At 47.0% G+C, this 144,179-nt stretch overlaps 2 protein-coding genes across 4 annotated transcripts in view; one reads left to right on the plus strand and one right to left on the minus strand.

Moving 5' to 3' along the window:
• Positions 1–203: 203 nt before the first annotated feature.
• On the plus strand, positions 204–57,416 carry METTL21C (methyltransferase 21C, AARS1 lysine). 2 transcript variants are annotated; one of them, XM_063953215.1, is made up of 4 exons: positions 204–525; positions 1,476–1,672; positions 54,478–54,595; positions 54,728–57,416. In XM_063953215.1, exons 1-4 carry the CDS (start codon positions 348–350, stop codon positions 55,120–55,122), a joined length of 888 nt encoding a protein of 295 aa, XP_063809285.1. In that variant the 5' UTR covers positions 204–347; the 3' UTR covers positions 55,123–57,416. The 2 variants fall into 2 exon arrangements, with proteins under 2 accessions (XP_063809285.1, XP_063809286.1); XM_063953216.1 differs by having other exon boundaries at positions 209–525; positions 1,476–1,630.
• Positions 57,417–80,046: 22,630 nt separating this feature from the next.
• TPP2 (tripeptidyl peptidase 2) overlaps positions 80,047–144,179 on the minus strand; it is a 329,315-nt gene continuing 265,182 nt past the window's right edge. Inside the window, exons 24-30 of one of the 2 annotated variants that reach the window (XM_063953224.1) lie at positions 111,161–111,199; positions 108,694–108,845; positions 107,889–107,985; positions 103,100–103,230; positions 101,952–102,156; positions 100,347–100,466; positions 80,047–81,342 (exon numbers count right to left, since the gene is read on the minus strand). In XM_063953224.1, the coding sequence (XP_063809294.1) occupies positions 81,253–81,342; positions 100,347–100,466; positions 101,952–102,156; positions 103,100–103,230; positions 107,889–107,985; positions 108,694–108,845; positions 111,161–111,199 (834 nt within the window). In that variant the 3' untranslated portion in view covers positions 80,047–81,252. The remainder of the gene's footprint in view (positions 81,343–100,346; positions 100,467–101,951; positions 102,157–103,099; positions 103,231–107,888; positions 107,986–108,693; positions 108,846–111,160; positions 111,200–144,179) is intronic. The other variant, XM_063953225.1, reaches the window with a different exon arrangement.

Raw genomic sequence — 144,179 nt, forward strand, 5'->3', positions numbered from 1 at the left:
AGAAAATGATACAAATTTTGGATTCAAATAACAATTTACAATGATATCAAAGTAAATAAAATATCCTGACATTTGTCAATCTTTGTGTCTAGTCCAGGCTACAGTATGTATGAGATCAGTAATCAGTGGGTGCACACACTACAATCACTCTGATCCCCCCCCCCCCCCCCTCTGCACACACATCTCCACATCCATCTGCAACCTCCCAGCATCAGCAGGTCACAGCCAACCCCCAGCCTAACAAGACACCCTCCTACCACCACACAAGATAAGAGAGGTAGAGGATGAGGTCCTCTACCTGATCACTGCTGCTCTGTCTTTCCCTGCCTGGGCTCAGGGCACCTGCTATGGATGCTGAGCGTTTGGAGTGTCTGTTCTGTGTGCAGCCTGAGCTCTCCGCTGCAGAGGAGGAAGACAGCTGGGAGGGAGCTGGTGAAACTGTGGGTGATGAAGAGGGAGGAAAGCAGCAGGATGTGTCACACGACGACTTTTCAGAGACCCCTGAACTGGGGAACAATGAGAAAGGTATGTGTATGATATACTGTATGTGTAATCCAGGAGTCTGGTGTACCAAAGCCAGAAATACGTGAATGTGCCACATCACAGTCAACAAGCTAATCCCTTCTAACCTTTCATGCCTGCACTGCAAGGGACAGCAACTGGTAGTAATCAATTTGTTCAATTGCTTTGCTTAGAATGATAGGTTAATGTGCCCTAAATGTTGTATGTATGTAGACACACACACACACACACACACACACACACACACACACACACACACACACACACAGTTTAAATTAACCCAATACATTATTAGCATATATGATTTTATAGTATAAAGTGAGTGTGATAAATAAGTGTGTAGTCCCCATACATCCCTCACTTTTCTAGACTGTTAGGTCAGGCGTAGTGATAGGATGATCCTGGGTTGTAACATGTACAAAAGGTGTGCACGGTACATACACAACATGTAGAATTCTCCTTGATGCCAATGAAATAGGAATATTGGTTATTTACCATTGTCCCCATACAATAGATAGACTGTGCTTCCTAGCGTACTCTGATCCATCCTCTAACAGGGTGGGTGAAATCTTTACCTCACGAATATGCAGATGTTGTAGACTAGGCATACCCAGAATTAGCACGCCATTGCTCAGATTAAAAAAATAATCTTGGTATAGCCGTATAAGGTTTATATTTCACTTCAAACAATGATTATAATTCAGGAGCGCTCCAGATGAATACTAACATGTGGATATTCAGAGAAACATAAACTGAAATGTATGCATATTTACAGGACTCTTTCCACTGTAATAGTAAGAAAACAAACACAACTTAGGTAAAATTATAGTGATAGGTGGAAGATCTCTATTCATGTGTGGTGTTATTTGTGCAGTTTATTATAGTAGTAGATAAGGAATTAATATTTTGTTTGATATCTTAATTATTGACATGAAAAAAATGTTTTCTTGTAGACATCATATGTAACACTGAATCATGTGTCCAGCCCTACAAGATATGGTCTCCCCCCGTCTTCTCCTGCTTTGGGAAAGAACATGTCTGGTTTGCAGGGTACGAAATTACTATTCAGGAATCAATTGAAAGCTACGCAGGAGTAGTCTGGCCAGCAGTAAGTAACACCATGAACATGTACACCATTTCCAAATGTGAGGTATGTGTATTCTTAGGCTTACCAAACTATCCCTTTAAACAGGGACACTCATGGATTACACAGGTTCTGTGGCTGGCTGACTTCAGCCTGCATTTCATCTGGTTTTAATCAGCCAGAGAACCTGATGGCCGATGTACAGACTGAATGCAAGTCAGCTGTAATTGCTCCCACACTGTGTGCTAGCTAAATCTGTATGGAGAGTTGTGGGCACTGGCAGCAGCCACATCCATATCTCTGAATACAGGCATATATACACTTCTAACGACCCTGCACAGCGAAGTTCCAACGACACCCACTCATTAAACCATACCTCCCAACATGACCCTCTCCAGGGGGGACACAATGCTCTGCTTCTGGACTTTTCTCTTAATATATGATTGCCAGCACCTGTATTGAACAGGTAAATGGATAAGCAAGGTGTTTCAGCACAGGTGAGGGCAATCATAAATTTAAAAAAAGTCCAGGAGCAGAACATTCTGTCCCTCCTGGAGAGGGTCATGTTGGGAGGTATGATTAAACAGTGCCTGTGTGAGAACGCTCCATTAAAGCCTAGTCACGCACATCAGCATACCTCCCAACATGACCCTCTCCAGGAGGGACAGAATGCTCTGCTCTTGGACTTCCCTCTTACTGAGTGTATGATTGCCCTCACCTGTGGTGAAACACCTTTCTTATCCATTAACCTGTTCAAAACAGGTGCCTGCAATCAGTGACGTAACTAGGCATTTTAGCGCTGTGTGCACCCCCCCCAAATGCAGGTGCTCCTAAAAAATAAATAGGGGCATGGCTTCATGGGGATGGGGCGTGGCCACAAAATAATACCAATTCATACTACGGTGCACAGTAGTCTCTATTATTCAAATTACGCTACACAGTAGTGCCACTACACCAGGTAGAGCCCCTTTTACACATTTCAGCAGACAGTCCCCCTTTTTACACATTGCGGCAGACAGCGCCCCCTTTTTACACATTACGGCAGACAGCGCCCCCTTTTTTACACATTACAGCAGACAGCGCCTCCTTTTTAAACATTACGGCAGACAGCGTCCCCTTTTTACACATTACAGTAGTCAGCGTCCCCCTTTTTACACATTACGGCAGACAGCGTCCCCCTTTTTACACATTACGGCAGACAGCGTCCCCCTTTTTACACATTACGACAGCCAGTCCCCCTATTTACACATTACGGCAGACAGCGTCTCCTTTTTACACATTACGGCAGACAGCGCCTCCTTTTTACACATTACGCCAGACAGCGCCTCCTTTTTACACATTACGGCAGACAGCGTCCCCCTTTTTACACATTACGGCAGACAGCGTCCCCCTTTTTACACATTACGGCAGACAGCGTCCCCCTTTTTACACATTACAGCAGACAGCGCCTCCTTTTTACACATTACGCCAGACAGCGCCTCCTTCTTACACATTACGGCAGACAGCGTCCCCCTTTTTAAACATTGCGGCAGACAGAATAGAGAGAGAAAGAGACAGACAGACAGACAGATAGACAGATACTTACCATCCTTCCCTGCTGGCAGTCAGGCTCCTCGGTGCTGGCAGATCCCGGGCAGGGGAAAAGGAGGAGGAGGGAGGGCTTCTCCAGTGCGGGCGCAACCAGCACAGCAGAGGCGGCTTGTAATGAGTCAATTTGACTCATTACAAGCCGCTGGTCGTTGCGCCCTCAGGGCAACTGCGCTGTGTGCCAGGCACACCTGGCATACACGTAGATACGGCGCGGCCTGCAATCATAAATTAAGTGAAAAGACCAGGAGCAGAGCATTTTGTCTCTCCTGGAGAGGGTCATGTTGGGAGGTATGCATTCAGTTATAAGTGGAGGTTTGACTAAAATGTCCAGGACTCTGCATGGCCCGTACTTGTGCTCTCTTGGTTGTGCAGTGCCATAGCATGCAAGATACTCTCCACAAATGGCATACGTTGAACTCTGCATCCGCCCTATGTAGGTAACATTATTATGGACAGAATATGTAACATAGTAAGAGAACTAGTGTACAGGCCAAATTCCCGATCAGCTGTAATGTTCCTAAGCTACCTGATGCCAACATGCACATCAGGTATAAAACCTTTTAATCAATTTATTTAGGGCAATATGCTCCATCAGCTCTTGCAATCCAGCAGAGACAGGCTATGAAATGTGAACATGAAGGCAGAAAAGAACCTACATGTCATCTAGTCTGGCCATTTTTGTGTGATTTTGTTTAGTTTGTTTTTTTGTGGTTGTTTTTATGGGGGGGGGGGCAGGGGGTTAGATCTAGGAATGAGAAGGGGGTTAGGGTTAGGGAACAAGCGGGGAGGGTTAGGTTTAGGCAGCGGGGAAAAGAGGGTTAGGGTTAGGTACTTTGGAGGGGAGGTTAGGGTTAGGCAGCGGGAAAGGGAGGGTTAGGGTTAGGCAGCGAGGAAGCAAGGGTTAGAGTTAGGCACCACCCTGGAAGGTTAAGGTTATGCACCAACGGGGAGGTTTAGGGTTAGGTACCCACAAGGTAGGATTAGGCAAAGGGGCAGGGGAGGGTTAGGGATCTTTTGGAGTGGCTGTCGGTATTCTGATGGTTGGGATGCTGCGGTCGGTATTCTGACAGCCGGCATACAGGTCCATCGGAAAATCATACTGAACTTTTAGATTTTGATATATCTCTATATCATATGTCCCATGAAATAAGCATATTATATATATTTATTAAAATCTAAATACATTAAAATACATTAAAAGCAAGACATAACATGTATCACAATATATAATGCACAATGGGGGTCATTCCGAGTTGTTCGCTCGCTAGCTGCTTTTAGCAGCATTGCACACGCTAGGCCGCCGCCCCCTGGGAGTGTATCTTAGCTTAGCAGAATTGCGAACGAAAGATTAGCAGAACTGCGAATAAATAATTCATAGCAGTTTCTGAGTAGCTCGAGACTTACTCCTACACTGCGATCAGCTCAGCCCGTTTCGTTCCTGGTTTGATGTAACAAACACGCCCTGCGTTCGGCCAGCCAATCCCCGTTTCTCCAGACACTCCCGCGTTTTATCCTGGCACGCCTGTGTTTTTCCGCACACTCTCAGAAAACAGTCAGTTTCCACCAAGAAACACCCACTTTCTGTCAATCACACTCCGATCACTTCAACGATGAAAATTCTTCGTTCTGACGTGAGTAAATCTACTAAGTTTTGTGCTAAAATACTTAGCGCATGCGCGCTGCGTACCATGCGCATGCGCATTTTTGCCTTAATCGCTCCGTTGCGAAAATCGGCAACGAGCGAACAACTCGGAATGACCCCAAATGTTGGAGTGGTTGGAGATCAGGTGTAATTTTAATCTGTTTGGATGGAACAGAACCTTTTTCCATATTGTTCTAGATGGTACTTGTATCCTTTGAGGTTTTAAACAGAGTAATATACACCGTTCTCATATGATTATAATGTATGGTCATTTTATGGGACATATGAAATAGATTGGTGCAATATTTCTGAAATCCTGATTTATAGGATAATTGCTAAAACCGTTTTAGGTTAAAGCGCCCTTTTGATTACCATTCAAACAATAGTTTGTTATCAAGAGGCGCATCTTAAAGTATTCTTAAAGTATTCTTATAGTAAGAGCGCATTGCGACTATCTACTGTACATATCAGAGTGACCATCAGGTTCTTGGTCACCTCCCTTGTAAGGATGCCGAAGTGGTATGAAGCCGGCGGCCGTGTAAGTGAATCACTGCTTACCTCCGTCTGCGCGCACACTCCGCCCGCTCAGCGTTGATTTCAGAGGACGCTTCTTCGGGGCCTCCGCCCGGAACTTGCCGGCTAAAGGGGACAAGAAATACTCTCACTGCGGGCCCACTTCTCCCTTTACCTGGGGAATAAGTGGCACACCGGGGGTGGCTGCGACGTTCACCGATTAGGTGAATGTCATCATCGGCCCGTGGGCCTCAGCTACCCAATCGTCACCTATTTGGCACTTGCGCACCGAGGTGGGAGCGAGCCCGCTAGGCCTAGCGGGATCCCGCGACCGGTGCTCAACATGGACAAGGACACACACTCACAAATACTACTCACGCTGGTACTCTTGTCAACTTGCTTGATGCGCCACTCCGCTCCTGTGGGAAAAGAATGACAGCAGCCTCCCTACAACTAAACAACGGCTAACAACAAACTGAGCCTAACTACTATGAACTGCAACAATTTACTGGGACGGCTACTTCACCTAATCGCTAACAACAAGTCAAGCAAACACGAGATCAATGCGAGTACAATATAAATGGAGAGTACCTTACCATCCGGTCCGACGCAGGTTCTGCCATCTCGCCCTAGTGGTGACCAACTCTCCACGGATCTTCCCCACCCTGGGAGTGTACTCAAGGCGTGAGGGACAGCCGACCCTCTGCGCCCAGCCTACAATGTACCCCGCCCGAGCGGCCGCACAGCTCGCTCGCCGAGGTGTGCAAAGGGCAGGGCTCCGCTTGATTTGAGAACACCCCGATGGTCTCCCCCTCCTGTTAGTGGGTACCGTTGGATGACCCGAACGTAATGCCCTGGGTCACCTTATGATTCCCTACCCCCCCTCTCGCTAGGTGCTCTTATGGCCCGCAGGCCTATGGCCCGTTATGCCCCCGGGCCTAATACCCGCCTGACTGGGTGACTGGCAGGGGTTCGGGCCTAACGCCCAAAACCCCACGGAAGAGAATGGTCGGGTCTGGCCTTACAGACCGCGGGCCGGGTGGAGCCCCGACTACGCGCGGCCTCCCAGGCCCAGACGCACCGACCAAACTGCCCACGGGCCGGAAGGGCCCGACTATCTGCCCACAGGCCGAGAGGGCCTGACTATGCCCACGGGCCTAGCGCCCCGATCACCCGGTGGTCTAGGAGGAAGCGTGAGACTCGGCACGAGGCCGCTTACCGGGCCGTAGGGAGAGGCCGCGGTGGGGAGCTTCGTTAGCTCTTTTGCCTCCCACACACCGCGGCACTCTCCTCCGGGACTTCCGGTGGGCTCCTCTTCCGCGGTCGTCCCGACGTCTTCTTCCCGGCCGTCGACAGTCTCTCCGCGCTGGGACCTCTTCTGTCTTCTGCTTCCTGGCCGCTCCCGTCGCCGTCGCCGCCGCCTCTTCTCCGAGACCGCCGCCTCCTTTCTTCTGTTTCTTCTTCTTCTGTTTCTTCTGGAGCTCTTCTCTGCTCCGTCCCCGGCGCCGACTGGACGCTCCCGCTCCACCGCGTCTGTTATAAGACGCTGGGAGGGGGCGGCGCTATGACGCGGCGAGCCTTGATTGGCTCGTTGCGGCATGCTCCGATTGGCTGACCGGGCGCGAGCCCTGATTGGCTCCCGCCCGGCGCCATCCTCGCCCGCGATTGGAGGGGCTTGAATCCCACCGGATGCAAGCCCCTCCGTGCTGAGGACCCGCCGCAACGCCGCCGCTGACCGGGGGAAACGGGGGCCAGTGACTTCCCCCATCCCCCCAACCCGCTGCCCTCTCACATTTCCCCCCCCTGTTTCCTTTGTAGACCCTACAAAGATGCGAGCTGCGGCCCACTCGAAGTTTGGGTCCGCGAAGCGGGGGGACGGCACCCCAAGGGTAGTTCGAGTTGAACGCCTGGGCAGGGTTGCTGAGGTGGGGACGGAAACCTCGGGCACAGAAGTCACCAGTTCACCACTCTCGGCTGACTCTCCCGATGGCGGAGGGTCCGGGGCCCCTTCAGGCGGCGGAATCCACCAATCATCCTCCTCCGATCCCGGAGTAGCCCCTGGGACTGTCTCCATGGGGAGCAGGTCCTCAAATAGGCAGGGACGCAGCATGTTCCTATGTAGAGTGCGGGCACGCCCACTCCCGTCTTCCGCCTTTACTTCGTAAACGGGGTTGTCAGGAGACACTCGCCGCTGCACGATGTATGGCATCACCTCCCATCGTTCGCTCAATTTGTTTCCAGGACGTTTCTCTCGGACTAACACTCTTTGTCCCTCCGCGAATGGTCCTCCTAGCGACCTCCCGGGGCTAGGGTGCAGGTTGGACCCGATGTTCCCCGCTGCCACCTCCTGGGCGAACGTCAGTCGGCGTTTCTGCTCCTCAATCCACCCACTGTGCGTCCACTCTTCCTCCTCCGCCGGTAGGGACAGATCGAGGTCCTGTAGGTCTTTCTCTGGTCGGCCGAACAGCAGAAAATAAGGCGAGAACCCCGTGGTCCGGTGTACTCTGTTGTTGTATACCCACACCAACTCCGGAACAAAGTCGGGCCAGCGCCGCTTCTTGTCAGCCTCCAGGACCCTCAGCATTTGTAGCAACGTCCGGTTGAATCGCTCGCAGGCTCCATTCCCCTGGGGGTGGTACGGGGTGGTCCTTGATTTATTCATGCCATAGGTGCGACACAGCCGCTCCATCACCCGACCTTGGAAGCATGCACCTTGATCCGAATGGAGGCGCTCCGGGCAGCCGTACCTTCGGATAAAATGCTCAACAATGGCCTTAGCCGCCGTGTCGGCAGTCTGGTCCATGGTAGGGACAACCACTGTAAATTTGGTGAAATGGTCGGTCATCACGATGGCATACTGGTACCCACGCACCGACTCCCCTATCAAGACATAGTCCACCATGAGGAGCTCCAGGGGTCTGGTGGTCCGAATGGTCTGCACTGGTGCCCGTTGTTCGCCACTTTTGGTAACAGCACACCTCCTACATGTCTGACACACGCTTTCCACCAGGGTCTGTAAACCCGGGAAGAAGTACTGCCGGCGGACCCATTGCAGGGTCTTCTCTGTACCAAAATGGGCGCCTTCTTCGTGGGCCTCCGTCACCAGACCACGGGCCAACTCCCTGGGGAGAACAACCTGCCACACCTTCCGGTGCTCATGCTCGAGATAAGCCTGGCGGCACAATACCCCTCCTCGTACGGCCAATCGTTCCCACTGACGTACCAGCGTCTTGCCCCACGAGCTAAGCTGAAGCCTCTCCGCGGAGGACGGACAGTGGTCCCGCTCCTTCCACCCTCGCACACACCGCACCTCCTGGTCTTGCCCTTGTGCTGCAGCCCAGTCCGGCAAGGCCTTCTGTAGTAGGATCCCGCGTGTTGCCTTGGGCCCGGTCGGGCTGGGGGTCATCCTGGTAAGGTCAGGGATCTCCTGACCCTCTCTCTCTTCGTCCGTGGGCCCCGTAGGTAGCCCTACCGGGTAGCGGGACAGGGCGTCTGCATTGGTATTCGCCTTACCCGGCCGGTATCGGATCTTAAAGGAGAACTTGGCCAAGCGTGCTACCCAACGCTGCTCCAGGGCGCCCAACTTAGCTGTATGCAGGTGCGACAGGGGGTTGTTATCCGTGACCACTTCGAAGTCGGTGGCGGTCAGGTACTCTGCAAACTTCTCGGTGACCGCCCAGACGACTGCCAGCAACTCCAGCTTGAACGAGCTGTAGTTGTCAGGGTTCCGCTCCGACTCTCGCAGACTCCGACTCCCATATGCGATAACTCGCTCCTGGCCCTCCTGCAGCTGGGAGAGTACAGCCCCCAGGCCTTGGTGGCTCCCGTCGGTGTACAATATGAATGGCTTGTCAAAGTCAGCATAAGCCAGCACGGGGGCCTGGGTGAGGGCTTGTTTAAGCCCCGTGAAGGCAACCTCCTGTGCTTGGTCCCACGCCACTGCCCGATTCCGCACATCTGTGGCAACACCTCGCAACAGTCCATGCAGGGGGCCTGCAATCTTGGCAAAGTCTCGAATGAACCGCCGATAGTAGCCTACTAATCCCAGAAATGCCCTCAACATCGTCACATTGCCCGGGGTCCTCCATTCCTGGACTGCGGCAATTTTATCGGGGGTGGGCCGCACCCCTTCCTCCGAGACTACATGGCCCAGGTATTCCAAGCTGGACTTCAAGAGGTGGCACTTCCGTGGTTTCAATTTGAGGCCGTATTGTTCCAATCGCTGGAGCACTTGTTCCAACCTATGCAAGTGTTCCTCCAGGGTGGGAGCGAACACTATAATGTCGTCCAAATAGATGAGGATTGCTTCGAAGTTCAAGTCCCCGAGACAGCGCTCCATTAGGCGCTGGAACGTGGCCGGTGCATTGGAGAGCCCGAAGGGCATTCGACAGAAATCAAAAAGCCCCATGGGCGTAACGAATGCCGTCTTCGCCTGATCCTTCTCCGCGACGGGCACCTGCCAGTACCCACTGGCCAGATCCAGCGTGGAGAAGAAGCGCGACTTCCCTAAAGCCGCCAGTGACTCTTCAATGCGGGGTAACGGATAAGCGTCCCGGACGGTGCAGCTGTTCAACCTCCGGTAGTCCACGCAGAATCGGATTGTCCCGTCTTTCTTCTTTACCAGCACGATGGGGGCAGCCCATGGGCTCTTACTTTCCCTGATGACGCCGTTGGCTAACATTTGTTGGATCATGGTCTTGACCTCCTGGTACAGCTTCGGGGGAATCTGCCGATAGCGCTCCCGAGCGGGCAGACTGTCACCGGTGTTGATCTCATGCTCTATCTCGGTCGTGTGACCAAAATCTTCCTCGCTGCGGGAGAACGACTTCTGTCGTGCCCACAACATTTGCTTTACCCGGTCCACCTCTGCTGTACCAAGGCCCTCCAGTGATACATCCATCTGGTTCAGGATCACGTCCCCGTTCCACTCCGCGGTGGGTTCCTGTTTTTCCTCAAGGGCAACGGCCAACGTCCAAGGCTCGCATGCGTCCGGCTTTAAGGTAACCCTAGGGCCGGGTTCAATGCCACCCTCGGGGATAGCCTCTAGATGGGCCAGCACCGACCTGCCCGGGATCTTAATTGGTGAGTTTCCCAGGTTGCACACCCGTAGGGGTACGGTGCCATTCCGTACGACCGCTACGGTTCTGGCCAGCAGCAACCCGGCCTCCACTTGCCTGAACCAACAAGGTTCTATCACAACTTCCCTTCCTTCTAGCCGCTGCTGCGCACGGACGGGTACTTCCAGGACCACCTCCTGTCTCGCTGGGATCCTCACCCTTTGGTTATGTCGCGTCTTAATCAGGCCGAGGGGGCGCATGGTTTCCACAGAGGCGGTCTCTTCGTTCCGCTGGACGACTCTCTGGAAAGCTTGCTGCACCGGCTTCTGCACACCCAGATACTTCCAGTACTGGGGGCCCTTATCGTGTACGAGTACTCGATCTAGACTCCGTAGGATGTTCATCCCCAGAATCACCGGCCCATGGTGAAACTCCTCGCCACTCACCACTACGAACCCCTTTTTTCCAAGGGACTGCCCATACACCTCCACCTCAATCCACACGACCCCTGTTACGGGAATGGGAAGGTTGTTTGCGGCCATTAGGGTTACCCAATTCCCGACTCTGGTGGTCGTGAGATGGGCATAATCTTCCCTAAACCGTTTCTCGGACATGGTGGACACTTGCGATCCGGTATCCAAAAGGCAACGTTGATCCCTCCCTCCTAACTTTGCCACTACCGTGGGACACTCACCGAACAAGTCCGATGAGTCGACGACGTCTACTTGGGCGCCGCCTTCCCCCGCGGTTTGTCCCGTTACCGCGAGGGACCTTAGTTTAAAGGTCTCCTACGCCCCTCCCGTCCGGAGCGGCGCCCCGGGCAATCCCGAGCGAAATGTCCAGGCTCCTCACATTCCCAACACACCAACTCGCGGGGTCCCCTCGGGCGCACCTCCCCTCCCCGACGTCCAGCGGTCTCCGTCTCCTTTTTCCTCCGAGGGTTCTTTTCCTTGGCCCGATCCTCGTCGTCCCAACCCCTCCTTTCGGGGTCGGCGTCACGGCTTTCGGCCCGTTCCACCCTCTGCCTTAACTGGGACACTTCGTCCCGGACGAGAAGGAGCGTGGTGGTTGGCTCCTTGATGCATCCCTCCAAGGGACTAATCTCCGGCGCCCGGACCCTATCTATCGGTTGAGTGGGTGGTGTGGACACGGCGCTGGAACTAAGCTCCGCATTTTCTTCTTTCTTCAGCGCCATCCCTAACACTTCGAAGAAGGTGAGCTCGCCATCCCCATCGACCTTATCCTGGAGGTAGTTCCGCAGGGACCTGCTCCTCAGTCCACCAATCAAAATACCTCTCAAGGTGGAATCCGGGTCCCCTGTCATCAACTCCTCATCTTCCCTCGTCTGGATCTCACTCATGTATTCCTGGATCGCGTTCGCGAACTGAGAAATCGTCTCATCTTCCCTTTGAACCCGCGCGAACACACGCTTCTTCAGCGTGGTGGTGGTGGCCTTCTCCCCATACACGCCCTTCAGGATGGTGAAGACGTCAGCCAGGCTTTTACGAAGCCGCTCGGGGCGTACTCTCACGGTCTTCCGGGCGTCGCCAGTCAGGACCTTCAACGCCAAATTCACCTGTACCCGTCTCGGAATCTGGTAGAGGTCGATCGTGGTTTCCAACTGCTCGATCCACTCCGTCAAGGGCATATTCTGCCCGTCGAACTTGTCAAGGTGGTTGAGGGCCGCCCCGATGGGTAACCTGTCCCGAGGCGGATCTTTGGTCGCGTCCTTCACCTCCTCGGAGGACTCGTTACCGTCGTCCTCCGGCTTGTCCACTTCCCGATCCATCTTCTCTAAGGATCCTGCCGACTACGCCAAATGTAAGGATGCCGAAGTGGTATGAAGCCGGCGGCCGTGTAAGTGAATCACTGCTTACCTCCGTCTGCGCGCACACTCCGCCCGCTCAGCGTTGATTTCAGAGGACGCTTCTTCGGGGCCTCCGCCCGGAACTTGCCGGCTAAAGGGGACAAGAAATACTCTCACTGCAGGCCCACTTCTCCCTTTACCTGGGGAATAAGTGGCACACCGGGGGTGGCTGCGACGTTCACCGATTAGGTGAATGTCATCATCGGCCTGTGGGCCTCAGCTACCCAATCGTCACCTATTTGGCACTTGCGCACCGAGGTGGGAGCGAGCCCGCTAGGCCTAGCGGGATCCCGCGACCGGTGCTCAACACGGACAAGGACACACACTCACAAATACTACTCACGCTGGTACTCTTGTCAATTTGCTTGATGCGCCACTCCGCTCCTGTGGGAAAAGAATGACAGCAGCCTCCCTACAACTAAACAACGGCTAACAACAAACTGAGCCTAACTACTATGAACTGCAACAATTTACTGGGACGGCTACTTCACCTAATCGCTAACAACAGGTCAAGCAAACACGAGATCAATGCGAGTACAATATAAATGGAGAGTACCTTACCATCCGGTCCGACGCAGGTTCTGCCACCTCGCCCTAGTGGTGACCAACTCTCCACGGCTCTTCCCCACCCTGGGAGTGTACTCAAGGCGTGAGGGTCAGCCGACCCTCTGCGCCCAGCCTACAATGTACCCCGCCCGAGCGGCCGCACAGCTCGCTCACCGAGGTGTGCAAAGGGCAGGGCTCCGCTTGATTTGAGAACACCCCGATGGTCTCCCCCTCCTGTTAGTGGGTACCGTTGGATGACCCGAACGTAATGCCCTGGGTCACCTTATGATTCCCTACCCCCCCTCTGGCTAGGTGCTCTTATGGCCCGCAGGCCTATGGCCCGTTATGCCCCCGGGCCTAATACCCGCCTGACTGGGTGATTGGCAGGGGTTCGGGCCTAACGCCCAAAACCCCACGGAAGAGAATGGTCGGGTCTGGGCTTACAGACCGCGGGCCGGGTGGAGCCCCGACTACGCGCGGCCTCCCAGGCCCAGACGCACCGACCAAACTGCCCACGGGCCGGAAGGGCCCGACTATCTGCCCACAGGCCGAGAGGGCCTGACTATGCCCACGGGCCTAGCGCCCGATCACCCGGTGGTCTAGGAGGAAGCGTGAGACTCGGCACGAGGCCGCTTACCGGGCCGTAGGGAGAGGCCGCGGTGGGGAGCTTCGTTAGCTCTTTTGCCTCCCACACACCGCGGCACTCTCCTCCGGGACTTCCGGTGGGCTTCTCTTCCGCGGTCGTCCCGACGTCTTCTTCCCGGCCGTCGACAGTCTCTCCACGCTGGGACCTCTTCTGTCTTCTGCTTCCTGGCCGCTCCCGTCGCCGTCGCCGCCGCCTCTTCTCCGGGACCGCCGCCTTCTTTCTTCTGTTTCTTCTTCTTCTGTTTCTTCTGGAGCTCTTCTCTGCTCCGTCCCCGGCGCCGACTGGACGCTCCCGCTCCGCCGCGTCTGTTATAAGACGCTGGGAGGGGGCGGCGCTATGACGCGGCGAGCCTTGATTGGCTCGTCGCGGCATGCTCCGATTGGCTGACCGGGCGCGAGCCCTGATTGGCTCCCGCCCGGCGCCATCCTTGCCCGCGATTGGAGGGGCTTGAATCCCACCGGATGCAAGCCCCTCCGTGCTGAGGACCCGCCGCAACGCCGCCGCTGACCGGGGGAAACGGGGGCCAGTGACTTCCCCCGTCCCCCCAACCCGCTGCCCTCTCACATCCCTGACTAGGGCCCTTCTCCCCTGATCGCGCAGTTTAGATGGCCAGCCCGCTCTAGGAAGAGTCCTGGTGGTTCCGAACTTCTTCCATTTATGGATGATAGAGGCCACTCATTGGGACCTTCAAGCAGCAGATATTTTTCTGTACCCTTCCCCAGATTTGTGCCTCGAGACAATCCTGTCTCAGAGGTCTATAGACCATTTCTTTGACTTCATGCTTGGTTTGTGCTCAGACATGCACTGTCAAGTGTGGACCTTATATAGACCGGTGTTTGCCTTTCCAAATCATGTCCAATCAACTGAATTTACCACAGGTGGACTCCAAGGATGATCAGTGGAAACAGGATGCATCGGAGCTCAATTTTGAGCTTCATGGCAAAGGCTGTGAATACTTATATACAAGTGATTTCTTAGTTTTTTATTTTTAATAAAGTTAAAAAATCTCAAACACACTTTTTTCATGTTGTCATTATGGTGTATTGTGTATAGAAATTTGAGGGGAAAAAATTAATTTATTCCAATTCGGAATAAGGCTGTAACATAACAAAATGTGGAAAAAGTGAAGCGCTGTGAATACTTTCCAAATGCTCGCTCGCTCTGTCTGTCTGTCTGTCTGTCTATATCATGATTAGTAGTAGATATGTATTTGTCCAATGCCATGTGTATTCCGTGGGCCACCACCACCAGCTAGGGGGTGGGGCCACTGACACTGCCGCCAGCTCCATTAAATAAAGCACTGTCTGCAGCATCCTAAGGACACTGCGGGCAGCACTGCAGTAGCATTATTGCTGCTCCAGGCACCCTGCAAACCACATGATGAAGCTGTGGGGCTGCGATGGTGCTGCCTACAGTAGGGGTGGGCAAAATACGTCCTGCGGGCCGGATGCGGCCCACGATCCGATCCTGCCCGGCTCGCTGCCTCTCACCAGCGTGCAATGGCAAGCGGCCCGACAGGCTGAGCGGCTTGTCATTGCACAGTACTGCAGTACCTCTGAAGCTGCCGGCGCCGCTGAGGAAATCCTGGTCGCGGGTCTCGCTGCTCGCATCACGGGCCACACCGGCCCGACGCATACGCGGGCTATGTGCTGGCTGCTGCTGCCGGCTGGGGTACCTTTGGATGAGACGTCTGACGTAATGATCAGAGTCTCCTGCCTGTCCACGCTAGTGTAAAAAGCGGTTCAGAGGAGGCTGCTGGTGTGCCCCAGCTACCGCTGCCAATAGCAATTGGCAAGCATCCTCTGATAACAGCCACCCCTGCTGAATCTGCAGCCCATATCTCCCCGCCCCATTACCTGCTCCTGTCTGTGGAATATAAGGTGCAGATAAAAACATCCACAGGACCCCATCGGGAGGAAGGTATGTTGGGTGCTGCAGGAGGGTCCTCTGGGAGGCCCTAAATGTGAGTGTTGGGCACACTGTGAAGGGATATTTGTATGACCTTCTCATGTATCCCCTCTATGTGTATCACTGCTGCTGCTGTGTCCTTGTGCTCGGCTTCCTCTGTCATTTAGGAGCCAGTAGCAGAACTGAAAGAGATCTGTATCTCTTGGACATGTTATTGTGCATCTTTCCTGAAGCCGCTATCCTCAATACACCATGTGCCAGAGACAGCCCAAAGTGCCCTTCCTGCTGCCAACCCACCACATCCTAGCAACGGTCTTGCTTCTGCACCAGGTAACTGCTGTATCCATCACACTTACTAGGCTGCATTTTCGTACAGCCAGCGATCAGGTCTGAACTGCGCATACACCGCAATGCGCAGACGTGTCGGTCTGCAGCAACGGACAGCGACGGGATGGTGCAAAAAAGCGATCACATGGGCAATCGCAACGTGACTGACAGGAAGAGGCCGTTTGTGGGTGGCAACTGACCGTTTTAGAGGAGTGTCCGAAAAAAACTCATTCCAGGCGTTTTGTGGGAGGATTTCTGACGTCAGCTCTGGCCCCGATCATTGCAGCAGGTGAGTAAGTCCTGGTCTGTGCAGAGACTGCACAAACTCCTGTTTGTGCAGCTCTCTGCACATGCGATCGCACCCCTGCACAGTGATTTCCTCCTCCCCCTGTAGGCAGCGACTACCTGATCACAGCAGTGCAAAAAACGCACCCTAGCGATCAAGTCTGAATTACGCCCATAATGCGGAGGGGGGGGGGTGCATCCCTCCGATATTCACTGGAAAGTGTTCAGTGGCCCTCCAGTTGAAATAATTGCCCACCCCTGGCCTACAGGGAGCATCACTTGCACACCCCTTGTTAAGGCCCTGGGTAACACACACCTTGTTCTTCGGCGACTGCGAGACGAGGAATGTGTGTTGGGGGTGGGGGTGATTTGATCACCCTGATTGCTCCCACCCTGGATTTGCCACTGTTTTGCATCTGCTTAGCCACCTCCCTGTCACCACCCAGGAATGCCCAACACATTTTCAAGATATTTCTGACCATGCGTCTCAATAGCAACTGTGACTCTGGGCCTGATTCAGATTTGTACGTACATGCCAATGCAGCTGCGATTTTTCAGCCTACGGAGTAAAGCAGCTGCCCAAAAATAATACTGATGCCCACCGAAGCCATCACAAAGTCATCAGCAACTGCATATACATACACAGCATTGACGCAGAAACGAGGAACCTAGGCTCCCTGAGTAAGTCTATGGTCATGCAGACTGGCCGTGGGAGCAGCGATGCTGGTGCCATGTTTCTCTATGTACTTGACCGCAGCTGAAGGCAGATACACGAACTGAAAACAGCCATGACATGCCTGCATTTTAGCCACTGTTACCTCCCCCAAACAGTCCCTTCCTGTCAATCACTCTGCGAATAAAACCTCACTGCAAGCGGCATCGCTGAGGTACCTTGGTGCATGCTCTGTGTGATCATGGCACATGCACAGTCTATGATAATCACTCAGTTACATGAACATTGGCATTGCATAGAAATGTGAATCAGGCCCTCTGTAAGCAGTGCTACTAGATGCATGCACAAATCACTGAACTTCTGATGCAGAATCAGGCTGTATTTGCACCCTGTTTTGGAGAACTGTTGAAAAGAGAGTAAGTTTTTCCCACTGGGCCTAATTCAGCTGTGGTTGTTCTTGCTATTGCTATATTCTGTTGAATGCAATTACTATTACATTGTAATATGGGCAGACGCTAACCTGAGCATAGGGCTGCACACTGCTGTCGCATCATTTCTGTCCGACGGCATACAGTAATTGCTGATACATCAGTATCGTCATCGCATATCGGATCATCATGCAGAATATGCAATCCTTCGGATAACATGCTGGGGGCCTCCCATCACTAAACAAGGCCGCCCTGGCATGCTGACCGCCGCCCCCCCCCCCTTCTTCCCCGTTCAACAAGCAGAAATTGCGAACGCATCGCAATTTCTGCTTGTTTAGCTGCGCCCGCAGGAGGCCCGCCGCCATGTTCTCGATTGCGGTTGCTGTGTGTGACATCACACAGCCACTGCGATCACGCCCCCGTTCATGCTGCACCACCCTCGCAACGCTCCGTCTCCGCCCTGGAAACGGAGCGTTGCCGACCCCCACCCCCACCGTCCCGCGACCGCCTCTACCTGATTGACAGGCAGAGGCGATCGCATTTTCTGCGGCCCCCCTGCAGAAAGTACGGGCGCATGCGCAGGAGGGGCTATTGTAATAATTCCGGATGGATCGGGATTTGCAATCCAACCTGAATTAGCCTCAATATTCGCTTTGCGAACGCATCTGAATTAGGTCCATTCTGTTATGAGGGGGAAGCACATCACAAAGCAGGGGCAAAGAGGCTAAAGGTCCATTATATTATTAATGGTATAAAGGCCCTGAGATTAGCATTACTTATCGCTGCATATCGCAGGCTCTGCTAACAGCACATCACAGTGAAGGTTAAAAAGTAAGGTGATAGCTAATACACTTATTTTGCGTACAACTTGTTTAATGACAATCGTGCTGGGGAAAAAAATTAGTTAGTGTAACCTATAGCAGAGATCGCCATCGCCCATTGATTGTTTGATTTCATTGGCAATTAGCTTTGCCATTGATGGTTGACTACTGATGGAGTATGTCAGTGGCAGATGTTCACTGGATGAACTGATGGTTAGAAACTATTGCCTGTACATGGTAGAACCAGCAGTGGACAACTTTAGCATACAAGCTACAATGGCTTATACGCTATGGGTTCTCCTGCTGCAGCCGGTATATATGATCTCTGCTGCGGTACCCCCTTCTAAAATGGCCTCAATACTCAATACTCCAGTCTGTGTCACCGGTGTTCTTGCAGTATGAGGGTCCCAGTCTGTGTCACCGGTGACACAGACTGGGACCCTCATACTGCAAGAACTGCCGACCATCCAACTTGGGAACGGTGAACCCCATGGAATAAATTTAGGGAAGATATCTGCATCGGGACCTGCCATGGTTCTATTCCCAACCTAATTCCAACACGGGACTACCAAAACAAGTGAGAGAACCCCCCAATATCTACGGAGTGCTAACCGACTGGAGGACTCACCTTAATGAACTGGTAACACTGTATATACATTTCCCCAGGATAAGGCATCTTGCTTTTACCCAGCATTTCACAATTAAGCAGTGTTGATCCTAGCCCTACTCTTTGGAACTTTTAAAACATATACAATTTATTTTTTGGTACCATATTTTCTATTTTTTAATTTCTGTTGCAACAGTAAATATATGTAATTATATTAAGAATCAGTGACGTATATTCTTAAACAATAAATTTCTTAAATATATATCTATCTAGCTATCAGCGCTGAATTATTCCGTTTTTATTTGCGCTGCGTACCATGCCCATTTAGCAACAAATCGCACCATAGCGAAAATCGGCAACGAGCGAACAACTCAGAATGACCACCTATATTCTGTACCCTGAGGGGCTAGGTGCATCAAAGTCCCATATATATATATATATATATATATATATATATATGGTGAGTAGAAGGCGGCACTCAGGAGACTTTCATAAATGTAGAAAAACGTGCTTTAATATATCAACGTTTCGGGAGACGCACTCCCTTCCTCAAGACACAGCAAGACAAGTGACAAACAGTGCAAAACGTACTTAAATACCTTACCATCCCCTGGCTCGGTCACCTCCGTCACGGCCAGCGGCGCCCCGGTCCACGGAGCCCGCACTTCCGGATTCGGCTAAGCCCGCCCCTTCCGGATGATGTCATTCCGTTGCCGGGCGCCGCGGCCGCGGGGAGGGCCCACACGAGCAAGAGACCAGCGTTGTCATGGGGATGTGTTGCTCTAGCAACAAAACAAAACGAAAAAAACATAAACAACAGTGCAGATATGACCACTTGCGTGGATATGTAATCAAATGCTTATAAACCCATGGTGCCTGATGACACACACTGCATTCACAATGTGTGATATAGAGAACACTATGCCATATGAACAATTGTGTATATGAACAAAATATAACATAAAAAATTATAAAAATGAAAAGTGAAGTGTTAAAAACATTCGGACACAAGCTGCTAACTTTACTGTAAATAACATTGTTGGGTAAACTTATAAAAATATATATATACCCTGCAGGTCACCAAACCTCTGTCCTCGATATACGGCCTACAGAGGGGGGGGGGGGGGGGGAGAAGAGGGGAGAATCTCCCACAAATCCATGGGCCACAATGCGTGGACCTGCATGGAGCATTATAAGGAGAGAGAATTGACTACATAGGAGAGGAATGAGTTAAACATCCTGTAAGGGGTGGACCTAGCTGTGAGGAAGTACAGCCCTTAGGAAAAGGGGAGGGTTAGGATATATATAGGCCAGGAGTGGCCATTTTGGGTCTCTTTGCTAGTGATTTGCCTTCCCGCCCGCCCGCCCGCCCTATGGGTAGAGGTTGTGTTTTTTGACACGGAGTGCATTGGCGTCTAATTGTTTGGCTGGTTTTATTCGTTGGCTATTTATAGGCGGAAAAGAACGGCAGTTTGTTAGTTGTATGGTTTTTATAGGTAGTAAGTTTCAGTGTTATATGTTTTAGGTGCACTCACCTCCATCGACTTAATGGCCGCTCGACCACCCATCCGGGAGGCAGCGGCAGGGCACCCAGGAGCGGTGGGAAGTCACTGTGGGGGTTGTGTTGACACCTATTACCGATTTTGATAGGGTGCTGGACGGTTCGGTCAGTTTACCATTTTAAGTTTACCAATAGTTTAATAGAGCCGTTCTTTTTTCTGCCACCATTATGCCGGCTGATTCGGCATCTTAACAAACTTTTTTCCAATTACAGGTTTTGCTATGGTTAGGGTCAAATAAATAGCTAGCAATTTTTCTGCCAAAATCAAGTCTCCGTGTCTTTATTTACTGGTATAATGAGGTAACTAAGGTTTACTTGAATAAAAGGGGGTCCACCAAATATCACTAGGATGTTTATGCCGGGAGAATGGATACTCTCTTTCAAGTACTTAACCCTAAGCCTACATCCTAGCTCAGAGAAAGCAACTCAAGCTTAAATATTCATTTAAGCCATGGGGGTGGATCGTATCTAGCTTATGGATCCATCTCGCCTCCAACTGCAACAATTTTTTTGCTCGGTTGCCGCCTCGTAATTAATCAGGAATCCACTATTTTGTAGCGAACTGAGGCAAGACTGTGGCGCACAGTCTTGCCTCAGTTCGCTACAAAATAGTGGATCAGGTTCCTGATTCATTACGAAGCGGCAACCGAGCAAAAAAATTGTTGCAATTGGAGGCGAGATGGATCCATAAGCTAGATACGATCCACCCCCGTGGCTTAAATGAATATTTAAGCTTGAGTTGCTTTCTCTGAGCTAGGATGTAGGCTTAGGGTTAAGTACTTGAAAGAGAGTATCCATTCTCCCGGCATTATAATGCTCCATGCAGGTCCACGCATTGTGGCCCATGGATTTGTGGGAGATTCTCCCCTCTTCCCCCCCCCCTCTGTAGGCCGTATATCGAGGACAGAGGTTTGGTGACCTGCAGGGTATATATATATTTTTATAAGTTTACCCAACAATGTTATTTACAGTAAAGTTAGCAGCTTGTGTCCGGATGTTTTTAACACTTCACTTTTCATTTTTATAATTTTTTATGTTATATTTTGTTCATATACACAATTGTTCATATGGCATAGTGTTCTCTATATCACACATTGCGAATGCAGTGTGTGTCATCAGGCACCATGGGTTTTTAAGCATTTGATTACATATCCACGCAAGTGGTCATATCTGCACTGTTGTTTGTTTTTTTCATTTTGTTTTGTTGCTAGAGCAACACATCCCCATGACAACGCTGGTCTCTTGCTCGTGTGGGCCCTCCCCGCGGCCGCGTCGCCCGGCAACGGAATGACGTCATCCGGAAGGGGCGGGCTTAGCCGAATCCGGAAATGCGGGCTCCGTGGACCGGGACGCCGCTGGCCGTGACGGAGGTGACCGAGCCAGGGGATGGTAAGGTATTTAAGTACGTTTTTGCACTGTTTGTCACTTGTCTTGCTGTGTCTTGAGGAAGGGAGTACGTCTCCCGAAACGTTGATATATTAAAGCACGTTTTTCTACGTTTATGAAACTCTTCTGAGTGCCGCCTTCTACTCACCATACATAGAGCCATTCTGCTCAAGGAGGGCACCGGAGCAGATTCCCTGCGGGTACGAGGAGTGCCAGACCCAATAGAGCGGTATATATATATATATATATATATATATAGTGTCACACAGAATATATGATTTGGTATTTTACCTGTGTTTTTCAGTCACCTCATACCGCTTAAATCCTCTGTTCTGTGTCCTGTATTTGCCGTCACATTACATAGGGGGTTATTTGCAGGTATTGTATTTGTCTGGCTATATTGTACTGTTACGTCCTAGGGCTACATTCCATATAATGTCTGCCACACAGGGCGGAAAATCCGCGGACGCTTCTGCATCCTGCAGTACTGGCGCCATGGATTTACCTGAGAAGTTTTAGCTGCTGGTTCAGTTGCTGAGTGCCATACACCCAGTCAACCTGCAGCACCTGTGGCCAATCAGGACCCACCTTGGGCAGCGTTCTCAAGTATGCTAACTACACTTGTGACATGTCTTAAGCCCCCTGTAGGATCTCCTGTGCCATTGCAGCCACATATTGTCCCTGTAGTTAATCCGCCCTGGGCGGATACTCTGTCTACCCAATTACAACAATGAAATCAATCTTTGGTTAGACAAAAGTCTACTTCACGCCCCTCTGGGGCCAAGGGGTCATCTAAACGGGCTATTTCTTCCTCACAATCCACTAATATTTCGAATGATTCTTTCGATGGGGATGGGGAATATATTGATCCGTCAGACACTGATACAGTTGCTTCTGATGAAGAATCTACAACCCAGGTTGATGTTCCTGACCTAGTGGAGGCCATTAAACTAATTGTTCAAATAGATGATGACATTGAGCCTACTACTGCGTCTAAGAAACCTGATAAGTTCAAACGAAAGAAGTTTGCTAAAGTAGTCTTGCCACATTCTGACCATTTAATTGACATACGTCAGGAATCCTGGTCGTCTCCAGGAAAGAAATTTTCCCTGTCTAAAAAGATGCTAGCTCGTTATCCTATCCCTGCGGAGTTGAGTAACAAGTGGGAAACTCCACCGCCGGTGGACTCTCATGTCACCCGTCTTGTGGTGTCATCTACTCTGCCTGTCACCACTGTCACCTCCCTGAAGGAACCGACGGATAATCGTGTGGAGGGATGCCTGAAGTCTATTTACTCACTTACAGGTGCTGTACATAGGCCCACTATGGCAGCCTCCTGGGCTGCGAAAGGAATTGAAGCATGGGTTCAGGCAAATGAGAATGAGCTGCCTCAGGATTTTTCTGACACTGCCAGACAATATTTGTCTTATATTACCACAGCCTCCCACTGTATTCAGGAGGCGGCCTCTGATGCAGGTGTAATGGCGGCCAAGGCATCTACTACGTCTATCCTGGCTTGTCGAATAATGTGGTTGAGGTCCTGGAAGGTGGACCTGGACTCCAAAAAGACCTTGGAGGTGCTCCCTTTTAAGGGAGACATCCTATTTGGGGAGGGTCTGAACAAGATTGTAACTGACTTGGCTACTGCTAAGACTGCGTGTCTCCCAAATACTAATCCTTCTGCTCCGAAGGCTAAGAGTACCACCTTTCGCTCCTTTCAGCCTCCAGGGAAGGCAAAGGGTCAAGCGTATCAGCGACAGGCTCGTGCTTCCAAAACCACTAAACCTAAATCTAAAAAATCCTGGGTAACCCGTCAGCCTGCTTCCAAACAAGACAAGGCTGCTGCATGATGGGGCGTGCCCTTCCCCTCGGGGGCCCCAGGGTGTGAGGCCAACTTCTGCAGTTCGCCCAGGCCTGGTTACAGACCAATTCGGATGCCTGGGTGCGGGAAGTTGTCTCTCACGGGTACGCAATCTCTTTCAAGAGACGTCCCCCTCGCCAGTTTAACATAACGGTTATCCCTGCGGATCCATTAAAAGCACAAGCGCTACACTTGGTTGTACAATCCCACCTGTATACGTGAGTGGTTTTGCAGGTACCTCTGTCTCAGAGAGGCAGGGGTTACTGTTTGACCCTGTTTCTAGTTGCAAAGCCAAATGGGTCCTTCCGGCCTATACTCAATCTCAAATCATTGAACAAATTTGTGAGAGTATCCAAATTCCGTATGGAAACTGCGCTCTATTGTACTGGCCATGGAACCCAAAGACTATATGGTATCCCTGGACATACAGGATGCTTACCTGCATGTTCCTATTGCCATGTCGCATCAGCAGTATCTGCGGTTTGCTATTGACAACCTACATTATCAGTTCCAGGCCCTACCATTTGGATTGACCACGGCCCCTTGGATTTTCTCCCAAGTAATGGCCGTGATGACGGCTCATCTCCGTCATCAGGGATTCAGGGCCCTGCCGTATCTGGACAACTTGCTGTTCCTGGTGAACTCCCAAGAGGTTCTTCTCAGTCATATGGAACTGACCGTCCAACTCCTACAAGCCCACGGGTGGCTCATCAACTGGAAAAAGTCCTCGCTGGTCCCTGATCGGAGCATGGTGCACCTGGGGGTGCTGCTGGACACACACAGCCAGAGATTTTTTCTGTCTCCAGAGAAAGTCCTGAAACTTCAGGACAGGATAAGATACTTCCTCTCTCGCCCAAGAGTGTCGTTACAGTCGGCGATGCAAGTGCTAGGCCTCAAGGTGTCGGCTTTCGACATGGTAGAGTACGTTCAATTTCACTCTCGCCCTCTGCAGAGGTTAATCCTTTCCAAGTGGGACAGCCTGCCTCATCGGATCAGATCTCAAATGATCTCCTTGACTCCGGAGGTTCATCTGTCACTGAGCTGGTGGCTACAGGACCAACAGTTGGGTCCTCCTGACAATGGATGCCAGTCTGCGAGGTTGGGGCGCGGTGCTGGAGCAACACTCTCTCCAGGGTCGGTGGACCATGGAGGAATCTCTCCTCCCGATAAACATTCTGGAATTGCGCGAAGTGTTCAATGTGTTGACACTGTCCCTGCCTCTAGTACAGAACATGCCTGTTCAAGTACAATCAGACAACACCACCACGGTGGCATACATAAATCATCAAGGCAGCACTCGAAGCTGCAGGGCAATGCAGGAAGTGTCAAAAATCCTCCGTTGGGCGTAACGCTAATCTGCCAGCAATATCGGCAATTTTCATCCCCGGAGTCCTCAACTGGGAAGCGGATTTCCTCAGTCGTCAGGACGTTCACGCCGGAGAGCGGAGTCTTCATCCAGAAGTCTTTCAACTCCTAGTGGACAAGTGGGGCCTACCAGATGTAGACCTGATGGCTTCTCGACACAATCACAAGGTTCCGGTCTTCGGATCATGGACAAGGGATCCTCAAGCAGCATTCGTGGATGCACTGGCAACTCCATGGAACTTTCGGCTGCCATAAGTGTTCCCTCCAGTGTCACTCCTGCCCAGGGTTCTAAGGAAGTTCAAGCAAGAAAGAGGAATACTACTTCTAGTCGCTCCAGCGTGGCCCAGACAGCATTGGTTTTCAGACCTGCAGGGTCTATCGATAGAGTGTCCTCTTCTACTTCCTCAACGTACAGACCTCCTCGTTCAGGGCCCTTGTGTCTATCTGGACCTGTCCAGACTGGCTTTGATGGCGTAGCTCTTATGCAAATTATGTTGAAGGCCCGCAAGCCGGCTTCTGCACGGATTTATTACAGGGTCTGGAACTCTTACTTCACATGGTGTGCTGCTAAGAATTCTGAAGCCTATTTGTTCAGTACTTCTAGGCTTTTGGCTTTTCGGTACCAAGGCCTAGATTTAGGCCTTCGTCTGGCCTCCCTCAAGGTTAATATATCTACCTTGTCGGTGTGATTTCAGAGGAAAATTACGTCTATTCCTGATGTTCATACTTTCACTCAGGGTGTCCCTCCTGTGGCTCCATGGGATCTGTCTGTTGTCTTAAATGCCCTACAAGAGTCTCCATTTGAACCTCTTGAGTCTGTGGATCTTAAATGTCTTACACTTAAGGTCGTGTTTTTAATAGCTATTGCCACTGCTAGGAGGGTGTCGGACTTAGGCACCTTGTCCTGTCGTCCACCCTTTCTGATTTTTCACCGTGATCGGGCAGTTCTTCGAACTCGCCCTGGTTATCTACCTAAGGTGGCATCATCTTTTCATCTTAACCAAGAGATTGTGGTTCCGGCCTTTATCTCTTCTGGTTTGTCCTCCAAAGAGCGGTCTTTGGATGTGGTACGGGCTCTCTGTATTTATGTAGAGAGGACTGCCTCCATCAGGAGGTCAGATACCCTTTTTGTACTTTTTGGTTTTCACAAACGTGGCTGGCCTGAGAATAAGCAGACCTTGGCCAGATGGATTAGAATGGTGATTGCACAAGCTTATGCGCAGACTGGTTTACCAGCTCCTGCTGCTATCAAGGCCCATTCTACTCGGTCTGTTGGACCTTCTTGGGCGACTCGCCGTGGCGCGTCCGCTGAACAATTGTGCAATGCGGCTACGTGGTCCTCAGTGAACATGTTCATCAGGTTCTATGCCTTTGATACTTCCCCCTTCCAGGATGCTTCCTTTGGATGCCGGGTTCTTGTACCCGCTACAGTGTGCCCGCTCCCATGAGGAACTGCTTTAGGACATCCCTGATGTTATTCCCTGTGGAATACCAGTTTACCCCGCTGCAGAAAAGGAGATTTATGGTAGACTTATCATGGTTAAATCTCTTTCTGCGAGGTACACTGGATTCCACAGGGCGCCCACCCTGACGCACTTGGCTTCTTTGGATTTGTATGGCATTAGCCGCTAGTCCCTTCTCCTGTTGAGAGAATGTGGTTCTATGTTACTAACATCTACCATCTCTTTTGCCTGCTACTGCATTGGACTGGCTAACGAAACTGAGCTCCAGTGCCTGGAGGCAGGGTTATAGAGGAGGCGGTACAATGCATCCTGGGAACAGTCAAAGCTTTAGCCTGTTGGTGCCTCGGATCAAGATCCAACTCTACACCTCGATGTTATTCACTTTGGAATCCAGTGTACCTCGCAGAAAGAGATTTAACCATGGTAAGTCTACCATAAATCTCCTTTTTCTGGTGTAGTTCCATACCTCAGAACTGTCCCGATTTTCGTGGGACAGTCCCGTTTTTTTGGAACTGGGCCACAGAGTCCCGCGCTGGGGGGCAGGTGGGAGGCTCCTGTACTCGCTGCTTAACAGAGAAGCGGTGAATAGGTGCTGTGCGCATGCGCACAGAGTCTATTCACAGGTGACAGAAGGAGAGGGGGCATGCCAGCAGCTCACAGAATGCTGGGCATGCCCCCTCAGTGACTGTAAACGGGGGCGTGGATCACGATCGTGGCACTGCTGTGAGACCACGCCCCCCTTTCATATAGGCCACACCCTTTGTGTAGGACACCCCCCCTTTTCAGATGCAGTCACTGCGCTCTCGAGCGAGTCCCTCTTATCTATTTAAAAATGTTGGGAGGTATGTAGTTCTAATGTTAATTGTTATCCTTAACATACTTGTAAAAAAAATTAATATTTTCAAAGTTGATAGATTAAATTTTAATCTTTCTAGTTATGTTACAAGAGATCTGTATTACAGCCATGTTTAGTCCAATGATATCTTGTACGTGGGTTAAATCTGTTTACTGATGCTTAGAATGTCTGCTCTGGATGACGTATATGCTCACATGTCCGTGCCCTGGCCTTGTTTCATGGACAGAGCCAAGTGGATAAAATTATATTTCTTCCTAAGCTATCTTTTTTGGCAACCTTAGTAACATGTACTTGCTTCATCAGCCAAAACCAGTTATATCCGATATGAGCCTTTGTTATTTCAGGATAACATTTTCTAATATCTTGGGCTCATGCTTTATTGCGTAAGCCATGGCTACTCTTGTGGAACAATGAAACTATGAGGCACAAATATCACACGGACCCTCTGTATGAACATCTGGGCTAATGCAGTGAAGCATTGTTTTGTTAATTGCTTTCTTAAACAAATTTGCTGTTTCGTGTATGGAATTTTAAATCAGAATATGGCCATTTTATGTTAACCCATATCCTCCAACTGATGATAAAATAATTTACAGTTATTATTACTGAGGGGAGGGTTCGGTCTATTTACTTGGGTGGAGATAAAGTTGCTGGATATAAAGTACCAGCCAATTGGCTCCTGTCATTTTTCAAGCATAGCCTGTGACATAGCAGATAGGAGCCGATTGGCTGGTACTTTATCTACAGCAAGTTTATCTCCATCCAAGGCTTAGTAAATAGCCCCCTTAGGGGGTAATTCAGATCTGATCGCAGCAGCAAATTTGTTAGCAGTTGGGCAAAACCATGGGGCTAATTCAGACCTGATCGCTGCTGTACGTTTTCGCACAACAGCGATCAGGTCTGAACTGCGCATATGCCGGCGCCACAGTGCGCCGGCGCATGCCAGACAGTCGACGGCTGTCTCAGCCCTGCGATCGCCTGTGCCTGATTGACTCTGCGATGCTTTTGTACTTGTGCGGCGGGGTAGGGCCTGACATGCGGGCGGACTAGCCCTGTGCTGGGTGTCCCCACGCATGTCAGGGAAGCTGATCGTTGATGTGCTAATTTTAGCACATCTACGATCAGGTCTGAATTAGGCCCCATGGGGGTAATTCCAAGTTGATCGCAGCAGGAAATTTTTTAGCAGTTGGGCAAAACCATGTGCACTGCAGGGGGGGGGGGGGGGGGGGGCAGATAGAACATGTGCAGAGAGAGATAGATTTGGGTGTGGTGAGTTCAATCTGCAATCTAAATTGCAGTGTAAAAATAAAGCAGCCAGTATTTACCCTGCACAGAAACAAAATAACCCACACAAATCTAACTCTCTCTGCAAATCACAGGTTCTCAAACTCCGTCCTCAGGACCCCACACGGTGCATGTTTTGCAGGTCTCCTCACAGAATCACAAGTGACATAATTAGCTCCACCTGTGGACCTTTTAAAATGTGTCTGTGTGTAATTAATACATCTGTGCACCTGCTGGGTTACCTGCAAAACATGCCCTGTGTGGGGTCCTGAGGACCGAGTTTGAGAACCACTGCTGCAAATGTTATATCTGCCCCCCTGCAGTGCACATGGTTTTGCCCAACTGCTAAAAAATTTCCTGCTGTGATCAACTTGGAATTACCCCCTATGTGCACTGCAGGTGTGGCAGATATAACATTTGCAGAGAGTTAGATTTGGGTGGGTTATTTTGTTTCAGTGCAGAGTAAATACTGGCTGCTTTATTTTTACACTGCAATTTAGAATTCAGATTGAACACACCCCATCCAAATCACGTTCTCTCTGCACATCTGCCCCACCAGCAGTGCACATGGTTTTGCCCAACTGCTAACAAATTTGCTGCTGCGATTAGATCTGAATTAGGCCCTTAAGCAGAGATGAGTGGCAGAGGACATGTTTCTCCCTGCTGGTGTCTCTTTGTAAGACAGGTACAGAAAAATATTCCCGGCAGGCCCTGCCAGAGTTCTGAGTCACAGAGCCCACATACTGCAGGTTCGGGGACGTGAATGAGCTGCGGCCAGCCGGTCACATAACAGGGCTAGATGCATCATCGCTTGGAGAGTTATAAAATGGAAAGTGATAAACTACCAGCCAACCACCTCCTAACTGTCATTTTTCAAACAGGGCCTGTGACATGGCAGTTAGTAGCTGATTGGCTGGTACTTTCTCTCTCTCCATTGTATCACTGTCCAAGCGATGATGCATCTAGCTCCCAGTGAGCTAAATTAAATCACTACAACTTTAGCCACTCACCAATGTCTTCTGCAAGACCCTATTACTAAGCAAATTTATTTGTGAAGCATAACCTTCTTAAATATTAAGTTATATCATACATGAGATGTACAAAGCAGTGAAAAGAGTGGAGAAGTGAGCCAATGGAGAAGTTGTCCATGGCAACCAATCAGCATTGAAGTAACTTTTATCATTTGCATACTATAAAATTATGCAGAGCAGCTGATTGGTTGCCATGGGCAACTTCTCCACTTGCTCACTTCTCCACTCTTTTCACTGCTTAGTGCATTTCCTCTACTTAGAATTAGGGAGACTGTATAATTTTTTTTTAGATATATATGTTTTCAATTATTATGCTATATAAGAGATGTGCTCAGGACCATTTTTGCTGGATTTGGATTTGGCTCTGATTTGTCATTGGATTTGTATTTGCCAAACCACTGTGACTGGTTTTGGATTTGTTTTTGTTTTTTTTAAATTGACAGAAAAACACATAATTTGGGTCTTTTTAATTCCTATAGTATTATTAATCTCAATAATACAATGTACAGCAGAGTACAATATAGCATACAGCAGAGTACAGTGTGCACATCTAACACAGCAGAGCATAGCGCAGCAAACGGCAGCATGCAATGTTCCCCCTATGCACAGTCACTATACAGCACAGGCACAGCCACTTGTGGACACATCACATCTAATACAGCAGAGTCAGCGAAGCAAACGGCAGCGTGCTTCACTGTGAAATGGCGCCGAGTCCCGGCTGCGGCGCCTTATATAGAATCCAAGTCCCATGAAAATCCGATGTCAGGAGGATGACGTTTGGACTTAACTTGGGAACCGAGACTGGCGGGAACACCCAAGCTGCAGCTCGGGTGGACTCGGATCCCCAATGTTTGGAGAAATCCGGATTCCATACGTTTAATACTATAAAATCATTATTGTTGCATGCCTTTTCTGGCAAAAAGAGCCTGGGCCACGTACTTCAGCTTGCCCCAGGTCAATAGCCTTTTAGGTTCAGCCACACAAGTACTATTTTGTCATCTTTTTGGGACTATGGGCCTAATTCAGATGTGGTTGGAGAGTAGCTGTCGCTGTTGGCAGCATTCACAATGGGGTGGTCTTCTGTATGCCGGCGGTCGGGCTCCCGGCGCTCAGTATACCGGCGCCGGGAGCCCGACAGCCGGCATACCGACACTTATTTTCCCTCGTGGGGGTCCACGACCCCCATAGATGGAGAATAAAATAGTGTGGCGCGACCGTGCCCGTAGCGTGGCGAGCGCAGCGAGCCCGCAAGGGGCTTATTTGCGCTCGCCACGCTGTCGGTAAGCCGGCGGTCGGGCTCCCGGCGCCGGGATGCTGGTCGCCGGGAACCCGACCGCCGGCCAGCCGTAGTGAACCCTTCCCAATGTCAACAAACAGTATGTGCTCCCGGGAATGGCCATGCTGGGAGATTGACAAGTAGGAAATGCTACTAAAAGCATTTCATGATGATAAACCATCATATTAACATTTGTACAGCTGGCACTTGTGATATGCACCTGCCGATCTACCTTTGCCGGCATCCTGGTTCTCCATAGAACTTGTAGACATTCTGAATGTCGACAAGTTAACTACATACCAAACAGATGATAGATGAAAGATGCAATTGTTGTATAATCTGGCTTTTTAATATGTAATATATTGCTTTAAAGACTTGTGTTAATTGAGCACCTATATACAAAGAGATCAAGGAAAAATAATCAAATGATTAAAGCTGCAATCCACATACGTTTTTTCTTCATTTAATAGCAAGCTAAGTAACTTTTAGGCATGTATTTGACAGAAGAAAAGAAAAAAAAGGGAAAAGTACAATCCCTAAGGGCGCAAATCAATACCAAATATTGAATGCTTAGTAAACCATATAAATATAAACTAATGATTATAAATGCAGCTCTCAAGATGAGTGGACTGGAAACACTCATAAAGGAACGATATAGCAAGAAAAAAATTTAGAGCACAGAAATAATCAATAACACTTATAACAATTTATTATTATAAACAGCAAGTTACATAATAAAATTGCCTAATAAAATTATTAATAACAACCATTAGCTGGATAGCATAAATAGACTCCTTTGTAAATTCTGTGAAACAGTCCTTAGTAGATTTGGTTATTTGTTAGGTGCTTTTTGGTGCAGTGATAAAATGTCCTCTATTAAGAGCTCACAGCTGTTATGGCAATAAAGTGGACACAAATGATCAGTCTCTGCTTAATGGCGTAATGCTCACTGCTGGTAGGGGTTGATTGGCACAAAACTCCCAGTTGCAAATCCGAGGTGGTAGTGCAGCTGCTGGTAGCACAATCGAGCAGGCACTCAGGCTGGAAGGAATTCGGTTCCGGTATGAATTGTCGACCATGTTATGGTCGACAGTCATTAGGTCGACCACTATTGGTCGACATTGACATGGTCGACATGGTCGACACATAAAAATGGTCGACACATTAAAAGGTCGACATGCTTTTTTTACCTTTTTTTGGTGTTGTTTTTTTGCGTAAAGTGACTGGGAACCCCAATTAGTGCACCGCGTCCCCTCGCATGGCTCGCTTCGCTCGCCATGCTTCGGGCATGGTGCCTTCGCTCCGCTACCGCTTCACTCATCACAGATTACCGTTCCAATCGTAGTCTACGTGGATCGTAAAGTATGGAAAAGTTCCCCAAAAGAAAAAAAAGTTTTCAAAAAATCATGTTGACCTTTTCATGTGTCGACCTTTCACGTGTCGATCATTTTCATGTGTCGACCATGTGTCCATGTCGACCATGTCAATGTCGACCAATAGTGGTCGACCTAATGACTGTCGACCATAACATGGTCGACCATCTGAACGGATACCAAGGAATTCAGCTCACAGAGAGCTTCCCGCAGAATAGATGCTTTGAAAAAATAGTGGGACCTCCGTCTCTGGAAGATCACGGCAGCAGCTTCCACCGATTTTTATATAAAGGAAGATAGCATCATCCGTGTAGCACAAACAGCATCCAGAATGGACCGTTCAGGAGTACATAAAAAGTCCCTTAGCGCATTTCTACACTGTGGCAGAATAACGGTTTCATCAGAAGGTGTATAGGTAAGTATGGGACAGACCCAGTATTTAAAAAACTAGCAACCAATCAGTATAGACTGATGTTTAGTAATCACAGGTGTAAGGCAATGATTAAATCAGGTGCTCAGGTAAATCACCATCAAACATAAAAAAAAATAAAAAAAGGCTGTTTAACAGATATAGATATTAGTAAAAAAAAATGTGTGTGTGTGTATATATATATATATATATATATATATATATATATATATATATATAGCATCATTACATATTTAATAAACAAGAAATATACTGCGTATAAAAGCAAACAAAATGCTCAATGGCTAAAAGGCATGTTGCGGGAATAGCATTTTCAAGAAACTAGCTTTGTATTGCTAACTACATATATTACACAGAACCCCTACAATTACTTGTGGAGTGCTGTGGCATAGCAGACTAATGCAAGTGTCTGCTGTGCAAGAGGACCTTAGGTTCAAATCTAATGTTGGCTAGAAATGTTTCACTTATTATTTATTTAAAGACAATAGTTTTTAATAAATATATGCTTATTATTATTGTCTTTATCTGGTTTAGAACATATGCATATAGATTTATTTAAAATTATAGGTAGAAAGGAATACTGGTAAATAAGAATGAAGATAATAAAACCCCATCCATGGGGCACTGTCAATTAGAAATTAACGGGTTCGGTTTTACTTGGATTTACTCGGATTTACCCGAATCTCCTTATTGGCTATCAGACGTCACGTGTTTTGGTTAGCCAATAAGAAAAATCCAGAAAATAAGAAATGGCGATATTTCTGGCGTAAAGAACCGAGTAAATCAGAACCCGCTCATCTCTACTGTCAATAGTCCCCATAGACGAAGTGGAATAAAGATCACAATGTCATTAACTATTTATTGGCCCATGAGTATACATAGCCCTTTTTCGCAAAAGTGTACATATAAAGATTAATTAATAATAAATTCATTAAGTCCTAATCACCCTCACCAAAATGAGAGGGAACTCTTAGGAACAGAAATAGACAATAGTACGATACAAATGAAGCTAGATGACATCCTATAAGAACAACTATTTACCATCAAAAGCGGAAAAAGCTTGAATATACTGAGGACAAAATACAAGGAATCAATTTGTCCAGTATAACACAAACTCAGCAGAGGTGAAAAGTTAATTATATAAACAAGCTCTAGATACAATTAAGATCTACAGATTCATTCAGTCCCTCAGGAAAGAGGGTACCTAGAGAATGAATCCAAAAAGCTTCCCTTCCACAGAGGAGGCTGAAACGATCACCCCCTCTTTATGTGACCCTATTTTTCTCTATACCCTGTAGTTTCAAAACATCTATATTACCTTTATGTCTTGACTGTATATGTCGGGAAAAACTATGTATACTAGTATATTCCGTCTATGTTCAAGGAACCTGGTATTCATAGTACGGGTAGTCCTCCCAACATATTGCATCCCACAGTTACATGAAATTAAGTAAATGACAACTGTTGAGTTACAATTAATATGACTGGTTATTTCAAATACCAATTCCAGGGCAATAGAACGGAATTGAGTACTCTTATTTAATAGGAAATTGCAGGTGATGCAGTTAACTCTGCCGCATTTAAAGCAACCTTTGACATTCGAGAGCTTATTCAACCAGGAAGAACTTGATGGAAAATCTGTAGATTATGCTTTAAAGTGGCTTGGTGCTAGATAACTCTTAAGATTTCTGTTCTTTTTGAAAACAATTTTTGGTTCATCAGCCAAACACGTAGATAGAATCTTATCTGATCTTAAGATAACAAAATTCTTCTTACTCTTTTTGATGTCTTTTGAATATGAGTTGTATTTAGAAACAAAAATAGGGACATGTTCAAATTTTGTAGATACTGCTGACTCTTCGTTTGACATATTTTTCTTAATATTAAGGATTGTTTCTCGCTCTTTTGAGCTAACATCATCGAACGCAGCTCTAAGTATACGTTCTGGATATCCTTGATCAGAAAAAGCACACGTGAGTTCTTCAGCCTGTTGAGTAAATTTCTCAAATTCTGAACAATTGAATGTTATCAAGCCATGGTTTATAATGGCAGCTACGATAATTTAAACGTAGAGGTCAAGATCCTATTGTTGTCAATGTTAAGAGCAATATCCAGGAAAGTAATACTGCTATGGTGTACAGTGCTAGTGAATGTGAGGCCAAAAGTATTAGTATTCAAATAAGTGAGAAATTGTGATGCCGATGTAATATCCCCCTCCTAAATAAAAAACATGTCATCCATGTACCGCCCATAGAGCACCAGGTTCTTCTCATATGGGCCGTCCCAGATATACTGTTCTTCAAAGCGGCCCATATAAAGATTGGCAAAACTCGGGCCGAACCTAGTGCCCATGGCGGTACAAAGAGCCTGTAAATCCAAACCACCATCAAATGTGAAAAAATTGTGTGAAAGAATAAAGTGTACCACATCTAAAATAAATTTCCATCTCATATCGGATAGATTAAGATCCAAATCAAGAAAGTGTTGAAGTGACAGAATTCCTTCTTTGTGTGGAATATTAGTATAAAGAGACTCGACATCACAAGTCATCAACAGAAAAGTATTTTTCCATTCAATATTTTTGATCAAGTGAAAAAAGTGGGTTGTGTCTGTAATATAAGACTTGAGGGAAACAACATGTGTTTGAAGAAAGTGATCAACAAAGGCAGAAAGATTAGTGGTAAGGGACCCAACATCCGAAATAATAGGACACCCAGGAGGTGAGTGAAGTGTTTTGTGAATTTTAGGCAAATGATAATATGTGGGGATAACAGGGTATGGTACAAACAAAAATGAGTAATCATTCCTGGATATTGCTCCATTTTCAACCGCATACTCCAAAAGGCTTTTGAACTCTGTAGGGCCCTATAAAACTTAGTATTAGTCAGCTGTCGATAGGCCTCAGTAACATAGTCTTCCCTATCTTGGACTACTGTACCTCCGTCCTTATCGGCCGCTTTTATAACTATTGACCGATCTTTCATCAGTTTATTCATGGCCTTACGTTCATTCGGATGTAAATTATCTGGTTTCCCTTTTTTGGACATAGATTTGGTACATACATATTTAAGATCGTTAAGAGTAGTAGAATAAAATGCCTCAATGCACCCGTTTTTATACTGTGTTGGATAAAATTTGGATTTTACTTTCATAGGATAATCCTTATTAATATTATAGATCTTTTTAATTTCTACAGGGTCAGCACTTTCTAGCTCTAATTCTTTTGATATAGTTAGTGCTTCATTATCTCCCTTCCCCCCCAAAAAAAATAGGTTTAGTAACATCATCAATATCCTTCATTCTTTTATTTATAAAATATCTTTGTCTGCAAAGGTCTCTAGTATACCTATTCAGTTCAACAAATAGATCGAAAGGATCAGGACCTGAGGCTGGTGCAAATTTGAGGCCTTTGAAAATTAAGGCTTTCTCACTTTCTGATAACGATTTAGAGGATAAGTTGAATAGGCCTTTGTTCCTTGGTCTCTTTTTGCACTGTTTGAGTGATTTGGTACGTCCTCCTCTGGATCCTCTATCGGGTGCCTTCCGTTTTGATGAGTCTGGGCGCAATGGACTGTACCTGTTCCGGTGTTTCCAGATCGGGTACAAATCTAAAAAACTATTTGATGTCTGTAAAGGATCTTTGTTTTGAGGTATTACTTTGGGTCTAGCTCCCCTTTGTTGCTAATTAGGGGAGGGAGGTACATGAGTAATTTAAATCAGAATTCCTAAGTTGATCTGTTTTATTGGTACTAAATGATTTAGTTCTGTCTGTCCAACCTGAATTGGTGGAAAATTCCTGGAAGGTTTCCTATCCTGTGAATGAACTCTTCTACATTGTCCTGAGGGATTCCTGTGCTTCCTATTAAAAGTTCTAACTTGATTAGTGTGATAGTCCTGATTGTCTCTAGAAAGTTTCTTATTTTTAGAGGTAATTAGTATTTGTTCATATTACTTAATATTTTGCGTCAGTCTGTAATCATAATCTCTAAAATCAGTTCTAACTTCATAGGGTTTAAGAAGTCTCTGTATTTTCTCAATCTCTGTATTGATACAAGAGACTTTTTCTCCCTATATGAAATTAATAATTCAATAAGAGAGAAAGAACACTGGTCTAAGGTATTATTCCAGTTTCTCGTCAGACATTGTGATTGGCTACCCTACTCCAGTTCCTTATCTCCCGTGCCTGCTTACAGTCGTGGAAAGTCTTGAAGACTCGCTTAGTATGAGGAGGTCTTCTGGACTCCAAGGAGGACAGGGAACCACTCGGGATCTTCACAAGTCTCTACTGAAGTGGTCAGCGGCTTGACTTTCTTTGAATTGTGTCACCGTGCTGCAGAATGCCAGTTTGCACCCTTATGCATGCCATAGGAATATGTGGGGCCATGATTATGTCAATCACGTTGCCACGCACCTTGCGTTTGCCCCTCACAGTAGTTGGCAAGTATATTATCTATTTTTCTCTCTGGTTCCCATTACCACAATAAGCATCACAGCTCTTTGCATGCCATGTGATGGCAGAGAGGGACGAAGGAGGGGAATGATATCACTCTGTCACAGTGCACAGACCAGACTCAGAACATATTGTCTGCTAGACATAGGGGCATACTCGATTTAATGTGGTTAATTGTTGGTGCCATGCAGAGAAAAGCTATTCAATTAAACTTTTCCCTGGGTGGTAATCACTGCGTTAACGTGCACTAATCATTGATTCTGCATAACCTGCACAATCAATGGGTTTTCCCTGCATGTTAAAATTGCAGAAACTGCACTTTAATTCTGATTTTTCCTTGCTGCTCTTGATGCCCATAGACCATGTGCTACACAGACAGAGTATCACAGACTGTCAGTATTTTAGAAGGAGGGATGTCACTGTATAAACATAGCTTAGAGGGGTGTCCCAAAGCCTATGTGACCATTCCATGATGTGCCGTTACTGTTGTTGCCATGGCAGTCCTTGACACTGAAATATCTACAGAATATTCAACCATTAACAGCAGTCTGTAGTTGCATACAATGGAAAACTTAATTACCAAGCTGCTTCTTGTAGTCTGCCACAGTGACTCATGTTAAAATAAACAACACACGCATCAACAAAACCTAAGTAATGCTTTGACAAAGGGGCTATAAAATTCATGTAAGCAAATGGACCTGTATACACACACACTTTCTGACAAGTATTTACTTTATTTCAGTTCAACCTTACCTGCAGGTTTTTTGAGGGGGACACTGGGCCCAGCATGGAATGCAGGTACGATTGTGTTCACATGCTGGGGCCTTTTGAAATGTGCGCACGCACAGAAGCTGCACCGCGAGTGCGCGCACTGTGAGATGCAACAGCATCTCACATCTGCAAATGCCTCTGCTTGATTGACAGGCAAAGGCATTTACAGGGCGTCAATGTGGAGTTCACGGGGCATCGCAGTGGCATTGGGTAGTGCAGTCCGGATAATGCACGTGTCCGGACAGTTTGCGGGGCGGACCACGGCAGCTGGGTGACGTCACACGCAGCTGCTGTGACCCGAAACATGGCGGGTAACCGCCTGATTTTGCAGCTAGGCTGCATTGGCACAGAGCTACCCTAAACATGCGAAAGCATCACCGCTGTGCGATGCTTTTGCATGTGTGCGGGGGGCTGGATCCGGCATGAGGGGCAAATGTGCATGTCAGAGTAATGGATGATAATAAGCGATGGACCCCCCGCATGTCAGAGTAATGGATCATAGATGTGACATTTTTTGTACATCTACGATACATGCTGAATTAGGCCCACAATACAATGAAGCACTATTGTAGGTTCCTTTAATTGCATACATGATTGTGTGAATGGAAGCCTGAGAACATGATAGGGATGCTCTGTTAAAAAAGAAAACAAAGTACATGGTTTAATGTACAGTTATTTTCTTCACATGGGGCTAAGTGTAATGGCCTGTGAGTTGCTGGAGGTACGGGACTTTGTGCTAGTCTGTTTTTAAAGCGGCAATCACTTACAAGGCTAAACCAGGTTGATTTTGCCTAGTAAATGATTGCCGCTTTAAAAATACAGGCAGACTCGCACCTTCGGCAGCTAAGGCTATTACATTTAGCCCATAGTGTTAGTTGTAGCTTAAGTGGAGACCAGAGTGTGCTTCATCACAACCCCATACCAGCTATTCATGACCCTCTTCATTACAACGGTCTTCACCGTACTTTCATTGTCCTCCTTGACCCGCCACCCGAACTGTTTACTACTCTTTACCACTGTTATTTATGATAATATCCACTTATCATCTCCCACTGCACTGCATCTCTTACCGTACTTATTCCACTTTTCGACTGGCCAAGTAACCCGGGTTATTGCCGGGTCTATCCGGGTCGGGCCTCAGTGGAAACGCCCAGGTCGAGCTATGACATGTGAAACTTCACAAAGCAAGCCCAACAGATGGTGTGCCATCCGGCTAAGCTGCATATAAAATTTACACACTATGCTAGCATCACCAGAACCAAAGGTATGGAACTAGTAAAATTTGATAAAGAGGACCAGGTCAACGCTCTGCACAGCTGCTCAACCAAAGCTCAATGGCGAACCACCCATGAAGCCCTGACTGCATGAGTAAAATCAGCCAAGTGAGAAGGCAAAACAGGCTTATTTGAAGACAGATTAGCCTGGTGGATAGCAAAGGTAATCCATCTCACAATGGAACACTTTGATACTGGTCGTCCTCTCTTTGGGGCATCAACCAAGATAAAAAGGGAATCCATACACTGAATTGAAATTGTACGGTCAATATAAACGCTTAAAGCACAGATCACATCCAAAAGTCATCTAAATAAGGAATGATTCCTTTGCGCCTCAAATAAAAAACATGTGGGCCATAACCCCTATGAAAACCTGGAAACAGTGGACAGGCCGAATAGTAGAGCCTGGAACTGAAAATGCAGGTCTCCTACTGCAAAATGGAGGAGTTGATTTATTGCCTATCCATATGTGAACGTGAAGACTTAAGAAATTCCCTGCCATCCATTGCGTTGATGACTAAGCGCAACGACTCCATCCTGACTGTTGAAAGAAAGAGATGGGGATTCAGCTGCTTCAAATTTGGGATTGAACTGAAGGTAGGCTTCCTTGATGAAGTTTGAGTAAAATCATAACTCTTGCTGGCATAGAGGAACTGGAACAATAATTCTGTAATCTAAAAAGAGAATGCACCACAATCCAGAAGAGCAGTCTGATTGAACAAATCCTAGGGAAAAGGAGTGCCAAAAATGACCTTGAGTATGGGATCTGTCAAGTAAAGGATGTATTCTCTGGACACACTACCGCTCACTCAAATGCCTGGAATGGACTAGAGCCAAACATCCCAGAATCTGCAAGCAGGCCCCTACCACTTGAGGATGGGACTGAGCCTCCTGAACGTCATGCAGTCTGTTTTTGTTTTTGCTGACTTGGAGCCGGGATGGCGAGAATTTGCTGAGCCATGGATGCAGAATGCTCCCCTGCAAGAGTAGGTGGACACGCATTTGAAGGACTGAGATCTGACACAGCCAGAGATGCGAAAGGTAAGAAACCAGGGAGTATTCACCCTTGGACTTGGAACAGGAAGATAAGGGCCTTTGTCACCAGTATCCTGATTTATGATCTTAGTAAACTCTTTCTCTTTCAAGGGAAGCCGCCTATAACGTATGCTTTGACTCAGGGTCCGAGACCCACGATCTGAGTCAAACAGATCTTCTAGCAGAAACTGCCATGGCTAATATATGTGACTGCACAGAAGCCATGTCTAGAGAAGCATTTCCAATATAAACAAAGCCTTGTGTGCCTGCTCGACCAAGGTAAGGAGTTCAGAAGTGCCTCATTCTGCCTGTTAACCAGATGTCAGTTCCTTTGTTCAGGGCTCCTTATTAAGCCAGGCAATAGCCAAGATGGGATCAATAGAAGAACCAGCAAAAGCAAACAGACTTGAGCAGGGCCTCACTCTTCCTATCTCTCTGATTCTTCAAGGTGACTGTCTGTACCATAGGAATGGCCGCGGCCTTAGCCAGTCTGGCTACTGGAGCATCCACATGGGACGGGACATCCCAAACCTTGATTTCCTCAAGCGCGAGGGGATAAGAATATCTGAACCATCTGTGAATCTGAAACTTGTTATCTGCCTTAAGCCAAGCTTCTTTCTTCTTATGCTTAAACGATGAAGAAGAACTAGCTTTAGAAACTCTGCTTCCTGAATTTTTAGAGTCTACATCAGTTAATTCCTGGATACCAAATACTAGCAGGTGCATCCTTTTCCCAGCCTGATGCATTTTCCCAGTCAAGTTCACCCTCCTCTTGTGAGGAACCTGCAGAATCTGAATCTTCAGCAAAAACAGTTGACTTCTGCAAAAACTGCTTCCTAGCGGTTGCAAATCCAGAGAACACCAGAATCCTATTCATATATGCAGACACCTTGGAAAGACACTTTCCAAAGTTATAGGACCATACTGGTTCAGCTAAAGGATCACATAGAAGCTGAGGGCCTTCTGGGCACAAAGGAGAGAGGACTATTCCATCTGTAGGTTCCGCAATAACCCGAGCCATGGAGCCATTGCGGGCAGTGGCACACCCAGGGGGCGGTTTCCGAGCACCCAGAAACCCCCCTCCACTAAAAAAAAATACAAAATGATTATTATTATTTTTTTATTTTTTTATTTAGCTGCATGAGTATTATTAATGGCTGTCTAGCGTCCTCTGCAGCCTGCTGTCTTCCTGGTGGCACTTGTAAGTGCTTAATAAAAGTTTACTTTATTTTAATTATAGTACATATATATCCATGTCCATACATGTATACACATGTATATACATACATACATACATACATACATATAAACACACACACATATGATATATATACATGTGTATATATACGTGTACTGTATGTGTATATATATATATGTATGCATGTTTAATATGCTATGTATATATGTGTGTGTGTGTGTGTGTGTGTATATATATATATATATATATACACACACACATACACGGTATTCAACTTCAAAGATGGAGTATTCGAAGATAAATTACATAATTTTGTCTGTGTAATATGATGGACATGCTTCTTTGCTTCTGTACATTTTAATAAATCTTTATGAAAGAACAGTTCATGTTTATGTTTTAAAATCAATGTTAATTGTGAAACCCACTGGGTTCCCCGTATTTATAGATTAAAATAACCTTTGGGCGCCAATTTCCTTTCTTTTTATATTTTCTGTATCCAGTCCCTCCTAACAAGGGACTTAGTGAAATAGGCAGCCCCTCCCAAGGAGCACTGTATCTTATTGTATCTAATTAGCCTTAGAACAGCGCAGAAGGAGAGTATTTGGTTGATAGATAGATAGATAGATAGATATATATATATACGGTATGTATATATATATATATATATGTGTGTGTGTATGTGTGTATATGTATATATATATATATATATGTGTGTATATATACACGGTATATATATATATATATATATATATATATACATATATACATACATACACACACACACACACACACACACACACACACACACACTAGTTTTACGGACACAGCATATACTGGGTCACCTTAGTCCCCTCCCCCGTGATTGGTTCCACCCAGTTCTGGAACCCCCCCCCCCCCCCCCCCGTGCAAATCCTGCGTTTGCCACTGGCGGGATCACTGACTCATTTGTTGAACTACCCAACGGACAGTCCATAACCTCCGTCTCAGAGGCTGCACAGTGGGCTCCTAGGTCTGTGAGACCCTTGGTTAATTTTGATCCACATCTGGAACAAGTGTAAAATAATGCAGCAGAAGAATTTTGCTTTGCTTTGGAAGCCCTTTCTGTTTTACCTGTCATGTTGTTATATAACTAACAGACACTGAAAATAATGTATACAATCTATATGCAAATGCAATAAAAAAAAAACCTGCCAAAACTGTTTTGAAACTGTTATGCATGCCTAGCTCCCACACTGCTTCAGACAGGCTATGGATTTCACCTATAAGAGCCACCTTTCCTGGTTGACGTAAGTTCACCCAGTACTGGGATGCCATCAGGACTAAATGCAGGGACAACAGTGGCAAACGCAGGATTTGCATGGGGGTTTTTCCAGAACTGGGTGGAGCCAAGCACGGGGGTGGGGACTGCGGTGACCCAGTATATGCTGGGTCCGTAAAACTAGTGTGTGTGTGTGTGTGTATATATATATATATATATATATATATATATATCTACACACACATATATATACACCGTGTATGTGTGTGTATATATATATATATATATATATATATATATACACACATGCATACACATATACTGTACATATACACATAGCATATTAAACATGCATATATATATATATTATATATCTCCTATATAATAGCCCAGATCTGTGACTTTGTGCTTCATTTGCTAACGCTGGGCGGAGTCAAAACACTGGGCGGAGTTAGTCAAATGAGTCACAGATCTCGGCAAATCAATAGGAGACTTGGAGCAGGAGCAGATGGTATGGGCATGGCACAAGCAGGGGTGGATACCTCCCAGCTTTCTTCAGGCAGGAGGGACACACGCACAGCAAAAAGGGGCGTGGCCAACGGGAAAGGGGGCGTGGATTCGCGGGTGGACCCGCCATCGCGAGTCACGCCCCTGTTTTAGTCAGTGAGGGGGCATGCCCAGCGCTCTGTGAGCTGCTGGCATGCCCCCAGCGGCGGATTCGGAGTCCGGGGGGCCAAGGCCACTTGAGACAGGAACCCTATCTCATTGCTGTGCCTGCTGTGGGGTTGGGGGCGTGGCCTAATTGGGGACATCGTGGCCACGCCCCTTATGCAAATTCCTGATTTTATTTTTTTTAATGTGATTTTGGCCCCTCAGCTAGGGGTAAATCCAGAGGGGGTGGTTGCTCCCCCCCTACACACCCGCACAGGCAGAAGACAGCAGGGAGGCTGCTGCCTCCCGGCAACACCACAGACCTGCCAGCACGCAGCAACGTGTGCTGCTTGACTGTAGCACAATGCTGCTGCTGTTGCTGGCAGGACGGGGGAGCTTCAAAGCTGGGACAGAGCTACTCCAGCCGGGGGGGCCCCTAAAACTGTGAGGCCCGGGGTACGTACCCCCTGGGCCCACCCTTAATTCGTACCCCCTGATGCCCCCTCTCCCTCTGTCTCCACTAAATAGACGCTGTGTGCATGCTAAGCAGAACAGCGAGTACAGGAGCTTCCCAACTGCGCCCCTCCACCCCCACCGCGGGACACTGCAGCCCACAGGTGGGACAGTGGGACAGACCCCAAAAAATGGGACTGTCCCGAGAAAATCGGGACAGTTGGAAGGTATGGGGGTGTGTGAGGGGGTATGCCGTACAGACAGACGGCCACCGGCTCACTGTGTGCTTGACCCCCCACATCAGCATACTCAGCAGGGTCTCTCTGACGCGGAGAAGCGTCAATTTCTGGCACACTCCACGCTTCTTAGCTGCAGTTTTGTGGGGCACCTGCCGCTGTGCAGGTTCCGTACTGCCTCTATTATCTCCAGCCCCGGCAACCCCACCACTAGCTGCTGCGCTGCCGCCCGCAGTGAGGTGCGCCCAGCTCCTTCACACACTTTAGCCGGCGGGCAGCGCTGCAGAAGTCCGTGCTGCTTGCAGGCTCCGACCCCCTCCTCCCTCCAGCCGCAGCATCTCCTGGGGGCTAACCAGTCACTCCCAGTCTCCCCTTACCACAGTGCCCGGCAGCCGCGAGGTCCGCGCCGCGTGCATGCTATGACCCCCTCCTCCCTCCAGCCGCAGCGTCTCCTGGGGACTAACCAGTCACTCCCAGTCTCCCCTTACCACAGTGCCCGGCAGCCGCGCCAGGTCCGCGGTGTGTGACTGAGGAGTGTGGGGAGGGATGCGGGCAGGCAGAGGAAGCAGGACTCCAGCCTGAGAGAGTCAGCCATGCCAAGTCTCCACCAGCAGCAGTTCCAACAGGTTGGCGTGGAACCACAGCAGCCAGCAGCAGTGACTCCGGTAAGACACATCTGTCTGTCACCACTGTTTTGTCCCTAATACCAATCTCTCCCGTGCCCTGTGTTCTGTCATGTCCCTGTCACCCCTGGCCTTGCCCTGTCACCCCTGGCCTTGCCCTGTCACCCTTATCCTGGCCCTTTCTCCCTTATCCTGGCCCTGTCACCCCTATCCTGGCCCTGTCACCCCTATCCTGGTCCTGCTGCCCCTACCCTGGCCCTGTCACCCCTATCCTGTCCCTGTCATTTCTGTCCTGGCCCCGTCACCACTGTTCTGACCCTGTCACCCCTGTCCTGGCCCTGTTACTGCATACCCTCCAACTACCTTTTTGGCAGGTACAGTACCCGCAGCGCCTCCAGACCCCTCCCCAATGCACCACACCTCCGCACCTTCCCCTCCACCACATGCGACACTCCACCCCTCCCCCACACGCTGTGCCTCCAGACCCCCTACACCACCAGCGGCTCCCACTCCCCCACCCCTTCACCACCCACAGCACCTCCAGAACCCCTCCACCATCCACCCCCCATATATGTCTCCCCCCACACCTGACCCCCTCCACCCACAGCATCTGCAGACACCCTCCTCCATTTGCGGTCCCCCCCTCACCCACCCACGGCACCTCCGCACCTGCCCCTCCACCACCTGCAGCGCCTCCGGACCCCCTTCCCCTGCACCACCCGCACCTGCCTCTCACCCACCGCGGTGCCTCCGGACCCCCACCCCCGGCACCCCTTCCCATCCCACAGGACCTCCGGAACCCTTCACCCATCCGCAACATCCCTGCACCTGCTCCTCCCCCGTGGCACCCCTGCCCCTCCCCCACCTGCAGTGCCTCCGGTCCCCTCCCCCATCTACAGCCCCCACTCTTCTGTCTCTCCCCCACCTGCAGCACCTCCCAACCCTTCCCCATCCGGGCCCCCTTGCATCTTCCCCCCCTTCCAGCAGCAGCATCTACAGACACCCTCCCCCATCCGCAGTCCCCCCCGCACCCGCTCATTCTGTACATCGTGCCCTGCAGGTGCTGTTCACGCCGTCGCAAGGGGCTGCGCCTCCTTCACCATTGCACGCCCTTTCATTGTGCAATAGTTAACCACTAACAAAGGAATGCAGGTAATACTCCATATAATACAAATATTGAACCCCATATAGGCATGCAAGGGTTAAAAGGGGCGTAGCCCCTTGCGACGGTGTGAAGAGCGCCCGTAGGGCGCGATGAAGCACCTAGTATATATATATATATATATATATACACACATACATACAGTACACATATATAAACATGTATATATATATAATTTGTGTGTGTGTGTGTGTGTGTGTGTGTGTGTGTGTGTGTGTGTGTGTGTATATATATGTATGCACATGGATATATATGTACTATAATTAAAATAAAGTAAACTTTTATTAAGCACTTCCAAGTGCCACCAGGAAGACAGCAGGCTGCAGAGGACGCTAGACAGCCATTAATAATACCCATGCAGCACAAAAAAAAAAAAAAAAAAAAAAATAATAATATTTTTTTCTTAGGTGGAGGGGGGTTTCTGGGTGCTCAGAAACCCCCCTGGGTGCGCCACTGGACAAGGAGTCAGTGTGTAGACTAGCTGAGAACAAGGAATGGGCTGAGGTGGGTTCAGAGGAAACTAAGACAGGGGATAAACAGACAAGAAACGCCAGGAAATAAAGATACACTGGTCTGGGCAAGGCTGGGTGCAGGCAGAAATGTTTAAGGCAGGAACAAGGTTCTGGATAAAAGACTAGCAAGAATCCAGCAGAGTATCCACAGCAAAAAACACTGAACATGCAGCAGCAGGGCAGGTGTCTCCTGACATGCAGATAACCTGAGGGGAGGCTTAGACCCCTCTGCATTTTACCAAGATCAGGGAACAATAAGCCCGTCTCCAGAGGAATCCTGGTTGCTCAGTAGCAGCCAGCACCCTAATCCACTGTAGCCACTCAGGACCATGCTGTTTTTATGACCGCCGGGACCTGAATCCTTAGCGGCAACATGACACGGTCGCTTATATTATATTATAGTCGCTTAGCAGCGGGCAGGACCTGCTGCAGCGCATGAGCCGTGGCGGCGGCTCCTAACAGAAACATCTGGAAGAACTCTTATTTTCTCCTTACACTTATGTTCTTGTAAAAATAAAACCTTATTAATGTCATGCCTTTGGAGACATCGTTGGAAATTGTCCATAACTAATCACTGAAATTCAGATGTTATTTTAAAAGTAGGTTATATTAAATCTGGCCTAAAAGTGTAACCTTATAATAGCTTCATAGTTTTATAGTTTTAATTGAAAATGTCCATTTAGGACAGTAATAATGAGAGAAAGTAATCTGAAGACCTCATTGCAGGTTTATTCTACTTTGTTTAAGGGATGAAGAGACAATGCTAATACTGTATGTTATGGGATAGATATGATAATGTATATTAAATATAATACAGTGGTAGCTTTTATTTTCACAGTGATCATTTTCCACTTTACAGTCTGGGATCAGTGTTTATTACAAATAAATTCCTATTGGATATGGGTTTCAAAATCCTAAAACCGATGATCCTGGAAGAGAAGTAGACTTGCACTCCCGTCTCTTAGGTGGGCAGATTGCCAACATGCCAGATTTGTTCTAAGGGTTTGGAAGCTGGTCGCTTTGCTGTCCAAGTCTGCCCCCTTTTGTTACTCCCTACAAGCAGTAGAAGATTGATTTCTGGATATTGGCTCCTTGCTTTTCTCGAAGACAAAAGGTCTGAAAACTAGCAGCCCTAGATTTTGGAGCATTAAAGGTCAGAAATAACTTTTCCCTGGTGATCTGGTTATTCTTATCAAGGAGAGTGCAGACACACTGGGGTCATTTCAGTTAGGGGCAATGTTCTCTATATGCTGCACTTACGGTACTCCCAGATTCAGCGATTTTTTTTTGCCGTCACTTTTACCAAGATCAGGGACCAATCAGCCTGTCTCCAGTGGTATCCCGGCTGCTCAGTAACAGCCGCCACCCAAATGCACTGCAGCCGCTCAGGACCCTGCTGCCATGGTGACTGCCGGGACCAGAATCCTTAGCTGCGACGTGATAGGACTGCATACAGAAACCAGCTAGTCTGGGATGATATTGGGGCACGAAGGGGGAGAATTTTACTGCCGTTACTAACGTTTATGTCATTGAAACGGCAACTCACCCCATTCACCCCTAATTGAATTGACTCCATTGTCTTTCTTTGTAAAACTGTCCTTAAGCCGAGTACACACTATACAATAATGATATGTCAATCGGGCCATACACCCTGAACAATATATTTAGCATGGCCACATTCCCCTGCATCTGGTCATTGCTGGGATTGTCCCATCGGGTGTGCGGCACACCCAATGGGACAATTCGGCAAACAACCCCCGGGACTGCGCTAGATGATGTGCTCGATTTATTGGTCTGATCCGCTGGATAAGACAACATATCGCCTAGTACTGTATGTACTCAGCTTTAGGACACTCTGGGCAATATTCTTTTTGCACAGGGCAAATTTTACCCCTGCTATCACCTTGTTTGTACTTTCCTCCTTTATAGTACATACTAGAATGACCTATGACCCCTATATTACTTGCCTCAGAATTGGCCTTCACTTCAGAGACTTTTTTAAAGTCTGTTAAAGCTGCGATAAGACAGCAGTGACCGTGAACTAGGCCTTTGCTGTGTCAGTCTTGTCCTGCTGCATACCCTCGCTACATTCTTCCAAGATATTCCATGATTGCTGAGATAGTTTACAGCCAGATTTTGCTGATTTTAATACATTGTCCCCTTGAGGAGAAATCATAGGTGCGTCCCTGCTGCAACAAAACTGGCTGTGTCTACTACAGTATGTATGTGTATAGTAGGTTCTGTTTAAATATGAAATAGGTACAGTATCCATTATGTATGTTAGGGACGCTTATTTGGTTTGATAGGGATATAGAGCAATATGCAGCCTCTAAATGTTGTGGAACTAAACATCCCAGGATGCTTTGCTACAGTTTTGCTATTAGGAAATGCTGAAACTGTGGCAGAGCATGCTGGAATGTGTTGTTGCACAACAGCTGGAGGGTCACATGATGTGCACCCATGATATAGTGCATACTAAAATTAACTTGGAATTTGAATATAGTGTAACAGGAATGCATACCTCCCATCATTCCCTAGTTTGATTTGACTTCCTTGATTTGTAGACCTAGAAAGGACATGGCCTCACAGTAATCCCCGTGCAGAACGCTGTGTTATGTTGGAAGGGCAGAGGCAGATCTTTTTTTCTGTCCTAATCTAGCTTTTTTACATGTTGGGAGGTGTGGTGATGTTTTATTCCCTGCTAATATACCAATATGGCACAAAAGTATGCAATAGGGTAAACACACCAGGAGGGGTTAAACAAATGATTTATGATCTAGGTAGACTGGAGGAGTGGTCAAGAAAGTGGCAACAACAGTTTAATGCCCAAAAAATACAAAATCATGTACTTGGGTCTCAAAAACCCAGAGGCTAAATATAGGCTCAAGGGCACTATACTGGAAACTACTGAGGAGGAAAGGGATCTAGGAGTCACTATTACAGGGGACTTAAAGGCAGGTATGCAGTGTAACAAAGCAATGAGGAAGGTTAGTCAGATGTTTGGTTGCAAAGGGAGAGGTATGAGCAGCAGGAAGAAAGAAGTAATAATGCCACTGCATGGTACTACCTCATCTAGAATACTGTGTGCAGTTCTGGAGACCATGGGGGTAATTTCGAGTTGTTCGCTCGTTGCCGATTTTCGCAACGGAGCGATTAAGGCAAAAATGCGCATGGTAAGTATTTTAGCACAAAACTTAGTAGATTTACTCACGTCCGAACAAAGAATTTTCATTGTTGAAGTGATCGGAGTGTGATTGACAGGAAGTGGGTGTTTCTGGGTGGAAACTGACCGTTTTCTGAGAGTGTGCGGAAAAACGCAGGCGTGCCAGGGAAAAACGCAGGAGTGTCTGGAGAAACGGGGGAGTGGCTGGCCGAACGCAGGGCGTGTTTTTGACGTCAATCCAGGAACGAAACGTGCTGAGCTGATCGCAGTGTAGGAGTAAGTCTCGAGCTACTCAGAAACTGCTAAGAATTTTCTATTCACAATTCTGCTAATCTTTCGTTCGCTATTCTGCTAAGCTAAAATACACTCCCAGAGGGCGGCGGCCTAGCGTGTGCAATGCTGCTAAAATCTGCTAGCGAGCGAAAAACTCGGAATGAGGGCCCATATCTTCAGAAGGATATTAATACATTAGAGACTATACAAAGAAGGGCGACTAAAATGGTGCATGGCCTACATCACAAAACTTGCCAGGAAAGACTATAAGATCTTATCATGTATAGTTTGGAGCAGAGAAGGGAAAGGGGGAACATGGTAGAGATATGCATCGGACACTTTTCGGGTTTTGCGTTTTGACTCTGGATCTGGATTGGTTTTGCCAAAACCACCCTTTCAGGTTTTGGCTTTGGATCTTTATTTTATTGTATTTTTTTGTTGTTATTAAAACAGCTAAAATTACAGAATGTTTTTTGTTTTGTTTTGTTCCTACAGTATTATTAACATCAATAACATTCATTTTCACTCATTTCCAGTCTATTCTGATTAGGCCAAAAGGTTGCACAGAGGTCGCTGGATGACTAAGCTAAGCGACACAAGTGGGAGGCACAAACACCTGGCCCATCTAGGAGTGGCACTGCAGTGACAGACAGGATGGCAGTTTTAAAAACTAGGCCCCAAAGAGCACATAGTGCAAAGAAAAAAAAAGAGGTGCTAGATGAAATTGTCCTTGGGCCTTCTGACCCGCTCTTATGTTGTTAAACAGGTCATGCACAGTTTAATAAACCCATCATTTCAGCGACAGGTGGTCCCCACGGAAAAAGCTCATCAAGTTCTCCGAATCATAGCTAGCAAGAAACATACCACCTCCATATTGGATGACTTTTCACATTATGAGAAGAAGCAAGAGGAAGAGGACAGTGTCAAGAAGGCACACACACACAGGCTTTCACCTCCACTCCTATCTTGGTGTGGAACAGAAAGGACTTTAACCAAGCAAATGTATAATTACCACATTACTGGACAAACTGAAAAACTAGAGGCCAAAGCCTCCGTATTTGTAGCCCCTTCTCCATTTTCAGGGATTACGGTAATCTCGGATTTAATGCTGGGATGTAAATAATTTGGTTTATACTACAGGATTGAGATTGGATATTTTCCCCTCCATGGAGTCTGAAGACTTTGGGAGTAATTCAGATCTGATCGCTGGGCTGCTAATTTTGCTGTCCTGCGATCAAAGTCGCCGCCTCCAGGGAAAGTGTAAATTCACGGTACAAGTGTGTGATCACATATGTATGCCGAGCTGCGAAAATCCAATTTGTGCAGTCTTGCACAGCCCAGCACTTACTCCTCCAGTGCGATGAGAACAGGCTGATCGGGGACGGAGCTGACTTCAGGCACACTCCCTGAAAATGCTTGTGTTTTTCCGGACACTCCCTATGAACGGTCAGTTGTCACCCCCAAAGGGCCTCTTCCTGTCAATCACGTTGCGAACGCCTGTGTGATCGGATTTTTCACACCATCCCCTCGCTGACCGGCTATGCCCATTGTTGTTGTCCGACACTCGTGCGCATTGTGGTGCATACGCAGTTAGGACCTGATCGCCCGCTGGGCGAAAACGCACAGCAGCGATCAGATCTGAATGACCTATTTTGCATACATATTTTCTGGCAGATGCCTTATTTTTGTTTTTCACACCTCCCAGTTACACACATGTGAGCATACCTGTGTGTCTTGTTTATTTTATTCATATTTTATTTTTAAATATAGCAGCCCCTTAGATGTTTTAGCAGCCCCTCGTGAGCCCCCACAGCATCCCCGGATTGGGTAAATTGAGTTTGGATGGGTTCAGTACAGTACTAAGCAGGACTGTGCAGTGAATTTTTTTGTTATTCAGCCCCTGCCCTAGTGGAGCTTACCAGTCCAAACTCATTTCATACTACAAGTAGGACTGTGGGAGGAAGCATTACTAACCTATGTGCCACCAGCATGCCTCAGCCTGGCAAGCCAGACAGCTTTCTGGCTGTAAGCCACCATACTGGGCAGTTATTCAGTAAATGTTTGAGCATCAAAGGAGCTCCTGGCCCATCTAGTGCTGCAGTGCAATGGAAAGCTGAGATTTCATTTTGCAATGCAAGATCACTGAAACTCTGTTCTATCACGAGACGTCTAGCGATAACCCTACGCAGCCCTTACATTGTACAATTATTAAGGAGAAAACATTTACAAAATAAAGGAAAAGAACCCTGTACAACAAATGACCATCTTGTAAATAATCCCAAAATGTGGAACATTAATAAATCAAAATTAAGGTTGACAAATTGGAGCCATTAATTTGAGTCCCTAACATGAAATAATTGAGAAGAACCTCTCTCTCTAATGCTGGGTACACAGTACACACTAGAAGATACAACTACTAGAGATGAGCGGGTTCAGACAGGGCACCCCTGGAATTATATGGCAGACATATAGACATAGGTGTGTTTGGAAAATCTAGTTTTCTCCGGCAGTTGCCAGAGAAAATGAAGTAGAAGATGTTGCTATGTCACATTCCGCTGGATTATGATTATGGATTAGTCTCTTCTGACTGACTGGCCACAAATGTGGTCTCCCCACATTTTGTACTCACAGTTGTATGTTTATTGGAAAACACTTAATCAAACTTGGAATTTCCATTTCCACCTTTGCAGCTAAATGTCTTCACAAATCTGTTTTTTAGGCAGTAATTATACGGCAGTGCCTCTGGACTTATACAGCAGATAGGCAGCACCCCTGGACTTATAGGGCAGATAGGCAACACCCCTGGACTTATACAGCTTAGGAAGCACCCCTGGAGAATTACACAGCACAGCGGACAGGCAGCAGCACTCCTGGACTTAAACGACAGTGGGGCAGCAGGCCTGGACTGATAGGGCAGAGGGACAGTACCCCTGTACAGCACCCCTAACTGCACCCTAAGACAGCACAGGACTGCAGCACCCCTGTACAGCGCCCCTTTATTTTTACAGCACACAGGACAGCACTACAGCTCCCCTTTATTTTTACAGCACACAGGACAGCAGCACCCCTGTACAGCACACCTAACAGCACAGGACCCCAGGACAGCACCCCTGTACACAAGAACACCCCTAACAGCACAGGACAGCACCCCTGTACAGCACCCCTAACAACACAGGACAGCACCCATAACAGCACAGGACACCACAGGATAGCACCCTTAACAGCACCCCTAACAACACACACAGTGACCCCACCCGACACCACCACCGACAGAGAGACAGAAGTCTCCAATGCTGGAGTGAAGATGGCGCTGATGAGCAGCGTCTTATATATGGAATCCAAAACCTGTGAGATACGACAGTGGGATGATGACGTTTTGCCTTGATCTGGGATCAGAGTCTGGCAGGAAAACCCAAGCCGGATTCGGATCACGGCTCGGGTCGTGACGTTCGGGGAGTTTGGATCTCTGAGATCCGAACCCGCTCATCCCTAGTAGAAACTTTCAAATATACAAATGATTTTTAACAAGGAACAGGAGGGAGACATTTTTGAAACGAAGAAAAGTATTAGAACAGAGGACTTGCACTATAATTGGAGGGAGGTAGGTTCAGGGATATTTGCGGAAAAATGACTTTACACATACCTCCCAACCAGTGGTGTCGAGGGAGGGGAGAGGGGATACAGATTACCCGGGCCTGGGCATGACAGGGGGCCCGGGCCAGAGCACACCAGTAGCCATTTTTGTTGGTGGGAAATGTTTTTTTCTTTATTATAAATCAGTGGGCAAGTGTGCGAGCAGCGGGTAGGGCCGCCGGGAGGGGGGAATATATGTGTGTGTCACCTGACTGTTTGTCCCTTGTCGTGGACATCCCTCACAGCCACTTCCAGCCGCTGCACCACTGCCAGGATCTCGCAAGATGATATCATCAGCTGGCTCTGGATGGCCTTTTCAGAATCAGCAAGCAGCGGGAGGTGGGCAGGGGTTTGGAAGGGCAGGCATGCACCTGGCTGGGTGTAGCCCATGGATTTAAGAAGTGGCACAACTCAGCTCAGTTGTAAGAATTAGCAGCAGAGCTGGTCACCTTGTCGGGAGCTAGTCTGCGACACTGTGAGCTGAGAACTGTGACTGTGAATGACAGACAGCACTGTGTCTTATAAATTCTATATAAAAATTCTATAATACATGCATCCATACATTACCATTAGCGTTAGTATTTTATATATTTCTATATAGCTATATAAGTAGATATTTACCTATATATAGAAATAGATTAATATACATACTGTGGCCACACCCATTCCAGGGGGGCCCGGGAAGTTGTTGTACCGGGGTCCAGGATTTCTCTTGGCAGCCCTGCTCCCAGCTGTCCTGATTTTCGCGGGACAGTCCCAATTTTTGGGACTGTCCCGCTGTCCCACGGTGGAGAGGGCAGTTGGGAGGCTCTGTCACTCGCTGCTCTGCTTAGAAGAGCAGCGGTGAATAGATGCTGTGCCCCCCTCTCCCTCTGTCTCACAGGAGACAGAGGGAGGGGGGCATGCAAGCAGCTCACAGAGCGCTGGGCATGCCCCCTCAGTGACGAATACTGGGAGCATGGTAAGCGGTCGCAGCATTGCCGCAAAGCCATGTCCTTTTCCCCAAGGTCACGCCCCTTTTCGGGCAGGCGCAGCTTTGCTGTGCATAAAAGTCCCTCTTTCTGTATGCTAAATGTTGTGAGGTATGCTTTACAGAAACGGTAGTGGATAGGTGGAATAGCCTTCCATAAGAGGTGGTAGAGGCTAAGGCAGTAGAGCAATTTAAAGATGCTTGGGATAGACATAAGGATATCCTTACAAAGAACTAAGGATCAAACAGGGTTGAGGTTACCAAAAGGTAAAAAGAGCAGACTGGATGGGCCAAGTAGTTCTTACATGCAGTCAAATTTTCTGTTTCTATGTTTATATATAGCGTTTTTTACTTCGAAAGCCAATTGTGCAATTCTGTTCTATAACATATATAATGTGTTTTATCCATTACAGGCAAAGGCATTATGTTACTTCCTGGATGAAAATAAAGATGAATTTGATTTGAGAGACAAGAACATTCTTGAAATTGGCTCTGGAACAGGCCTGGTATCCATTGTTGCATGCATCTTAGGTCTGTGATTAAATTGCTTTTTGGTGTGCCTAAACCGACTGCATAAATTAATCGCTTTTTAATCAAGTGTTTTTGCTAGTGCACACTACTCACACGTGTACAGTACAGTATGATACCAATTTCCTCTTCCAGGAGCTCAAGTCATAGCAACTGATTTGCCTGATGCACTTGGAAATCTGAGATATAACTTGTCAAGAAACACAAGAGGGCGCTGTGTGCATATTCCCGAAGTCAGAGAACTGGTCTGGGGACAAGATCTTGAAACAAACTATCCAAGCGACACCCCTATGTTTGATTATATTCTGGCAGCTGATGTAGTCTACTACCACACCTGTTTGAAACAACTTCTGGAAACTATGAAACACTTGTGCGGACCTGGCACACAGTTAATATGGGCCAATAAGTTTAGATTTCGTACAGATTTCGATTTTTTGTCGGATTTCAACACTGCGTTTGAAGTAGAACTACTCGCTGAGTTTCCACAATTAGAAGTTAAAATCTTTAAAGCAACACACAAAGACGATTAGTTTGTACGGTGTGTATGTATGGGGAAACAGGAGATCTAATCTTTGATGGTGTTTTCACTGAAATATTCCTTGAGATCCTCCGAGTAATGTAGGCTATGAATCATCTCGCTAACATGTCAATTGACTAATAAGCAAACAAAATAATCTACGAATTGAATAGTCTCTGTCATCATGCCACAGAGCAGGTAAGGCAGGGGTCAGAGCCTCACACAGGTAATTGGGGAAGGAGGTGGTCAGAGGCACACATGGGTAATGGGGCCCATAATAATGGGCCCCCACTGTCTTTTTATTCAAGTGCAGAAACAGTGTGCAATTTGCCAAAATGACAGGGAGACACGTGCCCCCCCCCCCCCCCCCTCCCAAATTCACCTATGCACGCATATGTTGTTCCGTGTCACTAACACCACACACCTAAAAAAGATGAAACCTGTGTAAGTGAGACAAAGTCAAGTCTACGCCTATAGCACTCCCAGTCGCAAGGGAACTATGCAAGCAGGCAAGGGCGTAGCTACCATAGGGTGCAGGCAGTGCAATTGCTGTGGGGCCCATCTTCCCTGTCACAGTTACATGTGTTATATACATTTTCACCATTAGGTGGTACATAGGCGTCCTTACAAACATTTACCTTGTGACCTGGAATATGTCTAGTTATGCCCCTAGACCTGCTCACTGTAATGTTGTATAAAATGAACTGGAGGCCATTATAATGTTACATAACATGAACCGGAGCACTGTAATGTGGCACAATATGAAGTGGAGGCACAATAATGTGGCATAATATGAACTGGGGACAGTATGTTATAATGTAAATTGGGGTACTGTGTTGCATAATGTGTACTGGCAGCCCTATAGTGTGACATAACATGAACTAGGGCAATACTATGGGGCATAACGTAACTAAGGCACTACCATGGTTCAGAAAATGAATTCGGGATCTATTATGGGATTTAAAATTAAAACCTGGAAGAGAGGTGTCTCCCTAGAAGTATTGGGTCAGAGGCCACTTCAAATTATTGCTATGGGGCCACAAAGTTCTGGCTACGCCCCTGCAAGCAGGCTACTTATGCGTCGGACATTTATAGAAACATAGAATTTAATCGCAACCCTTTTTAAACCTTAATTCTTTGTAAGGATATTCATATGCCTATCTCATGCATGTTTAAATTGCTCTACAGTCTTAGCCTCTACCACCTCTGATGGGAGGCTATTCCACTTATCCACTGCCCTTTTTGTGAAGTCATTTTTCCTTACATTTCCCCTGAACCTGCCTCCCTCCAGTTTCAGTGTATGTCCTCGAGTTCTAATACTTCTCTTCCTTTGAAGAATGTTTCCCTCCTGAACTTTAAGACCCTTGATATATTTGAAAGTTTCTATCATGTCCCTCCTGTCCCTTCTCTCCTCCAAACTATACAAGTTAACATCTTTTAGCCTTTCCGGGTTGCAGCTGTTTTGCAGAACTATGCTAATGCTGCAGAAGGCATCTGAAGTCATACAATGCCCACTGCCAGAATCTCAAATCAGAATGCCATGTCTGAAGGCGCAGCATTGGTATATCCGAGTGAGCCTAAGGCTACCCCAGAATGGCCATCTCATTTCCGGCCTCGGCACACCTCAAAAGTGGGACAGACACACCCCCAATTTTAAGAACGCAGATAGTCCCCACCCCCAAATGGTTGCTCCCTGACAATCAGGCTGTGGCTTATGTAGTGTTGTGACCACTGCCACATCCACAGGTCTACACATGCGCAGATAAAAAAAAAATACCATCAGTGAGGTGCGTAAACATTGCGTTTATGTGTATCTCTGAATCAGGCCCCTAGTCTTTATTCAGTGGTAACGCCACTCTTCCCTTGTATTGGCCTAATATAAATATGTTTAGATGAATAGAAACATTGGTGTACTTTAGGATTTGATGTCATTTCTGCAGATGGCTTTTTCTTTTGTCTGTCGCATGTTTTGCAGCATATTAATCCTATTGAATCATGCTGATGACATAAGAAAAAATATACAGGTGTGGTACATATGTAAGCAGATATATAAGTTCATTACTGAAGAAAAACATACTATAGGTTTCCTATAAAAATATTTGTTTATAATTTGTACATAGAGCTTTATTATATGATTTCTTGTGCATTCTTGTGAATGGAGACATTTCTGTGTTTTTTGTTTGTAATTATTCTTGTTAACACATATTTTAATACAGTATGATTGTGAAACTGCGAATCACAATTATACTACAAGATTTATTACTTCTTTAGTCACTGTAGGAATCATTAAAGACACTGTGTTCAGTCCAGTTGTTTTATGCATGTGTCAGTGGAGACCACATGTCTGCTCTTTGTATTCATACAACTTTCAGGATTGCATTTACAAACTACCCCTCATTAATTGGTGATGTACTGTATGTCAACTCCACTTTTAAGTAGAAAAGTGTCACCAATTAATGTGTTCCTACTACCAGTTTCTAAACCTTTAGCACATGCCAGACAGAACATTCAGTTCAGTGGGTTTATATTGGGGAATTGGTATACAGATTCAACACTAGTTGCGGCACTCCTTTTAGGATGGCGTTTGTAGTATCTCTAAAAACAAACAGGGTGGCTAATTGGGAGAGGGAGTAGACTGTACTTCGCCAGCTAATCAGGTCTAAATTTGTCTGGAGCATTGGACAAGGTCTTTATGCTCATGCGTAGTTCATTCATCCTCTTGCAAAACAGGAGAACGCTGAACACAGCAATATTACATTTGACTAATTAACCGCAGGAAATGGCTCAGGGTTCAGGGAATAATGGTTTCTGCGATTCCCAAGTAACTGGTCATTGGGCCTGACATAGCTGTACACTAATATTGCCACAGATGCAATTTTTGACTTAGAGCATGAGAGTAAATATGCTAATGTGACTGCTGCTGGGATTTTTATAGTTGCCCACTGGAGTTTTCATCACTGCCCACAACTGCGCACACATTTGCAGCATCAAAGCAGGTCTAGAAAATATTAACTCCTCAAGTCAGTCTATGATAACGCAGAACTGCCGTTGGTACAGAGACATGATTCCTGCATATGAATCAGTGGCTTTTACACAGCCTGGGAACGGTCCCGACACACCTGTGTTATCCACCACTCCCTATTACCTGCCACAAAATGGAGGCTTCCTGTAAATCACTTGTGAATGAATCTTCACTGCGAGCGTAATCACCAATCAATTGCTGCACCTGCGCATTGCGGCAGTGACCCATGCGCATTTACTGCTCAATTGCAAAAACATCGGCATAGCGTACAACTCTGAAACAGGCCTATTGATCACCGAGCCCGTTTCCATTACTGACTAACAGCTCTAGATCCTTTGGTGGGCATTCAAAGAAATGTGGTTGCCAACGTTCCTTACTTTGACAGACCAGATACTTCATTAACATACAACAGTCTATGTCTGTGTTAAACCAAACAGGATGTGGACATTCTGCACAAGAAGTGTCAGTTACAATACTATGCACAAAACTCACTGCTTGGATAATAGAAATAAATGCATATAATGTTACTTCTTCCTATATTATATTAAGAAAAAGTGGATTAAGTCACACTTCTACCTCCATATGTCCATGCAGGTCACCATAGTGCAGCATCCCGTGAACTTGTTTGAGTCTACCATCTCTGTGTTTACCCAGTGTTATTCTATGTGGCGCATCACAAAGGAGTGTAGCCTAACTTCCTACTGAATTTCTTCCTTCAATCACTGCCTTCTTTTATACTCCACCATGGAAGCATCATGGGTGACAACTTCCTTTCTCACGAGTCCACGACCAGGTCAAGGAGTCCTGGATTCTACAGTCACTGAGTAACTTCTATGGTGACAAACTGGTAAACTCCTCTGCCACCACCAAAAACAAAATAGGAGATGTGAGTTTTCCCACTCCAGAGTTACAAATGCCTGTAGGACATGCTTCAGAGTTCTATTATACCATGCGCAAAGTCCATTAGTCTGGGATAATTAGGGGTGATAGCGGTTACCTCACATTACCCAGGGATATTAAACCAATTTACTCATGAACTGCATAACTTGATCAGTTAATACTCCAATGGGAAGTCCTATGGTGCTTATTATTCCTAATTATGCACTCACTAACTTTATCTCAGTGAACATGGATAGAGCCACCTCATTTTCTCACTTTCCCAAACAAATGGGCACAGGAAAGGTTATCTACTATATCCAAAGCCACTTACTGTAGAAGTTCCTCACATAGTGACAAATACTTCAAGGGAGCTCAAGCAATAAGGTGGACAAGCTGCTAGATTTGGGACACAAAAAGTTCTGAGTCAAGTCCTGCCCCAGAATCCAGCCAAGGTGTTATGAGCAACCGAAAGGTGAATGTGAAAACTCCATCAGTCCGCCAGTTGAATTTGATCCCTGACAGGCCAGTTTCCTACCTTACTGGATTACTTTAACCCTTTAGGCAAGACCAAACTCTCCACCTCCATCCTGAACAGCTGCTGCCAGCTTTGCACATCCTGCCTTTCAAAAATTGATGAGTTCAGAGCTATTCTTAATGGTGAACTATGTCATAAACTGTAGGAGGGTCCGTGCAGTTGCTTGTAGAGTGAGCCATGATGGGGACAGTTATAGGTATGTCTTGGTGCTGGTAGTTGTCACTACTACCCATTAGAAAAGACACCCTACTAGCAACAATGGTATCACTGGGAGGGAGGGAAAAAAAAAAGAAAAAAAGAGGATCAGGCTGGTAGGACACAGATACTGTACTCTGCTTTGCTAGGGAACATTGCCTTTTTATAGGCAAAGAACGCATTAGGTTATTGTAATGGTTTGGCTTCTTAGTTCTTTTCTTTGAGCGTAGTAATGCAATGTACCTTTTTTCTGAAGATTGCGGATGAACTCCAACCACATCCCTTGGCAGAAATTGTTCCAAGAATCATATCTGTTGGCAAATCATGCATGACCACAGCAACCTGAGCTTCCTTGTCAGCTCCCAACTCAAGGCAAACTCTTGCCCTGAGCGCTTCTGTCTGGAGACCATGTGCTGTAGCCCTGTAAACCAGGAGCACGTTTAACGAGGTTGGGGCTCACTATAGTGATTAAGGACACCAGGTCTCTCAGTCCTTCTCAATGCAGGTGTCCCTACATATTTGGTGTTGGCATTTTTGTCATACAAGTTACAGTCTGCACTGTGTGGGAACTATCTGTGTGCTCACAACCACCAGCCAAGAAAGTATGTTGAACTGTACAACAATCTTTAGGGGAATAAATTGTCGGTACTTACGCTGTGGAACACATCCTCCTTAGAGGACTGAAATGCCCACAGCCATAACTTTCTCCTCAGCTGGTGCTCTGGTGGCCTCTAACTTGCAGAGAAAGAAGTGGTAGCTGGCTAAAAGTGCTGGCAGCTGTTTGGGAAGTGCAGGGGGTAGGTGAGCAGAAGAGAGACATTGCACTGATAAGTACTCTGGGGCTGGCTGTTGTACTCATGCTTCAGCCATTGTGATAGCACAATCACCACATATTGGTCCAAAATGTAGCTATTTACAGTGTATCACGTTTCCAGTCCAGCCCCTATTTCTTCAACTTTGGTGTGCAAAAGTGGTAAAAGTGTTCTTTTCAAATCAACTGTATAACCTGATCCTGTGCCTGGGTGGCAGACCTAACTACAAAGTGCTGCAGCTGTCTATCAAATTCTTGGTGGTTGACGTGGCTGCATTTTGCAAACTCTCAAAACCTCTCGCTGTTGGTCTCTAGGGTAACCGCATAGTTTTTTATGAGGGCCCCTTCTACTTCCTCATACTTTACACAGTCTATATCCTTATAGCAAAAGGGACAAAATATTTTACCTATTGCTTCCGACACTTCCATGTGGTCTCCTGCAAATGTCTCAAATAAGATCTTCAAACAGTGCATTAAATCTTAATGGATACAGCAGCTGCTAACTAGGCATTGCATTCTAAAGCATTCCTTCTTTGCCCCACATTTGGAGAACAAACATCCATTCCCCCAAAGATGCCTCCTTCCTTTTTCCAGGACTCCTATATAAAATGGAAGCACAGCTATTATTTGAGCCTGTATGCCTGAACCTAGTGGTTCAGACAGGCCAAGGAGAACTGAATTGAGGTCTTCCCTGCCTAGGTGTATGGGCAGCATAAGGATAAAGATTTATTGTCAGATCTGGACGGTTGGAATGAAAACCTAGTAATGGATGAGCGCAAATGACATTGTCCATTTGCTCCTAAATGCTGTAAAACCGACAAAAACATAGGTAGATTTAACCAATTTGTCTGATTGACCATTTTTGTCTTTTTTCCAGTGTTTGGTAGCAAATGGTCAATTATAATTTGCTCTCATCCATTACCAGGATTTTCATTCCAACCAGTCAGATCTGACAATAAATCTGTAGGTGTATGGCCAGCTTTAGACTATGACTGGGCTGATGCCCTTGGGACCACATGTAATGCACTCCAAAACAAACAACTTGGTAAACATGGATTTTAGATGAAAGGTCGACAGGGTCTAAAGGTTGACATGACATTGACACTCAAATGGTCGACATGTTTTTTTTCATGTTTTCCCAACATTTGCTTAATTTACTATACACATGGACTATGATTGGTAATAGTAACTGCCCTGAGTGAAGCGAGCCCGTGAGGGTCTATGTTTCTACCGAGTATGGTCAGAGAACATGAAATATACAAGATGTGACCAAAGACATGTGTTGACCATTTTTGTGATGACCATCGTCGTGTCAACCTTTCGTACGGCAAACCTAATGTATATCGACCATATGGTGTTAACCTATTGACTGTCTATTTAGATAATACAGATCTTCTATACCACACCCTTTAGAGCTTGGAATGGCCCCAGGCTGTCACTGATAGTAAAGGCTCAAATATAGTAACACTGGAGAGAGAATACCACCACGCTCTGTGATGGACTTTTAGAAATAGCCATGTTGTACTGCCATGACCACTTTAATCTCATTACCACAGTAAAGAAAAATAAGAATTTACTCACCGGTAATTCTATTTCTCGTAGTCCGTAGTGGATGCTGGGGACTCCGTAAGGACCATGGGGAATAGACGGGCTCCGCCGGAGACTGGGCACTCTAAAAGAAAGATTAGGTACTATCTGGTGTGCACTGGCTCCTCCCTCTATGCCCCTCCTCCAGACCTCAGTTAGGGAAACTGTGCCCGGAAGAGCTGACACTACAAGGAAAGGATTTGGAATCCAGGGTAAGACTCATACCAGCCACACCAATCACACCGTATAACTTGTGATAACCATACCCAGTTAACAGTATGAACAACAACTGAGCCTCAATCAACGGATGGCTCATGACAATAACCCTTTAGTAAGCAATAACTATATACACGTATTGCAGAAGAAGTCCGCACTTGGGACGGGCGCCCAGCATCCACTACGGACTACGAGAAATAGAATTACCGGTGAGTAAATTCTTATTTTCTCTGACGTCCTAGTGGATGCTGGGGACTCCGTAAGGACCATGGGGATTATACCAAAGGCGGGAGAGTGCGGACGACTCTGCAGCACCGAATGAGCAAACTCAAGGTCCTCCTCAGCCAGGGTATCAAACTTGTAGAACTTAGCAAATGTGTTTGAACCCGACCAAGTAGCAGCTCGGCAAAGCTGTAAAGCCGAGACCCCTCGGGCAGCCGCCCAAGAAGAGCCCACCTTCCTTGTGGAATGGGCTTTTACTGATTTTGGATGCGGCAATCCAGCCGCAGAGTGAGCCAGCTGAATCGTGCTACAGATCCAGCGAGCAATAGTCTGCTTCGAAGCAGGAGCGCCAACCTTGTTGGCTGCATACATAGTAAACAGCGAGTCAGACTTTCTGACTCCCGCCGTTCTGGAAACATAAATTTTCAAAGCCCGGACTACGTCCAGCAACTTGGAATCCTCCAAGTCCCTAGTAGCCGCAGGCACCACAATAGGTTGGTTCAAATGAAACGATGATACCACCTTAGGGAGAAATTGGGGACAAGTCCTCAATTCTGCCCTGTCCATATGGAAGATCAGATAGGGGCTTTTACATGACAAAGCCGCCAATTCTGACACACGCCTAGCCGAAGCTAAGGCCAATAGCATGACCACTTTCCACGTGAGATATTTTAGCTCCACGGTCTTAAGTGGCTCAAACCAGTGGGATTTCAGGAAATCCAACACAGCGTTAAGATCCCAAGGTGCCACTGAGGGCACAAAAGGAGGCTGAATATGCAGCACTCCCTTTACAAACGTCTGAACCTCAGGCAGTGAAGCCAGTTCTTTTTGAAAGAAAATGGATAGGGCCGAGATCTGAACCTTTATGGACCCTAATTTGAGGCCCATAGTCACACCTGACTGTAGGAAATGCAGAAAACGACCCAACTGGAAGTCCTCTGTAGGGGCCTTCCTGGCCTCACACCAAGCAACATATTTCCGCCATATGCGGTGATAATGCTTTGCTGTCACATCCTTCCTAGCTCTTATCAGCGTAGGAATTACTTAATCCGGTATACCCTTTTCCGCTAGGATCCGGCGTTCAACCGCCATGCCGTCAAACGCAGCCGCGGTAAGTCTTGGAACAGACAGGGCCCCTGTTGCAACAGGTCCTGTCTGAGAGGCAGAGGCCATGGGTCCTCTGTGACCATCTCTTGAAGTTCTGGGTACCAAGTCCTTCTTGGCCAATCCGGAACAATGAGTATTGTTCTCACTCCTCTTTTTCTTACTATTCTCAGTACCTTGTGTATGAGAGGAAGAGGAGGAAACACATATACCGACTGGAACACCCACGGAGTTACCAGTGCGTCCACAGCTATCGCCTGAGGGTCCCTTGACCTGGCACAATATTTTTTTTGCTTTTTGTTTAGGCGGGACGCCATCATGTCCACCTGTGGCCGTTTTGCAATCTGCTCGAAGACTTCTTGATGAAGTCCCCACTCTCCCGGGTGGAGGTCGTGCCTGCTGAGGAAGTCTGCTTCCCAGTTGTCCACTCCCGGAATGAACACTGCTGACAGGGCTTGTACGTGATTCTCCGCCCAACGAAGAATCCTTGTGGCTTCCGCCATCGCCACCCTGCTTCTTGTGCTGCCCTGTCGGTTTACATGGGCGACTGCCGTGATGTTGCCTGACTGAATCAGCACTGGTTGGTCTCGAAGCAGGGGCTCCGCTTGACTCAGGGCGTTGTATATGGCCCTTAATTCCAGTATGTTTATGTGCAGACGAGTCTCCTGACTTGACCACAGCCCCTGGAAGTTTCTTCCCTGAGTGACTGCCCCCCATCCGCGGAGGCTTGCATCCGTGGTCACCAGGACCCAGTCCTGTATGCCGAACCTGCGGCCCTCGAGGAGATGAGCACTCTGCAGCCACCACAGAAGAGACACCCTGGCCCTCGGGGACAGGGCGATCAGCCGATGCATCTGAAGATGCGATCCGGACCACTTGTCCAACAGATCCCACTGAAAGATCCTGGCATGGAACCTGCCGAAAGGAATGGCTTCGTATGACGCTACCATCTTTCCCAGGACTCGCGTGCAGTGATGCACCGACACCTGCTTTGGTTTCAGGAGATCCCTGACCATGGTCACTAACTCCTGAGCCTTCTCCTCCGGGAGAAATACCTTCTTCTGTTCTGTGTCCAGAATCATGCCCAGGAAGGGCAGACGCGTCGTAGGAATCAGCTGCGACTTTGGAATATTCAGAATCCAGCCGTGCCGTAGCAACACTTCCTGAGAGTGCGCTACGCTGACCAACAACTGCTCTCTGGACCTCGCCTTTATGAGGAGATCGTCCAAGTACGGGATAACTGTAACTCCTTGCTTCCGGAGAAGTACCATCATCTCCGCCATTACCTTGGTAAAGACTCTCGGTGCCGTGGATAGACCAAACGGCAACGTCTGGAATTGGTAATGACAGTCCTGTACCACAAACCAGAGGTACTCCTGGTGAGGCGGATAAATGGGGACATGCAAGTACGCATCCTTGATGTCCAGAGATACCATAAAATCCCCCTCTTCCAGGCTGGCAATGACCGCTCTGAGCGATTCCATTTTGAACCTGAACTTTTTCATGTAAATGTTCAAGGATTTTAAATTTAGAATGGGTCTTACCGAACCGTCCGGTTTCGGTACCACAAACAGTGTGGAATAGTAACCCCTTCCCTGCTGAAGGGGGGGTACCATTATTATCACTTGCTGGAGGTACAGCTTGTGAATAGCCGTCAGGACTATCTCCCTCCCCGTGGGAGAAGCTGGCAAGGCGGATTTTAGGTAACTGTGAGGGGGCGTCACTTCGAATTCCAGCTTGTATCCCTGAGATACAATTTGTATAGCCCAAGGATCCACTTGTGAGCGAACCCACTGGTTGCAGAAATTTCGGAGACACGCCCCCACCGCTCCTGGCTCCGCCTGTGGAGCCCCAGCGTCATGCGGTGGACTTAGTGGAAGCAGGGGAGGACTTTTGTTCCTGAGAACTGGCTGCATGGTGCAGCTTCTTTCCTCTACCCCTGCCTCTGGCAAGAAAGGATGCACCTCTGACTCTCTTGCTTTTTTGAGAACGAAAGGACTGCATTTGGTAATACGGTGCTTTCTTAGGCTGTGAGGAAACCTGTGGCAAGAAAGTCGACTTTCCAGCTGTCGCTGTGGATACGAGGTCCGAGAGACCGTCCCCAAACAATTCCTCACCCTTATAAGGCAAAACCTCCATGTGTTTTTTAGAGTCGGCATCCCCTGTCCATTGCCGAGTCCATAAGACCCTCCTGGCAGAAATGGACATTGCATTCATTCGAGAGCCCAGCAGGCAAATGTCCCTCTGGGCATCCCGCATATATAAGACGACGTCTTTAATATGGCTGTGTTAGCAATACGGTATACCTGTCCAGGGTATCCAACCCCTCTGACAGAGTATCTGTCCATGCTGCAACAGCACTGCACATCCAAGCTGAAGCAATAGCCGGTCTCAGTAGAGTACCAGAGTGTGTATACACAGACTTCAAGATACCTTCCTGCTTCCTATCCGCAGGTTCCTTTAGGGCGGCCGTATCCTGAGACGGCAGGGCCACTCATTTAGATAAGCGCGTCAGGGCCTTGTCAACCCTAGGGGAGGATTCCCAGCGTAACCTATCCGTTGGCGGGAAAGGGTACGCCATTAGTATTCTCTTGGGAATCACCACTTTCTTATCAAGGGGAGACCACGCTTCTTCACATAACTCATTTAATTCATGTGACGGGGGAAAAGTCACTGGCTGCTTTTTCTCCCCAAACATATTTACCCTCTTGTCAGGGACAGGATCAGCCTCTGAAATGTGTAATACATTTTTCATTGCAATAATCATGTATCGGATGGCCTTAGTCATTTTGGGCTGTAATAGTGCCTCATCCTCGTCGACGCTGGAGTCGGACTCCGTGTCGACATCTGTGTCAACCAACTGACATAGTGGGCGTTTTTGAGACGCTGACGGCCTCTGAGGCGCCTGGCAGGCCCGGGTTGATAGCCCGGCTGTCCCCCGGCAGCAACATAATCAAATATCTTATGTAATGAGTTTACATTGTCATTTAAGACCTTCCACATATCCATCCAATCAGGTGTCCGCACCGACGGGGGCGACACCACATTTATCTGCACTTGCTCCGCCTCCACGTAACCCTCCTCATCAAACATGTCGACACAGCCGTACCGACACACACACAGGGAATGTTCTGACTGAGGACAGGACCCCACAAGGTCTATGGGGAGACAGAGAAAGAGTATGCCAGCACACACCACAGCGCTATATACACAGGGATACACACCACCAGAAGTGAATTTTTCCCAATAGCTGCTGTATCAATACACCTTTTGCCTAAATTTATGTGCCCCCCCTCTCTTTTTATCCTCTTAGTGCCAGGAGACTGCAGGGGAGAGCCTGGGGAGCGTCCTTCCAGCGGAGCTGTGAAGAGAAATGGCGCTGGTGTGCTGAGGAAGAAGGCCCCGCCCCCTCAGCGGCGGGCTTCTGTCCCGCTGTTTCTTTCTAAAAAATGGCGGGGGTTTTACACATATACAGTCACAGACTGTATTATGTGTCTTTTTTATGCCAAAGGTATTCTTATTGCTGCCCAGGGCGCCCCCCCCCCAGCGCCCTGCACCCTACAGTGACCGGAGTGTGTGGTGTGCAGTGGGAGCAATGGCGCACAGCTGCGGTGCTGTGCGCTACCTTAATAAAGACAGGAGTCTTCAGCCGCTGATTTCATCACCAACTTCTGATCTTCTGGCTCTGCGAGGGGGACGGCGGCGCGGCTCCGGGAACGGACGACCGAGGACCTTTGCCTGTGTTCGAACCCTCTGGAGCTAATGGTGTCCAGTAGCCTAAGAAGCGCAACCTAGCTGTGAACAGGTATGTTTGCTTCTCTCCCCTCGGTCCCACGTAGCAGTGAGTCTGTTGCCAGCAGATCTCACTGAAAATAAAAAACCTAACATTACTTTCTTTACTAGCAGGCTCAGGAGAGCCCACTAGGTGCATCCAGCTCTGGCCGGGCACAGATTCTAACTGAGGTCTGGAGGAGGGGCATAGAGGGAGGAGCCAGTGCACACCAGATAGTACCTAATCTTTCTTTTAAGAGTGCCCAGTCTCCTGCGGAGCCCGTCTATTCCCCATGGTCCTTACGGAGTCCCCAGCATCCACTAGGACGTCAGAGAAAACATTAAAGGCTTGAGTTCTTTGTCAAAGCGTCACTATTCCATGGGTTACATTTGTAATCCTGAAACAAATTTTTAATACTACCTCTTCACAAAAGGTCACTAGATAACACCTTATTTGTTCCCTGCATCCAGGGACAAGGGGAAAATCTGTTTTCCGTAGGTCACATAATGCATAGGATGCTTTATCAACAGAATTAGAGGCTTTACGAGAGAAACCAACCACTTTAATTTTATAGGACTACGAAACCTAACCAAGCAGCTTCTGCCGCATAACATACTGTATTCATGTGATTCTAGCACAACTGGCTGAGTTACAGCATAGCAGAGTAGGGAGGCCAATCCCAGGCCGTTAGCATATTCAGTTTAGCAGAGTAGGGAGGCCAATCCAGGGCCATTTTTTCAATACCGGGAATCGGGATTGAAAAATGTTCAATCCCAGGATTCCTGGGATACCCGGGATTGGCTGCATTTCAATGTGTCCGCCCTGCCCAGGCCAGATAACTCACAGCAATCTGTCTGGGAGGGAGGGACACTTTCTATGTGATCCGGCAGCTGGGCGGGCAGCTGCGCAGTGGGACCTCTGACTTCACGTCAAGCTGCGCAGGCCAGTCGGAGCCGGGGGAGGTAAGCAGGGGGAGCCGGGCAGCGTCTATGCATCCTGAGGACGCTCAACGATACCAGACATATCCAAAAATAGGTTGGTTACCAATTCCGAAATCCCCGGGATTGGAAACTCCAATCCCGGGATTAAATCCCGGCCAAATTTAGGCCGGGATTGACCACCCTACTGCAGAGTTGTCCATAAGAACAGACATGCTACTCACCGCTTACTTTTCTAAAACACTGTGCATTTTATTTTTGCTCACCTGTAAATTTGATGCCAGGATTTACCTATAGACTAACATGCATACAGATTCTGATTTTTTTTTTTTTTTAGCATCAATGGTGTAACTACATAACTACAGTTTCACCTATTATACTTACAAATGGAGTACACACTTACCGGCGGCTGGTATCCTGGCCACCAGTATGCCGGCAGCGGGGCGAGTGCTAGAAATATCCTTGCGGGCTTGCAAGGACACCCACAGAGGGAGAAACGACTGTGGCGCTAGTATTCCGGCGTCTGCATTTTCCCGCCTTTTGGGATTCCAGCGTCGGCATTGTGACCGCCAGGATCCCGACAGACGGCCTCGTGATTGTCTCCCTAAATTTCTTACAACCACACAATCCCCACACTAAGGGCGGTATCCAATTAGCCGCAGTAAATTACTGCGACTAATTGTCTCACCCGGGGCTATCCTATTTCAAAACGAAACAAATTTTTCTGCTACCACTGTAACTTTTAGCAGAACCTACATATTACTGTGCAAAAACAAGAAATTGGTCACACAAAAAAAGGAGGATTTTGGTACCATTCCACCCCCTCCATACTCCCAAGATACCTCAGTGTTTTTTTACTGAGCCAAACAGGAGCGAAAGAGAGGATGAACAATGGAGAATTACATATAACATTCTAACATAACGGACAACTAGAAAGTTGACACAACAGATAATAAGAATTTACTCACCGGTAATTCTATTTCTCGTAGTCCGTAGTGGATGCTGGGAACTCCGTAAGGACCATGGGGAATAGACGGGCTCCGCAGGAGACTGGGCACTCTTAAAAGAAAGATTAGGTACTATATCTGGTGTGCACTGGCTCCTCCCTCTATGCCCCTCCTCCAGACCTCAGTTAGGGAAACTGTGCCCGGAAGAGCTGACATTACTAGGAAAGGATTTGGAATCCAGGGTAAGACTCATACCAGCCACACCAATTACACTGTACAACTCGTGATAACCATACCCAGTTAACAGTATGAACAACAACTGAGCCTCATTAACAGATGGCTCATAACAATAACCCTTTAGTTAAGCAATAACTATATACATGTATTGCAGAGAGTCCGCACTTGGGACGGGCGCCCAGCATCCACTACGGACTACGAGAAATAGAATTACCGGTGAGTAAATTCTTATTTTCTCTGACGTCCTAGTGGATGCTGGGAAGGACCATGGGGATTATACCAAAGCTCCCAAACGGGCGGGAGAGTGCGGATGACTCTGCAGCACCGAATGAGCAAAGGCAAGGTCCTCCTCAGCCAGGGTATCAAACTTGTAGAACTTAGCAAATGTGTTTGAACCCGACCAAGTAGCAGCTCGGCAAAGCTGTAAAGCCGAGACCCCTCGGGCAGCCGCCCAAGAAGAGCCCACCTTCCTTGTGGAATGAGCTTTTACGGATTTAGGATGCGGCAATCCTGCCGCAGAATGAGCTTGCTGAATCGTGTTACAGATCCAGCGCGCAATAGTTTGCTTTGAAGCAGGAGCACCCAGCTTGTTGGGCGCATGCAGGATAAACAGCGAGTCAGTTTTCCTGACTCCAGCCGTCCTGGCTACATAGATTTTCAAAGCCCTGACTACATCTAGTAACTTCAAGTCCCTAGTAGCCGCAGGCACCACAATAGGTTGGTTCAAATGAAACGCTGATACCACCATAGGGAGAAATTGGGGACGAGTCCTCAATTCTGCCCTGTCCATATGGAAGATCAGATAAGGGCTTTTACACGACAAAGCCGCCAATTCTGACACACGCCTAGCCGAAGCTAAGGCCAATAGCATGACCACTTTCCACGTGAGATATTTTAGCTCCACGGTCTTAAGTGGCTCAAACCAGTGGGATTTCAGGAAATCCAACACAACGTTAAGATCCCAAGGTGCCACTGGAGGCACAAAAGGGGGCTGAATATGCAGCACTCCCTTAACAAACGTCTGAACTTCAGGCAGTGAAGCCAGTTCTTTTTGAAAGAAAGTAGATAGGGCCGAAATCTGGACCTTTATGGATCCTAATTTTAGGCCCATAGTCACTCCTGACTGTAGGAAGTGCAGGAATCGACCCAGCTGGAATTCCTCTGTAGGGGCCTTCCTGGCCTCACACCAAGCAACATATTTTCGCCATATACGGTGATAATGTTGTGCTGTCACGTCTTTCCTAGCCTTTATCAGCGTAGGAATCACTTCATCTGGAATGCCCTTTTCCGTTAGGATCCGGCGTTCAACCGCCATGCCGTCAAACGCAGCCGCGGTAAGTCTTGGAACAGACAGGGCCCCTGCTGTAACAGGTCCTGTCTGAGAGGCAGAGGCCATGGGTCCTCTGAGATCATTTCTTGTAGTTCTGGGTACCAAGTTCTTCTTGCCCAATCCGGAACGATGAGTATAGTTCTTACTCCTCTCTTTCTTACAATCCTCAGTACCTTGGGTATGAGAGGAAGAGGAGGGAACACATAAACCGACTGGTACACCCACGGTGTCACTACTGCGTCCACAGCTATCGCCTGAGGGTCTCTTGACCTGGCGCAATATTTTTTTAGCTTTTTGTTGAGACGGGACGCCATCATGTCTACCTGTGGCCATTCCCAACGATTTACAATCAGCGTGAAGACTTCTGGATGAAGTCCCCACTCTCCCGGGTGGAGGTCGTGCCTGCTGAGGAAGTCTGCTTCCCAGTTGTCCACTTCCGGAATGAACACTGCTGACAGTGCTAGCACGTGATTCTCCGCCCATCGAAGAATCCTTGTGGCTTCTGCCATCGCCATCCTGCTTCTTGTGCCGCCCTGTCGGTTTACATGGGCGACCGCCGTGATGTTGTCTGACTGAATCAGCACCGGTTGGTTTTGAAGCAGGGGTTCTGCTTGACTCAGGGCGTTGTAAATGGCCCTTAGTTCCAGAATATTTATGTGAAGGGAAGTCTCCTGACTTGACCACTGTCCTTGGAAGTTCCTTCCCCGAGTGACTGCCCCCCAACCTCGGAGGCTTGCATCCGTGGTCACCAGGACCCAGTCCTGTATGCCGAATCTGCGGCCCTCGAGAAGATGAGCACTCTGCAGCCACCACAGCAGAGACACCCTGGCCCTCGGGGACAGGGTGATCAGCCGATGCATCTGAAGATGCGATCCGGACCACTTGTCTAACAGATCCCACTGAAAGATCCTTGCATGGAACCTGCCGAAGGGAATTGCTTCGTAAGAAGCTACCATCTTTCCCAGGACTCACGTGCAGTGATGCACCGACACCTGTTTTGGTTTCAGGAGGTCCCTGACCAGAGATGACAATTCCTGGGCCTTCTCCACCGGGAGACACACCTTCTTCTGTTCTGTGTCCAGAATCATGCCCAAGAACAGCAGACGCGTCGCAGGAATCAGCTGCGACTTTGGGATATTCAGAATCCAGCCGTGCTGTTGCAGCACTTCCCGAGATAGTGCTACGTTGACTAACAACTGCTCCTTGGACCTCGCCTTTATAAGGAGATCGTCCAAGTACGGGACAATTATAACTCCCTTCTTCCGAAGGAGTATCATCATTTCGGCCATCACCTTGGTAAATACCCTCGGTGCCGTGGACAGACCAAACGGCAACGTCTGGAATTGGTAATGACAGTCCTGTACCACAAACCTGAGGTACTCCTGGTAAGGTGGGTAAATGGGGACATGCAGATAAGCGTCCTTGATGTCCAGCAACACCATAAAATCCCCCTCTTCCAGGCTTGCAATAACCGCCCTGAGCGATTCCATTTTGAACTTGAACTTCCTTACATAAGTGTTCAAGGATTTTAAATTTAGAATGGGTCTCACCGAACCGTCTGGTTTCGGTACCACAAACATTGTGGAATAGTAACCCCGTCCCTGTTGACGGAGGGGAACCTTGATTATCACCTGCTGAAGGTACAGCTTGTGAATAGCCGCCAGCACTACCTCCCTTTCCCTGGGAGCTGCTGGCAAGGCTGATTTGAGGTAACGGCGAGGGGGAGTCGCTTTGAACTCCAGCATGTATCCCTGAGATACCACTTGTAGAACCCAGAGATCCACCTGTGAGCGAACCCACTGGTCGCTGAAGTTCCGGAGACGCGCCCCCACCGCACCTGGCTCCACCTGTGGAGCCCCAGCGTCATGCGGTGGACTTAGTGGAAGCAGGGGAGGATTTTTGTTCCTGGGAACTGGCTGTCTGGTGCAGCTTTTTTCCTCTACCCCTGCCTCTGGGCAGAAAGGATGCGCCTCTGACCCGCTTGCCTTTCTGAGGCTGAAAGGACTGTACTTGATAATACGGTGCTTTCTTAGGCTGTGAGGGAATCGGAGGTAAAAAAGTAGACTTCCCAGCTGTTGCTGTGGATACGAGGTCCGAGAGACCGTCCCCAAACAATTCCTCACCCTTATAAGGCAAAACCTCCATGTGCCTTTTAGAATCAGCATCTCCTGTCCACTGCCGAGTCCATAATACTCTCCTGGCAGAAATGGACATTGCATTAATTCTAGATGCCAGCCGGCAAATGTCCCTCTGTGCATCCCTCATATACAAGACGACGTCCTTTATATGCTCTATGGTTAGCAAAATAGCATCCCTGTCGAGGGTATCAATGTTGTCTGACAGGGTATCAGACCATGCTGCTGCAGCACTACACATCCATGCTGAAGCAATACCAGGTCTCAGTATAGTACCTGAGTGTGTATATACAGACTTCAGGATAGCCTCCTGCTTTCTATCTGTTGGCTCCTTTAGGGCGGCCGTATCCTGAGACGGCAGTGCCACCCTTTTAGATAATCGTGTGAGCGCCTTGCCCACCCTAGGGGATGTCTCCCAGCGTAACCTATCCGTTGGCGGGAAAGGGTACGCCATCAGTAACCTCTTAGAAATCACTAGTTTCTTATCAGGGGAACACCACGCTTCTTCACACAATTCATTTAATTCATCAGATGGGGGAAAAGTCACTGGCTGCTTTTTCTCCCCAAACATAATACCCTTTTTATTGGTAACCGGGTTAATGTCAGAAATGTGCAACACATTTTTTATTGCCGTAATCATGCATCGGATGGCCCTTGTGGACTGTACATTTGTCTCATCCTCGTCTACACTGGAGTCAGACTCCGTGTCGACATCTGTGTCTGCCATCTGAGCTAGCGGGCGTTTTTGAGCCCCTGATGGCCTCTGAGACGCCTGGGCAGGCGCGGGCTGAGATGCCGGCTGTCCCAAGGCTGTTACGTCATCAAACCTTTTATGTAAAGAGTTGACACTGTCGGTTAATACCTTCCACATATCCATCCACTCAGGTGTCGGCCCCATAGGGGGCGACATCACACTTATCGGCTCCTGCTCCGTCTCCACGTAGCCCTCCTCATCAAACATGTCGACACAGCCGTACCGACACACCGCACACACACAGGGAATGCTCTGAGGGCAGGACCCCACAAAGTCCTTTGGGGAGACAGAGAGAGAGTATGCCAGCACACACCACAGCGCTATATAACACAGGGATTTTCACTATACTGAGTGATTTTTCCCAATAGCTGCTTATTAACACAAATTGCGCCTAAATTTATGTGCCCCCCCCCCCCCCCTCTTTTTTACCCTTGTTGTACTGGATACTGCAGGGGAGAGCCTGGGGAGCGTCCTTCCAGCGGAGCTGTGAAGAGAAAATGGCGCTGGCTGTGCTGAGGAAGATAGCCCCGCCCCCTCAGCGGCGGGCTTCTCCCGCTTTTTATAATGTTAATGGCGGGGGGTTTTGCACATATACAGTGTTATACACTGTATTATGTGCTATTTGTGCCAAAAAGGTAAACTAATTGCTGCCCAGGGCGCCCCCCCCCCCCCGGCGCCCTGCACCCAACAGTGACCGGAGTGTGTGGTGTGCTATGGGAGCAATGGCGCACAGCTGCAGTGCTGTGCGCTACCTTAATGAAGACAGGAGTCTTCAGCCGCCGTTTTTCATCTTTATCTTCCGTCTTCTGGCTCTGCAAAGGGGACGGCGGCGCGGCTCCGGGAACGGACGATCGAGGTCGGGCCCTGTGTTCGATCCCTCTGGAGCTAATGGTGTCCAGTAGCCTTAGAAGCACAAACTAGCTGCAAGCAGGTAGGTTTGCTTCTCTCCCCTCAGTCCCTCGTAGCAGTGAGTCTGTTGCCAGCAGATCTCACTGAAAATAAAAAACCTAACAAATACTTTCTTTTCTAGTGAGCTCAGGAGAGCCCACTAGGTGCATCCAGCTCTGGCCAGGCACAGATTCTAACTGAGATCTGGAGGAGGGGCATAGAGGGAGGAGCCAGTGCACACCAGATATAGTACCTAATCTTTCTTTTAAGAGTGCCCAGTCTCCTGCGGAGCCCGTCTATTCCCCATGGTCCTTACGGAGTTCCTAGCATCCACTAGGACGTCAGAGAAATCACCTTAACATTTCAACAAGTCGGTGAGAATGTGTTACCATAAGATTTACTGAACTTACCACAAAGCCAGGTGAAACTGGTCTGGGTGGGCGTCCAGTAGTAGGTCTGGACGTTGCGTTGCGGTCCCCACCACTGGACCAACATCTGGAACACCTCAGGATGTAAAGCCCACACTACTGGATGAAAATCCTGACTGCTGAGATAATCTGCTTCCCAGTTGTCCTGGAATGAACACTGCTGACAATATCACTTTGTGATGCTCGGCCCAATTCAGGATTCAAGCAACTTCTCGCATGGCCATGCGACTTCGAATCTCTTTTTGTTCATTAATGTATGCAACTGCCGTTGCGTTGTCTGACTGAAACGGAACAGTGAGACTGGAGCAAGTGAACTGCCTGTCGCAGCACGTTGTAACTTGCCCTGAGTTCCAGGACATTTATTGACTGTAATCTTTCTCGGTCTGACCATAGACCCTGAAGCTGACAATGTAGGACCATTGCTCCCCAACCTCAGACTTGCGTCCATCATCAGAATTATCCAATTCTAGGCTCCAAACCTTTTTCCCCGGTGAGATTGTGTATGTGGAGCCACCAGAGTATTATACTCTGGCCCTTGGAGACAACCGCACCATCTGATGAATGTGGAGATGACAGCCCGACCACTGTGCTAGAAGATCTAGCTGAAAAGGACATGAGTGAAATCTTCTGAACTGGAGTGCTTCAAAAGACGACACCATCTTTCCTAACAGTCAAATGCACAAGTGCATCGAAGTCCGTGGTTTGAGCATTAACTAACAGATGACAAATACTTTGTGCTTTGTTCTGGCAGGTAAATTCGTTGATCCACCGTATCCAGAATCATTCCTAGGAATTTAATTCTTTGACACTGAACCAGGCATGATTTCTTGAAGTTGACAATCAAACCGTGCTGAACCCATACATTGCACGTTAGTAAGGCATGTTGAAGGAGTATTTGTTGAGACGGAGCCTTGATGAGAAGATTGTCCAAGTACGGAACTATTATCACTCCCATGGATCTAAGATGAGCTATCATCGCAGATATCACCTTTGTGAATACCCAAGGCGCTGAGGAGCGTGCCTGAAATTGATAATGGTTTTGTTGTACTGCAAACCTTAAGTACGCCTGATGCGGTGGCCAAATTGGAATGTGTAAGTACGCACCCTGGAGATCCAGCGAAATCATGAATTGTTGTAGGCCCAACTTGAGATGTGTTGCCCATGCAACTACAGCCTTGTTAGCCCAAACTCCAACTAAAGCAGGTCTAAGCAACACCCCTACTATATACATTGACTTTAGCATAGCTTCTAGCTTATGTTCTGACGGGTCTCCACGCATCGTCGCAGCGGGGACTGGAATGGTTAACTTCTTGGAAAGTTTTGAAACGGAGGAATCCCCTGTTGCTGGATTTTCCCATTTAGTTGTCAGACTCTGGGAACGGGTAGTTAGACAGAAAACACCTAGGCATCGAAAACCATTTATCAGGATTTTTCCATGCTTCCGTTAACTGCTTATTAAGAGATTCTGAATAAGGAAAACACACAGTTGCCCTTTGTTTTTTAGCAAATAGAACCTTATCATTTGATAGCTGTTCCTCAGCCTCATTAAAATTTAGCACCTGGCGTACTGCCCTGATGAGATTATCAATGGCTGGGCAATCAGTAACCTCACTATCCGACTCCTGGCCCAATTCACCTTTCTCTTGTTCCTCCTGAGAAGGTATGGCATTGAATCGTCAGAATGCAACACAGCTGAAACCGGTACATTATTAGACAAACGATGACTACTTTTAGGAATTGAGCTAGACCTGGACTGTTGTAAACCTTGCAAAGTCCTTGACATATCCTGAGCCCACTCTGGCAGCTCAGACGGTATCAACCTAGAATCAGACCTGGCCGCCTTACAATCTTTTCGTGCAGCGGCCAACTCTGATTTTAAGTCACACCTGGCATCATCGCCCAAGGAGGATCAGGGTAGAGGTTCGTATTTGGACCCGTATTTGCAAGACACACTGTGCAAGTGGAAGTTCCATCATGTAACCCACGATTCAGTAAAAATTTTTTAACTAAACTGTGTAAAAGTCAGAAGTGCACAGCACCTGAAACACACTAAATGTTAAATATGTGCTTCACTGAAAATTCCCCTCCAGTGGCCATGTGTGGTAGGCGACACAAAATTCCTGCAAGAACAACCAGGAAGTAATTTTAAAATGGCGTCCAGCCATGTTTTTTTTTTAAATATATACAGTAATCCTTATCTATAACAGCACTGTGTTCAGGCTTAATAGCATGTTGTAATACACAAACTATTAACCCTCCTTATGTGAGGGATAAAAAAAGCTGGAATGGTGACTTTACAGCTCCACCCCCCCCCCCCCCCCCTGCTGCTGTGAGCCGCGATGCTGCCCTACTAGTGTGTCTAACAGGAGTTCCCACTAGCAGTAACTGTGATCTCCCCCCTCAGCGTAATGAAGGGGAACCGAGCTGGCAGCCCGCGGCAGTAGTAAGAGCTGTGGACGGGAGCAGTGAGCCACAGCAGCAGAGCGATCCCCTGGAAGCTATTGGCGGCTGAAGCAACAAAACACAGCATTAGATAGAGCCGTGTTTGCTAACAGCGTGGCTGACTGTGGCTGGGCAGGGGAGCGGCGGGCGCCGACAGCGTGGCTGACCGCGGCTGGGCAGGGAGCGGCACAGCGATAACACTTAAACATGCAGCATGAGCTGACCGCCCCGCTCCCCAGTTACCATAACATTCACAATGTACAGTATTATGGAGCGGCGGCAGGGTGAGCTACCTGCCTGCTCCTTACCTGTTGTAAGTGAAGGCTTTAACGGGGATTTTGATGAAGTGCTGTCCAGCTCCTGCAACCTTAGGCTGAAATCAGCTACTGCTGATTAGGTCTATGGCGGGGCTCCTTGTGTGAGGGCCGACAAGCACTCCGAAGCACCACCAAACCCGGACCCACGCTTCTTAGTAAGCTGGGAAGGGTTTGGGAATTGTAAAAAGAAAAAATTCTTTAAAAGAAAAGTAAAGTCTGGAGAAGTCTCCAAACGTGTGCCTTCGCGGCGAGGCACAAAAAACACTGAGGTATCTTGGGAGTATGGAGGGGGTGGAGGCTTACTAATTTAAATGTGCCTGTCCGTGCTAATGCCCCATCCATATCCCAAGAGTACTCCAGTGACCCCTAGTGGATGAAAAAGAAAAGGGCTATAAAATTGGATAGGCCGATAATGACCATCACTGACAATCACAATAAAAGCCTGTTTTTTCATGTGACAAATTAATGTGGCTAATAGGATACCCCCTAAGAGTTTTCTTTAATTTTTCCTGACCTAAAACCATATCAAATGTAGAAATATAACAGTAGATATGATAATCACTTTAGACATATATTAATAGAAAAAAAAACTACAAAACACAAGCAACTATTTTTAATCCAGATACAATTCCTCCCATTCTAAATGACATGTGTAGCAGTATACTGTAAAGTAATTACAGCCGTATGACATTTATGGCAATTACTATAGCAAGTACTAGATTTCTACTGCACACATTTTAATATGTTAATATAATTTCACATTAAGGCATGCCTACCTGTATGATCATTGGTCAATGGGTATTAGGGAAGCCAATCCCGGGCCATTTTTTCAATCCCGGGGATCGGGATTGAAAAATGGCCAATCCCGGGATTCCCGGGAAACCCGGGATTGGCTTTTAGCTAGGTGGCCGCCCCCTCGCCCCACCCCGCACATATAACTCACCATATACTGGGGGCGGGCGGGAGGGAAACATCCTTTGAACGCTGCTGGCGGCTCCCACCAGCAGCTGACAGCGCAGCGTGACCTCTCACGCTGTGCTGGGGACCCGGTGGGAGGAAGTCGGGCAGCGTTTGAGCGTCCTGTGGACGCTCAACGCTGATCCCTCAATCCCCGGGATTGGAGCTTCCAAACCCGGGATTGAATCCCGGCCATTTTTGGCCCTAAATCCCGGGATCCTGCCGATCCCGATCCCGGGATTGGCCACCATAATGGGTATTACCCATTAAAAAAAGACACTCAATTATTTCAGTAAAAAAACAAAAAAACAAAACAAACTAACATAAAGGTAATATGATTGCAGACAACACGCTATTTTGTTATATTCTTTTACATTTTCTCCTGACACATCAATTTTTATGTTACAGAATACGACTAACCCAAGAAAATGAAAATATGTGAAGTGGTATATCTGCTTTAGGTGTTTTGAGCATACAGTCTCTGTAATGTTGATTATGTTATACACAATAAGAGGTCATGGTCAGCAATGTAAATACAGCTGCAAAGATTAAGTTTAGCCGTGGTATTTAACGGTCACTAATAAATACTAATGGACATATCGTAAATCTCACAATTATAAAATGAGAATACTGTACAGATGTGTGCAAGACACACATATGGGTACTCTTATATTCATGCACAATAGAGCATGGTCTTTTTTTCCATCATGATTTTATATTTGCAGCAACCATATTAAGAAACATCATAAAACATGAGTGTGTATGTAGTTAATGTTCTGGATATTTTTGTTCAAGTCTTCTTTCTAGACGTGCATTTATATGATCACCTATTACAGATATGCTGAGTTTTGACCTGTAAATGTAATATAACGTCTTACCAAGCCCTCCAAACAGATACTTATAACTCTGTAATGTATATACCTATTGGTCACAGAGATGTTTAAAGGTCAATTAAACTTAAAAATTGGTGCTTTCATCCAATATATATTATATTCACAAAAAATATACTGTAGATGCAAAAATTTTTAAGTATTTGTTATTTGAAATTGTATATATTTTCTCTACTCAAATGAGTGAAGTAATTAGAAACCGACGCTATATACATATAATTCTTGTTGTTGTTTGTAAACAAACGCATGCATATTCGTTCATCTTTTGCTTGGGTCATCTTGTTTTATACGTTTAGTGGTACTTTGTCCAAAAAGAAAACACAAACAATGGTGAGATTTCCTAATCATTTTTTTTAATTGTAAAAAAAAACAAACAAAAAAAAAATCTAGATAAGAGTTTATAACATATTTGTTCTGTGCATGGTTTCAGTTTTATTTTACATAATTACTGTATGTTAATAAACATATGTATAGCTTTACAATATACCTGAATAAGGAACATTAAATACCTGGCACATATCTCTATCTTCATTCATATGCAGGTTTTTGCTACTGCCTGAATAAAAACTCTTCTGATGTCTACACAATATGTTATGCGATTTATTTATCTTTACCCCATATAAAGCAGATACATTGCAATAGGCCTTTCCAAGAAAGACATTTCTCACTGCTGACCAATACAAAACCCTTGGAGAAGACCCTTTAGCACAAAGTTGATGGATGCAAGAAGTCCGTACATTTGTTGTAAATGTAAATAGCAGTGTGTTATGTAACATGTGCCTCTCACCTACACAGGTGATGCAGCAATTCATGAGAATGCAACCAATGACTTTGTAGGAACATCCATGATTGCTGAGCCTCATGCTTAAATGAGGTCACTAGTTCTTAATGTACAGGTTGTATTCCCAGAACGGATACATCAGTCCACAACATTTTCTATGAAAAGGTAGTGGTACCCAGACACATTACTACTACTCCCCTAAAGTTACAAGCTGATACATAGCAACTTCCATGCTGTGGATGTGGAAGTCTTCAGACGCTTATTTTAGTCATACCTGAAATAATTTCACTTTATTCCTGATTCCAGAACTAGTTATAAGGATTAAAAAATATGATACCAGAAAAAGGTGCTAGATTTTAGGGAAAAAAAAGCAAAAAACCATGGCTGCAACCATGTGTAGGCAAACAGCACAACACTGGTTTCTTCCCCCCCCCCTCCTCAATAAATAAAATGTGACTTATGTATAATGAATAAGGCATTAATGACCTCAACCTAAAATTTTAAAAGTATGTTAAATGTAAAATCTAGCTCTTTCATTAAAAATAACCAACTAGACATGCAATAACCCTATCCCATCCAAATAACACACATTATGTTGGGAGTGGGTGTATTGGCAGAGAAATACACAGATTAACAGTTACCATTCAAGAACAAATAACATGCATTAGAAAAAAAAACAAATCATAAACAGCTGTAGATAATATGACAATTCCAGTAATAAGACCTTTGTATAAAACACCGATTACAGGGGCCACTTTAAAAACTGCTATAATCTGGCGGATACATGATTGGTATCCAGTTTTCTGTAAAAGATGCACAGTGGGTCCATCCAAGTAATTTCATCAGCTGTGTAAGAGAAAATAAGATTTTACTTACCGGTAAATCTATTTCTCGTAGTCCGTAGAGGATGCTGGGAACTCCGTAAGGACCATGGGGAGAGACTGGCTCCGCAGGAGACATGGGCACTTTAAGAAAGAATTTAGTTCCTGGTGTGCACTGGCTCCCCCCTCTCTGCCCCTCCTCCAGACCTCAGTTAGAGAACTGTGCCCAGAGGAGATGGACAGTACGAGGAAAGGATTTTTGTTAATCCAAGGGCAAGATTCATACCAGCCACACCTATTACACCGTATAACTTGTGATAACAATCCAGTAAACAGTATGACAATAACATAGCATCAGTTCACGCCCGATGCAACAATAACGTAACCCTTATTGAAGCAATAACTATATACAAGTATTGCAGAAGTAGTCCGCACTTGGGACGGGCACCCAGCATCCTCTACGGACTACGAGAAATAGATTTACCGGTAAGTAAAATCTTATTTTCTCTAACGTCCTAGAGGATGCTGGGGACTCCGTAAGGACCATGGGAATTATACCAAAGCTCCCAAACGGGCGGGAGAGTGCGGATGACTCTGCAGCACCGATTGAGCAAACATGAGGTCCTCCTCAGCCAGGGTATCAAACTTATAGAATTTTGCAAAGGTGTTTGTACCTGACCAAGTAGCAGCTCGACACAGCTGTAGTGCCGAGACCCCTCGGGCACCCGCCCAAGAGGAGCCCACTTTCCTAGTGGAATGGGCCTTGACCGATTTTGGTAACGGCAAACCAGCCGTAGAATGCGCTTGCTGAATCGTGTTACAGATCCAGCGAGCCAGAGTCTGCTTTGAAGCAGGGCCGCCAAGCTTGTTTGCTGCATACAGAACAAACAGTGCTTCTGTTTTTCGGACTCTAGCCGTCCTGGCTACATAAATCTTCAAAGCCCTGACCACATCAAGGGACTCGGAATCCTCTAAGTCCCGTGTAGCCACAGGCACCACAATAGGTTGGTTCATATGAAAGGATGAAACCACTTTTGGCAGGAACGGAGGACGTATCCGCAATTCCGCTCTATCCATATGGAAAACCAGATAGGGGCTTTTATGTGATAAAGCCGCTAATTCCGACACTCGCCTAGCCGAAGCTAGGGCTAATAACATGACCACCTTCCAAGTGAGATATTTCAACTCCACCGTTTTCAGTGGTTCAAACCAGTGTGACTTTAGGAAGTCCAAGACCACATTAAGGTCCCAAGGCGCCACCGGAAGCACAAACGGAGGCTGAATATGCAGTACTCCCTTAACAAAAGTCTGAACTTCTGGGAGAGAAGCCAATTCTTTTTGAAAGAAAATGGATAGGGCCGAAATCTGGACCTTAATGGAGCCTAATTTAAGGCCCAAATCCACTCCAGTTTGTAGGAAGTGAAGGAAACGGCCCAGATGGAATTCTTCCGTAGGAGCATCCCTGGCCTCACACCAAGAAACATATCTTCGCCATATACGGTGATAATGTTTTGCTGTTACTTCCTTCCTAGCCTTTATCAGCGTAGGGATAACCTCAACCAGTATACCTTTTTCCGCTAGGATCCGGCGTTCAACCGCCATGCCGTCAAACGCAGCCGCGGTAAGTCTTGGAACAGACAGGGTCCCTGTTGCAACAGGTCCTGCCTTAGAGGAAGAGGCCACGGATCTTCCGTGAGCATTTCCTATCTGGATACCAGGTCCGTCGTGGCCAATCTGGAACAACGAGGATTGTTCTCACTCCTTTTCTTCTTACTATTCTCAACACCTTGGGTATGAGAGGAAGAGGAGGAAATACATAGACGGACCGGAACACCCACGGTGTCACGAGGGCGTCTACCGCTACTGCCTGAGGGTCTCTGGACCTGGTGCAATACCTCTGTAGCTTTTTGTTGAGGCGGGACGCCATCATGTCTATCTGTGGCAGTTCCCACCGACTCACAATCTGTGCGAAGACTTCTGGATGAAGTCCCCACTCTCCCGGGTGTAGGTCGTGTCTGCTGAGGAAGTCTGCTTCCCAGTTGTCCACTCCCGGAATGAACACTGCTGACAGTGCGCTTACATGATTCTCCGCCCAGCGAAGAATCCTGGTAGCTTCCGCCATTGCCGCTCTGCTCCTTGTGCCGCCTTGGCGGTTTACATGAGCCACTGCAGTGATGTTGTCTGACTGGATCAGAACTGGTTGGTCGCGAAGTAAGGCCTCCGCTTGACGTAGGGCGTTGTATATGGCCCTTAGTTCCAGGATGTTGATGTGCAGACAAGTCTCTTGACTTGACCAAAGACCCTGGAAATTTCTTCCCTGTGTGACTGCTCCCCAACCTCGGAGGCTTGCGTCCGTGGTCACCAGGATCCAATCCTGAATGCCGAATCTGCGGCCCTCGAGAAGGTGAGCACTCTGCAGCCACCACAGGAGCGACACCCTGGCCCTGGGGGACAGGGTGATCAACCTATGCATCTGTAGATGTGATCCGGACCACTTGTCCAACAGATCCCATTGGAAAGTCCTCGCATGGAACCTGCCAAAGGGAATGGCCTCGTATGAGGCCACAATCTTTCCCAGGACTCAAGTGCAATGATGCACGGACACCTGTCTTGATTTCAAAAGGTTCCTGACCAGAGTCATAAGTTCCTGGGCTTTTTCTATCGGAAGATAAACCCTTTTCTGGGTCGTGTCCAGAATCATGCCCAAAAAAGGCAGACGAGTCGTAGGAACCAACTGCGACTTTGGGATATTGAGAATCCAGCCGTGTGGTTGTAACACTTTCAGTGAAAGAGATACGCTGTTCAGCAACTGCTCTCTTGATCTCGCTTTTATGAGGAGATCGTCCAAGTACGGGATAATTGTGACACCCTGCTTGCGCAGGAGCACCATCATTTCGGCCATTACCTTGGTGAAAATCCTCGGAGCCGTTGAGAGACCAAACGGCAACGTCTGAAATTGGTAATGACAGTCCTGTACCGCAAATATTAGGTACGCCTGATGAGGTGGATAAATGGGGACATGAAGGTACGCATCCTTTATGTCCAGTGACACCATAAAATCCTACCCCTTCCAGGCTGGCGATGACCGCTCTTAGCGATTCCATCTTGAACTTGAACCTCTTCAAGTATAGGTTCAGAGATTTTAAATTCAATACAGGTCTGACCGAACCGTCCAGTTTCGGAACCACAAACATGGTCGAATAATAACCCCTTCCCTGTTGAAGGAGGGGAACCTCGACCACCACCTGCTGAAGATACAATTTTTGTATTGCATTTAACACTATCTCCCTCTCTAGGGGGGAAGACGGTAGGGCCGATTTGAAAAACCGGCGAGGAGGCACCTCTTCGAATTCCAGCTTGTAACCCTGAGACACAATTTCTATTGCCCAGGGATCCACCTGGGAGTGAACCCACATGTGGCTGAAATTCCGAAGACGCGCCCCCACTGGCCCCGACTCCGCCAGTGGAGCCCCAGTGTCATGCGGTGGATTTTGCAGAGGCCGGGGAGGACTTCTGTTCCTGGGAACTAGCTGTATTGTGCAGCTTCTTTCCTCTGCCCCTCCCTCTGGCAAGAAAGGACGCACCTCAGACTTTCTTGTTTCTTTGTGAATGAAAGGACTGCATTTGATAATGCGGTGCTCTCTTAGGCTGTGAGGGAACATAAGGCAAAAAATTTGACTTTCCAGCAGTAGCTGTGGAGACCAGGTCCGAGAGACCTTCACCGAACAATTCCTCACCCCTGTAAGGTAAAACCTCCATATGTCGTTTAGAGTCGGCATCACCTGTCCATTGCCGAGTCCACAGGACCCTTCTGGCAGAAATCGACATAGCGTTTATTCTAGAACCCAGCAGACTAATGTCTCTTTGAGCATCTCTCATATAAAGGACAGCGTCTTTAATATGCCCCAGGGTCAATAAAACAGTATCCCTATCTAGGGTATCAAACTCCTCTGATAAGGTATCCGTCCATGCCGCTACTGCACTACACACCCAGGCCGACGCGATTGCCGGTCTGAGCAAGGTACCTGAATGTGTATAAATGGACTTCAGGGTACCCTCCTGTTTGCGATCAGCAGCATCCTTGAGGGTAGCCGTATCCTGGGACGGCAGGGCTACCTTTTTGGATAAGCGTGTTAAAGCTTTGTCCACCCTAGGGGAGGATTCCCATCGTAACCTGTCCGTTGGCGAGAAAGGATACGCCATAAGAATCCGTTTGGAAATCTGCAGTTTTTTATCTGGAGATTCCCAAGCTTTTTCACATAACTCATTCAGTTCGTGTTAGGGGGGAAAATTTACCTCAGGTTTCTTTCCCTTATACATATAAACCCTTGTGTCAGGGACAGGGGTTTCCTCTGTGATGTGCAAAACTTCCTTAATTGCTATAATCATATATCGGAGTGATTTAGCCAACTTTGGCTGTAACTTTGCATCATCGTAATCGACACTGGAGTCAGAATCCATGTCGGTATCTGTGTCAACAATTTGGGATAGTGGGCGCTTATGAGACCCCGACGGTCCCTGCGACATAGGATCAGGCAAGGGTTGAGACCCTGCCTGTCCCAATGCATCAGCCTTGTCTAATCTTTTATGCAAGGAATTTACATTATCATTTAAAACCTTCCACATATCCATCCAATCAGGTGTCGGCGCCGTCGGCGGAGACACCACATTCATTTGCTCCCGCTCCTCTCCCACATAGCCTTCCACATCAGACATGTCGACACAAGCGTACTGACACACCACACACACAGGGAATGTCCTTTCTGAAGACAGTTCCCCCACGAGGCCCTTTGGAGAGACAGAGAGAGAGTATGCCAGCACACACCCCAGCGCTATATAACCCAGGAATAACACAGTAACTTAATGTTAACCCAGTAGCTCCTGTTTATATACTTTTTTGCGCCTAATTATGTGCCCCCCCTCTCTTTTCAACCCTCTTCTACCGTGTATCAGCAGGGGAGAGCCTGGGGAGCTTCCTCTCAGCGTGCTGTGGAGAAAAAATGGCGCTGGTGAGTGCTGAGGGAGAAGCCCCGCCCCCTCGGCGGCAGGCTTCTGTCCCGCTTAAATTTTATTTCTTTGGCGGGGGCTCCTACATATATACAGTGCCCAGCTGTATATATGTGTTCATTTGCCAGAATGAGGTCCCAAATGCTGCCCAGGGCGCCCCCCCCTGCGCCCTGCACCCTTACAGTGACCGGAGTATGTGTAGGTGTGTGGAGCAATGGCGCACAGCTGCAGTGCTGTGCGTTACCTCCAGTGAAGATCACGAAGTCTTCTGCCGCCTGTGAAGTCTTCTTGCTTCTCATACTCACCCGGCTTCAGCCTTCCGGCTCTGCGAGGGGGACGGCGGCGCGGCTCTGGGACGGACGAAGAGGGTGAGATCCTGCGTACTGATCCCTCTGGAGCTAATGGTGTCCAGTAGCCTAAGAAGCAGGACCTAGCTTCAGAGAGTAGGGCTGCTTCTCTCCCCTCAGTCCCACGATGCAGGGAGTCTGTTGCCAGCAGAGCTTCCTGAAAATAAAACACCTAACAAAAAAACTTTCTATCAGCAAACTCAGGAGTGCTCACTGAAAAGCACCCAGCTCCTCTGGGCACAGAATCAAACTGAGGTCTGGAGGAGGGGCAGAGAGGGGGGAGCCAGTGCACACCAGGAACTAAATTCTTTCTTAAAGTGCCCATGTCTCCAGCGGAGCCCGTCTCTCCCAATGGTCCTTACGGAGTCCCCAGCATCCTCTAGGACGTTAGAGAAAACAAACATTTGAAGATATTATTGAATGATACCATAGCACTGCAAAACATACACAGATGTGTTCTCATACACATCTGTACATACACATATATCGTACACAGTCCAAGCGGTGCGAGCGAGTGACGCTGAGCAGTGTAGTCTTTCATTTGAATGTGTCTTAATGGCAATGTGATGCAAGAATACCACTTCCCGAGACTGCACGGATTGATTTGATAAACAACACTTTTATATCTGTGTTCGACTGACTCTGTATCTGTATACAATGCACAATGGAAGTTGGCAGGGAAAACAACTGTGGCAGCTGCATCATAGTACTTCATATACAGATTCCATGACTCCGCCGCACACAGTTATACAAGTGCCGCGTATGAAATTAATCAGTGCAATATTGTGAAGTGTTACGGTCACATCACAATGCAATTAAGAAGCGCATTAAAATGAAACGCACGGGACCTGACGTGCAGTGTAAATAAGAATTTAATACCTACCGGTAATGCCTTTTCTCGTAGTGTGTAGGGGATACTGGGATGGTATTAGTATTATTCTATGGCATAAATCGGGTCCATTGGAGCCTGTCACTTTAAGAAATCTTCAGTGTGTGCTGGCTCCTCCCCCCTATGCCCATCCTGCAGACTCAGTCTAGGAAAACTGTGCCCGAGGAGACGGACATACTTTGAGAGAAGGGAAAATAGACAACAAGAGCGATGAGGCAACGAATCAACACACAACAGTAACAAAGGATAGCAACGCTAACCAGAACAGGAACAGAGAGAGACAGCAGACCCAAAGAAGAAAAACTTACAACCAGTTAAACAGGAAAGACAAAGCACTGAGGCTGGCGCCCAGTATCCCCTACGGACTACGAGAAAAGGAATTACCGGTAGGTATTAAATTCCTATTTTCTCTAACGTCCTACGGGATACTGGGATGGTATTAGTACCATGGGGAAGTCCCAAAGCTCCCAGAATGGGTGGGAGAGTGCTGAGACTCCTGTAAAATCGCCTGACCAAACTGAAGGGTCTTCACTGGCGCTAAGGTATCGAACTTATAGAACTTTACAAAGGTGCTCAAACCAGACCAAGTAGCAGCTCGACACAACTGTAAGGCCGAGACGCCACAGGCAGCAGCCCAGGAGGAACCCACCGACCTAGTACAGTGGGCCTGAATAGAACTCGGCAGCAGCAACGCCGAAGAATAAGTCTGTTGGGTAGTCAGCCTGAGCCAACGGCAATAGACTGCTTGGAAGCAGGACATCCAATCTTGGTAGCGTTGTAAAGGACAAAAAAGTGAGTCTGACTTTCTGTGACGAGCTGTCCTTTTGACGGAAATCCTCAAAGCCCGAACCACGTCCGAGGACTTTGGAGCAACTGAAGTGTCAGACATCACCGGAACCATGATCGGTTGATTGATGTGAAAAGCGGACACCACTTTCGGCAAAAACGGTGGGCGAGTCCTGAGCTCAGCCCTATCCTCGTGAAATATCAAATAAGGACTCTTACAGGATAATGCCCCCAATTCCGACACACGCCTTGCAAAGGCCAAAGCCTGCAACGGGACGGTCTTCCAAATAAGATATTTTAAGTCCACCTTGTGTAAAGGTTCAAACCAGTCTGATTGAAGAAAATTCAGGACCACCGTGAGATCCCATGGAGCTGTGGGAGGGACAAAGGGTGGTTGAATGCGAAGGACAACCTTCAGGAATGTCTGTACCTCCGGAATTACAGCCAGCTGTCCCCGGAAGAAAATAGATAGGGACGAAATCTGAACCTTGATAGAGCCTAACTGGAGGCCCATAACCACATCTGCTTGCAGGAAGAGCAGAAAACAGCCAAGGTGAAATTCCACAGTAGAAAATTTTCTACCCTCACACCTAGAAACATACTACCAGATACAGTGGTTATGTTTTGACGTGACTGCCTTTACGTGACTGCCTTTCGAGCTTTCACCATAGTCGAGATAACCCTGGACGGACGACCCTTTCTGGCAAGGATCTCTCGCTCAACTTCCAAGCCGTCAACACAGCCGCAGTAAGTCTGGATAGATGAACGGCCCTTGTTGAAGAAGATCCTTGAGAAGTGGTAGAGGCCAGGGCTCTTCGAGAGACATGGTCAGGAGGTCTGCATACCAGGCTTGAACATTTTCCTGTTTGAGTCTTTTTAGAACTCAGGGAATGAGAGGAATCGGAGGAAACAGATTGACAAACTGGTAGGTCCACGGCGCCGTCAGAGCGTCCACTGCCACAGTCTGCGGATCCCTCGTTATGGAACAGTAGCGACAGAGCTTCTTGTTGAGACGAGAAGCCATCATGTCTATCAGCTGGCAGCCCCACCTTTGAACCAGCTGTTGAAACTGGAGGATGGAGGCCCAATTCCCCCAGATGGAGGTAGTGTCTGCTGAGGAAGTCTGCCTCCCAGTTGTCCACTCCCGGAATGAATATGGGCGATATTGGCCCTTGCATTGGCTTCCGCCCTGAAGAGTATCCTTGACACTTCTCGCATTGTGGCCCTGTTTTTCGTTCCTCCCTGTCGGTTTATGTACACCACCGCCGTGGCGCTGTCCGACTGTACCTGTATGGCTTGATGTTGGAGGAGAGAGGATGCCTGTAGAAGGGCATTATAAGTCGCCCTGAGTTCCAGAACATTTATCGGAAGGGATGATTCCTGACTTGACCACCTCCCTTGGAACTGAGCCCCTTGGGTCACAGCCCCAACCGCGGAGGCTTGCATCCGTCGTCAGCAAGTCCAAGACTGGGTTCCGAAACGCAGACCCTCCACAAAGTGAGAGACTTGTAACCACCATAACAGGGAGATCCTTGCTTTCGGCAACAGTGATATTCTCTGGTGCATGTGCAGGTGAGACCCCGACCATTTGTCCAATAAATCCAGTTGGAACTGACGGGCATGGAACCTGCCGTATTGGATTACCTCGTAGGAGGCCACCATTTTGCCAAGTAGTCGGATGCAAAGGTGCACTGAGATCTTGCGGGGCCTGAGCACAGAGCGGACCATAGCTTGAATAGTCAAAGCTTTTTCCATAGGGAGGAAAACTTTTTGAGACAGTGTCCAGTATCATCCCCAGGAACTGAAGCCTCTGCGACGGTTCCAGGCGTGATTTTTGGAAATTTAGGATCCACCCATGGTTCATAAGAAGATGTGTAGTCAAGTTGATGCTTTGCAACAGAAGCTCCCTGGACACCACCTTTATGAGGAGACCGTCCAAGTACGGGACTATGTTCACTCCCATCATGCGGAATTGCAGCATCTCTGACATAACTTTTGTGAATACCCTCGGAGCTGTTGATAGGCCAAAAGGTAAGGCCTGCAACTGGAAGTGGCGGTCATGTATCGGAGATAAGCCAGAGGAGGGGGCAATATCGGGATGTGCAGATATGCATCCTTGATATCCAGGGATACCAAGAATTCCCCTTCTTCCAGGCCAGAAACCACCGCCTTGAAAGATTCCATCTTGAACTTGAACACACGTAGATACGGGTACAGAGATTTGAGGTTCAAGATTGGTCGCACCGAACCATCCCGTTCCTGAACCATGAATAGGCTTGAGCAAAATCCCTTGCTCCTGAGCAGAGGAGGCACTGGGACAATCACTTGTGTGTGGAGAAGTTTTTGACTTGCATCCTGCAAGGTAACTTTTGCTACAGGTGAAGCTGGTAAGCCTGACCTGAAGAATCTGTGAGGAGGGAGTGCTTGAAATTAATTCTAACCGGTACCCCTGGGATATGAGATCCCTCACCCAAGGGTCCCGGCAGGACTCTGCCCACACATGGGCGAAATATTGCAGAAGAGCAACCACCTGAAAGTTTCCCTGCAGCTGGGGCCAACCGTCACGCGGAGGGCTTTGTGGAGAAAGAACCTGAAGCCTGGTCCAGTGATCCAGCAGCTGCTGGTCTGCGAGATTTACCTCTATTTCCTCTGGCAGCAATTGAGGCACCCCTGGCCCTGCCTCTAAACCTGGCAACACGAAAGGAGTGTAGAGAAGGACATGGGTAGATAGGTGGACTTACTTGCCGTTGCACGAGAAATCCACTTGTTTAATTACTCCCCAAACAGGGCATCCCCCGTGAAGGGAAGATTTTCCACGCCTTTTTTGGAATCCGCATCCTCTGCCCATTGTCGCAGCCACAGAGCTCTGCGAGCGGAGACCGCCATAGCCGTGGAACGGGCATTAATGAGGCCTATCTCCTTGATCGCCTCACTAATGCGTTAGCAGCATCCTGGATATGTTGCAGTAGAGTCAGGATCTCATCCTGAGGCAAGGTGTCAAACTCCTCAATGACATTACCAGACCATTTAACCATGGCCCTTGTGATCCAACCGCAAGCAATGGTGGGCATCTGTGCGACTCCTACTGCAGTGTAAATGGATGAGCATAGTCTCAATCTTCCGGTCAGCAGGGTCTTTTAGAGAGATAGCACCAGGTACAGGCAGCACAATCTTACATGACAAGCAGGACACTGAGGTATCCACAATAGGAGGGGGTTCTCCCATACCTTCCTATCCTCAGGGGGGAAAGGGAAGGAATTCAGCAACCGCTTAGGGGTTTGAAATTCCTTGTCAGGATTAACCCACGCCTCTTTAAAAAGTGTGTTTAATTCCTTGGAGCCAGGGAATGTGGCAGTAGATTTTGGTTTAACATTGAAAAATAACTCTTCATCAGGTTCTCTCTTATTCTGGTATATTGAGGACTTCACTAATAGTATATATTAGGGCTTCCACGCCCTGAGACAGTATTGTCACCTTCTACGTCGACTTCACAGTCTTCCAAATCTGGCATGTCATTTCCAGAATCAGATTGGAGTACATGTGGGAGTGTGTGTTTTTGTGAGACCAGTAGGGGGAACTGAGGAGCCGGTCTGTGGTCAGCAGCATTGACTAAAAAAATCATCCACAGATTTCTTTAGCATTTGCCTTTCCTGTCTGGCAGTAGCCAATTCAGAATTATTATTAGAAATCATTCCTTTAAATTACTCTAACTGCTCAGGTTCCTGAGTACTGCTACCCTGAGAAAGAAGAGAGCACTAATTATACAGTAGAGATCCCCCAGGAGAAGGGGAAAAATAAGATTTTACTTACCGATAAATCTATTTCTCGTAGTCCGTAGTGGATGCTGGGACTCCGTAAGGACCATGGGGAATAGCGGCTCCGCAGGAGACAGGGCACAAAATAAAAGCTTGAGATATCAGGTGGTGTGCACTGGCTCCTCCCCCTATGACCCTCCTCCAAGCCAGTTAGGATACTGTGCCCGGACGAGCGTACATAATAAGGAAGGATATTGAATCCCGGGTAAGACTCATACCAGCCACACCAATCACACCGTACAACTCGTGATCTGAACCCAGTTAACAGTATGATAAATTTAAAGGAGCCTCTGAAAGGATGGCTCAACAATAATAACCCGAATTTTTTGTAACAATAACTATATACAAGTATTGCAGACAATCCGCACTAGGGATGGGCGCCCAGCATCCACTACGGACTACGAGAAATAGATTTATCGGTAAGTAAAATCTTATTTTCTCTAACGTCCTAAGTGGATGCTGGGACTCCGTAAGGACCATGGGGATTATACCAAAGCTCCCAAACGGGCGGGAGAGTGCGGATGACTCTGCAGCACCGAATGAGAGAACTCCAAGTCCTCCTCAGCCAGGGTATCAAATTTGTAGAATTTAGCAAACGTGTTTGCCCCTGACCAAGTAGCTGCTCGGCAAAGTTGTAAAGCCGAGACCCCTCGGGCAGCCGCCCAAGATGAGCCCACTTTCCTTGTGGAATGGGCTTTTACTGATTTTGGCTGTGGCAATCCTGCCACGGAATGTGCAAGCTGAATTGTACTACAAATCCAACGAGCAATCGTCTGCTTTGAAGCAGGAGCACCCAGCTTGTTGGGTGCATACAGGATAAACAGCGAGTCAGTTTTCCTGACTCCAGCCGTCCTGGAAACATATATTTTCAAGGCCCTGACAACGTCCAGCAACTTAGAGTCCTCTAAGTCCCTAGTAGCCGCAGGTACCACAATAGGTTGGTTCATGTGAAATGCAGAAACCACCTTAGGTAGAAATTGAGGACGAGTCCTCAATTCCGCCCTGTCAGAATGAAAATTTAGGTAAGGGCTTTTACATGATAAAGCCGCCAATTCTGACACACGCCTAGCTGAAGCCAAGGCCAACAGCATCGACACCTTCCACGTGAGATATTTTAAATCTACCGTAGACAATGGTTCAAACCAGTGTGATTTTAGAAATCTCAACACAACATTGAGATCCCAAGGTGCCACTGGAGGCACAAAAGGAGGCTGTATGTGCAGCACCCCTTTCACAAATGTCTGAACTTCAGGTACTGAAGCCAGTTCTTTCTGGAAGAATATCGACAGGGCCGAAATTTGAACCTTAATGGACCCTAATTTTAGGCCCATAGACAGTCCTGTTTGCAGGAAATGCAAGAAACGACCCAGTTGAAATTCCTGTGTAGGGGCCTTCTTGGTCTCACACCACGCAACATATTTTCGCCAAATGCGGTGATAATGTTTTGCGGTTACTTCCTTTCTGGCTTTTACCAGAGTAGGGATGACTTCTTCTGGAATGCCCTTGTCCTTCAGGATCCGGCGTTCAACCGCCATGCCGTCAAACGCAGCCGCGGTAAGTCTTGGAACAGACAAGGCCCCTGCAGTAGCAGGTCCCGTCTTAGAGGTAGAGGCCACGGTTCGTCCGTGAGCATCTCTTGAAGTTCCGGGTACCAAGACCTTCTTGGCCAATCCGGAACCACGAGTATAGTTCTTACTCCTCTCCTTCTTATGATTCTCAATACTTTCGGTATGAGGGGCAGAGGAGGGAATACATACACTGACTGGTACACCCACGGCGTTACCAGAGCGTCCACTGCTATTGCCTGAGGGTCCCTTGACCTGGCGCAATATCTGTCCAGTTTTTTGTTTAGACGTGACGCCATCATGTCCACCTTTGGTCTTTCCCAACGGTTTACAATTTGGTGGAAGACTTCTGGGTGAAGTCCCCACTCTCCCGGGTGAAGGTCGTGTCTGCTGAGGAAGTCTGCTTCCCAGTTGTCCACTCCCGGAATGAACACTGCTGATAGTGCTATCACATGATTTTCCGCCCAGCGAAGAATCCTTGCAGTTTCTGCCATTGCCCTCCTGCTTCTCGTGCCGCCCTGTCTGTTTATGTGGGCGACTGACGTGATGTTGTCCGACTGGATCAACACCGCCTGACCCTGAAGCAGAGGTTTTGCTTGAATTAAGGCATTGTAAATGGCCCTTAGTTCTAGAATGTTTATATGAAGAGATGTTTCCATGCTTGACCACAAGCCCTGGAAATTCCTTCCCTGTGTGACTGCTCCCCAGCCTCTCAGGCTGGCATCCGTGGTTACCAGGATCCAATCCTGAATGCCAAATCTGCGGCCCTCTAGTAGATGAGCCCTCTGAAGCCACCACAGGAGAGACACCCTTGTCCTTGGCGACAGGGTTATCCGTTGATGCATCTGAAGATGCGATCCGGACCATTTTCCCAGTAGATCCCACTGAAAAGTTCTTGCATGGAATCGCTTCGTAAGAAGCCACCATTTTTCCCAGGACCCTTGTGCACTGATGCACTGAGACCTGTCCTGGTTTTAGGAGGTTCCTGACTAGCTCGGATAACTCCCTGGCCTTCTCCTCCGGGAGAAACACCTTCTTCTGGACTGTGTCCAGAATCATTCCTAAGAACAGTAGACGTGTCGTTGGAATCAGCTGCGATTTTGGAATATTTAGAATCCATCCGTGCTGACTTAGCACTACCTGAGATAGTGCCACTCCGACTTCTAACTGTTCCTTGGTTCTTGCCCTTATCAGGAGATCGTCCAAGTAAGGGATAATTAAGATGCCTTTTCTTCGTAGAAGAATCATCATTTCGGCCATTACCTTGGTAAAGACCCGAGGCGCCGTGGACAATCCAAACGGCAGCGTCTGAAACTGATAATGACAGTTTTGTACTACAAACCTGAGGTACCCTTGGTGAGAAGGATATATTGGGACGTGGAGATAAGCATCCTTGATGTCCAGCGACACCATATAGTCCCCCTCTTCCAGGTTCGCTATCACCGCTCTGAGTGACTCCATCTTGAATTTGAACCTTTTTATGTAAGTGTTCAAAGATTTTAGATTTAATATTGGTCTCACCGAGCCGTCCGGCTTCGGTACCACAAATAGTGTGGAATAATACCCCTTCCCCTGTTGTAAGAGGAGTACCTTGATTATCACCTGCTGGGAGTACAGCTTGTGAATGGCTTCCAGAACTGCCTCCCTGTCGGAGGGAGACTTTGGTAAAGCAGACTTCAGGAACCGATGAGGAGGAAACGCCTCGAATTCCAGTTTGTACCCCTGTGATACTACCTGTAGAATCCAGGGATCCACTTGCGAGTGAGCCCACTGCGCGTTGAAATACTTGAGACGGGCCCCCACCGTGTCTGAGTCTGCTTGTAAAGCCCCAGCGTCATGCTGAAGACTTGGCAGAAGCAGGGGAGGGCTTCTGCTCCTGGGAAGCGGCTGCATGGTGCTGCCTTTTTCCTCTTCCTCTGCCCTTGGGCAGAAAAGAGTGACCTTTTGCTCGCTTGTACTTATGGGAACGAAAGGACTGAGTTTGAAAAGACTGTGTCTTTTTCTGTTGATGTGAAGTAACCTGGGGTAAAAAGGTGGATTTTCCAGCCGTTGCCGTGGCCACCAGGTCTGTTAGACCAGCCCCAAATAACTCCTCCCCCTTATACGGCAATACTTCCATGTGCCGTTTGGAATCTGCGTCCCCTGACCACTGTCTGGTCCATAATGCTCTTCTGGCAGAGATGGACATTGCGCTTACTCTTGATGCCAGGGTACAAATATCCCTCTGCGCATCACGCATATATAGCAATGCATCCTTTAAATGTTCTATAGTTAACAGAATATTGTCCCTATCCAGGGTATCAATATTCTCAGTCAGGGAATCCGCCCATGCGACTCCAGCACTGCACATCCAGGCTGATGCGATTGCTGGTCGCAGTATAACACCAGTATGTGTGTATATACTTTTCAGGATATTTTCCAGCCTCCTATCAGCTGGTTCTTTGAGGGTGGCCGTATCAGGGGACGGTAACGCTACTTGTTTAGATAAACGTGTGAGCGCCTTATCTACCCTAGGGGGTGTTTCCCACCGTGCCCTAACCTCTGGCGGGAAAGGGTATAGTGCTAATAACTTATTAGAAATTAGCTGTTTTTTATCGGGGGAAACCCACGCTTTATCACACACCTCATTTATTTCCTCAGACTCAGGAAAAACTATTGGCAGTTTTTTCACACCCCACATAATACCCGCCTTTGAGGTATTTGTAGTGTCAGAAAGGTTCAATGCCTCTTTCATTGCCGTGATCATGTAACGTGTGGCCCTACTGGACATTACGTTTGTCTCGTCACCGTCGACACTAGATTCAGTATCTGTATCTGGATCCGTGTCGACCCACTGAGGTAGCGGCCGTTTTAGGGCCCCTGAGGGTGTCTGAGACGCCTGAACAGGCACTAATTGATTTGCCGGCTTTCTCATGTCGTCAACCGTTTTTTGTAAATTGCTGACATCACTTAATTGCTTAAACACAATCATCCAGTCAGGTGTCGACTCCCTAGGGGGTGACATCACTAACACAGGCAACTGCTCCGCCTCCACCTCATTTTCCTCCTCATACATGTCGACACACGCGTACCGACACACAGCACACACACCGGGAATGCTCTGATAGAGGACAGGACCCCACTTAGCCCTTTGGAGAGACAGAGGGAGAGTCTGCCAGCACACACCCAGCGCTATATATATACAGGGATAACCTTATATAAGTGTTAATCCCTTATAGCTGCTGTTAATCTAGTTATTTGCTGCCAAAATGCCCCCCCTTCTCTTTTTTACCCTGAATCAGATGCAGTACTGCAGGGGAGAATCAGGGAGCCGTCCTTCCAGCGGAGCTGTGAGGGAATAATGGCGCCAGTGTGCTGAGGAGATAGGCCCCGCCCCTTCACGACGTCCTTAACTCCCGCTTTTTTGTGTAAAATGGCAGGGGAAAAAATACATCCATATAGCCCTGGAGCTATATGTGATGTATTCCTTTTGCCAGCTAAGGTATATGTGTGTTATATTGCGTCTCAGGGCGCTCCCCCCCAGCGCCCTGCACCCTCAGTGACCGGAGTGTGAAGTGTGCTGAGAGCAATGGCGCACAGCTGCGGTGCTGTGCGCTACCTTAGTCTTGAAGACAGGATGTCTTCTGCCGCCGCTTTCACCGGACCTTCGTCTCTTCTGGCTCTGTAAGGGGGACGGCGGCGCGGCTCCGGTGACCCATCCAGGCTGAACCTGTGATCGTCCCTCTGGAGCTAACGTCCAGTAGCCTAAGAAGCCCAATCCACTCTGCACTCAGGTGAGTTCGCTTCTTCTCCCCTTAGTCCCACGATGCAGTGAGCCTGTTGCCAGCAGGACTCACTGAAAATAAAAAAACCTAACTAAACTTTTATTCTAAGCAGCTCTGGAGAGCTACCTAGTTTGCACCCTTCTCGGCCGGGCACAAAAATCTAACTGGCTTGGAGGAGGGTCATAGGGGGAGGAGCCAGTGCACACCACCTGATATCTCAAGCTTTTATTTTGTGCCCTGTCTCCTGCGGAGCCGCTATTCCCCATGGTCCTTACGGAGTCCCAGCATCCACTTAGGACGTTAGAGAAACTTTGTGTTGCATGATGGACACAAAGTTTTTTTATTTTTTTTACCAGACATGCGGATACAGCAGAACACACACACACACACACACACACACACACACACACACTAATGGTGAAATAACTCAATAATATGAACACAGAATGACAGTCAGTATGGAGTGATATAGAGAGGGATGAGACCAGCACACAATGCCTCACAGCTAAAGCAGCGCTTTGCCAGGCATAAACCAGAGCCTTAGATAAGGTAACTGGTTGTCTGACAATATATATGCTCCCTCCTTTCTATAAATACCCCTGGTACAGTACAAGGTGACTTTTGGAGGATCCCTGGAGGAGCAGCGCTTCTTTGCGTGCAGCCTATAGTCTAAGGCAGCAGGAAATGGAGCCTCTGACCCGCTGGTCCCGCTCTCTGGGGCCCGCCCCGTTCCCGTAATGGTGCGCGGTCCCTTGTGTGGAATTATACTGGCATTTGTGTCCCAAAACGCAGGAAATGGGGTTAAACCCCTTTTCTGTACCTGCACCAGTGAGGGTGTCCACAGCGGGCACCAAAGCCCGCAGCCGCATGCCTGTCGTGCCCTTATACCACCGGGGACCTGCTAACCGGGGCCCCGGTATCTGTACTTGCCACACCAGCGTCTTCGGCATCTCTTAGGTGTTGCGGCATGCTGTCAGCGTATGCGCACACCCTGGGGGTATGCGAAACAGCACTTTGTCCTGTCAGCAGGGATCTGGACCATTAACCCTATAAGAGGTTGGTTCAGTCCATCTCCCCCACCCCCCAAAAAAAAAAAAAAACCCCACGACGCAGGCAGACTGGTGCCATCCAGTGCTGCCTGAAAATAAACTAAAACAAATTTCTGAAGAAAACACTCTGGAGCTCCAGAGAATGCACCCAGCTCCTTGGGCACATTTTCCCCTCTATGCAGGAGGGGCATAGAGGGGAGGAGCCAGCACACACTGAAGATTTCAGGAGCCAGCACACACTTCTTAAAGTGCCAGGTTCCAGTGGACCCGATCTGTACCCCATAGTACTAATACCATCCCAGTATCTCCTAGGACATTAGAGAAAGGATGTTTTGCGCAGATGCAGCAATAGTGCACGTATATAAATAAAAGGCACATCCAAGTACAATTTATGAAGGGTAGTATTAAACAGATGCTTCTGCGTGCTGCATTTTCCACTAAAGTGATATAAAATAATTTGTCTCAATTCAATTCAGCGCGGATTGAATAGCGCCGGGAATCAGTTGTCATGTCGGGAAAGGCCGGTTCTCGGACTAAACAGGTGTTTTGCTGCGAGACCCGGCATTCTCTGTCTAAAGTGCTCGGTGTGATGCTGTTTCCGCCATGCTAAGGCCAGAAAACAGCCTTGTGCTAGCACTTTTGTCGGATTTCTGCTCGCACCCCCGGAGGGGTGGGAGAAGTAATCTCGTCGGGTGTCACAGAGCGCTGAATTAAATAGTACCGGGAGTTTATTCCTTGCACTATTCAATCCACACTGAACTGAGCCCAATGAAAGAGGATTTTCAGAATGCTGCATTTAGTTCACACCTCTCTAATCCAAAATAATTTGCCACACATGCCTGATCACTCAGCTTGGCAGGATTTAAGTAAACACTTCAATTTTTATGTGCAGTGGGGCTTTAAGTGACAAGATCCACATTACAAAATGCGTTCCGTTACATAGAGCTAGATTGCATTATTCAGGGCATGTGGCCCATACACACTAGAAGACTTGAAAGATGAACAATGTGGAAGATGAGAAATTTCCCTCATACTCCCTGACAAACGAGATTGGTGTACACACTAAGATTTTTTTACAAACGATATGAATGACGAATGATCTGCTCTGCTGGGATTGAGCTGCATGTATGGATGACTGACAACCTACTGCCACGGGTGCGCACATCGTTCATCGTGTGCTGTCTACACACTACAACGATCTAAACTATTTGATCGTTCACACCAGTCATTATCGCTCATATCTACGTAAAATATATTTTAGTATGTATGGACCTCAACAGTAAAAGATCGCTAGAAGACCTGAGTGAGGAGATCAATTAACCCTCAAGTATTATTGATAAAAGGTTGGCATGTGTTTGTGGTTGAAATCCTAAATAATTTAATGTAATGCCTAATTTTATGCAATCAGGCTTAAAAACACATGAAAGAACATACCAACACAGTGGGGCAAAAATGTAGCTGTGCCAACACCCTGCTCACTCAAACCTTTGTCTGAATGACAAGTGCAGATTAGTGTGTACGCAGCATTTATTTCTCTGTGAAAAGATCATTGTGCTGAAACAGCCATAGATGGGGGAGCTTGTGACTAAGGGGAACATTTACTAAGCAGTGATAAGAGCGGAGAAATGAGACAGTGGAGAAGTTGCCCATGGTAACCAATCAGCACTGAAGTAACATCTAGAATTTGCATACTATAGAATGATACAGAGCTGCCGATTGGTTGATGGGGCCACTTCTCCGCTCTTATCACTGCTTAGTAAACGTCCCCCTAAGCCGGAAGCCAATGACAGAAACACATTGTACTCACCTGGACACAGTTCTTCCAGTTTTCTTTAGTTGGCTTTTCCTCTACTAGCTTTGTTGCAGATTTAATCCCGCGCCCATATAATTTATTTGCTAGAGCATGCTTGTAGACAAATGGCAATACCTGGCAGGTGACCAAAAGGGAAACTTGTTTATACACATGAAATGGAATTAAACATAAAGCAAAATGCACAGGCAATCCGTAGTGTAATGATTATAAATTACATAATTACAGTCAACTAGTGTCTACCCAAGGTAGGCAGCCTGTGATATAGAGATATATCTATGACCCACACAAACATACATATACATGGAACACTGTATAGCAGATGTACTCGGCAACACGTTGCAGAGTCTCCCAATAGCATACATTGATCTAATAAAAACGACTGTGATTAAACAGAAAAGAACTACAATGTAGTCCCAAAAGGTGTAGAAGTGTACAATGGATTACACTGGTGTAAATGGAGTTGTATTCTCAATATGTAACCTGGCAGAGAGTGGACACATTTGAGGACATTTATGAACACAAATTCACAGGAAAAAAACAAACAACTGTAAATGACTGTACTCAATAGCAAACAGTGGGGTGATTGTGTTTTCTAAATCATACTGGAAAATTGATTTGTGGATATGGTCAAAGCACCTATTTTACACAGTTAGAAGCTTTGATAAATAACCCCCTTACTGAGCTTCAAAACTGGGACACACTCTAATCAGGTCATGTCATTGAGCAAGGGAAGAGATAGGCTAGGACTTCCAAGTCAACGGATCGGTTTTCAGAATCAAAGAAAAAAAATCAACATGTACCAAGGCCATTTTTCTAGTTACATTTCCATTAGATCCATTTACATTATTTAATTCTTACATATATGATAGGATAAATCTTGACTATCAGTGTATTCTTTACCACACATTTCCCTTCACTAATGTGAATAGACTTTTGCTTGATGCGTCCGTAGCCTTAGGCTGGTTTCAAAATACATAAGTCATGTAATGTTAATTTCCTGTGAAATCCATAGTTCAAGAACTTTTCACTAACTTCTATTTCTATAGTTTTAAATGATCAATACAGTGCAACCTTTACTATGAAGCAATCACTAGAAGCAAGAAATGTATGTTTTAGGGGGGAGAGTCAATTTGGTGCAGGGTTTGCCGTGAGGGGAAAAGCTCCGGGTATCATGCTCAGAGCTTTTCAAGTTTTCGGTATTTTCCCCACATGGTAAACCCTGGGATAACGTGCATCGTTTCCATGCAAGGTGCTGGAATTTATGGGTTTCCCTGGCACATTACACGCAGAGTCTGCATTTGGACGCGGATTGTTCCTTGCAACTCCTGAGGCTACAAGTAAAAATCCACTTTGGGGTTTATCACGCAGGGTTCCTGCAGATAACTGATTCTGCCAGAGTGTTCGGTTAGCTGTGGGGTAAACTTCACGCCTAACTGAATCTCCCCACTATCAAGCAACAATATATTGGTTATCCTCATGCCCCGGAAAATGTAAATATAACACAAAAGACAGAGGTTATGAAGTACTGAACACCTCATAGAAGATCTGAACAGAGGAAATGCAGCTTGGCATTTTGCTTATTTGGAAAACAAAATGTACCTTTGAGTCATTTATGTCAGCCCACTTGGTTACTTCCCAGTAAGTATCATTTAAAGCTTCCAAAGTAACCTCCAAGTCATCTTCTCCATCTGTGTCACAGGCAGCAGCACCGTCCTTGGCCTGCAGGTGGAGCACTTTATCTGCCAGGCCGCAGCCTTTCCGACAGAGTGCATCAATCAGTGTGTTCTTCTGCTTGTCCATGTCACTGTGTATTGTAAAAAGACAAATTAAGCATTTTACAACAAGAGCGCACACAGATCTGTATTTCCAGTAAATGCAGAGATGTAAATGTAAAAGGGAAAAAAAGAAAAAAAAAAGAAAATGGCTTCAAGACAATTAAAATTAACCAAAACTGTTAATGCATAAGTAGTTACTAAACCCCTGTAACTAATATTAGTATAACAAATAGTGAGGTCTTTTTTTTTTTTTTTTAAAGTCATCAGTGTACAGTACATTAGGAAAACTTACATATAAAGGCATAAAACAACTCCATACTGTAAATTAGGGATATTACAAACACTTAGTATTTGCAGGACTTGTATAAAATTGCTCAGTCTGCAGCCTGGTGCTATTATATGGCCAAACACAGTTCCTCGCTGAGGTTGAATATTTCTTTAGTTTACAGTAGGGGTTGCATTATCCTATATATGGCTTACGGAAAAACCAGTGTAAACCTGCTAGGTAGACATTCATGGCAGCAGCTGTAAGGTGACATTTAAACTGAAAATTACATTATACCTGCAGGAAAACATGGATAGGTTTAATATACATGTAAAGCAGGAACAAAAGTTTAACGCCTGGCCATGTGTGGCGTCGGTGCTTGATCTGAGAAGGAATAAGGAATACTGGGGAGTAGTAGACAACCAGTTACTTTCATAAATCACTCCTGAAACAGTCAACTTGGATCCTAAGAGTTTGAAATTCCTGAGAACATGATAGGGAAAAGCAATGCTGCCCAGGGAAGATGTGGCACTGGGGAGGTGGCATATGTAAGTATTGCCAAGTCAATAAGCTATCTCCAGGATATGTTGGACAGGAGCAAAATATTAATCCTGTGGTACAAATACAATTACATATTCAGTGAAGTCTGTATACAGAAAACTATATTAAGAGGGTCAAAAAAAACTAAATATTTACTGGTTAGGTACTTTTTAATTGTGGCTGCATCGGGTCTGGAATCAGTCTTCATGGCAAAATGAAACGCAAGAGCTGTCTGATCAATTCTAGAGATGACCTCGTCAGCTGCAGCAATCATTTCATTAATCTGTTTCATTCGTTCCTGAAATAAAACGTACACAGTGGTTGGTACAGTGCGTTCAGTGATATACCTGGTCAAACCACACTGGATGTGGAAATACCACATACTGAATGTGCATGGGGTGCAAAATGATCCGATGTGGGTAAAACATAATTCTGCAGTCTGATAAACTAAGAGCATGGAAAACCCTCAGCACCTCACAACTGGTAACCCAGCAAGGAAGGTGCAGTTACTAATCAGCCAGTGACTGGCAAACAGATGGTTGCATGGAAGTGGTGAATATTTTATAAATACAGGTTGAGTATCTCTTATCCAAAATTTAAAAAAATCACACAATTTTGGTTCCCCTACTGAGATAATGACACTTGTATATGTATATTACATAATTATATATCTATATATTAAAACGACAAGATTCAATCCCTGCGCTGCATGTCCGTGTTTCCAGAGTCTCTTAGAGATTGTTATTCCAGTGCTGCTCAATCCAACTCCCAGCCAGGGAGTAAATGGTATTGGTGCTAAAGACAAATAAGGAGAGCGCACTGGTAAACGTAAAATCATTCACTTTATATAGAAAAAGTAATATCCACATACATTGCAGTAAAAGCTTCCAAACTCCGTAAAGTCCACACGACCAACAGGATTGTGCTCAACCGACCTGGAACTGTCTCGTCGGCTCCGGACCCGGCGGGTGACGTCACAACGTCCTCAGCAAGTAGCCACGCCCAACGCGTTTCGACCTATCACAGTCTTCGTCAGGGGAATCAATCCCCAGAAAAAGATTAGCTCTGGCCAATTAGAACATTATTCAGAAGTTGATAATTGACACTGCCATGTTTGTGTATAATCAGTGCCGCACTGAGAGTCACTGACTTTAACAAATAATGCATTGCTCTGTAAATGGTGGTGGATGCACATGATGCAGCTGACTTTACCGTATTGTCAAAAAAAAAAAAAAAAAAACTCAGACAGCTTGAAAAAAAAAAAAAAAATCAAAGCCCCACAGAAATTCTCAGATGTACTCAAATGAAGTCCACTGTTCCATTACAGCCCTATCCTTTTATGGACAACTAAAGATACTCGTATACCTTTAGACCCTTCGAAGATCTCCTAAAAATATCAAAAATATAAAAAACTGAGGGGCAGACTCATTTCAGTTTAGGGTGTCACATGGGATGACTGTTTTAGTTACATATCAGTAAATGCGTGCAATTGCACAAATAATTTGACCAGGTGAAAAATAAATTGCTCTGCCAATGTGTCTAAATCCCCCTATGCGTACAGTGCAATTCTGCGGACCAAGGCACATCTGCTGTCACCTGTGCTATTCTGCCGATATATTGTTGCCGCTAGATTTAAAGCAGAAATTTAGCAGAATTATTAGAGAGTTAACTTTTGGGTGAGAATCTGCCACAGCTTGGCAAGTCAATTATTGCATACAGACTGTATTATCAGCTAAATAATGACTCCTATTTCAACATTATTTAGTTGTCAGTTTAGAATATGGTGTGGTTCTATATATATCAATACATCATATGTGTGTGTGTGTGTGTGTGTGTGTGTGTGTGTGTGTGTGTGTGTGTGTGTATATATATATATATATATATATATATATATATATACATACATACATACATACATACATACATACACACACACACACACACACACATATATATATATATACATACACACATTTTTGTGGATTTTAATGGCCGATACAGTAGAGGTGCAGCTATTCCAATCCAGAAGGAGCTCACATTAACTTCTAGTGTGCAGGAGGGGGGGGGGGGGGGGGGGAGCACCCCCCCTCTCTATCTGCTGTTTGTTTGTGACCCCTCCCCCTTTCTTGCACCTGATATATAATTATCTCCAGGAATGACTGAGCAGCTACTACTTTTTGTCTGCTTGTTTGGAAGCAGGCTGATGGGCCGCCCGGGATTGTTTAGCCTTGGGTTTTGTGGTTTTGGTAGCACGAGACTGTCTCAGCTATGCCTGACCTTTTTCTTTCCATTAAGGCCAAAAGGTACAAAAAGTAGTACCTTTTGCCTTCTGTGCAGAAGGATTAGTATATGGGAAAAATGCAGTCTTAGCAGACGCTAACTCAGACACAATTTTATTAAGGTCTTCCCCAAACAAAATGTCCTTAAAGGGGAGTATCTCAAAGATCTTTTTGGAGTCTAGGTCCATCTTCCATGACCTCAACCACACAATACGGCGAGCCAGGACAGATGTAGTCGACGCCTTGGCTGCCAAGACACCCGGTGCAGAGGATGCCTACTCAATGTAATAGGCGGCAGTGGTGGTAATGTGAGACAGGTATTGTGTTGTATTGTCAGATATATCCTCAGGCAGCTCTTCCTCTAATGCCTGAACTCATGCTTCAATACCTTTTGCAGCCCAAGAGGATGCAATAGTGGGTCTATGTACAGCACCTGTAAGGGAGTAAATAGATTTCAGGCATCCCTCCACACGCTTATCTGTCGGTTTCTTCAGTGAAGTGACAGTGGTGATAGGCAGGTGACATGAGAATCCACCGGCGGTGAATTTTCCCACTTGTTACATAACTCTGCAGGGAGAGGATAGCGAGCCAAAGCCTGTTTAGACAGAGGGAATTTTCTTCCCCGGATTAGACCAGGGCTCCTGCCTGATGTCCACCAAATGATCAGAATGGGGTAATAGATGTTTAACAACCTTCCAGCTTAAAAATATCAGTTTTCTTAGCCACAGTAGTGGAATCCTCATAATCAGTGATTTCTAGAATCTGCTTAATAGCAACCTCTAGGGCAGGGACACCGATTTGAAATGGAGAATCCTCGTCAGAAACACCTGATTCAGTGTCTTACAGGACAGTATTCTCCCCCTCGTCTTCAGAGTAAACATCTGAGAGATTTGTGGATTGTGAAGAGGAAGCAGCCCGCTTAGATCACCTATAGACACGGAAGTGAAATGGAGTAGATTTTTGTCTGACCAAGGCTTGATTTAATTGCTGTAACTGGTTAGACAAATTTTCCGCCAAAGGCGGATTAACCATAGGGACCATTTGTGACTGTAGTTGCACAGGTGGTCCAATAGTGGGCGTTAGGTGCTCCACCAGAGTACCTAGTAGGTTTGTGTACATAGTCCAGGGTGGCTCCTGATTGGTTACAGGAGCTGCGGACTGACTGAGAGATGTATGACATACAGTACACAGACCATCATACAAAACTTTCCCCTCTGGTAAATCTTTGGCGCATGCTCTGCATGATGCAGGGGCGTCCATAGACTTACTGCCCTTCTTGTTAGACATTGTACACAAATGCAACAGCAGAGCGGTTTAGTACGATAAAGCCAGACAGAGTACAATACCTGCGAATAAATCCATTAGTATGTGACTGAATACACAGTACGCAACACCTGCGAACAAATCCAGTATTATGAGACTGAGTACACAGTAGAATACACGTAATGGGTAAATACTGTGACACACTATATATATGACCCAGACGCACCTACTCCCTTAGTGTACACAATATAGTGATAGATATATTTGGGTAACACTGAAAGTGAAACCACCAGCAGACACAGGCACACACAGTCACAGGCAATGCAGATAATTATTATAAGAATTAAACTGCACTGGACTAGTATATGTACAGATAGATTGATCAATATCAATCAGAGTGCGGTACTAGACCAGAGGTATATATCAGAATACTCGTACAATATATCCTGTAGTAGGTACACTCTTTCTAATCGAACGCTGTCTGTATAAAGACATGTAGAATACTCAAGTGTTTGTAAAGTCACAGCGCTGTATACAGGTGGCTTTACAAGGGAGACCTTGGCCTGCAGTCCCAGAGACCAGCCGCAGCTATGCTTAAAAGATGGCGCCCAGCGTCTCAGTCAGTCTCCCTATACCGCAACAGGAACGCTATTTAATGGCGGGTCCCGTCTGGGGGACCCTCTTACATCCTACCCATAGCATCCACGTGAACCAGGAAAGCGTCTGCGACCGTGTGCCTAAAGCCGGAGTGTCTCCGTCGCAAGTACCCGGGAACAGGCCGCGGGAGTATGCGACGCCACTTGGAAGGCGATGGAGCCGCAGCACTGAATGTCACACTGACATCAGCTCTGTGGCCCTTGAAGTCCTCTTAGAAAGCTTTTCAGGGCTGCCCAGTGCAGCCCCCCTGTTAAGTGACCTGCTGCTGCAAGCACCAACTCCAACTGATCTCAGTGCCTGGAGGCGGGGTTATAGAGCAGGGCCAAATACACATATATACAGTACAACATCCTACCTCATACAGGAAGCAGAGTACCCATTACCTGACGGTAGGAGCTGATTACTTTGAGTTTGTATCTATTAAACTATAACGGAGAGGATAGGATGAACACTTCTTCACTTGCACTTCAAGCTAAGTGTGATCAGCTCCTAGCTTCAGGTTATTGAGGGGGAGGAGACTACAAGAAGAGGGGGCTTCTATTAGGAAAAAATAAATACATATCTTAAATACACTACAAGAAACTGAATCCTGGGTTACTAGGCTGATTCACAGGCATGTGGGTTGTGTCCCACTGAATTTAGTTCCCAGAAAACAGATATTAAAGAATCATTTGATTACTGTATTCTGTAGTTTCGGTATTAAAGTACTAAATTACATATTCCACACTGCATCAGCACAACGCAACACACAAGTTACCTTTTCAGAATCGAGTTGATGAAGTCTCGCCACATATAGGGGAAGATGATTTGGAAAAATTTCTTTTAATTCATTGAAGATATCACTGCTCTCAAGTCTGCAAAAGTTGTGTGCAATGGTTTAATTAATCAAATATATAAGCAAATTGTCTATACCACTAAATATCTGAACAGGCTATGATGTCTACAGTGATATCCCGAAATGACCCTCCTGTCTGATAAACCAAGATCAAATGGATCATCATCAGATATATTGGTAAATGTGGAGGCCACCTGACCAATCTTTACACAGAAGCCACAATTTTATTATGTTAACCTAAAAGCAATGGTGGTAGAAAGTGATGTGAAAGCAAGAGGGGATCGGTATGAGATCCTGACACCCGGGATGCCGAACGTCAGGATCCCGACATCGGCATCCCAAGCGGTGGAATTCCAGCAGGGGGACGAGCGCAAAGAAGCCCATCGTGGGCTCGCTGGTTCTATTTTCCCTGTATGGATGTCGTGGACACCCATAGACAGGGGATCACCTACTGTTACCAGTATACTGGCGAGGTATGGTGGCCCTGTCGGGATCCCGGCATCTATTGAGACTAGACATCCTGTTCACCCCATTTCTTGCTAAAGTGGTGAGACATGTACAGTAGTAGCACTTTGAAAAACCTTTGGTGGTAGTACAGCTATCCCTTGTACTTATAGACCACATTTTCGCTGTAATCTCCTGCACCAGTAGCCTTCATCCCCCCACTAATAGGACAATGTTGGAGATGAAGCCAGAAGCAAAAAATGCTGCTTGCCTGTTCACTTACTTAGTGATCCACTGAATCTTTAAATCTCGGAGAGCTTCGGCAAACTCTTCTTTTACATCCTTTTCTTTCTCCGGTTCTTTTTCCTTATCCTTGCTGCCATTCTTTGGTTTATTTGAGGATGGTATCAAATGATAATGAACAGATATCACATCCTACAAAGAGAATAAAAGCAGTAATGGTTTCTGCTTAAAACATGATTACATAAATGCAGCTTGAAGGGGAAAGCAAGATGCATTATAGACATAGGAAGCAGCTGTCTAGAAGACAGAGAAGTGGGTTACAGAAGGTTAAGGCTAATTTGATGATTCTGCTTGTTCTTATGTCAGTATACCAATTAAGCCCAGATCTATTATACATTGAATATGTAGGGAAAAGCCAAGTTTCTAGGTTGTGGAATAAGTGATAATTTTTGCTGTAGGGAAACATTGGTGAATTCATCATCAGGGAAGTACGTCAAGTCTTCAGTCTAGCAGCCTGCACCTGTCGCAACCAGTGCCGTTCCTTTTTCCTGCCTGGGGTCTCTCCGCCTGCTCTGGTGCTTTTAGCACACTCTAGTCTATCTCTGATATAGACCATAGTGTGCTAGAAGCATCAGAGCAGAGAACACTCCAGGCAGGAAAGAGGAACTGTACAGATTGTAATGGTGAAAGGAGAAACATTACCCTTGACAAAAAAGGGAAACAAAACAAAGTTAATAACTCAAAAAGGGCCTTCAATCCAATGAAAATATTCACTGAAGAATTTCTCAAGTGTTTCTTAATTACACATGAACCATGTTTGCTAATGGAAGTAGAAATTTGACTTGTGTATACATGCGACAAATCTACAGATCAAACAGAAAAACGTGAAAAAAAATGTTCATGTACTCGTCACTCATACATCGCAAATAATATCATTTTATGGATTAATCCCATATTCAGGGGACCGGTCCACTAGAAATCCTGGTGTAAAACCAAAACAACTATGTCCCATACTTCAGCATTAAATAAAATTTGTATTAATATTCTATATGCTACTATGCTCTCAATATTAAATTGTCAAATAACCGAGTGAAAGCATGCAGAATTAGCAGCTGAAATATTACCATTAAATTCCTAGTAGATATAAAATATTTGATGTTGAGCCTTAAGCCGCATACACACGGTGCAATATAACTACTGATATGGACTATATAGTCCATATCAGTAGAAAACATAGTGCATATCGCACCGTGTGTATACATCTTGTGATGCCGATGCGCGTTCCTGTGCGGTCGGTATCTCAAGTAAAAATAGACTGTACAGGCAGGTAAATTTTGACTAGAAAGTGTACAATCTAGTACATAGTAGTGTCAAAATCATACATAGCCAAAATTGCACCGTGTGTATAGTCTATATCGGTGGTTCTGGGCTTCAGGGAGTTCAAGGGAAATCGTAGAGTTCAAGGGAAATCGTAGAGTGCAAATCGGCCAATAGGCAGAATCGCACCACGTGTAGGACCCTTAACATATAAGCACAGCCACATAAAGGCTATACACAACTAGTTACAGATCACTAACCTGTAATCAGAAGTGTAGCTACATCAAAGATTTATACAGGAAACAAGTGAAAGAGCCCTACCTGCAAAGCAATGCTGTCTCGCCTAACACTACTCAACAAATATATATATATATATATATATATATATATATATATATATATATATATATATATATATATATAAAACTAGTACTCAATTAAACAAAATATAAAAGCTATGGCTACAGCGTATTGCATACAGTGGATGGTAAGTGGGCTCTTTGGAAGCAAAAACCTGCTTCAAAAAATTCTCATAAATTACAGCAGCAATATCGCCATAGCCATTAAAGCACAAACCAACATGTCATACACACAAATGCTACCCTTGGAGATAGAGTTATTGCCTACCTAAAAGATCTTTGTTTTACCCAGATATGAATATAAAATATACAGAGCCAATGCATTACATCGGGATACCAGTGAGCCTTACATGCACACGTGTGTGCAAAAACAGGAGTGTAACGGATGTCATTACTTTTACTTTACATTTTTAACTACACATAAAGACCTAGATGTACACAGAGTCAAATAAAACATAGCATTCAAAGTGAATCTTTCACCGAAACGTTAAGAACGGGTTTATAGAACACAACTTGAGAGACTTATTGCAAAATTCTGACAAAATAAAAAATTTAATAAAACCACACAAACCAGCAAACAAAAATATGATGACTATATTCATGTTTGCAGATCATCTTCTCCTGTCAGATGAAAAAATACTGTTTTCCATTAAAGGAACTACTTTGACTATGCAATCAATTTGGAACCTACTCACTCTGGGTTGTTGTTGTTTTTTTTTCCTCAAAAACTATAAAAAACTAATTTTTTGTTCCACAAATCTGTCCTCAAATGTTTTGGTGACAGATTCAGTATTTGCAAAAATATTATGTTACAGTAACCGTCGTCAGTACCTTTTTATATTTTCCTTGTCGCTTTGCTGCAGACTGCCCCTGGGAGTTAGAACAACATACTGTAAGAATACATGCACTCTTGGATAAATGGATCAACTTCTTGAGGTACTGTACAACCAAACTATTTACAGAAGAAGATCTGCTCATTTTAAAGACAGAAACTTCCAATTTTAGAGCTTAGGCCCGGTGACGGCAATATACAAAGATTTCATATAAATAGCTTGGTCTGTTTGCACCTTTGGGGTTTCATGCATTAAAATTAAACCATGTAATTCTGCTTCGTGCTAAAGCAATTATGCTGTAGAAATACTTTAAGGTAGACAGTCACCTACAAAAAGTAGAAAATACCATTTTGTGGGCTGAACTACTTTGTATACTTTAATTTTCTGAATTGATGAGCTACATTCAAATGAAAACTAGGTCAGCTCACAATATGGACAAATCTACTTTTGTACAGGTTACAGTTGTTCAAGATGTCAATTAATAAGACAAACATAAGTCCTGTGGTGCAATTCAGCAAATGAGAGTTTGCGGGCAGTCAGGAGATAACCACACACAGCCCACCGTGGTAATTTATGCCTTTTGGGCATGCCTGAAAATTATCGGATCGATTTGTGTCAGTGTACAGTGTTCGTGATGGGATTCTCAGGTGAATAAATAGCAGCTTTTATATTAAAGGTAGTGGATTCTATCAGGTGCAAAATGATATTGTTTGTGCAGATAAACAATAGCATATGAGAATTAAACAATAACACTGCAGGATAAATAAACTCAAACAGTAAAGCCCAGTACCCACGGGCCGATGTGCGAGAGATGTGTGCTGAGCGAACCGCTCAGCACACATCTCTCCCGCCGCTCAGCACAGCGCGATCTGTGCTGAGCGTGCAGGGGGAGACGGGGGCGCTCACTTCACCCAGCGGGTGAAGTGAGCGACCCGCTAGATTGGCCTGCATGCAGGCCATTCTAGCAGCAGCGATAGCGATGTGCGGGGCTGCGCATCGCTATCGCTGAGGGGGCTACACACGGAGCGATCATGCTGACATTCTAAGCAATCTAGTCAGATTGCTTAGAATATCGCTCCGTGAGTACCCCCCTTAACTTTATCTATGAACAATGATGTTAATTTGCATTGTCCAATACTATTCCCAGCTAGTATTGCAGCTTTGTTAGAAGTGTCATGCACCAATTCTTCCCCTTGCACGCAAATCAGTAAAGTACCAGTCAAAAGTAAGCAATAAAGTGATTTAACAAATCACCATGGAAAGGGTATAAAACACTCAAACAGAAAAGTAAAGCTTGACTATTTATACCTCACCATCATGGGGTATATGCAATTGCGGCCGAATTCCAACTGGAATTCGACCGTATTTTAATTCGACAGTCAGACACCCTGCCGCCGGGACCCGAATTCGACATATTCAATAAAAAACGGATTCGACAGTCCCGCTGTCGAAAAACTGACCAATTGACGGATAGTGTGCGTCCTGGATTCGACTTTTTGGACGGCACAAAAGTGTTTAAAAAACCCAGAAAAAAAATGCGTGGGATCCCCCCTCCTAAGCATAACCAGCCTCGGGCTCTTTGAGCCGGTCATAGTTGTAAAAATACAGGGGGGGGGGGGGGGGGGGAATTGACAGGGGATCCCCCGTATTTTTACAACCAGCACCGGGCTCTGCGTCCGGTCCTGGTGCAAAAAATACGGGGGACAAAAAGCGTAGGGGTCCCCCGTATTTTTAACACCAGCACCGGGCTCCACTAGTCAGAGAGAGAATGCCACAGCCGGGGGACACTTTTATATCGGTCCCTGCGGCCCTGGCATTAAATCACTAACTAGTCACCCCTGGCTGGGGTACCCTGGAGGAGTGGGGACCCCTTAAATCAAGCCCCCCCCCCTCCAGCCACCCAAGGGCCAGGAGTGAAGCCCGAGGCTGTCCCCCCCCATCCAAGGGCTGCGGATGGGGGGCTGATAGCCTTGTGTCAAATAAAAGAATATTGTTTTTTTTGTAGCAGAACTACAAGTCCCAGCAAGCCTCCCCCGCAAGCTGGTACTTGGAGAACCACAAGTACCAGCATGCGGGGGGGGGGGGGGGGGGAATGGGCCCGCTGGTACCTGTAGTTCTACTGCAAAAAAATACCCAAATAAAAACAGTACACAGACACCGTGAAAGTAAAACTTTATTACATACATGCATGCCGACACACACATACTTACCCATGTTCACACGCTGACTCTGTCCACTTCTCCATGTAGAATCCACGGGGTACCTGAAAATAAAATTATACTCACAAAAATCCTGTGTAGCATCTGTCCTCTTCTCTTTATAATCCACGTACTTGGCAAAAAAACAAACCGCATTACCCGGACCACGCACTGAAAGGGGTCCCATGTTTACACATGGGACCCCTTTCCCCGAATGCCGGGACCCCACGTGACTCCTGTCACAGAGGGTCCCTTCAGCCAATCAGGGAGCGCCACGTCGTGGCACTCTCCTGATTGGCTGTGCGCGTCATAGCTCAGACGGCGCATAGCACTATGCCGCTCCATTATCTTCAATGGTGGGAACTTTGCGGTCAGCGGTGAGGTTACTCGCGGTCAGCGGCTGACTGCGAGTAACCTCACAGCTGACCGCAAAGTTCCCACCATTGAAGATAATGGAGCGGCATGTGCCGTTTGACAGTTCAGAAGCGCACAGCCAATCAGGAGAGTGCCACGACGTGGCGCTCCCTGATTGGCTGAAGGGACTCTCTGTGACAGGAGTCACGGGGGGTCCCGGCATTCGGGGAAAGGGGTCCCATGTGTAAACATGGGACCCCTTTCAGTGCGTGGTCCAGCTTTTGCATTTTATTTTTTTGCCAAGTACGTGGATTACAAAAAAGAAGAGGACAGATCTACACTGGATTATGGTGAGTATAATTTTATTTTCAGGTACCCCGTGGATTCTACGTGAGAAGTGGACAGAGTCGGCGTGTGAACATAGGTAAGTATGTGTGTGTCGGCATGCATGTATGTAATAAAGTTTTACTTTCACGGTGTCTGCGTACTGTTTTTATTTGGGTATTTTTTTTGCAGTAGAACTACAGGTACCAGCGGGCCTGTTTCCCCCCCTGCATGCTGGTACCTGTGGTTCTCCAAGTACCAGCTTGCGGGGAGGCTTGCTGGGACTTGTAGTTCTGCTACAAAAAACAATATTCTTTTATTTGACACAAGGCTATCAGCCCCCCATCCGCAGCCCTTGGATGGGGGGGGGGTACAGCCTCGGCCTTCACCCCTGGCCCTTGGGTGGCTGGAGGGGGGGACCCCTTGATTTAAGGGGTCCCCACTCCTTCAGGGTACCCCGGCCAGGGGTGACTAGTTGGGGATTTAATGCCATGGCCGCAGGGACCAGTATAAAAGTGTCCCCCGGCTGTGGCATTATCTCTCCAGCTAGTGGAGCCCGGTGCTGGTGTTAAAAATACGGGGGACCCCTACGGTTTTTGTCCCCCGTATTTTTTTCACCAGGACTGGACGCAGAGCCCGGTGCTGGTTGTAAAAATACGGGGGATCCCCTGTCAATTTTTCCCCTGTATTTTTACAACCAGGACCGGCTCAAAGAGCCCGAGGCTGGCTATGCTTAGGAGGGGGGACCCCACGCATTTTTTTCTTGCTTTTTAACCCATTCCCACCCCTTCCCACTGAAAAACATGCTCTGATCTCTTCATATTATTTTAGTCAGTAAAAAAAAAAAAATATTCTTTTAAAAAATATATAAATAATACTTGTGGCTCCTAATAGACAAACCAAGTAGATAATCCCTTCTAATATAAATAGATATGCTATTAGCAACAACAAAAAACACAAAAAAACCCATGTTTTTTAAAATTTTTATTAGATCCCGCCACCAAAATGAGGCGGACTGAAATTGACGATATGACTGTCGAAAAGCACTGTTGTCGAATCGACATTCTTCAATTGTATATACTTTTGTTGAAAAGCCGCATTTTTACCATTGCAGACATGTTGAATTTGACAACTGTCGAATTTCAAAAAGTCGAATCTGAAACGGCTGTTTTTTTGTCGAAAAGTACTGTACTGCATTGTCGATTTTTTTTTGTGTCGAAAATGCCCCGTTTCTCGACATTTGCGGCAATTCGACCGCAATTGCATATACCCCCATGTCTCTGTGGAAGACTCCACCAATCAATACAAAGAATTTTTACATCAAGACTGCAAGCCAATCACCGTGACCACTATCGCATTTCTGTGCACTGTCCCTCCAATTCTTTCCTATTTTGAGAGTAATACAATACAGAAAAGCTGTGCCACATAACCAGACTCAGCACCTTACAGAAAGGGAATGTGACAGTGAAAATGCTTGAAGAATTTAATGAAGAAAAAAGCAAAGCTAGCAATTTTAGGTATACTTTTACTTATGAACAGACCAGCTTTGCTATGCTTTAAAGTCTATAATACAGTGTGGCGACCAGCAACAACACTCTGCCATGGATGTACGCGAGAAGGGGGAACCATACAGTCTCAGTGATGGAATGTGGATAACTGGTCTGAGATTGGTTTATATTTTAGATATTTTGGACAATACTGTTTTTTTTTTCAACTTTAAAATACAAACCGTTCTTTCACTTGTCAGCCAAAAGAACTTTACTAATTTTTAGTTCCATAAAAACTGCATTTATATGAACAAAAAAGTAAATAAAAAGGTGAGCGAGAAAGCAAATTCTCTCAGAGCTTTTATGTTTGCATAACTCCATCACTGAATATCATGCAATCTTCCAGTTAATAACAAAGGCAGAGCTTCTTAAACGCGGCCCTCAAAGCACCCTAACGGTCCAGGTTTTAAGTTTTTTCAAGCTTGGCCACAGGTGACTTAATTAGCACCTCAGTCAATTTGATTTAACCATCTGTGCTGAGCCATGAATATACCTAAAACTTAGACTGTTGGGGTGCCATAAGGACAGTGTTTGAGAACATCTGATATAAGGGGTGTTTGAGTTAGCAAACTGGGCTTCAAAATCAACAATTTATATGAATATATATGCAAAGACTGTACCCCTATTGTGACTTCAGACATTAAAAATCAACAAGAAGTTCTGTGTTCATGTAAAAGAATAAGTTTGCAGACACATTACAAAGGTCATGGTGCTCTCGAGGGTTAACACTGAAGAGGTGTGCTACTATAGGTGACTGACTACATCTGGGAGGGCTGTCATGAACAGCACCTGAAAGAACCATGCTTTTAAGCACGTAAGATTAATTCAATAAAACAGGACAACAGGCCAGAGTCCTGTTCTCGTTGCTGGAGCTCATATGATGAATGGAAATAACAGATAAAACTGTACATAATAAATTGTATTTTAGTTTTCTTGGAGGGGGGGGGGGGGGCAATTAAAATTTTTGAAAAGTTGGTTGGGTGTTGTTTTTTCCGGTCTATTAGATAGGGAAAAAACGGACACTCAACTGACCTTTCAAATCTAATTAAAAATAATTGTATTATGTAGCACTAACGTATATGTATTTTTTTGTGCATTCCACATTAAATTTGTTATGAGTTATGTTGCTATCAGTGTCCTTAAGCTGGATACACACTATAAAGATCATCTGTCCAGTCTTTCTGGTTGGAACGAAAATCTGGAAATGTACAGGAGCAAATGACAATTGACCATTTGCTCCCAAACACTGGGAAACAGACAGAAAATGGTCATTCAGTCAATTTGGTTAAAGTCATTTGATGTAACCAATTTATCTGAAGGACCATTTCTGCCCATTTTCTGGCTTTTGGGCGCTAATGGTTGATTGTTATTTGTCATTACCACATTTTTCGTTCCAACCGCAAAGAACGATTTCACTTTCAATACTTTCTAAACCTGGGTTCAATTGTAAATCTCTGCCGTGCTCACAGATCACACATTCGCTTGTTGTTTCTCCAGACACAATTTGAGGTTATTTGTGAACATTGTGATGCAGGGGCTGTTTTAGCTTTACATTACGGTGTTTGTATATTAAAGATAAATGCAATTCTTGAGAAGTCCACTTATGTGAAAATGTATTTAAGAATATCTTAACATCCTTAGGTTGAAGGAGGGATGGCATTTACAGATATGAGATATTATCTGGCTGCACAATTAGTGCAATTACAAGACTGAGTGGCTATGCCAGAATGTGCACTGGGCACTACTCCAGCAAACTGGTTTAACTTTCAGCCCATTAAAGTTTTTACTTGCAAAGCCCTCTCTTGCGTGCTGTCCTTCTCTGTGGTTCAGACGTGCAGGGTGTGGCTGGCGGAACTCAAACTTTTTGGGAATGACTTATAGAATTGCCATTACGGATATATAATAGAAAGGTCTTTATGCTCCTATGCACAGCACTGACTTTGGTCAACCAAGGTCTCTATTTTATCATATATTATAGCTCCGCCATGTGCTGTGTGCACAGTGGGGTGGGGACGCCCCGTGTTTATGGAGTCACCTCTACGCACTCTTCCCTCTAGGAAGCGTATTTGCTGTATTTATTTCAGCTGTGGAACTCGGAGGGCTGTGGACCTTGAGGTTAAAATGGGAGACTGACAAAGGCTTTCACTCGGGTGAGTATTGGAGCTTCACTACTAGTTCTCATACTGCCACAGCATATGCTACAATTTAGCAGATACAGTTGTATATACTTCACAGAATGTATAGGTTCCAGTGAGTTGGGAGAAGACTCAGAAGCTCAACTTCCACTCTTTCCATAAATGTGGAACACTTGCTGCGGGCTTCTGGCATACGAAATGGTCCAGTCCCCTGGACACGGGGCCTGGACTGTGTGGCTACGTCTGGGATTAGTATGTGCTTGTCTGACCTGAACATGTGCCACTTGGTCTTGGACTTTATACACTCGCTAAAGTATCTACACTGCTCAAAAAAAATAAAGGGAACACTAAAATAACACATCCTAGATCTGAATGAATTAACTATTCTTATTAAATACTTTGTTCTTTACATAGTTGAATGTGCCGACAACAAAATCACACAAAAAATATCAATGGAAATCAAATTTATTAACCCATGGAGGTCTGGATTTGGAGTCACACTCAAAATTAAAGTGGAAAAACACACTAAGGGCTGATCCAACTTTGATGTAATGTCCTTAAAACAAGTCAAAATGAGGCTCAGTAGTGTGTGTGGCCTCCACGTGCCTGTATGACCTCCCTACAACGCATGGGCATGCTCCTGATGAGGTGGCAGATGGTCTCCTCAGGGATCTCCTCCCAGACTTGGACTAAAGCATCTGCCAACTCCTGGACAGTCTGTGGTGCAACGTGGCGTTGGTGAATGGAGCGAGACATGATGTCCCAGATGTGCTCAATTGAATTCAGGTCTAGGGAACGGGCGGGCCAGTCCATAGCATCAAAGCCTTCGTCTTGCAGGAACTGCTGACGCACTCCAGCCACATGAGGTCTAGCATTGTCTTGCATTAGGAGGAACCCAGGGCCAACTGCACCAGCATATGGTCTCACAAGGGGTCTGAGGATCTCATCTCGGTACCTAATGGCAGTCAGGCTACCTCTGGCGAGCACATGGAGGGCTGTGCGGCCCCCCAAAGAAATGCCACCCCACACCATTACTGACCCACTGCCAAACCGGTCATGCTGGAGGATGTTGCAGGCAGCATAACGTTCTCCTTGGCGTCTCCAGACTCTGTCAAATGTGCTCAGTGAGAACCTGCTTTCATCTGTGAAAAGCACAGGGTGCCAGTGGCGAATTTGCCAATCTTGGTGTTCTCTGGCAAATGCCAAACGTCCTGCACGGTGTTGGGCCGTAAGCACAACCCCCACCTGTGGACGTCGGGCCCTCATACCACCCTCATGGAGTCTGTTTCTGATCGTTTGAGTAGACACATGCAAATTTGTGGCTTGCTGGAGGTCATTTTGCAGGGCTCTGGCAGTGCTCCTCCTGTTCCTCCTTGCACAAAGGCGGAGGTAGCGGTCCTGCTGCTGGGTTGTTGCCCTCCTACGGCCTCCTCCACGTCTCCTGATGTACTGGCCTGTCTCCTGGTAGCGCCTCCATGCCCTGGACACTACGCTGACAGAAACCGCAAACCTTCTTGCCACAGCTCGCATTGATGTGCCATCCTGGATGAGCTGCACTACCTGAGCCACTTGTGTGGGTTGTAGACTCCGTCTCATGCTACCACTAGAGTGAAAGCACCGCCAGCTTTCAAAAGTGACCAAAACATCAGCCAGAAAGCATAGGAGCTGAGAAGTGGTCTGTGGTCACCACCTGCAGAACAACACCTTTATTGGGGGTGTCTTGCTAATTGCCTATAATTCCCACCTGTTGTCTGTTCCATTTGCACAACAGCATGTGAAACTGATTGTCAATCAGTGTTGCTTCCTAAGTGGACAGTTTGATTTCACAGACGTGTGTTTGACTTTGAGTTACATTGTGTTGTCTAAGTGTTCCCTTTATTTTTTTGAGCAGTGTATTGTTAGGCATTAGAGGCTCCACAAGCCCCTTCTCTTGCTTCCTAGAGTAGTCTGCTTAATTCCATTGTATCCAATAAGAGACTCATGTATGTGAAAAAAAATGCCCATTAAAATGTGATAGAATAGTCCTTTTGTCAATCCTCCAATCTAAAGACACTGTTTCTGAATGACCATGCTTTTCCCCTCCATTCTGTGTTCCTGTTGCCACACTTCACTTTTTAATTATTACCACTATTCGCAGCAACATGAAATTAACATTTGCCTGAATGTAGTACAGGTTGAGTATCCCTTATACAAAATGCTTGGGACCAGAAGTATTTTGGATTTTTCTGTATTTTGGAATAATTGCATACCATAATAAGATATCATGGTGATGGGACCGAAGTCTAAGCACAGAATGCATTTAGATTTCATATACACCTTATACACACAGCCTGAACGTCATTTTAGCCAATATTTTGAAATAACTTTGTGCATTAAACAAAGTGTGTGTACATTCACACAATTGATTTAGGTTTCATATATACCTTATACACACAGCCTGAAGGTCATTTAATACAATATTTTAATAACTGTGTATTAAACAAAGTCTGTGTACATTGAGCCATCAGAAAAAAAAAAAGGTTTCACTATCTCCGTCTCACTCAAAAAATTCAGTATTTCGGAATACTGTATTCCGTAATTCAGAATATTTGGATATGGGATACTCACATGTAATAATCACATGCAGGGACAGGGGCTGCAATGTGTAGAGAAGTAATCATTTCTGTTTCTGGAGTGGTTCTGCGCACATACGGTCTGCTGACCATGCATGTGTGGCGGCCAATGCCGGGGAGGGTTAAATAGGATGATTTCTGTGGATTGTAGCCCATAGGCTACTATAACAATGTTATATGGAGATGGGCCAAAACTCCGGAATGCAAACCTTGCAGTGATTTCTGGGGATTGTAGCCCATAAACTACTATAAGATAACGCTCCACCCCGCTGAGGCTCTGGTGTACATCATTTCCCTGGCTAACGGGACAGCACCAGGGAGCAGGAATCGAAAGCTCCTGCCCAGCGGTAACAGGTTCATTTAAATTATTTTTATTTGTACTTTTTTCAACATCCGTTTACACTGCTCATATTTGTTGAACAAACACACTTCAACCCGGGTCACGGGTATTATCCTGTGGGCATGCCACTGTGAGCTACATATCTGGAAATCATTCTGTAGCCGCACATTTAAGTGTGTACATATTGTTTCTTGTATAATCCTGAGACTTTTGTGTTAACAGTGGCTAATTTTACGTTTCCAACCTGCACTTTAATTAAACACCAGGTGCTCGTATTTATCATACGGTTATACAACATTATTGTGATGTTTTAATAATTGTATTACACCCCCGGGAGGTTGTTGCATTGTATTTTATGTGCATGCTTATTAAATATTTTATACTATATGATTGTTAAGCGCCACTTGGTTTTTTTTGGTATTTTTGTGGATTAAGGGATTGGCAATCCCCTTGTACAAGAGGCGGCTGACGATCATATTGCAGTCTCACTCACCTAAGCGCTTAGTGTATTTTCTGTTTTACTATAAGATAACGCCATTAGGAGAGGGCGCTACCTACTGGGGACAAACTTGGTAAATCTGACAGCTTTGAAGCCCCCAAACAAACCTATACTGTCGAAAATGGAGGGACCGCAGCAAATATTCGGGGGATACTTAATATTTGTGGATATCCCCAAAAACAGGTGTTTGAGGAACATCACACAAGTAATATTTGATTAAAAAAAAGGCCCCTTAGTGTGCAATTTGTCAGCGTTTACTCTGCTAAAGTTATCTCTCCGTTTAATTGGTGTGATTTTGTTTTTTGTGTACGCCTTTAACATTTTCAATAAATGTTTAAAAAAAATGACCCTTAAAATGTTACACTACTAAAAAATTTGTTAAAAGCGAGTATCCATCAGGGACCAAGAGATGTTTTGTCAGCCTTCCCTGTTATAGATTGATGGAAACGTGGGAAGGCGTGCTGGTAGCCTCCAAGTAGTATTTTAGGAATGCTGAAGGAAGGAAGTCAATGCATAAGGAGAACATACATACTCCACACAGACAGGGTCCATGCTGGAATCAAACCTTTGACCCAAGGACTGTAAGGCAGCAATGTTAAGCACTGTGGCATAGTACCCTTATTTCTAAAAATGTAAATGAAAGATCAAATAAACAAAACAAAACAAAAAAAAAAAAAACAGCCTGCAAACCTTTAACTTTCTTTTAAAATGACACTTCAAAAATGCACCACAAAAATTTAGCAGTATGTAAAACAGTTTCTAAAAATAGGATTTTAATTACCTACCGGTAAATCCTTTTCTCTAACGTCCTAGGGGATGCTGGGGACTCCGTAAGGACCATGGGGATAGACGAGCTCCGCAGGAGACATGGGCACTTTAAGAAAGAATTTAGTTCCTGGTGTGCACTGGCTCCTCCCTCTATGCCCCTCCTCCAGACCTCAGTTTGAAACTGTGCCCAGAGGAGCTGGGTGCTTTTCAGTGAGCTCTCCTGAGTTTACTGATAGAAAGTATTTTGTTAGGTTTTTTATTTTCAAGGAGCTCTGCTGGCAACAGACTCCCTGCTTCGAGGGACTGAGGGGAGAGAAGCAGCCCTACTCTCTGAAGCTAGGTCCTGCTTCTTAGGCTACTGGACACCATTAGCTCCAGAGGGATTGGTACGCAGGATCTCACCCTCGCCGTCCATCAAAGAGCCGCGCCGCCGTCCCCCTCGCAGAGCCGGAAGATAGAAGCCGGTATGAGAAGAAAAGAAGACTTCATAGGCGGCAGAAGACTTCATGATCTTCACTAGAGGTAACGCACAGCACTGCAGCTGTGCGCCATTGCTCCACACACCTCACATACTCCGGTCACTGTAAGGGTGCAGGGCGCAGGGGGCGCCCTGGGCAGCATTTGGGACCTCATGTTGGCAAAAGTACACATATATACAGCTGGGCACTGTATATATGTATGAGCCCCCGCCAAAATTACTGTATAAGCGAGATAGAAGGCCGCCGTCGAGGGGGCAGGGCTTCTCCCTCAGCACTCACCAGCGCCATTTTTTCTCCACAGCACCGCTGAGAGGAAGCTCCCCGGACTCTCCCCTGCTGATACACGGTAGAAGAGGGTTGAAAAGAGAGGGGGGGCACATAATTAGGTGCAAAAACTATACATACAGCAGCTACTGGGTTAACATTAAGTTACTGTGTTATTCCTGGGATATTATAGCGCTGGGGTGTGTGCTGGCATACTCTCTCTCTGTCTCTCCAAAGGGACTTGTGGGGGAACGGTCTTCAGAAAGGACATTCCCTGTGTGTGTGTGTGGTGTGTCGGTACGCTTGTGTCGACATGTCTGATGAGGAAGGCTATGTGGGAGAGGAGCGGGAGCAAATGAATGTGGTGTCTCCGCCGACGGCGCCAACACCTGATTGGATGGATATGTGGAAGGTTTTAAATGATAATGTTAATTCCTTGCATAAAAGATTTGACAAGGCTGATGCATTGGGACAGTCAGGGTCTCAACCCGTGCCTGACCCTCTGTCGCAGGGACCATCAGGGTCTCATAAGCGCCCACTATCCCAAATTGTTGACACACATGGATTCTGACTCCAGTGTCGATTACGATGATGCAAAGTTACAGCCAAAATTGGCTAAATCCCTTCGATATATGATTATAGCAATAAAGGATGTTTCTCTGACGTCCTAGTGGATGCTGGGAACTCCGTAAGGACCATGGGGAATAGACGGGCTCCGCAGGAGACTGGGCACTCTAAAATAAGAATTTACTTACCGATAATTCTATTTCTCGGAGTCCGTAGTGGATGCTGGGGTTCCTGAAAGGACCATGGGGAATAGCGGCTCCGCAGGAGACAGGGCACAAAAAGTAAAGCTTTATGATCAGGTGGTGTGTACTGGCTCCTCCCCCTATGACCCTCCTCCAAGCCTCAGTTAGGATACTGTGCCCGGACGAGCGTACACAATAAGGAAGGATTTTGAATCCCGGGTAAGACCCATACCAGCCACACCAATCATACTGTACAACCTGTGATCTGAACCCAGTTAACAGTATGAGAACAGAGGAGCCTCTGAAAGATGGCTCACTACAACAATAACCCGATTTAGTTAACAATAACTATGTACAAGTATTGCAGATAATCCGCACTTGGGATGGGCGCCCAGCATCCACTACGGACTCCGAGAAATAGAATTATCGGTAAGTAAATTCTTATTTTCTCTATCGTCCTAGTGGATGCTGGGGTTCCTGAAAGGACCATGGGGATTATACCAAAGCTCCCAAACGGGCGGGAGAGTGCGGATGACTCTGCAGCACCGAATGAGAGAACTCCAGGTCCTCCTTAGCCAGGGTATCAAATTTGTAGGATTTTACAAACGTGTTCTCCCCCGACCACGTAGCCGCTCGGCAAAGTTGTAAAGCCGAGACCCCTCGGGCAGCCGCCCAAGATGAGCCCACCTTCCTTGTGGAATGGGCATTTACATATTTTTGGCTGTGGCAAGCCTGCCACAGAATGTGCAAGCTGAATTGTACTACAAATCCAACGAGCAATAGTCTGCTTAGAAGCAGGGGCACCCAGCTTGTTGGGTGCATACAGGATAAAACAGCAAGTCAGATTTCCTGACTCCAGCCGACCTGGAAAACTATATTTTCAGGGCCCTGACAACATCCAGCAACTTGGAGTCCTCCAAGTCCCTAGTAGCCGCAGGTACCACAATAAGCTGGTTCAGGTGAAACGCTGACACCACCTTAGAGATAAACTGGGGACGAGTCCGCAGCTTTGCTCTGTCCGAATGGACAATCAGATATGGCTTTGTGAGACAAAGCCGCCAATTTTGACACTCGCCTGGCCGAGGCCAGGACCAACCGCATGTTCACTTTTCATGTGAGATATATCAAATCCACAGATTTGAGTGGTTTAAACCAATGTGATTTTTGGAATCCCCAAAACTACGTTGAGATCCCCCAGTGCCACTGGAGACATCAAAAGGGGTTGTATATGCAGTACTCCCTTGACAAACTTCTGGACTTCAGGAACTGAAGCCAATTCTTTCTGGAAGAAAATCGACAGGCCGAAATTTGAACCTTAATGGACCCCAATTTGAGGCCCATAGACACTCCTGTTTGCAGGAAATATAGGAATTAACCTAGTTGAAATTCTTCCGTGGAGCCTTCCTGGCCTCACACCATGGAACATATTTTCACCTAAACTGTGATAATGTTGTGTGGTCACCTCCTTCCTGGCTCTGACCAGGGTAGGGATGACCTCTTCCGGAATGCCTTTTTCCCTTAGGATCCGGCGTTCACCCGCCCCTGCGTCAACGCAGCTGCGGTAAGTCTTGGAACAGACCTGATTCTTGCTGAATCAAGACCCTTCTTATCTCTTGAAGTTCCGGTTACCAAGTCTTTCTTGGCCAAACCGGAGCCACGAGTATAATTCTTACTCCTCTCCTTCCTATAATTCTCAATACCCTGGGTATGAGAGGCAGAGGAGGGAACACATACCCGACTGGTACACCCACGGTGTTACCAGAGCGACCCAGCTATTGCCTGAGGGTCTCTTGACCTGGCGCTTCAGGTGGGACGCCATCTTATGACCACCTTTGGTCTTTCCCAACGGTTTACAATCATGTGGAAACTTCCAGATGAAGTTCCCACTTTTCCGAGTGGAATTCATTCCTGCTGAGGAAATTCAGTTTTCCACTCCCGGAATGAACACTGCTGACAGTGTTATCACATGATTTTTCGCTCAGCGAAAAGTTCTTGCTGTCATTGCCCTCCTGCTTCTTGTGCCGCCCCGTCTGTTTACGTGGGCGACTGCCATGATGATGTCCGACCAGATCAGCACCGACTGACTTTGAAGCAGAGGTCTTCCTAGGCTCAGAGCATTGTAAATTGCTCTTAGCTCCAGTATATTCATGTGGAGAAAAATCTCCAGACTTGACCACACTCCTTGGAAATTTCTTCCCTGTGTGACTGCTTCCCAGCCTCTCAGGCTGGCATCCGTGGTCACCAGAACACAGTCCTGAATGCTGAATGTGCTGTCCTCTAGAAGATGAGCACTCTGCAGCCCCCACATAAGAGACACCCTTGTCCTTGGAGACAGGATTATCTGCTGATGCATCTGAAGATGCGATCCGGACCATTCGTTTTCGTGAGATCTGCCGAATGGAATTGCTTCGTAAGAAGCCACCATTTTTCCCAAGACTCCTGTGCATTGATGCACTGATACTTGGCCTGGTTTTAGGAGGTTTCAGACTAGTTCGGATAGCTCCTTGGCTTTCTCCTCCAGGAGAAACACCATTTTCTGGACTATGCCCAGAATCATTCCTAGGAACAGCAGACGTATCGTTGGAAAAACGCTGCGATTTTTGGAATATTAGAATCCACTCGTGCTGTCGTAGAACTACTTTAGATAGTGCTATTCCGACCTCCAACTGTTCTCTGGACCTTTCCCTTTTCAGGATATCGTCCAAGTAAGGGATAATTAAGATGCCCTTTTCTTTGAAGAGAATCATCTTTTCGGCCATTACCTTGGTAAAGGCCCGGGGTGCCGTGGATAATTCAACGGCAGCGTCAGAAACTGATATTGACAGTTCTGTACCACGAACCATAGGTACCCTTGTTGAGAAGGGCAAATTTGGACATGGAGGTAATCCTTGATGTCCAGGGACACCATATAGTCCCCTTTTTTCCGGTTCGCTATCACTGTTCTGAGTGACTCCATCTTGATTTGAACCTTTGTATGTAAGTGTTCAAAGATTTCAGATTTAGAATATGTCTCACCAAGCCGTCTGGCTTCAGTAACACAATATAGTGTGGAAGACTAATACCCTTTTCCTTGATTGTAGAAGGGGTACTTTGATTATCACCTGCTGGAAATACAGCTTGTGATTTTTTTCCAATACTGCCTCCCTGTCGGAGGGAGCCTTTGGTAAAGCAGACTTCAGGAACCTGCGAGGAAAAGATGTCTCGAATCTCCAAACTGTACCCCTGGGATAATACTTTGTACGATCTAGGGGTCAACTTGCGAGTGATCCCACTGCACGCTGAGACTCTTGAGACGACCCCCCACCTCACCTGAGTCAGCTTGCACGGCCCCAGCGTCCTGCTGAGGACTTGGCAGACTCTGTGGAGGGCTTCTGTTCCTGGAAAGGGGCTGCCTTCTGCAGTCTACTTCCCTTTCCTCTATGTCTGGGCAGATATGACTGGCCTTTTGCCCGCATGCCCTTATGGGAACTGAAGGATTGAGGCTGAAAAGACTGTCTCTTTCTGCTGAGATGTGACTTGGGGTAAAAAGGTTGGATTTCCCAGCTGTTGCCGTGGCCCCCAGGTCCGATGGACCGACCCCAAGTACCTCCTCTCCTTTATACGACCATACTTTCATGTGCCGTATGGGATCTGCATCACCTGACCACTGTCGTGTCCATAACATCTTCTGGCAGATATGGACAACGCACTTATTTTGATGCCAGAGTGCAAATATCCCTCTGTGCATCTCGCATATATATATATATATATATATATATATATATATATATATATATATAGACTGCATCCTATTAAATGCTCTATATCACTAAAATATTTTCAGTCAGGGAATCCGACCAAGCCAAACCAGCACTGCATTTCCAGGCTGAGGCGATCGCTGGTCGCAGTATAACCACCGTATGTGTGTATATACTTTTTAGGATATTACTCCAGCTTCATATCAGCTGGCTCCTTGAGGGCGGCCGTATCTGAAGACGGTAACGCCACATGATAAGCGTGTGAGCGCCTTATCCACCCTAAGGGGTGTTTCCCAACTCGCCCTAACTTCTGGCGGGAAAAGGTATAACGCCAATATTTGCTATCGGGGTAAACCCACGCCTCATCACACACTTCATTTTATTTTATCTGATTTAGGAAAAACTACGGTAGTTTTTTCACTCCCACATAATACCCATCTTTGTGGTACTTGTAGTATCAGAAATATGTAACACCTCCTTCATTGCCCTTAACGTGTGGCCCTAATGAGGAATACGTTTGTTTATTCACCGTCGACACTGGATTCAGTGTCCGTGTCAGTGTCTGTGTCGACCGACTAAGGTAAACGGGCGTTTTAAACCCCTGACGGTGTTCTTGAGACGTCTGGACCGGTACTAATTGTTTGTCGGCCGTCTCATGTCGTCAACCGACCTTGCAGCGTGTTGACATTATCACGTAATTCCCTAAATAAGCCATCCATTCCGGTGTCGACTCCCTAGAGAGTGACATCACCATTACAGGCAATTTGCTCCGCCTCCTCACCAACATCGTCCTCATACATGTCGACACACACGTACCGACACACCAGCACACACACACAGGGAATGCTCTGATAGAGGACAGGACCCACTAGCCCTTTGGAGAGACAGAGGGAGAGTTTGCCAGCACACACCAAAAACGCTATAATTATATAGGGACAACCTTATATAAGTGTTTTCCCTTATAGCATCTTTATATATATTTCTAACGCCAAATTAGTGCCCCCCCTCTCTGTTTTAACTCTGTTTCTGTAGTGCAGTGCAGGGGAGAGCCTGGGAGCCTTCCCTCCAGCCTTTCTGTGAGGGAAAATGGCGCTGTGTGCTGAGGAGATAGGCCCCGCCCCTTTTTCGGCGGGCTCGTCTCCCGCTCTTCAACGGATTCTGGCAGGGGTTAAATATCTCCATATAGCCCCCGGAGGCTATATGTGAGGTATTTTTTGCCAAATAACAGGTTTCCATTGCTGCCCAGGGCGCCCCCCCCCAGCGCCCTGCACCCTCAGTGACTGCCGTGTGAAGTGTGCTGAGAGCAATGGCGCACAGCTGCAGTGCTGTGCGCTACCTTAAGAAGACTGAGGAGTCTTCTGCCGCCGATTCTGGACCTTCTTCTCTTTTCAGCATCTGCAAGGGGGCCGGCGGCGAGGCTCCGGTGACCCATCCAGGCTGTACCTGTGATTGGCTACTGGACATTAGCTCCAGAGGGACGAAGAAGCCAATCCATCCTGCACGCAGGTGAGTTCACTTCTTCTCCCCTAAGTCCCTCGATGCAGTGATCCTGTTGCCAGCAGGATTCACTGTAAAATAAAAAACCTAAGCTAAACTTTTCTAAGCAGCTCTTTAGGAGAGCCACCTAGATTGCACCCTTCTCGGCCGGGCACAAAAACCTAACTGAGGCTTGGAGGAGGGTCATAGGGGGAGGAGCCAGTACACACCACCTGATCATAAAGCTTTACTTTTTGTGCCCTGTCTCCTGCGGAGCCGCTATTCCCCATGGTCCTTTCAGGAACCCCAGCATCCACTAGGACGATAGAGAAAAAAAGATTAGGTACTATCTGGTGTGCACTGGCTCCTCTCTATGCCCCTCCTCCAGACCTCAGTTAGAATATGTGCCCGGCCAGAGCTGGGTGCTCCTAGTGGGCTCTCCTGAGCTTACTAGAAAAGAAAGTATTTATTAGGTTTTTTATTTTCAGTGAGCTTCTGCTGGCAACAGACTCACTGCTACGTGGGACTAAGGGGAGAGAAGCAAACCTACCTGCTTGCAGCTAGCTTGTGCTGCTTAGTCTACTGGACACCATTAGCTCCAGAGGGTTCGAACACAGGCACCTGTCCTCGATCGTCCGTTCCCGGAGCCGCGCTGCCGTCCCCCTTGCAGAGCCAGAAGAACATTAGCTGGAAGACGCCGAAATCGGCGGCTGAAGACTCCTGTCTTCATTAAGGTAGCGCACAGCACCGCAGCTGTGCGCCATTGCTCCCAGCACACTTACACACTCCGGTCACTGTAGGGTGCAGGGCGCTGGGGGGGGGGGGCGCCCTGGCTGCAATTGAGGTACCTTTGGCACAAAAACATACATATATATATATATACAGTCTAGCACTGTATATATGTAAAAACCCCCGCCATTTTTTACATGAAATGCAGGACAGAAGCCCGCCACTGAGGGGGCGGGGCCTTCTTCCTCAGCACACCAGCGCCATTTTCCCTTCACAGCTCCGCTGGAAGCAGCTCCCCAGGCTCTCCCCTGCAGTATCCAGGTACAAGACGGGTTAAAAAGAGAGGGGGGACACAAATTTAGGCGCAAATCAATACAAAAAAGCAGCTATTGGGAAAATCACTTATTAGCAGTGAAAATCCCTGTGTTATATAGCGCTGTGGTGTGTGCTGGCATACTCTCTCTCTGTCTCCCCAAAGGACTTTGTGGGGTCCTGTCCTCAGTCAGAGCATTCCCTGTGTGTGTGTGCGGTGTGTCGGTACGGCTGTGTCGACATGTTTGATGAGGAAGGTTACGTGGAGGCGGAGCAAGGGCAGATAAGTGTGGTATCGCCCCCGTCGGGGCCGACACCTGATTGGATGGATATGTGGAAGGTCTTAAATGACAATGTTAACTCCTTACATAAAAGGTTTGATGATGCTACAGCCTTGGGACAGCCGGGGTCTCAGCCCGCGCCTGCCCAGGCGTCTCAGAAGCCGTCAGGGGCTCATAAACGCCCTCTATCTCAAATGGTTGACACAGATGCCGACACGGAGTCCGACTCCAGTGTCGACGATGATGAGGCACATTTACAGTCTAAAATGACCAAGGCCATCCGATACATGATTATTGCAATGAAAGATGTATTACACATTTCTGAGAGTAACCTGGTTAATACCAAGAGGGTTTATATGTTTGGGGAGAAAAAGCAGCCAGTGACTTTTCCCCCATCTGATGAATTAAATGAATTGTGTGAAGAAGCGTGGAGTTCCCCTGATAAGCAATTAGTGATTTCTAAGAGGTTACTGATGGCGTACCCTTTCCCGCCAACGGACAGGTTACGTTGGGAAACATCCCCTAGGGTGGACAAGGCGCTGACACGCTTATCTAAAAAGGTGGCCCTGCCGTCTAAGGATACGGCCGCCTTAAAGGAGCCTGCGGATAGAAAGCAGGAAGCTATCCTGAGGTCAGTGTATACACACTCTGGTACTCTACTGAGACCTGCTATTGCTTCAGCCTGGATGTGTAGTGCTGTAGCAGCGTGGACAGATACTCTGTTAGACGACATAGATTCCCTCGACAGAGATACTGTTTTGCTAACCCTGGGCCATATCAAAAACGTCGTCTTATATATGCGAGATGCTCAGAGGGACATTTGCCTGCTGGGCTCTAGAATTAATGCTATGTCCATTTCTGCCAGGAGGGTCTTATGGACTCGGCAATGGACAGGAGATGCTGATTCTAAAAAACACATGGAGGTTTTGCCTTATAAGGGTGAGGAGTTGTTTGGGGACGGTCTGTCGGACCTCGTGTCTACAGCGACAGCTGGAAAGTCCACTTTCTTGCCTCAGGTTTCCTCACAGCCCAAGAAAGCACCGTATTATCAAATGCAGTCCTTTCGTTCCCAAAAAGGCAAGAGGGTCAGGGGTGCATCCTTTCTTGCCAGAGGCAGGGGTAGAGGTAAGAAGCTGCACCATGCAGCAAGTTCCCAGGAACAAAAGTCCTCCCCTGCTTCCACTAAGTCCACCGCATGACGTTGGGGCTCCACAGGCGGAGCCAGATGCGGTGGGGGCGCGTCTCCGAAACTTCAGCAGCCAGTGGATTCGTTCACAGGTGGATCTCTGGGCTATACAAATTGTATCTTAGGGATACAAGCTGGAATTCGAAGTGACTCCCCCCCGCCGTTACCTCAAATCAGCCTTGCCAGCTTCCCCCATGGAAAGGGAGGTAGTGCTGGCGGCAATTCACAAGCTGTACCTCCAGCAAGTGATTGTCAGGGTCCCCCTCCTTCAACAGGGAAGGGGTTACTATTCCACAATGTTTGTGGTACCGAAACCAGACGGTTCGGTGAGACCCATTCTGAATCTAAAGTCCTTGAACACTTATATAAAAAAATTGAAGTTCAAAATGGAATCGCTCAGAGCGGTTATTGCAAGCCTGGAAGAGGGGGATTTTATGGTGTCGCTGGACATCAAAGATGCTTACTTGCATGTCCCAATTTACCCACCTCACCAGGAGTACCTCAGATTTGTGGTACAGGACTGTCATTACCAGTTCCAGACTTTGCCGTTTGGCCTGTCCACGGCACCGAGAATATTTACCAAGGTAATGGCCGAAATGATGATACTCCTTCGGCAGAAGGGAGTTATAATTATCCCGTACTTGGACGATCTCCTCATAAAGGCGAGGTCCAGGGAGCAGTTGTTAATCAGCGTAACACTCTCTCAGGAAGTGTTACTACAGCACGGCTGGATTCTGAATGTTCCAAAGTCGCAGCTGATTCCTACGACGCGTCTGCTTTTCCTGGGCATGATTCTGGACACAGAACAGAAGAAGGTGTTTCTCCCGGTGGAGAAGGCCCAGGAATTAGCATCTCTGGTCAGGGACCTCCTGAAACCAAAACAGGTATCGGTGCATCACTGCACGGGAGTCCTGGGAAAGATGGTGGCTTCATACGAAGCCATTCCCTTCAGCAGGTTCCATGCAAGGATATTTCAGTGGGATCTGTTGGACAAGTGGTCGGGATCGCATCTTCAGATGCATCGGCTGATCACCCTGTCCCCCAGGGCCAGGGTGTCTCTTCTGTGGTGGCTGCAGAGTGCTCACCCTCTCGAGGGCCGCAGGTTCGGTATACAGGACTGGGTCCTGGTGACCACGGATGCAAGCCTCCGAGGGTGGGGGGCAGTCACTCAGGGAAGAAACTTCCAAGCACTGTGGTCAAGTCTGGAGACTTCTCTACACATAAATATACCGTAATTAAGGGCCATTTACAACGCCCTGAGTCAAGCAGAGCCCCTGCTTCGAAACCGGCCAGTGCTGATTCAGTCAGACAACATCACGGCGGTCGCCCATGTAAACCGCCAGGGCGGCACAAGAAGCAGGATGGCAATGGCGGAAGCCACACAGATTCTTCGATGGGCGGAGAATCACGTGCAAGCACTGTCGGCAGTGTTCATTCCGGGAGTGGACAACTGGGAAGCAGACTTCCTCAGTAGACACGACCTCCACCCGGGAGAGTGGGGACTTCATCAGGAAGTCTTCCAACTGATTGCAAACCGATGGGAACTGCCATAGGTGGACATGATGGCGTCCCGCCTCAACAAAAAGCTAAAAAGATATTGCGCCAGGTCAACGGACCCTCAGGCGATAGCTGTGGACGCCCTAGTGACACCGTGGGTGTACCAGTCGGTATATGTGTTTCCTCCTCTTCCTCTCATACCAAAAGTACTGAGAGTAGTAAGAAAGAGAGGAATAAGAACAATACTCATTGTTCCGGACGGGCCAAGAAGGACTTGGTACCCGGAACTGCAAGAAATGCGCACAGAGGACCCATGGCCTCTGCCTCTCAGACAGGACTTGCTACAACAAGGGCCCTGTCTGTTCCAAGACTTACCGCGGCTGCGTTTGACGGCATGGCAGTTGAACGCCGGATCCTAGCGGAAAAAGGCATTCCGGATGAAGTTATTCCTACGCTGATAAAAGCTAGGAAAGACGTGACAGCAAAACATTATCACCGTATATGGCGGAAGTATGTTGCTTGGTGTGAGGCCAGGAAGGCCCCTACAGAGGAATTCCAGCTGGGTCGATTCCTGCATTTTCTACAGTCAGGGGTGACTATGGGCCTAAAATTGGGGTCCATAAAGGTCCAGATTTCGGCCCTATCCATTTTCTTTCAAAAAGAACTGGCTTCACTGCCTGAGGTTCAGACATTTGTTAAGGGAGTGCTGCATATTCAGCCCCCTTTTGTGCCACCAGTGGCACCCTGGGATCTTAACGTTGTGTTGGATTTCCTGAAATCCCACTGGTTTGAGCCACTTAAGACCGTGGAACTAAAGTATCTCACGTGGAAAGTGGTCATGCTATTGGCCTTAGCATCGGCTAGGCGTGTGTCGGAATTGGCGGCTTTGTCATGTAAAAGCCCTTATCTGATCTTCCATATGGACAGGGCAGAATTGAGGACTCGTCACCAATTTCTCCCAAAGGTGGTGTCATCGTTTCATTTGAACCAACCTATTGTGGTGCCTGCGGCTACTCGGGACTTGGAGGACTCCAAGTTGCTGGACGTAGTCAGGGCTTTGAAAATATATGTTTCCAGAACGGCTGGAGTCAGGAAGACTGACTCGCTATTTATCTTGCATGCACCCAACAAGCTGGGTGCTCCTGCTTCAAAGCAAACTATTGCTCGCTGGATCTGTAGCACGATTCAGCAGGCTCATTCTGCGGCTGGATTGCCGCATCCAAAATCGGTAAAAGCCCATTCCACAAGGAAGGTGGGCTCTTCTTGGCCGGCTGCCCGAGGGGTCTCGGCATTACAGCTTTGCCGAGCTGCTACTTGGTCGGGTTCAAACACATTTGCAAAGTTCTACAAGTTTGATACCCTGGCTGAGGAGGACCTTGTGTTTGCTCATTCGGTGCTGCAGAGTCATCCGCACTCTCCCGCCCGTTTGGGAGCTTTGGTATAATCCCCATGTTCCTTACGGAGTTCCCAGCATCCACTAGGACGTCAGAGAAAATAAGAATTTACTCACCGGTAATTCTATTTCTCGTAGTCCGTAGTGAATGCTGGGCGCCCGTCCCAAGTGCGGACTCTCTGCAATACGTGTATATAGTTATTGCTTAAAATAAGATTTTACTTACCGATAAATCTATTTCTCGTAGTCCGTAGTGGATGCTGGGAACTCCGTAAGGACCATGGGGAATAGCGGCTCCGCAGGAGACTGGGCACATCTAAAGAAAGCTTTAGGACTAGCTGGTGTGCACTGGCTCCTCCCCCTATGACCCTCCTCCAAGCCTCAGTTAGGATACTGTGCCCGGACGAGCGTACATAATAAGGAAGGATATTGAATCCCGGGTAAGACTCATACCAGCCACACCAATCACACCGTACAACTTGTGATCTGAACCCAGTTAACAGTATGAGAACAACGAAGGAGCCTCTGAAAAGATGGCTCACAACAACAATAACCCGATTTAGTTAACAATAACTATGTACAAGTATTGCAGACAATCCGCACTTGGGATGGGCGCCCAGCATCCACTACGGACTACGAGAAATAGATTTATCGGTAAGTAAAATCTTATTTTCTCTGACGTCCTAGTGGATGCTGGGAACTCCGTAAGGACCATGGGGATTATACCAAAGCTCCCAAACGGGCGGGAGAGTGCGGATGACTCTGCAGCACCGAATGAGAGAACTCCAGGTCCTCCTCAGCCAGGGTATCAAATTTGTAGAATTTAGCAAACGTGTTTGCCCCTGACCAAGTAGCTGCTCGGCAAAGTTGTAAAGCCGAGACCCCTCGGGCAGCCGCCCAAGATGAGCCCACTTTCCTTGTGGAATGGGCTTTTACAGATTTTGGCTGTGGCAGGCCTGCCACAGAATGTGCAAGCTTAATTGTACTACAAATCCAACGAGCAATAGTCTGCTTAGAAGCAGGAGCACCCAGCTTGTTGGGTGCATACAGGATAAACAGCGAGTCAGACTTTCTGACTCCAGCCGTCCTGGAAACATATTTTCAGGGCCCTGACAACGTCAAGTAACTTGGAGTCCTCCAAGTCCCTAGTAGCCGCAGGCACCACAATAGGTTGGTTCATGTGAAAAGCAGAAACCACCTTAGGGAGAAATTGAGGACGAGTCCTCAATTCTGCCCTGTCAGAATGAAAAATTAAGTAAGGGCTTTTATATGATAAAAAGCCGCCAATTCTGACACACGCCTGGTTGAAGCCAGGGCTAACAGCATCGTCACCTTCCATGTGAGATATTTTAAGTCCACAGTGGTGAGTGGTTCAAACCAATGTGACTTAAGGAACCTCAAAACAACATTGAGATCCCAAGGTGCCACTGGAGGCACAAAAGGAGGTTGTATATGCAGTACCCCTTTTACAAATGTCTGAACTTCAGGTACTGAAGCCAGTTCTTTCTGGAAGAAAATCGACAGGGCCGAAATTTGAACCTTAATGGACCCTAATTTTAGGTCCATAGACAGTCCTGTCTGCAGGAAATGGAGGAAACGACCTAGTTGAAATTCCTCTGTAGGGGCCTTCTTGGCCTCACACCACGCAACATATTTTCGCCAAATGCGGTGATAATGTTTTGCGGTTACATCCTTCCTGGCTTTGACCAGGGTAGGGATGACTTCATCTGGAATGCCTTTTTCCTTCAGGATCCGGCGTTCAACCGCCATGCCGTCAAACGCAGCCGCGGTAAGTCTTGGAACAGACAAGGCCCCTGCTGGAGCAGGTCCTTTCTTAGAGATAGAGGCCACGGGTCTTCCGTGAGCATCTCTTGAAGTTCCGGGTACCAAGTCCTTCTTGGCCAATCCGGAACCACGAGTATCGTTCTTACTCCTCTCCTTCTTATGATTCTCAGTACTTTTGGTATGAGAGGCAGAGGAGGGAACACATACACCGACTGGTACACCCACGGTGTCACCAGAGCGTCCACCGCTATTGCCTGAGGGTCCCTTGACCTTGCGCAATATCTGTCCAGTTTCTTGTTAAGACGGGACGCCATCATGTCCACCTTTGGTTTTTCCCAACGGTTTACAATCAGTTGGAAGACTTCTGGGTGAAGTCCCCACTCCCCCGGGTGGAGGTCGTGTCTGCTGAGGAAGTCTGCTTCCCAGTTGTCCACTCCCGGAATGAACACTGCTGACAGTGCTATCACATGATTTTCCGCCCAGCAGAGAATCCTTGCAGCTTCTGCCATTGCCCTCCTGCTTCTTGTGCCGCCCTGTCTGTTTACGTGGGCGACAGCCGTGATGTTGTCCGACTGGATCAATACCGGTTGACCCTGAAGCAGAGGCTTTGCTTGACTTAGGGCATTGTAAATGGCCCTTAGTTCCAGGATATTTTTGTCTCCAGGCTTGACCATAAGCCCTGGATATTCCTTCCCTGTGTGACTGCTCCCCAGCCTCGCAGGCTGGCATCCGTGGTCACCAGGACCCAGTCCTGAATGCCGAATCTGCGGCCCTCTAGAAGATGAGCACTCTGCAACCACCACAGGAGGGACACCCTTGTCCTTGGTGACAGGGTTATCCGCTGATGCATCTGAAGATGCGACCCGGACCATTTGTCCAGTAGGTTCCACTGGAAAGTTCTTGTGTGGAATCTGCCGAATGGGATTGCTTCGTAGGAAGCCACCATTTTTACCCAGAACCCTTGTGCATTGATGCACTGAGACTTGGTTCGGTTTTAGGAGGTTCCTGACTAGCTCGGATAACTCCCTGGCTTTCTCCTCCGGGAGAAACACCTTCTTTCTGGACTGTGTCCAGGATCATCCCTAGGAACAGAAGACAAGTCGTCGGAACCAGCTGCGATTTTGGAATATTGAGAATCCACTCGTGCTGCCGCAACACTACCTGAGATAGTGCTACACCGACCTCCAACTGTTCTCTGGATCTTACCCTTATCAGGGAATCGTCCAAGTAAAGGATAACTAAAATTCCCTTCCTTCGAAGGAATATCATCATTTCGGTCATTACTTCAGTAAAGACCCGGGGTGCCGTGGACCATCCCTACGGCAACGTCTGAACTGATAGTGACAGTTCTGTACCATAACCTGAGATACCTTTGGTGAGAAGGGTAAATTTTGACATGAAGGTAAGCATCCTTGATGTCCCGAGACATCATGTAGTCCCCTTCTTCCAGGTTTGCAATCACTGCTCTGAGTGACTCAATTTTGAATTTGAACCTCTGTATGTAAGTGTTCAAAGATTTTAGATTTTAAAATCGGTCTCACCGAGCCGTCTGGCTTCGGTACCACAATAGTGTGGAATAATACCCCGTTCCCTGTTGCAGGAGGGGTACCTTAATTATCACCTGCTGGGAATACAGCTTGTGAATGGCTTCCAAAACTGCCTCCCTGTCAGCGGGAGACGTCGGTAAAACAGACTTTTGGAAACGGCGAGGGGAATACGTCTCGAATTCCAATTTGTACCCCTGAAATATTACCTGAAGGATCCAGGGGTCTACTTGCGAGTGAGCCCACTGCACACTGAAATTCACTGAGAACGGGCCCCCACCGTGCCTGAACTTGTAAAGCCCTAGCGTCATACTGAGGGCTTGGCAGCGGCGGAAAAGGGTTTCTGTTCCTGGGAACTGGCTGATCTCTGCAGCCATTTTCCTCTCCCTCTGTCACGAGCAGAAAAGAGGAACCCTTTTGTCCGCTTGCCAACCAGGACTGCGCCTGATAATACGGCGTCTTATTTTGAGAGGCGACCTAGGGTACATCCCCTTTTTTAAGGCAATACTTCCAAATGCCGTTTGGAATCCCTGACCACTTTTCTGGTAGAATACAACGCACTTATACTTGATGCCAGTCGGCAAATATTCCGCAGTGCATCATGCATATATAGAAAAGCATCTTTTAATTGCTCTATAGGCAATAATATACTGTCCTTATCTAGGATATCAATATTTCCAGTCAGGGAATCCGACCACGCCACCCAGCACTGCACATCCAGGCTGAGGCGATTGCTGGTCGCAGTATAACACCAGTATGTGTGTAAATACATTTTAGGATACCCTCCTGCTTTTTATCAGCAGGATCCTTAAGGGCGGCCATCTCAAGAGAGGGTAGAGCCCTTGTTCTTACAATCGTGTGAGCGCCTTATCCCCTGTAGGGGGTGTTTCCCAACGCACCCTAACCTCTGGCGGGAAAAGGTATACTGCCAATAACTTTTTAGAATTATCAATTGTTATCGGAGGAAAACCCACGCATCATCACACACCTCATTTTATTTTTCAGATTCAGGAAAACTATAGGAAGTTTTTCCTCACCAAACATAATACCCCTTTTTTGGTGGTATTCATATTATCAGAAAAGTGTAAACATTTTCCATTGCCTCAATCATGCAATGTGTGGCCCTATTGGAAATCACGGTTGTCTCTTCACCGTCGACACAGGAGCCAGTATCCGTGTCGGCGTCTGTATCTGAGGTAACGGGCGCTTTAGAGCCCCTGTATGAGACATCTGGACATGCACAAGCTGAGTAGCCGGCTGTCTCATGTCAACCACTGTCTTTTATACAAAGCTGACACTGTCACGCAATTTCAACAGTACATCCACTCAGGTGTCGACCCCCTAGGGGGTGACAACACTATTACAGACACTCTACTCCGTCTCCACATCATTTTTCTCCTCATACATGTCGACACAAAAGTACCGACACACAGCACACACACAGGGAATGCTCTGATAGAGGACAGGACCCACTAGCCCTTTGGGGAGACAGAGGGAGAGTTTGCCAGCACACACCAGAGCGCTATATATATACAGGGATAACCTTATATAAGTGTTTTTCCCTTTATAGCTGCTGTATTGTTTATACTGCGCCTAATTTGTGCCCCCCTCTCTTTTTTAACCCCTTTCTGTAGTGTAGTGACTGCAGGGGAGAGCCAGGGAGCTTCCCTCCAACTGAGCTGTGAGGGAAAATGGCGCCAGTGTGCTGAGGAGATAGGCTCCGCCCCTTTCTCGGCGTCCTTATCATCCGTTTTTCTATATGTTTTGGCAGGGGTTAAATGCATCCATATAGCCCAGGAGTTATATGTGATGCATTTATTTTAGCCATATAAGGTTTTATCGATTTATTGCGTCTCAGGGCGCTGCCCCCCCAGCGCCCTGCACCCTCAGTGACCGGAGTGTGAAGTGTGCTGAGAGCAATGGCGCACAGCTGCGGTGCTGTGCGCTACCTTATCTGAAGACAGGATCGTCTTCTGCCGCCGATTTCACCGGACCTCTTCGCTCTTCTGGCTCTGTAAGGGGGCCGGCGGCGCGGCTCCGGGACCCATCCAGGCTGAACCTGTGATCGTCCCTCTGGAGCTAATGTCCAGTAGCCTAAGAAACCCGATTTTCTCTGCACGCAGGTGAGTCCGTTTCTTCTCCCCTTAGTCCCACGATGCAGTGAGCCTGTTGCCAGCAGGTCTCACTGAAAATAATAAACCTAAACTAAAACTTTCACAAAGAGCTCAGGAGAGCCCCTAGTGTGCACCCTTCTCGTCGGGCACAGAAATCTAACTGAGGCTTGGAGGAGGGTTATAGGGGGAGGAGCCAGTGCACACCAGCTAGTCCTAAAGCTTTCTTTAGATGTGGCCAGTCTCCTGCGGAGCCGCTATTCCCCATGGTCCTTACGGAGTTCCCAGCATCCACTAGGACGTCAGAGAAATAAGGGTTATTGTTATGAGCCATCCGTTGAGTGAGGCTCAGTTGTTGTTCATACTGTTAACTGGGTAAGGTTATCACAAGTTGTACGGTGTGATTGGTGTGGCTGGTATGGGTCTTACCCTGGATTCAAAATTTCCTTTCCTTGTAATGTCAGCTCTTCTGGGCACAGTTTCCCTAACTGAGGTCTGGAGGAGGGGCATAGAGGGAGGAGCCAGTGCACACCAGATAGTACCTAATCTTTTTTTTTTAGAGTGCCCAGTCTCCTGCGGAGCCCGTCTATTCCCCATGGTCCTTACGGAGTTCCCAGCATCCACTACGGACTACAAGAAATAGAATTACCGGTGAGTAAATTATTATTTTTGCACATCACAGAGGAAACCCCTGTCCCTGACACGAGGGTGTATATGTATAAGGGAAAGAAGCCTAAGGTAACTTTTCCCCCCTCACACGAACTGAATGAGTTATGTGAAAAAGCTTGGGAATGTCCAGATAAAAAAAAATAAGAATTTACTTACCGATAATTCTATTTCTCGGAGTCCGTAGTGGATGCTGGGGTTCCTGAAAGGACCATGGGGAATAGCGGCTCCGCAGGAGACAGGGCACAAAAAGTAAAGCTTTCCGATCAGGTGGTGTGCACTGGCTCCTCCCCCCATGACCCTCCTCCAGACTCCAGTTAGGTACTGTGCCCGGACGAGCGTACACAATAAGGGAGGAATTTTGAATCCCGGGTAAGACTCATACCAGCCACACCAATCACACTGTACAACCTGTGATCTGAACCCAGTTAACAGTATGATAACAGCGGAGCCTCTGAAAAGATGGCTCACAACAACAATAACCCGATTTAGTTAGCAATAACTATGTACAAGTATTGCAGATAATCCGCACTTGGGATGGGCGCCCAGCATCCACTACGGACTCCGAGAAATAGAATTATCGGTAAGTAAATTCTTATTTTCTCTATCGTCCTTGTGGATGCTGGGGTTCCTGAAAGGACCATGGGGATTATACCAAAGCTCCCAAACGGGCGGGAGAGTGCGGATGACTCTGCAGCACCGAATGAGAGAACTCCAGGTCCTCTTTTGTCAGGGTATCAAATTTGTAGAATTTTACAAACGTGTTCTCCCCCGACCACGTAGCTGCTCGGCAAAGTTGTAATGCCGAGACCCCTCGGGCAGCCGCCCAAGATGAGCCCACCTTCCTTGTGGAATGGGCCTTAACAGATTTAGACTGTGGCAGGCCTGCCACAGAATGTGCAAGTTGAATTGTGCTACCAATCCCACGAGCAATCGACTGCTTAGAAGCAGAAGCACCCAGCATTGTTGGGTGCATACAGGATAAACAGCAAGTCAGATTTCCTGACTCCAGCCAACCTGGAAACTATATTTTCAGGGCCCTGATAACATCCAGCAACTTGGAGTCCTCCAAGTCCCTAGTAGCCGCAGGTACCACAATAAGCTGGTTCAGGTGAAACGCTGACACCACCTTAAGGAGAAACTGGGGACGAGTCCGCAGCTTTGCTCTGTCCGAATGGACAATCAGATATGGCTTTGTGAGATAAAGCCGCCAATTCTGACACTCGCCTGGCCGAGGCCAGGACCAACAGCATGGTCATTTTCCATGTGAGATATATCAAATCCACAGATTTGAGTTGTTTAAACCAATGTGATTTTTTAGGAATCCCAAAACTACGTTGAGATCGCCCAGTGCCACTGGAGACATCAAAGGGGCTGTATATGCAGTACTCCCTTAACAACTTCTGGACTTCAGGAACTGAAGCCAATTTCTTTCTGGAAGAAAATCAACAGGCCGAAATTTGAACCTTAATGGACCCAATTTGAGACCCATAGACACTCCTGTTTGCCGGAAATGTAGAAATTAACCTAGTTGAAATTCTTCCGTGGAGCCTTCTTGGACTCACACCCTGGCACATATTTTCACCTAAGTGGTGATAATGTTGTGCGGTCACCTCCTTCCTGGCTCTGACCAGGGTAGGGATGACCTCTTCCGGAATGCCTCTTTCCCTTAGGATCCGGCGTTCACCCGCCTTGGCGTCAACGCAGCTGCGGTAAGTCCCGGAACAGACACGGTTCTTGCCGAATCAAGACCCTTCTTAGTATCTCTTGAAGTTCCGGGAACCAAGTCCTTCTTGGCCAAACCGGAGCCACGAGTATAGTTCTTACTCCTCTCCTTCCTATCATTTTCAATACATTGGGTATGAAAAGCAGAGGATGGAACACATACACCGACTGGTACACCGACGGTGTTACCAGAGCGTCCCAGCTATTGCCTGAGTGTCTCTTGACCTGGCGCTTCAGGTGGGACGCCATCATAACCACCTTTGGTCTTTCCCAACGGTTTACAATCATGTGGAAACTTCCAGATTAAGTTTCCACTTTTCCGGGTGGAATTCATTTATGCTGAGGAAATCTTCCCAGTTGCCCACTCCCGGAATGAACACTGCTGACAGTGTTATCACATGATTTTCCGCCCAGCGAAGAATCCTTGCTGTCATTGCCCTCCTGCTTCTTGTGTCGCCCCGTCTGATAACGTGGGCGACCGCCATGATGATGTCCTACTGGATCAGCACCGGTTGACTTTGAAGCAGGAGTCTTCCTAGGCTCAGAGCATTGTAAATTGCCCTTAGCTCCAGTATATTCATGTGGAGAGAAGTCTCCAGACTTGACCACACTTCCTTGGAAATTTTTTCCCTGTGTGACTACTCCCCAGCCTCTCAGGCTGGTATCCGTGGTCCCCAGAACACAGTCCTGAATGCTGAGTGTGCTGCCCTCTAAAAGATGAGCACTCTGCAGCCCCCACAGAAGAGACACCCTTGTCCTTGGAGACAGGATTATCCGCTGATGCATCTGAAAATGCGATCCGGACCATTCGTCCAGCAAATCCCCTGAGATCTGCCGAATGGAATCGCTTCGTAAGAAGCCACAATTTTTCCCAGGACTCCTGTGCATTGATGCACTGATACTTGGCCTGGTTTTAGGAGGTTTCTGACTAGGTCGAATAACTCCTTGGCTTTTTCCTCCCGGAGGAACACCTTTTTCTGGACTATGCCCAGAATCATTCCTAGGAACAGCAGACGTATCGTCGGAAAACAGCTGCGATTCTTGGAATATTTAGAATCCAGTCGTGCTGTCGTAGAACTACTTTAGATAGTGCTCTTCCGACCTCCAACTGTTCTCTGGAACTTGCCCTTTTCAGGATATCGTCCAAGTAAGGGATAATTTAGATGCCTTTTTTCTTTGAAGAAACATCTTTTCGGCCATTACCTTGGTAAAAGGCCCGGGGTGCCGTGGATAATTCAAACGGCATCGTCTGAAACTGATATTGACAGTTCTGTACCACGAACCAGAGGTACCCTTGTTGAGAAGGGCAAATTTGGACATGGAGGTAATCCTTGATGTCCAGGGACACCATATAGTCCCCTTTTTTCCGGTTCGCTATCACTGCTCTGAGTGACTCCATCTCGATTTGAACCTTTTATGTAAGTGTTCAAAGATTTCAGTTTAGACTATGTCTCACCAAGCCGTCTGGCTTCAGTACCACAATATAGTGTGGAAAAATAATACCCTTTTCCTTGTTGTAGGAGGGGTACTTTGATTATCACCTGCTGGATATACAGCTTGTGAATTGTTTCCAATGCTGCCTCCCTGTCGGAGGGAGCCGTTGGTAAAGCAGACTTCAGAAACCTGCGAGGAGAAGATGTCTCGACTCTCCAATCTGTACCCCTGGGATAATACTTGTACTATCTAGGGGTCAACCTGCGAGTGATCCCACTGCGCGCTGAGACTCTTGAGACTACCCCCCCACCTTGAGTCCGCTTGCATGGCCCCAGCGTCATGCTGAGGACTTGGCAGACGCGGTGGAGGGCTTCTTTTCCTGGGAAGGGGCTGCCTGCTGCAGTCTACTTCCCTTACCTCTATGTCTGGGCAGATATGACTGGCCTTTTGCCTGCATGCCCTCATAGGAAAGGAAGGATTGAGGCTGAAAAGACGGTGTCTTTTTCAGCTGAGATGTAACTTGGGGTAAAAAGGTTGGATTTCCCAGCTGTTGCCGTGGTCCCCAGGTCCGATGGACCGACCCCAACTAACTCCTTCCCTTTATACGGCAATACTTCCATGTGCCGTATGGGATCTGTATCACCTGACCACTGTCGTGTCCATGACATCTTCTGGGTGATATGGACAACGTACTTATCTTGATGCCAGAGAGCAAATATCCCTCTGTGCATCTCACGTACATATATATAGAATGCATCCTATTAAATGCTCTATATGAATAAAATATTTTCAGTCAGGGAATCCGACCAAGCCAACCCAGCACTGCATCTCCAGGCTGATGGCGATCGCTGGTCGCAGTATAACCACCGTAT

Source organism: Pseudophryne corroboree, chromosome 2 (genome assembly GCF_028390025.1).
Source record: "Pseudophryne corroboree isolate aPseCor3 chromosome 2, aPseCor3.hap2, whole genome shotgun sequence".
NCBI lineage: Eukaryota > Metazoa > Chordata > Amphibia > Anura > Myobatrachidae > Pseudophryne > Pseudophryne corroboree.

Bases quoted from the DNA above. Each gene is read 5' to 3' on its own strand.
- METTL21C (XM_063953215.1), top strand. From the start codon at position 348: ATGGATGCTGAGCGTTTGGAGTGTCTGTTCTGTGTGCAGCCTGAGCTC. The intron at 526-1,475 runs GTATGTGTATGA...GTTTTCTTGTAG, and splicing joins ACTGGGGAACAATGAGAAAG to ACATCATATGTAACACTGAA. The intron at 1,673-54,477 runs GTATGTGTATTC...TATCCATTACAG, and splicing joins ACACCATTTCCAAATGTGAG to GCAAAGGCATTATGTTACTT.